This window comes from Lissotriton helveticus, chromosome 8, assembly GCF_964261635.1.
Source record: "Lissotriton helveticus chromosome 8, aLisHel1.1, whole genome shotgun sequence".
Classification (NCBI taxonomy): Eukaryota; Metazoa; Chordata; class Amphibia; order Caudata; family Salamandridae; genus Lissotriton; species Lissotriton helveticus.
In genome coordinates this window covers 1,559,705,463-1,559,849,641 of record NC_136069.1, presented here as the reverse complement: position 1 = coordinate 1,559,849,641, position 144,179 = coordinate 1,559,705,463, and the positions used below count along the sequence as shown (strand labels likewise).

Here is a 144,179-nt window from a genome sequence, read left to right as displayed (position 1 = left end):
CGCCTCCACGGGTCTCAGCTTTGTGGTGGCTGTGGATCGGGCTGTTGGATGTCTGGAAGTCTGGGTCTTGTCAGGCTCTGTGTTCAAGCTCCGGCGGGAGCAATGACAAAGCAAACCGTTGAGCGCTTGATGGTGCTTGCTTGCACAGGGTGGTCACTCCTTGACCACAAGGGAGATTCTTCAGTCTTCTACGTCGAGTAGAATGTCGAAGGGTCCAGAGTTTCATATCAGAGTTTCAGTCAGGATTATCTAAAGTCTTGGGACTCAGCTCCTACCTATATACCAAATCTAGGGGCTGTATTACCTGCTAGGTCCCTCCTATGGGTGGGACCCAGGAAGGGGGTGGTTACACCCCTTTCCCTTTGTCCAGTTTTGCGCCAGAGCTGGGGCTGGAGTGCCCCAGCACCGGTTTGAACTGGCCTATGCATGGGACACCTTGTGTGCCCCAGGCAGTGTCTCGTTTCATTCAGCCCTCCCTGCCCCAATCCACTATCTCCTGTCTGGGGTGGTGCTAGCACCTCCCTGTGACAGGAAACCTATTGTCCAAGCCTCCCTCGCTGGAAGGACTCCCAGCAGCAGGAGGTCAGACTGGTGTCTGTGGCAGCAGCGTCCATTTTGTGATGCTGAGGCTCTGGTTAACTTTAACCGGGATTAATGGAAGTAACATGTCTTCTCCCTCTAGAAGGGTGGAATGCTACCCCTGTTGACAGAATTGGCGAAGGGGTAGTATTCCAAAGCGTATGACACCTTACACGACATGTTTTGATAAAGCCAAACCAAAGATCGCATCTGACCACGAGGTACATAATGCACTTAAGAGTATATGGTATGGCAATATCCTAGAACAGCTATAAGGACATGGTTCGAAAGCTGCAGACAGGCTCAGCTAATGCTAGAGCACCATCTCACATAAAATCAAGCACTCTGACTTCAGGATTGTTAAGGCCTGCCATAGGAGTGACTTACAGGGGTATATGTGTCCAGATATAAGGTTAGACCTAGGTATACTGTGAGTGTGAAAAAGGCTTTATTTCGATACGTAAATATCTTAAAAGCAATACATTACAAAATGCAATTTCAAGAATTAAAAAAATGACATACAGTTATAATTTCATAAAACAGTAAGATAAAAATACAATAAATAATTAAAATAAGATTAAATTGAGATGGAAAGCCTTTTTGCTCGAATCATCCAAGCCCATTTTAGGAATTTGGAGACAGCGCAGACAATAAAAGGGGAAGTATCAGTTAATAAAATGCGGAGAGCCACCAAATGTTGTCTAGTGCCAAGGAGCCTGCATAGGGGTACCAGCCAGCGCTTCCTTGGGGCACGGTAGTCGGGACATTCAAAAAGGAAGTGTGCCACTGTCTCAACCCTTGTAAGACACACCGCACAGAAAACTGAGGGCTGAGCCGTTGGGGATCTCCACCTAGACACCAAGTCAGCCAGAGGTAAGGTGCCCACTCTGAGTTTAAAATAGAGGGCCCTATCCAGGGGAATGGAGATTAAGTCCAGGTAGGGCTCAAGTGCTACAACGTCTTTAATTCGTAGAAATGCAGCGGTTGAATTGCAATGGCGGGGATAGCAAATGAGTTTGTTGGTTACCCAGGCGCAATATATCTTTTTTAGGGTGGCTTTTGGAGGGGCAGAGCGGGTAACCCAGCAGTCTTCCAAGCCCAACTCCACCAGGAGGCTCTTGATGTCTCTTAACCATTTTATGCGATGCCATCCTTCCATTGCAATTACTTCAGACAGGCCAGCTGCGTAGGAGGCTAGCTCCGGTACCCTCCATAAACGGGCCCACAAGAGCAGAGGTCGCAATCGCGCCTGGTCCGTGATCGATTTGCAGCCCGTGTCGAGAAGCACTGGGACAGTAGGTGTGCTTGTTGGAAGTAGCAAAAGATCTTTCAAAAATTTGTTTTCTGCTTTACCCAGTGCCTCTAAGTTTGTGGAGCCCCACAACTCCGCCCCATACAAAGCCGCTGGAACCCCTCTGGCTTTGTAAATGTCTATTGCTGGGGAGATACAATGTTTAGAGGAAGAACGATGATCCCTGAGTATGGCACCCGCCACCCTTTTATGGTTAAGTAACATCTTATTAATGTGTGGGGTCCAACTCATAGAGTTACTAAGGCGAATCCCCAAGTAATCAAACTCGAGGACCCTTTCCAGTGCGACAGAATTTAGAAACGGGGGTGGCCCAGGGTTTTTTGGAGGGTTCATGGATAGAAATTTAGTCTTGTCCACATTAATTATGAGGCCCCTGAGGGACCAAAACTCCTGGAAACGAGTGAGGAGCTTTTGGAGACCCTGCGGTGTTTTGGCGATGAGCAAGGTGTCGTCGGCAAAGAGCAAGGTTGGTATCCGGGTGCCCGCCAGGGACGGGGCGTCTGCGGGTTCCTTGAGCAGATATTCAACCACACCATTCACATATAATGAGAATAGTGTGGGGGCCAGCACACAGCCCTGGCGGACACCCCTTTGCACTGGGATTCTGTTGGTTTTCTCCCCGTCCTTGCCCCACCGCACCTGTGCATAGTTATCTGAATGGAGTTTGACAAGAAGCGACAGGATGTAGGCGGGTAGTCCCAGCCCCTGCAGGACCCTCCAAAGCTCCTCCCTTGGTACCAGGTCAAAGGCAGTCTTCAGGTCAATAAAGGCCAAATAAAGACTGCCCTTGCCCAGCACCACCACCTTCCAGTACAGGAGGGTCAACCTAAAAGCTTGTTCTATCGTCTCCGTACCTGTACGAAAGCCCGCCTGGAAGTCTGACAATATCTTGTGTTCCTCAGCCCATTGGAGGATCCTCCCCAGAATTGCCTTCCCTGCCACCTTTTGAGAAGAGTCGATCAGACTGATTGGCCTGTAGTTGGCGGGGCTGTCCCGACATCCCTTTTTGTAAATCGGGACAACCTCCGCCCCCTTACAGGAATCAGGTACTGATGCACCCCTCATAATTGCGTTTAGTAAAGTGGCAACCAGTTTGCCCCATACCTTGGGATTGGCACGGAGCAAATCACCGGGTATCCCATCAGGCCCCGCAGCTTTTAGTGGGACCACGGACTTGATTACTGCTTCTACCTCCCTCTCGGTGAAGTCATCCGTATCACTGACCATTAGATCGTTCACCTGGGAAAAGGAATCGCTAAGAGCCCCTACAGGGTGGGAGTAAAGAGCCTCAAAATGAGTATACCAGAGGTGGGTGGGGATGTTGCAAGTAACAAGCGACCCATCTGGCCTATTCTTGTTCTTAATCAGACTCCAAAAGCTCCTTGCGTCCTTTCCCTTACTTGCGGTCAAAAGATCTTCCCAAAACTTTACCTCCCATTCGTTTTTAGCCGCCTTTATGGTCAGGGAATATTCTTTCCTGGCTGATCTAACAGCAATTGGGGACTTAGATTTAACTGCCTCTATCAGGGCCGTTTTCTTGTGCCTGCATTTAGTTGTATACCAGCCCTGTTTTGTCCAGGGGTCTTTCCTGTTGGACGTACTCCGGGCACCACTGGGTAAAACAAAGAGTTTGCCCAGTGCACCAATTAGGGCACAAAAGACCTGCGTGGCCTCCTTTGGTGCACTAGGCAATAGGCTCAGTTTGCTCTGAGCCTCGACCAGCAGGACCCCTATAGTAGAAAGTTTCTTGTTGGACAGGGCGATGGTTGGCCATTTTAGCCGTCTCTCACAGTTAGATACCGTAAATCTCGGGGTATTAGGTGCCAGCAATGATCGGTTGGACCTATCCATATCCCTAAGCCACCCTGGGGTCAGATCGAGAGACAGGAGATTATGGTCGCTATCAATACTCTCAATAATCCTCATGTCGCACAGGGTACTCCATAGACGTACATCGAGAAGAATATAATCTATTCTCGATGTATGATTGGGCCTATTGTATGTATGTGCGCCCTGCACATCCGATTTGGACCTCCCGTTTACCGCCCTTAGGTCAAATTCCAAATTTAGTGCGTTGATCTGTAAAGCCACTTGCGTCCATTTCTTAATGGGGGGCAGGGCCAAGGCCGGGATCCCCCTTTTCGCATCCTCCTCCTCCAAGCCCAACACATCGTCAAGACCAAGGGGCTCGAACGTGCAATTAAAGTCACCCGTCACCATAGTGCTCGAGTTCCTTGGCCGTTTTCTTAACAGGTCTTCCAGGAGTGCTATGGTGGCCGATTGCACTCCCCCCCTTGTGCCTCTGGCGTAGACGTTGTAAATGTCTAGCTGGATGCGACCCCGAGAATCCTTCAGCATGATGTTGAGTATGTCAGGGGAGTTTGTAAAATGCTCCTCCACCCTGCAGTCCAAAGAGACTGCAACCCATAGGAGTGACTTACAGGTGTATATGTGTCCAGATATAAGGTTAGACCTAGGTATACTATATCTAAACAAGGGGTGATTACACGACCTTGCCCCAGCTGAGTGATCAGCCAGTTGTTTGGATGGCCAGCCAGGGGTGGCAAAAGATATGCTGCCGCCCCTGGTAGGCCTTGGATGCACCTATGCCCTGGGTACCTATAGTACACTGTACAGGGGCTCATAAGGTGACCCAATCCCAATGGGTGATGTACCTAAAGTACATGGTCTGAATTTAGAGAGAGAACAGCGAGGCTGTGGGTCTGATTAGCAGGCCCACAGCCACATTTAGTCGAAAAAAGCAAAAAATGGGGTGACCATAGGATAGCAGACCCTACTCTCCTACATAATCCCCCCCCATCCCCCCCCCCAACGCAGGGACATTAGACTAACCTTGACCAGTTGTGTCTTCATGTTCAAAGTGGAAATACCTGGAGAGGCCATCTGCATTGCCATGGTCAGTCCCTGGTCTGTGCTCCACTGTAAAGTCCATCCCCTGTAGGGAAATGGACCACCTGAGCAGTTTGGGGTTTTCACCCTTCATCTGATTAAGCCATAAGAGGGGCTTATGGTCGGTCTGAATTTTGAAGTGAGTGCCAAACAAGTATGGTCTCAACTTCTTCAGGGCCTAAACCACAGCAAAGGCCTCCCTCTCAATAGCTGACCAACGTTTCTCTCTAGGGGTCAGCCTTCTGCTAATAAAAGCAATGGGCTGGTCTTGACCATCTACATTAAGTTGTGAAAGCACAGCTCCCACCCCCAACTCAGAAGCATCTGTTAGGACAATAAACTCTTTGGAGTAGTCAGGACTCTTTAAGATAGGTGCAGAGCACATGGCCTTCTTCAGGTCAACAAATGCCTTTTGACAGCTAACTGTCCAGTGAACCTTTTTTGGCCTCTTCTTAGAAGTCAAATCATTGAGTGGTGTCACAATGGACCCATAATTCTTGACAAATTTTCTGTAGTACCCAGACAGGCCCAAGAAAGCTCTGACCTGTGTCTGGGTGGTTGGAGGAGCCCAGTCCTGTATGGTCTAGATCTTACTCTCCAGTGGTTGAACCTGACTCCCACCTACAAGGTGGCCCAGGTACACAACCTTACTCTGCCCTATCTGGCACTTTGTGGCCTTGATAGTTAGGCCTGCCTTTTGAAGGGCCTCTAAAACCTTCTTCAGGTGGACCAGGTGATCCTCCCAGGCGGAGCTGAAGACAGCAATATCATCAAGATAAGCTGCACAAAAGTCATCCAACCCAGTAAGGACTTGGTTCACCAACCTTTGGAAAGTGGCAGGTGCATTCTTCAAGCCAAAGGGCATTACCACACATTGATAATGACCTCCTGGGGTTGAGAAAGCAGTTTAGGCCTTGGCATCCTCAGCTAACCTGATTTGCCAATAGCCAGCGGTCAAATCAAACGTGCTCAGAAACTTGTCAGAAGCCAATTCATCAATGAGCTCATCTGCTCTTGGAATTGGGTGAGCATCTGTCCTAGTGACAGCATTGAGACCTCTATAGTCCACACAGAACCTCATCTCTCTCTTACCATCTTGGGTGTGAGGTTTTGGTTCAAGGACTACTGGGCTGGCCTAGGGGCTCTCTGATGGCTCAATTACTTCCAAGTCAAGCATTTTCTGCACCGGAGTCTTTATACAATCCCTGACATGGTCAGGTTGCCTGTAGATCTTACTCTTCACAGGCAGACTGTCACCAGTGTCCACCTCATGGGTGCACCAGTTAGTCTGACTAGGTGTTAATGAAAACATATCTCTAAAGGCCTGCAGAACTTGTCTGCAGTCCTGTTGCTGCTGGTCAGTGAGGCTGCCAGCTAAGGCCACTGCATCAACTGAACCATCATCAGGGTTCTGAGTCAACAGGTCTGGGAGAGGGTCACTCTCTTCCTCCTGTCCCTCATCTGTAACCATGAGCAAGCCCATGTCTGCCCTGTCAACATATGCTTTGAGTCTGTTGACATGGAGTACCCTGTGGGGGATCCTAGGGGTGCCAAGGTCCACCAAGTAGGTGACCTCTCCCTTTTTCTCAACAATGGTGTGGGGTCCAGACCATTTGTCCTGGAGTGCTGCTGGGGCCACTGGCTCCAACACCCACACCTTCTGTCCTGGCTGGTACTCAGTCAGCACAGCCGTTTGGTCATGCCAAGCTTTTTGAAGTTCTTGGCTAGCCTCAAGGTATTTTTAGAAGCCTTCTCCATATATTCAGCCATCCTGGAGCGGAGACCAAGTACATTTATTTATTTATTTATTTATTGTAGAGTTTTATATAGCGCGAACAAGACCCGTGGGTATCAGAGCGCTTAACATCAAAATAGTTAACTCACACAAGTGTTGACATTACAAAGAACAAACAGATATGAGGTATATAATAGCATGAATGTGATTGTGTAAGCAATATAAATGCAAACAGAAGTACATGTGCAAACCGCCTTAGGAGGTGGGGTAAAGCTAAGATTAACTCATATGCCATCTGCATCGAAAAGTGAGGTAGGCGATGGTCAGGTTTTGGCTTAACAACAAGTTAATCTTTCCAAGAACAAAACCGTTATGAGATAGATAATAGTGTGGCTATGACTATGTGAGACAGTATATATATGAAAACACAGACATCATGCAATTCACATTAATAGGTGGGGTAGGGCTTATATCATATGTCATATACCCCGACAGGAGTGAGGTAGGAGAGGGTAAGGTTTAGACTGTGAGATATATGTATATTATCACATCGCCCCTCAGGGCATTAGGTAAGGGTACATCTGCGTCTTATATAAAGCGCCAGTCTTGAGCCAAACAATTAGCTTTCATATTATTCAGGTTGGAGCTTCTCCTTCTGAGAGCAGCCCTAGATCAGCGTCACTATGCAAGATATTTGCTCATCAAGAGGCTCTTCACTTCCCGTTTGAATGATGAAATATTGCAAATCTTCCTAATGCTTGGAGGAAGAGAATTCCAGATTCTAGGGGCAGTTCCAGAGAACGCTCTGTCGTAAGTCTTTTTCTTTCGGAATCTGGCTGGCCGCAATAGCAGTTCAACGGCACTCCGAGCTGGTCTGTCACCTCCAGATATCTTAATTTTCTTGGCTAGATATCTAGGAGTGCTGCAGTGAAGCGCTTTATGGGTGATACATGCTAACTTCATTTGTATTCTGGCTTCATAAGGAAGCCAGTTTAATGCTTTCAAGTGAGGGGATATATGATCAAATTTCCTTGATCCTGTGATCAGTCTTGCCGCTGCGTGGAGGCAGGCTTTTAGCGGAGCTGTTGACATTTTTGGTAAACCTGCTAAGGTGGAGCAGCCATATTCAATCCTAGAGATAACAAGAGATTGGATTGCTAATTTTAGATCAGTTTCCGAGATGTAAGGTTTCATTTTCCTTAAGTAGTTAAGGTGGAAGCGGGCACTTTTAGCCATTGCATTAATATGAGCTTTCATGTCGAGGTTCTCGTCTAGGGTGATTCCAAGTGATTTCGCTGATTCGACTAGTGTTGGGGTGCAGTTTAGTGCAGACACTAGTTTGGTCCATTCCCTTATTTCCGAATGGCACCTAGGTGGTGAAATTAGAAGGAACTCTGTTTTGTGAGCGTTTAGCTTCAAGTGATTGGTGGATAACCATTGCAGTGCCCTTCTCAAGGACTCGTTCATCCGATCAATGTCCTCAACAGAGGCGACCTTTATGTAAATTTGCGTATCATCCGCATACATGTGGTAGGATATCTGAGATTCTCCGAGAATTTCTGTGAGTGGTTCGACATACAAATTAAACAGGTCTGGGGAAAGTGTCGATCCTTGCGGGACTCCTATTGAGTTGGGACATGGAGTTGAGGTAGAATGATTGACCAGGAATCTTTGTGTTCTGTTCCGTAAGAAGGAGTCGAACCATTTCAGCACATTTCCAGTTAATCCCATCCTATCTCGAAGTCTAGCCAGTAAGGCTTCGTGATTTACCGTGTCAAATGCAGATGACAGGTCCAGGAGAATCAGCAGGCACGCTCGATTTTGGTCTAGGGCTTGTAGCGCGTCGTCCACAATATGTAGTATAGCCGTTTCCGTGCTATGTCCTGCTCTGAATCCTGATTGGCAGTCATCTAGTAGTGAGAACTTGGAGATGTGTTGGCTTAGCTGCCCCTGCACACATTTCTCGATTAGTTTGGCCAGTAGAGGGATGTTACTGTGAAATGAACAGGGGTTCTGCCCATATTACCCTCCCATACCTGGGCAAGGAACATCAATTAGATGAATAAGTAGAACAGAAAGGTATAAAGGGATAAATTAAACAACACTACTTTATAACAGGAAACACTTTATTAACCTGTTTTTTTAAATGCTCTTTTCTGCCAATAAATGATTATAATTTTAACATAGGACAAAATATTGGGTCAAAAAACCGGGGGGGAAAAAACCAGACTATATACAGTAATCAAAAGAGAAGTAATTACAATATATACAAATATACAATTCTGTACCCTAAACACAAAAAGTAGGAGAGGGTGAAACAAAACACTATTAATTGTCTGTCTGTTAATTATCTGTCGACGCAGTCGCGGTCGCGTTTCCGCCAGTTGTATCTTCTGGCTTCGTCAGGACAAGGGTACTGAAAAATATATACATAAGCAATAAAGTTCCTAAAAACACACTATGCCGCAAGGAAAAACTCACCCATATACACCGTAGCAATGACCAACCATAAATGAAAAAAGTGCAGAAAGGGGGTCAAAACCACATCTTATTTACAAGAAAAGGTTACCAAGCTCCAAATGTACCAAGTGCTAAAGAGTACACACGTTGTGAAGACCCAATCACCAAATCACAATCTTTTATACCACCCTGTGTCTACAAATAAGTAAAAGTCAACTGACATGCATTATCCAAATGAATAAAACTCCTAACAGTGACCAAACTAAAAATAATAATAAGCATAATAAGGAGAGGCACCGCTCAAACAGGACTATGGCAACTGCCACGGGGTTCCAAATACCTGTAAAGGAGTTGGTAACTGGGACCCCCCCAGTCAGGGAGTGCCAAGGCACCACCCTGAGGGATATACACAACTTCTTGCCTCACGGGGATGGACTCACGCTTTCCTACAGAGATATATGAAAGAACAAAAGGGGGGAACCAGGGAGCCGGTTCTATTATTCTATCGGTCACTCACAGACTCTCGTGGGAAATATTAAATCATATCTCGTAACATGCAGGTGGCCTACCTTCCAAAGTATACGATATAAGGAGAAGGAGTCCAGTATTACTTATATGTATCGATCACCACCTTTAGATACACGCTCTCACGAAGTCACCAGGGATGCCTATATTCAAATTAACAATAAACACAAAACACAGCACAATCACAGTTACTCCTGGCGTGTGCTCAAACAGAGCTCGAATCTCTGCAGCGTCACTTCATATGGGGAGACAATTATAAATGCCTACCTCTGGCGCTAAGATTCCCCCAAGTCACCCGCGGTCAAAGGAACCCTTCAGTGTGAATTGCTGAGGCTCCGCCGTCCGTTAGTTCAGAGACAAACTCACAGTCGGCAATGCGCGGCGTTATTTCAAAAGGGAGGCGCCTCAAGGGGCGTTCTAAACAGCGCGCTGACTTCATGGGCAAAGAAACAGGACAGGGAGTAGTGGACATACAGGAAGAGACAACAGACTGCGCGCAGAGCGTCATGTCTCTCCGGGAGTGTTTTCCTCTACCTTATGAATATCTACACATCCATTCCAAAAACACAATAGAGGAAAAGGAAAACCAGAATTACCATCAGTGAAATAAAGAAAAAAACATAACAATCGCATCACCACCTAAAATAGTGAGATATTTACAAAAAGGGTGAACATTGCAACGACGCACATGGGCTAACAATCTACTCACAATGTATCAAGCACAAAAATGAAATTTTACGAAAAACACCATAAATGAACAAACAACTTAAACACAAATGGAGATAACACACACAAACAATTATAAGTCTCAATTAGATATATAAAAAATTACTCATTGTTCATATGCTCTCATTCCTGTACTCCTCTAAACAAACTGGGTCCTGGGAGAGCTCCCCCGACAAGGTGTCATCAGGGGTACTCATCTTCGGATCCAGAGAGCAAACAAGGGGCATCATTAGATTAATGCCCACAGTTCGTCACGATCATTAAGCCCCCTGGTAGCAGTGTGGTATCTTTCAATAAGTCTAGCTTCTGTACAATTTAACTTACGTTCTAGTTCTGCTTTGTTTTTAGCTGTCACCACTACAAGTACTGCCCATGTTAAGTCCTCTTCGCTGTGTCCACAGTCTATGTAGTGTTGTACTAGTGGGGCCCCACTAGTTTTACATCTAATTCTTGATTTGTGTTGGCCTATTCGCATTTTGATTGCCTGCGTTGTTTGTCCTATATAGGCTAAATTACAAGGACAAAGAACCACATACACGACGTTCTTGGTGTTACAGTTGGAGAACGAACGCATGATGTGGTTCTGGCCATTCACATCGATATTTTTGAAGTCTTTAGAATTAGGGCACGCAGTACAGTTCATGCAACGAAAATGTCCTGTTACGGCAGGTAGACCTAACAGATTCCTTGTGTCTTTTTTAATCTTGGGCTCTCTACTGGCTCTAACAAGATGTTGTTTAATATTCTTACCTTTACGGAAAGAAAACAGTGGTGATGGGATGTCAAGATGGTCAATGATTCGCCAGTTTCTAGAGATGATTTGCTTGATTTTATTAGCTTTCACATTGAACGTTAAAACACAGGTCAAAGCAGTTTTCTCACTCTTACTTTCTTTGGGGGTTAATAAAGTTTCCCGAGGTGTGAACCAAGCCCTTTTGAGGGCGGCTTTCACTAATTTCCTTGGGTACCCTCTAGAACATAGTTTATTCAAAAGGATTTCTGCGTTGTCAAAATAATCCTTTTTGCTGGTGCAATTGCGCCTGATGCGCAAAAATTGAGGGATGTTAGTCACTGGGCGAAAGTTGTTCGGATCTGTTGCGTCCGCTGTAGGTTTTTTGATTATGGGAACCACTTGGCCTGTTTTCAGGCAATCAGGGAGGATCCCTTGTGATAGTGATGCATTTATTATTTTGGTCCATATTGGAACCAAGTTGTGGCTGATATCTCTTACACATTTTCCGGGTAGAGGGTCTTGGTAGTGGTTATTAGGTTTAATTTCCGACAGCGTTTTGGCGATCTTATACTGGTCGTATAGTTTGAATGTGTCCCAGTTCGCCTCGTTTTTTGTCTTGGTACATTCTAGTGACTGGATGTCATCGTTCGGGGGCAAAGAATGTATAGCGAGGTTGGTCGCCACCTTTGTGAGCTCTTCTTCCAGCGCTTTTGCCTTCTCTGTAAAAAATGTGGAGAATTCTTCACAGCCTAACGGAGTAATCGTGTTCTCTTGAGAGGATTTGGCTAGTTTGTTTGATTGTTGTTTAAGGATTTCAAAGAGTTTTCGTGGTCTGTTTTTGGCATTGTCCAGTTCTGATCGGATAAATTCCTTTTTGGAATTGATGATCTTTTTGTTATATTGGCTTCGGATTTTTCTGAGAGCTTTCAGCTCCGGGGATGAGGGGTGTTGTCTCCATTTCCTTTCGGCCATTCTCAGTTTCCTTCTGTCTTCATTCAGTGATCCACTAAACCAAGGATTTTTTGTCTTCTCTGTGACTCTTTTCAGTTTTAGTGGCATGGTGTTGTTGACGATGTTTTCAATTGATGTAAGGTAGTGACCAGTAAGCTCATTTACATTCTGTAGATGGTTAGGTGGCTTTAAGTCTTTCTCACATCTTTCAACCAGTAGCTCAGTATTAGCCTCTTTCGTGTCGCGAATCCATTTCTTGCACTTGAAGGGTTGCACAGTCGTGCCCTTTCTCACTGTGGGTATCGCAAATGATATTGCGTGATGATCAGACCAATCAGACCAATCACAAGGGTCTATTGAGAGGATCGATGCATTTTTGTCTCTTGCAATAATCCAGTCTAAGGTCGATCCTTTCAGGTGTGTAGGTAGCGCACATGCTTGAGTTAGGTTTAGCTCGACAAGGAAATCTTTAAGCTTATTAACCAGCTTGTCATTATGGTCGTCCCAGTGTAGGTTGAAATCGCCTAGGAATATGTTATTGACATCAGTGTTGGGGTAGGCAGTTATGATTTCCATTAACTGCTCTGTGAACTTTGCGTTGTCACCTGGTGGATGGTAAAACGCATGCAGGTTGCATGTTTGATTGCTAGCCGCTTTTATATTAAGCCCTAGGTATTCGCATGATTCTAAGGGGTCAGCTTGAATTTCTTTGACCTCAATCTCCGAGCGGTGGATGCAGGCTATACCTCCTCCTGTTTTTATTGGTCTGTCTCGTCTCACAATGTTATATTGTGGTGGTACTAACAGATCCATGGTTGGAGCAGATGATTCCGTTAACCAGGTTTCAGTCAAGATTGCCAGATCAATTTCCTTATTGATGATGAGATACATAGTCCACTATGTCAAGTTTAGGCTTATTGAGAGGTAACTCCCTTCCTTCCCTTACAAGACATAGGGGTCCTCTTACAGGATGCCCAAACAAAAGCTCAAAAGGGCTGTAGCCAACCCCCTTTTGTGGGACCTCTCTGTAAGCAAACAGAAGGCAGGGTAAAAGGATGTCCCATCTTCGCCTAAGCTTTTCAGGTAACCCTTTTATCATCCCTTTGAGGGTCTTGTTGAATCTTTCAACATGCCCATTGCACTGTGGATGGTAGGGTGTAGTGAATTTGTAATTCACACCACACTCCTTCCACATAACAGTCAAATATCTTGACATGAAGTTTGCACTTCTGTCAGAGACAACCTCCTTTGGAAAGCCCACTCTGGAGAAAACTCCAAGTAAGGCCCTTGCCACAACAGGAGCTGTTGTCATCCTCAGGGGAATAGCTTGTGGCATGATCCACTAACACCAGTATGCTGTTTGGGGGGCCATTGGTCCAACAATGTCTATCCCCACTCTCTCAAAGGGTACCCCCACCACAGGTAGTGGTATGAGGGGGGCCTTTGTTGTGCCACCTGATTCGCCACTGGCTTGGCAGGTAACACAGGAGCGACAAAACTCCTTGGTATCTTCTGACATATGTGGCCAGTGAAAGTGAGGGACAAGCCTGTCCCAAGTCTTGTTCTGGCCCAAGTGTCCTGCTAAGGGAATATCATGGGCCAAGGTGAGAAGGAAGCCCCTAAAGTGCAGAGGTATAACCAACCTCCTGAAAGCACCTGGCTTGGGGTCTCTAGCCTCTGAATAAAGGAGCCCATCATCCCAATACACTTTACGGGTACCTTGAGCATTCCCAGCAGCCTCAGCAGCAGCCTGCTGTCTGAGGGGTTCAAGGGATGAGCAAGCTAATTGAGCCTGCTGCAGATCTGCCCTGGAGGGCCCCCCTGTCCCAAGAAACTCAACCTGTTCAGGCTCAAGCTCTTCTGGGGCAGTTCCCTCTTGGATCACAGAATCATCCTCCTGGGAGGGCTGATCCTCAACCTGAGGCAGGGGGGAAGGCACTGCCTTAACCCTCTTGCTCTTTCTCTTGGGTTGTGTCTGGTCTATAGTTTCAAGATCCAGCACTGGTTCAGGTAAGCACTTTTTGGCCTGTGACCTGGTCACAGCAAGGACATGTGCTGAAATACCTAGCATCTCATTCTGACCATGCTGAGTTTTCTAGATCATTGCCCAAAAGACATTCAACTGGGAGGCCTGCACTTACCACAACTCTTTTGAGGCCAGTTACCCCTCCCCAGGAGAAATTAACAACTGCCACACTATGTGTAGTAGTGACACTGCTAGCATTGGTCACCAGGTAATTATCGCCCAGTACAATCTGTCCAGGGTCCACAAAGTTAGGTGTCACCATAGTGTCCCTGTAGGCCTGAGCCACTTTATCATTTATCAAAGGTGTCTGTCTGTACTTGCCCAAAGTATTGGGACTCACAGTAGTGGACATAGCCATGTCCACATCACAGATCAGGACAGCCTGAGTTGGTACCCTGACTAGGCCAGGATCCACCTCAGTACCCATGGTTAACCCCACTATAGCCTTGGGTTGGGAACTACCACTGCTGACTGTACTAGGGGGTGCAGTTGCCTTAGGGGCTGCAGTGGTATTTATTTATTTATTTATTTATTTATTTTGAAAGTTTTATATAGCGCGAACAAGATCTTTGCAGATATCAGAGCGCTTTACAAAGCAGGGAATACCAAACCAGAGAATTAATACGTGAGGGAGCATAATAGTACAGGTAAATCAATAATGCAAGTAAATAGTCAGGTAAGTGAAACAATAATACAGGTACAACACATATTCGTAGGGATCTAGCAGAATAATACAGGAAAAACACATAGTCGTCGGGATCGAGCTGGGTAATATAGATCGGTGCAGATACTTTACAGATCCAAGTTAAAAGCTCAAGTGTATTTGGCCATGAGAAGAGCTTTTACTTCTTTCTTAAAAAGTGTGATTGAGGAGATGAGCCTTGTTTCAGGAGGGAATGAGTTCCAGATCCTGGGTGCCATTCCTGAGAAAGAGCGCTTATACATTTTTTCCTTCCTGAATCTTCGAGGTTTTGGCAGCAGATTGTTTGTGCCTCTAGTGTATCTAGAGCCGCCAGAGATTGACAGCTTCTGAGTGAGGTATCCGGGAGAGCTCAGGTGTACAGCCTTGTGTGTCATGCAGGCGATTTTCAGATGTATTCTGGCTTCAAAAGGCAGCCAGTTCAGGGATTTCAAGTCAGGGGAGATATGCGAGTGTTTTTTTGACCCAGTGATGAGTCTCGCTGCAGCGTTTAGAGAGGCTCTTAGTGGTGCAGTAGTGGTTAACGGGAGACGGAAGAGGGCGATGCTACCGTATTCAATTCGCGGGATTACTAGTGCTTGTACTGCAGTTTGGGAGTCTTTGGCTGGTAGGAAGGGTTTAAGTTTCCTCAGGGTATTGATTTGGAAGTTCGCACCCTTAGTAGCCTTGCTGATATGATGCTGCATGTTGAGATTGGAGTCGAGAGTTATGCCTAGAGATTTTGCTAAGTCCACGATGGTGGGTAGGACATAGAGTGCAGTTAGCTGTTTAAGCCACGTTTGAGTGGTAGAGATCTTCGCGGGAGGTGAGATCAAAAGGAACTCTGTTTTCAGAGCATTGAGTTTGAGATGATTATTGGCAAGCCAGGCTTGGGTGCTTCTGATCGTTGAGTTCAGGAGTAAAATGTCATTGGGAGATTGTAGTTTGAGATATAATTGGGTGTCATCTGCGTACATGTGAAAAAGTACATTGGATGCTTGTAACAAGGTGGTGAGGGGTTCCATAACTAGGTTGAACAAAGTTGGTGATAGGGAGGATCCTTGGGGGACACCTAACGAAACAGGTATTGGCGAGGACATCAGGTTGTTACTCTTGAATTTCTGCGACCTGTTGTGTAATAAGAACGTGAACCACTTGAGAACAGTCCCAGATAGACCCATTCTTGTGTTCAAAAGTTCGAGTAAGTTCTCATGTTTAACAGTGTCGAATGCTGATGAGAGATCAAGAAGGATGAGGAGGCAGGTATCATTTTGATCTAGCATTTGTAGAGCGTCATCAATTATGTGGGTCATAGCAGTTTCAGTAAAGTGTCCTGCTCGGAAGCCTGATTGATGAGCGTTGAGGAGATCAAACTGATCAATGTGTTTAGTCAGCTGTAGTTGTGCGCATTTTTCCAATAGTTTGGCGAGAGTGGGAATATTGGTGATGGGACGGTAGTTGTTTAGGTCGGATGGGTCGGCAGTAGGTTTCTTTAGTAAAGGTGTGACTTGTCCAACTTTGAGGGAGTCAGGGATGAATCCTTGTTGGAGCGAGCTGTTGATTATTTTAGTCCACAGTGGAAGGAGCCATGGGGTGAAGTCTTTGACAGCATTGGCAGGGAGGGGATCCGTGAGCTGATTGGACGGTTTCAAGGTGCTGAGCAGTTTGCCTATTTCTTCTTCGGAGTAGGTGTCAAAGGATGACCACGTAGCATTGTTTTTTAGTTCGGTGGGTGTTATGCAGTTGGATGTGGTGTAGAGGCTTGCGTCAATGCTGAGATCACTCTTTATGTTGTCAGTTTTTTGGGTAAAGAAAGCGGCGAAGTCTTCACAGGAGGGTGCTTTGTCCAAAGAGCTGATAGGTTGGGGTTGTTCCTTGGCTTGTGTTCTGATTAGCTCAAACAGTTTTCTTGGTCGGTTTTTTGCTTGGTCGAGCTGGAGGCTGAAGAAGTTTGCTTTTGAGCGCTTTATTTTCCTAAAGTAGGGGTTTCTCTTTTTCTTCAGGGTTTTCAGGTGCAGTGCAGAGGGAGCTGTTCTCCAGGTGCGCTCTGCCATTCGCATGGCTCGTCTATCTTCATTGAGACTCCCGTCGTACCACGGATTGGATATTTTAGCGGAGACTCTTTTTAGCTGCATGGGAGCAGCCTCATTAATTATTGAGGTCATGGCATTGAGATAGTGGTCAGTCAAGGATTGGACATCTGTAGCGCCCGTAGGAGGGAGCAGTAGGTGGCGGCTGTTCGGGGGTAGGGAGTCTGGGTTGAGTTTTTTCAGGTCTCTTTTCCATATTTTAGGTCTGGAGGATTGAGTCGTGTTGAGTTTGATTTTTTCATTGATAAAGAATGTGACGATATGATGGTCTGACCAGTCACAGGGTTGGATAGATTCAAGTTGAATAGCGTCCTCTTTGGCGATGATGAGGTCGAGGATAGACCCTTTCTCATGGGTCGGGCTGTTGCATAATTGTGTGAGGTCCAGGGCTTTGAGGAAATTTTTGAGACTATTTACCACCGCATCATTGTGATCGTTCCAGTGGAGGTTGAAGTCACCAAGGTATATTTGGGTGAGCTGTCGTCCGGCGTTAGTTGAAATCATGTCCATGATTTGTTGGGCGAAGGTGAGGTTGTCTCTGGGTGAGTGGTAAATGCCGTGAAGAGAGCATATCGGTTTGCCTTCACTGCTAATATCTAGGCAAATGTATTCGCAGGAAGTTGAGGAGGGTAGGGAAGGTGCGGAGACTTTCAGAACAGAGAGGTTGTTCCTGTATATGCATGCAATTCCACCACCTATCTTGCCAGACCTGTCAAGCCTAATGATGTGGTAGTTGGGGGGAACCAGAATGTCCATTATAGGTGTAGAAGATTCAGTTAGCCAGGTTTCAGTCAAGATGATTAGGTCAAGGTCCAATGATAGGATGAGATCGGCGATGGCGGAGGAGTGTCTAGAAGCCGATCTACAGTTGAGGAGAGTGCATTTGAGACGGGGTGTGTCTAGGGGGTACTAGAGAGAGGGGGACTTTTCTAAGGTTATTCGGGGCGGAGATTCTGTTGTTTAGTGTGGGGGGTCTACGGGGTTTTGAGTGTATCGTGGGAATGGGGAGGAACGTGGCGGTTGTGTGGTTTAGGGGAGCTGGGCCGTAGGAGCGGAGGAGGGTGAGAATGTCGAGATCCGAAAGAGGGGTGCATGTGCGACGGGGGTGGTTGTTGCGATTGTGGGCAGGGATCGCCGTCCAATGTGGGCGGCGGGTGCGGTTGTTGCGATTGTGGGCATGGATCGCGGTTCTGTGTGAGGGGTGTAGCTTGGGAGCGTCATCGGGACGGGTGGGGAGCCAGTTGAGAGGGCGGGTGTTGGTGAGTGGGGTGTGTCTGGGGGGTGTGATGAGTAGCTCTTTGATGGTGTGAATGTCTTCTTTGATGGTGTGAAAGTCTTCTTTGAGCTGGAGGAGGGAGGACATAATCTTGTCCAGCGTGGGATAGGTGTTAGTGCTGGGGGAGAGAGTCATGGGTGAGTGGCTGACCTGTGCATTAGCATGTGGGTGGGGTGGGTTGGTGTTCATGCAGGGCTCCGTGGTGCCGGCGTACGAGTTGGTGTTAGGGAGGAGAGAGGGTATGGGGGCGATGGGAGTGGATGAAGTACGGGGGAGGTTGGTGGCGTAGAGGAGGGCTTTGATGGCAGGCGGGGAGAGCAGGGTGGAGGTGGAGTGTATGTTGGTGGTGATGGGGGAGCCTGAGGGGTAGTGAGGGCTGAGAGTGGGGGGAGGGGGGGGAAATGGTGTTGGAGATGGTCCTGTCGTGGGGAGGGGGAGTTATAATAATAGATGCGGCGTGCTCTGTATGGTTAATTAGCGGGTGGTAGTGGGGACTGAGAGTAGGGGGGGACAGAGGGTGGGAATTGTCATTATGCGTGTCGCTCTGGTGCTGATCTAGGTTAGCGGTATTGTGGGTGGGAGCTGTGGTGTCAGGGGAGAGAGTAGTGGGAGTGGCATGTGTGGGGGTCCAAGTGTTGAAATTAGGGGGACGATTAGTGTGTGAGGGGGAGAGATTTGTGACTGTGATTGAGGGATGTGTGGTGGTAGCAGCAGGTGGGTGATTGACTAGGGTGTTGGAGGTAGAGGTGAGGTGTGTGTCGTTCTGATGTTGAGCGAGGTTAGAGGGGTTGTGGGTGAGGGCTGAGATGTCAGGAGTGATAGTGCTGGAGGAGATATGGGTGGAGGTCCTGGGCTTGGAAAGGTGCTCTTTGAACTTGGGGAAAAGGTTGTCTAGTAGTTCCAGGTTCTTGTCTGTGGATTGAATTGGTACAATCCCATTATTGTAGATAGTAATGGTGGTTCTGCCAGGGAAGAGTTGGGATGGAGTGATGGAGAGAGTTAGGCCATGAGCCGTTTTCCTGGTGGTGGAGACGGTGAGTAGGGTTAGGAGCGCTTTTCTCCATTGAGCTCTACGTGAGGTGTGGAAGATGATATCGATGTTCAGGGATCCATTGACCGGTGAGAAGTATGTGTCGGCAAAGGGGGTTTCAGGGTGGGACCTCAGGAAGTTGTGTTTAAAGCGTTTAGCGGCTTTTTTGGTGAGTGTGGATGGGTAATTTATTCTATATGTGTGCTTGCCGATGAGATCCATGTTGGGATGGCTGTAGAGGTGTTTATGGGAGGGCGAACGATAATAATACAAATGTGCAAAAGATAACTGTCAACCGTAGGTTACTTAGCACAAAAGTGACACTAGTGAATGGCCAAAAATAACCAAAATATAAGAGGTAGCAATCGGTGCAGTCCAGAAGTAGCGGTGAGTGGATGCAGCTTACAATTTTTTTTTACAGGTATATGAAGTGGCAGCCACTTAAATGGAGGCCAAGTGACACTAGTGAATAACCAAAAATACCCAGATTGTAGGAGGTAGCATCGGTGTAATCCAGTAGTAAAAGTGGAAGTGTGCAGCTTACAAGAATGAGCAAAATATATGAGGTAGCGATCAGTGCATAATAGGGATAGCAGTGAGCTGGGTGATATATATGAGGTAGCGATCAGTGCACTACAGGTGAGGAAGGAGTGACATAGGTATAGGGTACAAAAACTGTACAAAATACAGGTAGGAGTACAATACTGCAATAAAAGGCAGACACTTAATCACACATATATGAGGTAGCGTCGGTGCATTACAGGTGAAGAAAAAGTGACATGTGTGCAGGGTACAAAAAATGCAAAGCTCATTTTACACAAAATGTATAAAACACCAGTAGAAATATAGTACTGCAATAAAAGGCAGACAATTAATCACACGAATATTTAGATACAGAGCTATGTAAAGTCTGTGGAAGGTGAGATTGGTCTAAAAAGGCCAGTTCTTAGGGTATGTTTAGATAGTGGGAATGACTAGTCCATGATGGCCGCCAAAGCGAGTGAGAGACTAGCCCAAGATGGCCACCAAATAGGGGAGATCGAGACGATAGTCCTCTTTTAGTTGTTGTTTCTTTTAGAGCAGGGGAGGGCAATTTCAGCTTCTATATGAGCAAGCCCAGTTCCAGCTTGCTGGGAGGGAGTCTTATCTCGGTTTCTGCTGATCCCTGACCGCGTTGGTATGAAGCCTCATGGTCATCTGTTGGAGGGCGATTTATGACTCCAGTTTATGGCCCCAGCCATATTGGCCAATGGTGAGTGAAGAGGCCGCAAAGCCCGCGAAAATGCAAAGCCTACAGTGCATTCAGGGCATAAAATGAAAGATAGTCACGAGTGTTTGAATTAGTAGCTTTGCGTGCAAAAATTCCGGGCAGAAAGTGAGAAACCGGTATGAGTATATATAGAAAAAACTTTTGAAATAGATTACCTTCTCGGTCGTCAGGCTGCACTAACGCTGCTTCGAGTCAGGCATCTCCAATGCAGAGCTGCTTAGTGGCCGCCCAGACATGCAAACAGGGCACACCGGAGATGCTCTAACATCCGATTGCTCCGTTTTTCGATGTTCAAACTGGGAGGGAGGAGGGAGGGGGGCCCTTTCCTGCAGATCCCCTGCCGTCTCAATTACCACGTCTCCTTTATTGGGGAATCCTCAGGCTTGGGGAGAGCTGGCAAGAACTGTTCTCCGCAAATGACCAGGCTTGCAAAAGAGGAAATGCAGGGTCGTCTCCGCCCGCCACCTACACAGCCCACCTCCTCCGGCGTCGCCGTGATGCGCGGGACTCAGCCCGCAGCGAACAGCCAGGCGCAGAGCCCAACGGGCGGGGAAGCCCTCGCTCGCCCGCGTTCGGCTAGTCCGCTATGTCTTTCACCTCTTCTGCCTCCACGACCGCTGGGCGCCTACTTCCTCTGATGTCGTCGTGAAGCGCAGGAATCAGTCCCAGAGCGAGCAGCCAGGCACAGAGCCCAGCGGACGGGACAGGGCGCACAGCTTCCAGCGCGAGCAGGACACCGGGGGTCCCGGCAGTAATCACAGGCGGGTAGGACCATTCCGCAATGAAGTGTCCGTCGTGCTTCAGGCGCCAGCAATGATCGAGGTCCAGGTCCACTTCAGCGACGTCCCGCAGGCAACCACCGACCTCGCTAGGCACACCAGTCGTCCACAGCTGGCTCTAGGCAGCAGGCATCCGTATCGAGTTCCGCAAATTGGTCAGCGGGGAGCCCAAGGTCGGAGGAAGAAGGCGGGAGTGGCTCGGTCTTCTCCTGCGGGTCTCAGTCTCCTGTCAGGTCGGGGATCCTCAGCAGGTTTCATCCAGGCAGGTAAGGAAATCCAGTTACTTGTATCAATCCTGTTACTTGTAGATCCAGTTACTTTTGTGTAGCGTTGCTCAAGACGGTGCAGCTCGGAGCTGACGGGGATAAAAACCAAAAAACTGGGGGGTATATTATCAAGGGGTTTATCTCCGCTTTTTTGGCTTTAAAAGCCAAGAAAGCGGAGATAAAATTATCTCCCTATTACCAAGCTGTCGCTAACACCAGTTAGTGACAGCTAATAGGAGATAGCGACCATCTTGGGCCCCGCTTTGCATGTCAGTGATATTTATCACTAATGACATGCAAAGTGGGCGTGCCAAGATGTTAGCGACTGGAAACAGTCGCTAACATCGCTATCTCCTATTACCAACTTTTGGAGATATTCGCGCTAAGCGCGAATATCTCCAAAAGCTAACACCTGCCCTGAGCAGTTCTTCACCATGTTATCCAATGGGAGGTGGATAACATGGCTAAGAGCATTTGCTCGATAATGCATGAATATCGCTGACTTTTCAGCGATATTCATGCATTGCGGCCGTTTTTTATCGCATTTGCGATAAACCTTGCTAATGGCAAGGTTTATCTGCGATAAAAATCGCCGATGTGCGGCGATAATTTTTGTCTCTAAACAAGTTAGAGACAAAAATTATCGCTAGTTGTTGGTAATATACCCCCTGGATCCCCAGCACAGGAGCTCTTACCGAGAGCTCCTACCCGGCGGCCATCTTGCTTACTTAACATTATAGCATATAACAATTAACATAATATAACATTAAAAATTTAAATGTAAGCACACTCAGCAGCTTTAGAGTGCCTGATTTGGTCCCAAATATTGTGAGGCGACCACAGCACGATGATGGCAAAGGTGAAGTAATTGTCATCGCATTAGCACTACTCCCCGTACCCACCCTTTCAGTTGTGCCGCCGCATCTTCCTCCAGCTGGATCCTCCGCATCATGCCGCAGTTTTCCAGGGACATCTTTTCGAGGAGCTTGTAGTCCACGTCGAAGCCAATGCCAATGCTGACCAGGCAGGAACTTGTTGTGGATCGCGTTCTTTGTACTGCCCAGGATGCTTGACGTCTGTGTGACGCCAACCGTGGGCCGCCTGTCCGTCAGAAAGATGATCAGTGACACACTGCGCTCGTGCTGGCCATGCTTTCTTGGTGCACTCACTAAACCAGTGAGAGGCAGTTTTACAGTAGTTACACCAAGGTTTCTTTGGACCTTCTTTCTTTTTCTTGGAATTTTGGGACTCCCCCTCCTTAGAAGTATTTTGGGGGCCTGAAGAAGACTTCTGTTCTTTTTGTTTCTGATCCCCACCCTTTTGGTCTGCCTTCTTCTGATCACCACCTTGGTTCTGGGGCTTCTGCTTAACCCTGTTTCTGACCCATTTGTCTGCCTTCTTTCCCAATTCTTGGGGAGAGGTCAGATCTGAGTCAATCAGGTGTTGGTGCATGGACCTGTCTTTATCCTTAGGGATATTGCTGCCACCAGTGGGTCTTGACCCACCCAACTTCTGCTCTCTAGCTAGGGCAAGCTTCTCTTGGGCAAGGGCAACTTCTAGCTCTTGCCCCTGAATCCTCAGATTAGCTTCCCTCATCCTAGCCTGATGCTCCCTCCTTTCAGGAGAGGTAATCCTTCTCTGAGCAAGGTTATTGGATCGCCTTGAGGCATTAGAGTGGTGGGAGTCACCTGAGTGAGACCTCCTCCACTCATACCCCATGTTAAGTCTACTGATGGGTCTGTATGGGTGTTCCCCATTGTCAGCCCCATGTAGGCTTAGGTTAGCCTGGCTAAGTCTACCTACTTGAACCTGGCTATCTTGGAAAATCTCTTCTTCAGAGCCTTCCTCGTTTTCATCTCCCTTCTCATTCATGATAATAGGATCAGATGCATCATCTGTAGAGGGTAAGACCTCCTCTGCCTGAACTGAGGGTCCCTGTCTAGAGGCCTTCTCAGCATCAGTCCTTTCTAGGACTTCTATCAAGTGGGAAATGGTAAGGTTAGAACCCTGTTTCAATCTCCTTGAGGTGCACAAGTGCCTCATCTCTTGGAAATTGAGCATTTCATATCTAGATGGTGCCCTGGGAGGGTCACCTGCCCCAGGAAGAGTCATACTTGGCTCCCCTGTGGTAGACATGATTCTAGTGAGGTGTGGTGTGAGCACCTACCTACACTATGTGTTTACCTACTAGAACCTCTCTAGGAGTTGTAGTCAGGGTGTGCTAGGCCCTTTCCTCTACAACAACTAAGTTCAGTAGAACTTATGTATTCTAAGTCTTGTTATATGTAGCGAGGGTACCTAATGTGATCTTTCAAATGATATCAAAGATTACAATTGGTAAAACAACAGCAAGCTCAAATCCCAACCGCTGCACACCAATGTGAGAAGTTGGCCTGGTATATGATGTTCACTATTCTAGAGAGCACCTTGCCCCAGTTCAAACAACCCTTATGGTGATGGTTGTAAAGTCAACCTTATAGACCAGCTATCCTAGTGGTAGCATGGACAAAGCAGTCTTAGGCTAAACTCAAGAGGGCATGTGAAGCCAGCTGTTTTACCATATGCAATCCTTTTAATACCAAATGAAAGGACACCACACAGGTTATATATTCAAAATATATATGTATTTATTTCTAAACAACCCCCTGAACTCTTTATGAGCACAGGAGCACAAGCGCATAACAAGTAACTTAATATAACATACAAAAGTTGCACAAATATGGATAGGCCCTGGTGGCCCGTAAAACCATATACTAAAATAGTGGTATAAGAACCACGTCACGAACAATGGTAAGGCCTAGGGCCTTGGGAATCGCTGGGGCTACACTGGACTCACAGTAGTTAGGGAGTAGGAGGCCCACGGGATGCGGGTGCAGTGTCTAAATGCACACGCGTGCACACATAGAAGTCAATGGTTGCGTAAAGTTAGAAAGTTAGAGTTTTAGGAGTCTTCCGACTGGACTAGGAACTAACCACTTAAAACTAGGACACTAGGGGTGTAAACCTCTACAGGAGCACCGAAGTACTCGCGTTACCTCACCCACAGGAAGCGGGTGCATAGGTGTCAAAGTGTGTCGGGTTTCGTCATGGAGTTCTATGGAGCCTTGGAGAAAAGATGCTGCAGGCGACCAGGAGAGAAGAGTCCGGTTGGATCCAAGGGCGGATCGAGGATGAAGAGTACCTGAAAGCAGAGGGGACAGAGTTTGGGTCACTAGCCAGTGACCAGGATGGAACCAGGAAGGAACCAGGCGATATCGGGATGCGATCAGGTGCTGTTGTGAAGTTTGTCCCCGCTGCCACGTGGACCAGGAGGTGTCGACGATGACCAGGAGCTGGGCATGGACTGTCCCACGAAGGTTCTCGCTGTCGGCGGTGTCGGTTCTCGATTCGGAGTCAAGAGGCCTTGGCAAATGCAACCCATGCAGGAATCGAAGATGGCTTCTGGATCAGACCAGCAAGGTCTGATGGGCTGCTCCTTTTCAGGGGAGCAAGGACCATTCTGGAGCAACCAGACCAGCATTGAAAATTCAAAGGTTCGTCGTCACAGAGGCCACTAGCCAACGGGCAAGTGACCGGACAGACGCGTTGAGCAGTAAAATGCAAAAGGGCCCTACTCAGCACTCGGTGAGTGTGGAGAGGTGATCTTCGGTGCAATGGATGCTCGGGGCTGGGGCTTCTCAATCCCAAATGCACAACTTTGAGGGTGCCTCAGAAGCTGCACAGAAAGCACTTCGCTGGCTTTCCAAGATGGCCGGTCCCACATCTCTCGTCGCCTCCACGGGTCTCAGCTTTGCTGTGGCTGTGGATCGGGCTGTTGTATGTCTGGAAGTCCGGGTCTTGTCAGGCTCTGTGTTCAAGCTCCGGCGGAAGCAACGACAAAGCAAACTGTTGAGTGCTTGATGGTGCCTGCTTGCACAGGGTGGTCACTCCTTGACCACAAGGGAGATTCTGCAGTCTTCTACGTCGAGTAGGATGTCGAAGGGTCCAGAGTTTCGTATCAGAGTTTCAGTCAGGATTATCTAAAGTCTTGGGACTCAGCTCCTACCTATATACCAAATCTATGGGCAGGATTACCTGCTAGGTCCCTCCTACTTTGAACTGGCCTATGCATGGGACACCTTGTGTGCCCCGGGCAGTGTCTCCTTTCATTCAGCCCTCCCTGCCCCAATCCACTATCTCCTGTCTGGGGTGGTGCTAGCACCTCCCTGTGACAGGAAACCTATTGTCCAAGCCTCCCTCGCTGGAAGGACTCCCAGCAGCAGGAGGTCAGACTGGTGTCTGTGGCAGCAGCGTCCATTTTGTGATGCTGAGGCACTGGTTAACTTTAACCGGGATTAATGGAAGTAACATGTCTTCTCCCTCTAGAAGTGTGGAATGCTACCCCCGTCGCCAGAATTGGCGAGGGGGTGGTATTCCAAAGCGTATGACACCTTACACGACATGTTTTGATAAAGCCAAACCAAAGATAGCATCTGACCGCGAGGTACATAATGCACTTAAGAGTATATGGTATGGCAATATCCTAGAAAAGCTATAAGGACATGGTTCCGAAAGCTGCAGACAGGCTCAGCTCATGCTAGAGCACCATCTCACATAAAACCAAGCACTCTGCCTTCAGGATTGTTAAGGCCTGCCATAGGAGTGACTTACAGGTGTATATGTGTCCAGATATAAGGTTAGACATAGGTATACTATAACTAAGCAAGGGGTGATTACACGACGTTGCCCCAGCTGAGTGATCAGCCAGTTGTGTCAGTTTGGATGGCCAGCCAGGGGTGGCAAAAGATATGCTGCAGCCCCTGTTAGGCCTTGGATGCACCTATGCCCTGGGTACCTATAGTACACTGTACAGGGGCTCATAAGGTGACCCAATCCCAATGGGTGATGTACCTAAAGTACATGGTGTTAATTTAGAGAGAGAACAGCAGGGCTGTGGGTCTGATTAGCAGGCCCACAGCCACATTAAGTTGAAAACCCGTGACGCAAAAAGCAAAAAATGGGGTGACCATAGGATAGCAGACCCTACTCTCCTACATAACCCCCCCCCCCAAACGCAGGGACATTAGACTAACCTTGACCAGTTGTGTCTTCATGTTCAAAGTGGAAATAGCTGGAGAGACCATCTGCATTGCCATGGTCAGTCCCTGGTCTGTGCTCCACTGTAAAGTCCATCCCCTCTAGGGAAATGGACCACCTGAGCAGTTTGGCATTCTCACCCTTCATCTGATTTAGCCACAAGAGGGGCTTATGGTCGGTCTGAATTTTGAAGTGAGTGCCAAACAAGTATGGTCTCAACTTCTCCAGGGCCCAAACCACAGCAAAGGCCTCCCTCTCAATAGCTGACCAACGTTTCTCTCTAGGGGTCAGCCTTCTGCTAATAAAAGCAATGGGCTGGTCTTGACCATCTACATTAAGTTGTGAAAGCACAGCTCCCACCCCCAACTCAGAAGCATCTGTTTGGACAATAAACTCTTTGGAGTAGTCAGGACTCTTTAAGATAGGTGCAGAGCACATGGCCTTCTTCAGGTCAACAAATGCCTTTTGACAGCTAACTGTCCAGTGAACCTTTTTTGGCATCTTCTTAGAAGTCAAATCATTGAGTGGTGTCACAATGGACCCATAATTCTTGACAAATTTTCTGTAGTACCCAGACAGGCCCAAGAAAGCTCTGACCTGTGTCTGGGTGGTTGGAGGAGCCCAGTCCTGTATGGTCTGGATCTTACTCTCCAGTGGTTGAACCTGACCCCCACCTACAAGGTGGCCCAGGTACACAACCTTACTCTGTCCTATCTGGCACTTTGTGGCCTTGATAGTTAGGCCTGCCTTTTGCAGGGCCTCTAAAACCTTCTTCAGGCGGATCAGGTGATCCTCCCAGGTGGAGGTGAAGACAGCAATATCATCAAGATAAGCTGCACAAAAGTCATCCAACCCAGTAAGGACTTAGTTCACCAACCTTTGGAAAGTGGCAGGGGCATTCTTCAAGCCAAAGGGCATTACCACAAATTGATAATGACCTCCTGGGGTTGAGAAAGCAGTTTTGGCCTTGGCATCCTCAGCTAACCTGATTTGCCAATAGCCAGCTGTCAAATCAAATGTGCTCAGCAACTTGGCAGAAGCCAATCTATCAATTAGCTCATCTGCTCTTGGAATTGGGTGAGCATCTGTCCTAGTGACAGCATTGAGAACTCTATAGTCCACACAGAACCTCACCTCTCTCTTACCGTCTTGGGTGTGAGGTTTTGGTACAAGGACTACTGGGCTGGCCCAGTGGCTCTCTGATGGCTCAATTACTTCCAATTCAAGCATTTTCTGCACCTCAGTCTTTATACAATCCCTGACATGGTCAGGTTGCCTGTAGATCTTAATCTTCACAGGCAGACTGTCACCAGTGTCCACCTCCTGGGTGCACCAGTTAGTCTGACTAGGTGTTAATGAAAACATATGTCTAAAGGCCTGCAGAACTTGTCTGCAGTCCTGTTGATGCTGGTCAGTGAGGCTGCCAGCTAAGGCCACTCCATCAACTGAACCATCATCAGGGTTCTGAGTCAACAGGTCTGGGAGAGGGTCACTCTCTTCCTCCTGTCCCTCATCTGTAGCCATGAGCAAGCCCATGTCTGCCCTGTCAACATATGCTTTGAGTCTGTTGACATGGAGCACCCTGTGGGGGCTCCTAGGGGTGCCAAGGTCCACTAAGTAGGTGACCTCTCCCCTTTTCTCAACAATGGTGTGGGGTCCAGACCATTTGTCCTGGAGTGCTGCTGGGGCCACTGGCTCCAACACCACACCTTCTGTCCTGGCTGGTACTCAGTTAGCACAGCCTTTTGGTCATGCCAAGATTTTTGAAGTTCTTGGCTAGCCTCAAGATATTTAGAAGCCTTCTCCATATATTCAGCCATCCTGGAGCGGAGACCAAGGACATTGTCCACTATGTCAAGTTTAGGCGTTTTGAGAGGTAACTCCCATCCTTCCCTTACAAGACATAGGGGTCCTCTTACAGGATGCCCAAACAAAAGCTCAAAAGGGCTGTAGCCAACCCCCTTTTGTGGGACCTCTCTGTAAGCAAACAGAAGGCAGGGTAAAAGGATGTCCCATCTTCGCCTAAGCTTTTCAGGTAACCCTTTTATCATCCCTTTGAGGGTCTTGTTGAATCTTTCAACAAGCCCATTGCACTGTGGATGGTAGGGTGTAGTGAATTTGTAATTAACACCACACTCCTTCCACATAGCAGTCAAATATCCTGACATGAATTTTGCACCTCTGTCAGAGACAACCTCATTTGGAAAGCGCACTCTGGAGAAAACTCCAAGTAGGGCCCTTGCCACAACAGGAGCTGTTGTGGTCCTCAGGGAAATAGCTTCTGGATACCTGGTGGCATGATCCACTACCACCAGTATAAATCTGTGCCAAGATGCTGTTTGGGGTTCCATTGGTCCAACAATGTCTATCCCCACTCTCTCAAAGGGTAACCCCACCACAGGTAGTGGTATGAGGGGGGCCTTTGTTGTGCTACCTGATTTGCCACTGGCTTGGAAGGTAACACAGGAGCTACAAAACTCCTTGGTATCTTCTGACATATGGTGCCAGTGAAAGTGAGGGACAATCCTGGCCCAAGTCTTGTTCTGGCCCAAGTGTCCTGCTAAGGGAATATCATGGGCCAAGGTGAGAAGGAAGCCCCTAAATTGCAGAGGTATAACCAACCTCCTGGAAGCACCAGGCTTGGGGTCTCTAGCCTCTGAATAAAGGAGCCCATCATCCCAATACACTTTATGGGTACCTTGAGCATTCCCAGCAGCCCCAGCAGCAGCCTGCTGTCTGAGGGGTTCAAGGGAAGAGCAATCTAATTGAGCCTGCCTCAGATCTGCCATGGAGGGTTCCCCTGTCCCAAGAAACTCAACCTGTTCAGGCTCAAGCTCTTCTGGGACAGTTCCCTCTTGGATCACAGAATCATCATCCTGGGAGGGCTGATCCTCAACCTGAGGTAGGGGGGAAGGCACTGCCTTAACCCTCTTGCTCTTTCTCTTGGGTTGTGTCTGGTCTATAGTTTCAAGATCCAGCACTGGTTCAGGTAAGCACTTTTTGGCCTGTGACCTGGTCATAGCAAGGACATGTGCTGAAATACCTAGCATCTCTGCATGAGTCCTATACTCTACTTCTGACCATACTGAATGTTCTAGATACTGAGTTTTCTAAATCATTGCCCAAAAGACATTCAACTGGGAGGTCTGCACTTACTACAACTCTTTTGAGACCAGTTACCCCTCCCCAGGAGAAATTAACAACTGCCACACTATGTGTAGTAGTGACATTGCTAGCATTGGTCACCAGGTAATTATCACCCAGTACAATCTGTCCAGGGTCCACAAAGTTAGGTGTCACCATAGTGACACTGGCACATGTGTACCTGTAGGCCTGAGCCACTTTATCATTTATCAAAGGTGTTTGTCTGTACTTGCCCAAAGTATTGGTACTCACAGTAGTGGACATAGCCATGTCCACATCACAGATCAGGACAGCCTGAGTTGGTACCCTGACTAGGCCAGGCTCCACCTCAGTACCCATGGTTAACCCCACTATAGCCTTGGGTTGGGAACTACCACTACCGACTGTACTAGGGGGTGCAGTTGCCTTAGGGGCTGCAGTGGTAGGGGCTGTACCTTTCTTGGTGCACTCACTAAACCAGTGAGAGGCAGTTTTACAGTAGTTACACCAAGGTTTCTTTGGACATTCTTTCTTTTTCTTGGAATTTTGGGACCCCCCCTCCTTAGAAGTATTTTGGGGGCCTGAAGAAGACTTCTGGTCTTTTTGTTTCTGATCCCCACCCTTTTGGTCTGCCTTCTTCTGATCACCACCTTGGTTCTGGGGCTTCTGCTTAACCCTGGTTCTGACCCATTTGCCTGCCTTCTTTCCCAATTCTTGGGGAGAGGTCAGATCTGAGTCAATCAGGTGTTGGTGCAACAACTGGTTCTGACAATTATTAAGGATTTGCTCTCTCATGATCAAATTATACAATCCTGTATAGTCCTTAACTTTACTTCCCAGCAACCAACCTTCCAGAGCCTTAGTGGCACAATCAACAAAATCAGTCCAGTCCTGAGTCTGTGTCTTCTGGGTGTCTCTGAACATCAACCTGTACTGTTCAGTGGTTAAGCCAACCCCATCAATTAGAGCACTCTTCAGGACAGGGTAGTTATTAGCATCTTCATCACTAACTGTGAGGAGCTTATCTCTGCCTTTCTCTTCAAAGGAGAGCCACAAGATAGCTGCCCACTGACTCTGGGGAACCTGCTGAACTTTGCAGGCCCTTTCCAAAGCAGTTATCCATTTATGGATGTCACCCCCAACTTTGTAGGGGGGCACTATCTTACTCTGGTGCCTAGAAATCTCATGGGACCTGTCTTTATCCTTAGTGATATTGCTGCCACCAGTGGGTCTTGACCCACCCAACTTCTGCTCTCTAGCTAGGGCAAGCTTCTCTTGGGCAAGGGCAACTTCTAGCTCTTGCCCCTGAATCCTCAGATTAGCTTCCCTCATCCTAGCCTGATGCTCCCTCCTTTCAGGAGAGGTCACCCTTCTCTGAGCAAGGTTATTGGATCCCCTTGAGGCATTAGAGTGGTGGGAGTCCCCTGAGTGAGACCTCCTCCACTCATACCCCATGTTAAGTCTACTGATGGGTCTGTATGGGTATTCCCCATTGTCAGCCCCATGTAGGCTTAGGTTAGCCTGGCTAAGTCTACCTACTTGAACCTGGCTATCTTGGAAAATCTCTTCTTCAGAGCCTTCCTCGCTTTCATCTCCCTCCTCATTCATGATAGTAGATCAGATGCATCATCTGTAGAGGGTAAGACCTCCTCTGCCTGAACTGAGGGTCCCTGTCTAAAGGCCTTCTCAGCATCAGCCTTTTCTAGGACTCTATCAAGTGGGAAATGGTAGGGTTAGAACCCTGTTTCAATCTCCTTGAGGTGCACAAGTGCCTCATCTCTTGGAAATTGAGCATTTCATATCTAGATGGTGCCCTGGGAGGGTCACCTGCCCCAGGAAGAGTCATACTTGGCTCCCCTGTGGTAGACATGATTCTAGTGAGGTGTGGTGTGTGCACCTACCTACACTATGTGTTTACCTACTAGAACCCCTCTAGAAGTTGTAGTCAGGGTGTGCTAGGGCCTTTCCTCTACAACAACTAAGTTCAGTAGAACTTATGTATTCTAAGTCTTGTTATATGTACCGAGGGTACCTAATGTGATCTTTCAAATGATATCAAAGATTACAATTGGTAAAACAACAGCAAGCTCAAATCCCAACCGCTGCACACCAATGTGAGAAGTTCGCCTGGTATATGATGTTCACTATTCTAGTGAGCAACTTGCACCAGTCCAAACAACCCTTATGGTGATGGTTGTAAAGTCAACCTTATAGACCAGCTATCCTAGTGGTAGCATGGACAAAGCAGTCTTAGGCTAAACTCAAGAGGGCATGTGAAGCCAGCTGTTTTACCATATGCAATCTTTTTAATACCAAATGAAAGGACACCACACAGGTTATATATTCAAAATATATATGTATTTATTTCTAAACAACCCCCTGAACTCTTTATGAGCACAGGAGCGCAAGCGCATAACAAGTAACTTAATATAACATACAAAAGTTGCACAAATATGGATAGGCCCTGGTGGCCCGTAAAACCATATACTAAAATAGTGGTATAAGAACCATGTCACGAACAATGGTAAGGCCTAGGGCCTTGGGAATCGCTGGGGCTACACTGGACTAACAGTAGTTAGGGATATGCATAAGGGTCCCAGACCGGACACAGAATTATTTACAGAATTTTTTCAATATTGGTAGAAATTTGATCCAAACAATGAACATGTACAGTGTTTTTATTTTTACTGCACACTTATTACCATTCAATGATCAGTAGATATGTATCAAAGCAATTGTATATACAAAATTCAATATGCCCACATAAGAAAGGGAAGGGGGTGCAGCGAAGAATTTAAGATAGTTGTACATCACTAGTCATAAATTATTCATATACATACAGATTCACGAATACAGTTGATAAATGCTGATTGGTCCCCACAAGAGAGGCCAAACAAAAGAATGAGCATAAATCAGAACAATTCCATAGCAAACAAGCTCCTAATCAGCTGTATAAATCATGCTATTGTTAGGAGTTGATGGTGTAGATAGCAGTCTACGTTTCGACCCAGAAGTTGTAGGATAGTAGATCCTTACTGCACGGGTCTTCGTCAGGACGTGAAGAGGGGGGGGTAGGGCATGGGCTGATTCCTAGATTGAATAAAACAGAGAACTAGTTACTCAAAACGGTCTCACTAGAGTCCCGAAAAACATAGCGGAAAAACGCCCGTTATATTAAATTGAATTTCACTAAAAAGATGGACTTGACTAAAAAGGACAAAGAGGATTATACTGGGGGTGAGCCGCATGGTGCTCGCAAAACATTACTAAGGTTACCTGTTGAAATGGCGGGGCGAGTGTTGTCAAATGTGGCCAGAAAGACGTGGTCCGTGGACAATCTATATAAGTAAGAGAGTCTGATGTAATTCATACACAAATATACGAAGGACCAGCCCAAAATGATGTTTAGTAAGTGACCGGTCACTTATATAGATTGTCCACGGACCACGTCTTTCTGGCCACAATTGACAACACTCGCCCCGCCATTTCAACAGGGAACACTGTCTGAGGACGTATCTGCGCCCCCGCCCCCATCCATCTTAATGTAAGTGAGAGAAAACGGGACTTCCGGGGTCACCTAGATCAATGTGCCTCTGGCTTATGAGGAAAAGGAAGCATGGTATATTTGACCTCTCCATTTCTTGGCTAGTGTAGCGCCAACTGCATCGTTCATGTGAGTTTCCAGCAGACACGCAATGTCAATTTTGTAGCACTTAGAAAGGAGAGTACCGATCTCTTTACATATGTGCCCAATCCCCGGACATTCCAGGTCAGGACTCTGTAAGTGCCCCCTCATTTCTAGTGCGAATGTGTACCATGCATCGTCAATCCACCCAACCCACCTCTCCGCTGCTGATTAACCACTGTAAAATTAAACAAACAATGTGAACAGAAGTCCCCACTCCATCCACAGACAAACATAGCACAACCATATGTCGATCTGTGTCCACCCATCGCATGTGCCAGGACTCGCACCGCATACCTGGCCAGTCCAACAGAGACTAGCAAACACCCTACTGTCAAAAAGCATCCTGGCCTGGCATTCATGGAATCATACTCCCCATCTTCACAATCAATATGTCCACAAGCACCAAGACGAGGCGTACCGTATAACAGAATTAATGTAAAATGGACACACTCTCGACCCAGATGATCTAGGCACACCCTACCCCCCCCCCCCCCGGCATGTGTACAGACACTTCAACATCATGCCTTGCACCTTGACAAATACATATGCTCACAACCGTCAGGCACACAACTCTCATTCCAGCACCATCTCCTCCTACAGTCCCAAACATGTTGCTCATACACCCTCAGTCTCGCCCATCATTTATTTATTTATTTATTTATTTTTTATTTTTAAAAGATTTTTTAACCCATTTTTACAATGTACACCAAAATAGCACATAAGACAATCAATATACGGAGAGAAAAGAAGAGTAATAAAAACCAAAAAGAGAAGAGCAAATCATACAGATCAATCTCATAAAATATTAAGCGAAAAAAAAGAACCCAAAGTAATACAAATACTCATATTCTTATGTGTTTTGATATTATCTGCATACCATAGTACAACCTGGTGCAAACCTATCCTAAGCGTTATTTTCTGACTTTTAATCCATTTCTACTCACTCCCGCCTTGAGCCTTACTCTGCTTCCAGCGAGTTAGTGGTTGCCAAATTCTTTCCCCCAACACTCTCGCCCTCCTACCCTTTCTTTCATAAATAGCTTTTTCCAGATTGTAAGTGGAAATCAACCTTGCTATCCAGAGTTCAAAAGTGGGGGGAACCTTGTCAAGCCATGCTCTCGCGATTCCAATTCGATACACCGCTGTTACCATAAACATAAATTCTATATGGTGCTCCTCTGTTTCGCCCGCGATTCCTAAGATTATAATATCATCTGTCAGCTTTCGTGTGATTCCCAACGAGTTTTCCAAGAAGTTCTCAATTGCCCCTTTTACTGTGTGAAGTTGTGGGCATTGAGCAAACATGTGGACAATATCCGCCTCTGATGAGTTGCAACGTGGGCATGTGATTCCATTGACCCCCCCCCATTGTGCAATTGTGCAATTCTTGCTGGCGTGTGGTATAAAGAGTATATAGTTTTATAATGCTGCGATTGTAATGTTGCAGAAGATAAAACTGTGTGGCCTAACTTCAAAGATGTCTGTAAGTCCTCCATGGAGGCACCCACCTTTTCCACCCATTTAGTGGCAAATTTATCTATATCGTCGGTTTTTAATGTATACAATTCTGCATAAAGCTGTCTGATTGTGCATCTATCCGCCTTCTCTAGTTGGCAGGGTATGCTCAGACGTGAGTCCCTTGCTCACTTTGCCACTGGAGTCAAGAAAGCCCGGCTGAAGACGGCTGTAATGCCAGAAACCGGTCCTGGGAAGCTTGAGTCCGGTCCAGGGAAGACATGGCTTGGCAGTTCGGGCTGGACTGTTCCCATGAGGCACAGGGTCAGACTGATTTGCATATGGCCATGTCTGAACTGGGGTGGCGGAGTGAGCTAAAGAACGGTGATGGATTAAACCCAGATCAGTTGACTGGGGGGGGAGTGTTTGTATTGTCAACGCTCCGTCCATCATCACCTTTGGTTTTTCTTTGTTCGCCCTAAGTTGGCAGGGTATGCTCAGACGTGAGTCCCTTGCTCACTTTGCCACTGGAGTCAAGCAAGCCCGGCTGAAGACGGCTGTAATGCCAGAAACCGGTCCTGGGAAGCTTGATTCCGGTCCAGGGAAGACATGGCTTGGCAGTTCGGGCTGGACTGTTCCCATGAGGCACAGGGTCAGACTGATTTGCATATGGCCATGTCTGAACTGGGGTGGCGGAGTGAGCTAAAGAACGGTGATGGATTAAACCCAGATCAGTTGACTGGGGGTGAGTGTTTGTATTGTCAACGCTCCGTCCATCATCACCTTTGGTTTTTCTTTGTTCGCCCTAAGTTGGCAGGGTATGCTCAGACGTGAGTCCCTTGCTCACTTTGCCACTGGAGTCAAGCAAGCCCGGCTGAAGACGGATGTAATGCCAGAAACCGGTCCTGGGAAGCTTGATTCCGGTCCAGAGAAGACATGGCTTGGCAGCTCGGGCTGGACTGTTCCCATGGGGCACAGGGTCAGACTGATTTGCATATGGCCATGTCTGAACTGGGGTGGCGGAGTGAGCTAAAGAACGGTGATGGATTAAACCCAGATCAGTTGACTGGGGGTGAGTGTTTTTATTGTCAACGCTCCGTCCATCATCACCTTTGGTTTTTCTTTGTTTGCCCTAAGCTGGCAGGGTATGCTCAGACGTGAGTCCCTTGCTCACTTTGCCACTGGAGTCAAGCAAGCCCGGCTGAAGACGGCTGTAATGCCAGAAACCGGTCCTGGGAAGCTTGATTCTGGTCCAGGGAAGACATGGCTTGGCAGTTCGGGCTGGACTGTTCCCATGAGGCACAGGGTCAGACTGATTTGCATATGGCCATGTCTGAACTGGGGTGGCGGAGTGAGCTAAAGAACGGTGATGGATTAAACCCAGATCAGTTGACTGGGGGTGAGTGTTTGTATTGTCAACGCTCCGTCCATCATCACCTTTGGTTTTTGTTTGTTCGCCCTAAGTTGGCAGGGTATGCTCAGACGTGAGTCCCTTGCTCACTTTGCCACTGGAGTCAAGCAAGCCCGGCTGAAGGCGGCTGTAATGCCAGAAACCGGTCCTGGGAAGCTTGATTCCGGTCCAGGGAAGACATGGCTTGGCAGTTCAGGCTGGACTGTTCCCATGAGGCACAGGGTCAAACTGATTTGCATATGGCCATGTCTGAACTGGGGTGGCAGAGAGAGCTAAAGAACGGTGATGGATTAAACCCAGATCAGTTGACTGGGGGTGAGTGTTTGTATTGTCAACGCTCCGTCCATCATCACCTTTGGTTTTTCTTTGTTCGCCCTAAGTTGGCAGGGTATGCTCAGACGTAAGTCCCTTGCTCACTTTGTCACTGGAGTCAAGGAAGCCCGGCTGAAGACGGCTGTAATGCCAGAAACTGGTCCTGGGAAGCTTGAGTCCGGTCCAGGGAAGACATGGCTTGGCAGTTCGGGCTGGACTGTTCCCATGAGGCACAGGGTCAGACTGATTTGCATATGGCCATGTCTGAACTGGGGTGGCGGAGTGAGCTAAAGAACGGTGATGGATTAAACCCAGATCAGTTGACTGCGGGTGAGTGTTTGTATTGTCAACGCTCCGTCCATCATCACCTTTGGTTTTTCTTTGTTCGCCCTAAGTTGGCAGGGTATGCTCAGACGTGAGTCCCTTGCTCACTTTGCCACTGGAGTCAAGCAAGCCCGGCTGAAGACGGCTGTAATGCCAGAAACCGGTCCTGGGAAGCTTGATTCCGGTCCAGGGAAGATATGGCTTGGCAGTTCGGGCTGGACTGTTCCCATGAGGCACAGGGTCAGACTGATTTGCATATGGCCATGTCTGAACTGAGGTGGTGGAGTGAGCTAAAGAACGGTGATGGATTAAACCCAGATCAGTTGACTGGGGGGGGAGTGTTTGTATTGTCAACGCTCCGTCCATCATCACCTTTGGTTTTTCTTTGTTCGCCCTAAGTTGGCAGGGTATGCTCAGACGTGAGTCCCTTGCTCACTTTGCCACTGGAGTCAAGCAAGCCCGGCTGTAATGCCAGAAACCGGTCCTGGGAAGCTTGAGTCCGGTCCAGGGAAGACATGGCTTGGCAGTTCGGGCTGGACTGTTCCCATGAGGCACAGGGTCAGACTGATTTGCATATGGCCATGTCTGAACTGGGGTGGCGGAGTGAGCTAAAGAACGGTGATGGATTAAACCCAGATCAGTTGACTGCGGGTGAGTGTTTGTATTGTCAACGCTCCGTCCATCATCACCTTTGGTTTTTCTTTGTTCGCCCTAAGTTGGCAGGGTATGCTCAGACGTGAGTCCCTTGCTCACTTTGCCACTGGAGTCAAGCAAGCCCGGCTGAAGACGGCTGTAATGCCAGAAACCGGTCCTGGGAAGCTTGATTCCGGTCCAGGGAAGATATGGCTTGGCAGTTCGGGCTGGACTGTTCCCATGAGGCACAGGGTCAGACTGATTTGCATATGGCCATGTCTGAACTGAGGTGGTGGAGTGAGCTAAAGAACGGTGATGGATTAAACCCAGATCAGTTGACTGGGGGGGGAGTGTTTGTATTGTCAACGCTCCGTCCATCATCACCTTTGGTTTTTCTTTGTTCGCCCTAAGTTGGCAGGGTATGCTCAGACGTGAGTCCCTTGCTCACTTTGCCACTGGAGTCAAGCAAGCCCGGCTGAAGACGGCTGTAATGCCAGAAACCGGTCCTGGGAAGCTTGATTCCGGTCCAGGGAAGACATGGCTTGGCAGTTCGGGCTGGACTGTTCCCATGAGGCACAGGGTCAGACTGATTTGCATATGGCCATGTCTGAACTGGGGTGGCGGAGTGAGCTAAAGAACGGTGATGGATTAAACCCAGATCAGTTGACTGGGGGTGAGTGTTTGTATTGTCAACGCTCCGTCCATCATCACCTTTGGTTTTTCTTTGTTCGCCCTAAGTTGGCAGGGTATGCTCAGACGTGAGTCCCTTGCTCACTTTGCCACTGGAGTCAAGCAAGCCCGGCTGAAGACGGCTGTAATGCCAGAAACCGGTCCTGGGAAGCTTGATTCCGGTCCAGAGAAGACATGGCTTGGCAGCTCGGGCTGGACTGTTCCCATGAGGCACAGGGTCAGACTGATTTGCATATGGCCATGTCTGAACTGGGGTGGCGGTGTGAGCTAAAGAACGGTGATGGATTAAACCCAGATCAGTTGACTGGGGGTGAGTGTTTGTATTGTCAACGCTCCGTCCATCATCACCTTTGGTTTTTCTTTGTTTGCCCTAAGCTGGCAGGGTATGCTCAGACGTGAGTCCCTTGCTCACTTTGCCACTGGAGTCAAGCAAGCCCGGCTGAAGACGGCTGTAATGCCAGAAACCGGTCCTGGGAAGCTTGATTCCGGTCCAGGGAAGACATGGCTTGGCAGTTCGGGCTGGACTGTTCCCATGAGGCACAGGGTCAGACTGATTTGCATATGGCCATGTCTGAACTGGGGTGGCGGAGTGAGCTAAAGAACGGTGATGGATTAAACCCAGATCAGTTGACTGGGGGTGAGTGTTTGTATTGTCAACGCTCCGTCCATCATCACCTTTGGTTTTTAAAAGTAAAGTGCGCCATACTGCGATTGCTACAATAGTTAATTGTGGATGCGTTAACAATTGATGTGTGCACTGATGGCTGGTGGTGTGTGTGCCTGTAGAAATTGTGCACTGATCGCTTGTGGTGTGTGTGCCTGGTGAAAGCGTGCAACGACGTCTGGTGGTGTGTGCCTGGTGGAAGCATGCACTAACGGCTGGTGGTGTTTGTGCCCGGTGAAAGCGTGCACTGATGCCTGGTGAAAGTGTGCACTGGTTGTGGGTGTGGTTGTGCGTGTGGTTGTGCGTGTGGTTGTGGTTGTGTGTGTGGTTGTGTGTGTGACAGTAATACTAAAAGCATCTCAAAATAAAGGAACACAAACATCGAGTTTGTGGAAAGAGACATGTTGTAAGTGAAACTGGCAGCAGCAAACACAACATGTTCCTTGATGTTTGATGTTCTTTGAACGAGAACATCAAAGGGGGCGCCGCGAAAGTGATCGCGGGCGAAAGTGAAAGTGATCACGGGTGCTTAATGAGCATGACGAGGTTTGCCATATAGCGCCTCTGCTCCTAAGCGCGCGCCACATGCACTGTAGCTCTAGGCCACATGCACTGTAGCTCTGGGATGGCCATGGTAGCATTTTTTGAGCCCTCACTAAAACTCTTGCCAGACCAGCGCATGCGCTGGGTCAGGTGAGACCTAAAAAGGGGTACACGTATTAGACCTACAATCCCAGAACTTTAGATTACTTCTGGAATCAAGAGGAACCTCTGCCAAGTAGAAGAGCTGTGAGGAGGAGACTGCCCCTTTGATGTGTGTTGCTTTCCTGGGTTGGCCTGCAGTTGCTGGTTCTGCCAAGGAGAAGACAAAGACTGGACTTTGCTGTGATACCTGCTTGAGAATAACCTCCAAGGGTTTGTGTGTGCTGGCTTCCTGTTCTGAAGTCTCAGGGCCCCAAAGACTTCATCTACAGACTTCTTGAACTCCACTGCTGGGAGTTCTGACCTGCCTCAGGGTGCCTATTCCAGTTTGGGCCTCTGGAGTTTGTTCCTGGTACAGACAGCAGTGAAGAACTGAAGAAATCTACAAAATTGACACTGCTTTTCTTGCAGCTGAATTTTCTGATGCAGCACCTCCATGCAGGAGAAATTCCCAATGCACAGCCCCGTGCAGCCAAAGAAACCAACACAGCGCCTGCCTGCAGTCTGAGCAATCGACACACACCACCTCCAACTCAGTCCCCACTGTGCAGATAAAAGAATAGACTTATCACTGGTCAATGGCTATGGAAATCCACACAGCGCCCGTAGCACCTGAATTTGCACCCGCATCGCACATGTGCTGTAAGTTTTTCTGACGCAACACCCGCAGACCAGAATCGCCTGGGAAATCGACACGTCGCTTCCCTCTACAGTCTGGATTTGATGCGCCGCTTCTCCTGCGTGCAGCAGTACTGTCGCATCACCTCCCCAAGGACTCAGGAACTGATGCATCACTGTGTTTTTCAATTCTTCCCTCCTCTGCAGCTGTTTTTTCCTTGTGTATTTTTATGCATTTGAGGTACTTTGTGTAAAAATCACATATCCATAGTTTTCTATGGACAAAATTGCTTGAAACATTTTAAACATCTTATTTGGAGTTGTGTTGGTTGGATGTTTGTCATTTTGGTCTTGTTTGGTTTAGATAAATATACTTTATTTTTCTAAACTGCTGTTGTGTCCATTTGTAGTGTTTTCACTGTTACTGTGTGTTTTGTGTGCAGATTCTTTATACATTGCATTTGAGATAAGCCTGTCAACTCATGCCAAGTTACCAAGGGGGTGAGCAGGGGTTATCTAGCTGTGTAAATCCCTTACCCTGACTAGAAGGAAGGGTCCCTACTTGGACAGGGTGCAAACTACTGCCAATTAGAGACCCCCATTTCTAACAATGACACCATCAGCCAGTAGGGCTATGTATTGACTCACTGTAATTTACTGTTTTGTAGAGATGTTCTGTTGCCACAATTTGCAAACTCTTCACCCTTTCCTGGGATAGGAAACCTTTTCCCAGTTGCATGTCGAGTAATACACCCAAAATCTGATCGAGGCTCCAATGAAGATTTCTTCCTGTTCAATGTGAGGTCTAGTTTCCTGAACAGGTTGATGCAGGCCGTCATAGACCTTCTTACCTCTTTCTTTGATGGAGTCTTGATGAGCCAGTCGTCAAGATATTGAGACAACTGATGACCTTCCCATCTGAGGAAGGCAGCTTCTGGAGCAAGGCATTCGGTAAAAATGTGAGGGACTGATTTGAGCCCAAAAGGAGGAGTCTTGAATTGATAATGGGGCCCTGCTACCAGGAATCGTAGACATTTTCTGTGTCTTTGATGAATGGGCATGTGGAAATACTCATCCCAAAGATCCAGGAAGGTCGTGAAATCCCCTACTTGCATCACCAGATTGATTTCTTGTAGGGTAACCATCCAGAAAGATTGCCTCTTCTGAAACTTGTTTAGCTGTCTGAGATCCAAGATTGGCCTCCACTGACGCATTGTCTTTTTGATCAGTAAAAACCTGGGGGCAGATTTACAAGCCCCTTGCGACTCTTTTACGCCGCCGTTGCGTCACTTTTGTGACGCAACGGCGGCACAAAAGATGCGCCATGGTGCAGGGTATTTACAACGTGATGGATCTGGGCGATGCGTCACGTTGTAAAGCCTTGCACCAGAAGGAGGCGTTGCTGCGCAGGGGGCGGCGTTCAGGCGCAGGAACGCCTCCTAAAAGTGGCTGAATGAAATCTACAAGATTTCACTCAGTCACTTTGGGGGCCATGCTGCATCAAAACCCTCCGCCTGCTTGAAGGAGTAGTTTCTGTCCTGTAACTCCAGTTCTGTAGTAGGGGTATCTCTGTGTATAGTCATAATCTAGTGAATAGTCCCGCCCATGTGCGTGGACCCCAGAGCAATCAAAAATAATCTCTTAGAGTGTCGAAAAATGCAGAAATGCACAGACACTTAAGAGAGAATTTAAAGACAGATAATGCAGCCTAAAAAAGGCTACACTGTCCAGTACTTCAACTAGAAATTCCACCAAAAAAAATCCACAAAAAAGGAAAGTCTGTACAGATTTCCCTTGCTTAACAGCAAAAACCCTCTGGAATGATAGAGAGGAGGACCTGGACAGACAAGCCCCATAGGCTGCCATTATGTGGCTCAGAACAGGATACTGTGCCTTTAAGAGAACTTTCCAGAACTTCACAGTATCCCAGAATGCACTGCAGGTCCCAGTTACTTTCAGTTCGGAAGGCGTAGCATTCCGTACATGAATATCTCTCTCCACCGGGGAGGAGGGCGGGCGCTTATGACTATAACAGAGATACCCCTACTACAGAACTGGAGTTACAGGACAGAAACTACTCCTTCTGTAGTAGGGGATCTCTGTGTATAGTCATAATCTAGTGAATAGAATGGCAAGCCCATCCCCACACCAAAGCGGCGGTGGAGAAACGAGAAATAACACCACTATTGTGCGAACAGATTTCGCAGCGAAGCCTGCCCAACCTGAGCGTCTGCCCTGGCATCAGAGTCCAGGCAGTAATGCTTAGCAAAGGTATGAACTGACTTCCAAGTGGCCGCCTTGCAGATTTCAGCAATAGGCACGTTATGAAGCAAAGCCGTCGTGGCAGCTTTGCCCCTGGTGGAATGAGCCTTAGGTTTGCCCCCTAAGGTCTTATTAGCTTTTTGGTAACACAATTGTATGCAGGACACAATCCACCTCGAGATGGACTGTTTTAGAGGTAGCAAGACCCGTCCTGACTGATCCATAATTGATGAACAATTGGTCCGACCTACGAATATCTTTGGTTTTATCCAGATAAAATTTCAGCACCCTCTTAACATCCAGGGAATGCAAAGACCTTTCCGCTGGAGATGAAGGATTCTGAAAGAACGTAGGTAAAGTTATAGTCTGGTTGATATGAAAATCAGAAATAACCTTGGGAAGAAACTTAGGGTGAGTACGCATAACAACCTTAGCAGCATGAAATACGGTATAAGGTTCTTGGCAACACAACGCCTGAATTTCACTCACCCTGCGGGCCGATGTAATGGCCACGAGGAACGCCGCCTTCCAGGAAAGGTGCTGCAACGAAGCCTTATGGATAGGTTCAAAAGGCTCCTTCATCAACCTGGACAGCACCACATTCAAGTCCCATGAAGGCGAAGGAAGCCTGACAGGAGGGAATACTTTCTTCAAGCCTTCCAGAAAATCTTTGATCACAGGGATCTGGAAGAAGGAAGTCTGTGAAGGGCATTTCCTGTAGGCAGTCAAAGCAGCCAGATGAACCTTAATGAAATGGACATTAAGGCCAGACTGCGCCAGATGTAGCAGATATGGAAGGATGACATCCTCCTTGCATGTCATAGGGTCATAGTTCTTAGATTTGCACCAGATGCAAAACCTCTTCCACTTGTAAGCATAAGAAGTCCTAGTGGAAGGTCGCTTAGCCTCCTTCAGTATGTCCATACAATCCTCTGGGAGATTCAGATGGCCATATTGCACTATTTCAGGAGCCATGCCGCCAAACTCAAAGACGAGAGATTGGGGTGCACCATTCGCCCCCCGAACTTCGTTAGAAGGTCCGGCTTGCACGGCAGCTTCATGTGAGGAAGGAGAGACCGGTGAAGCAGGTCCGTGAACCACCACTGTCTGGGCCATTCCGGGGCAATCAGAATCATCTTCGCCCTGGATTGGGACAGCTTGATGAGAACCGCCGGGATCAGGGGAATGGGTGGAAAAGCGTACAGAAAGCTGTTCGACCAGTTGATCCATAACGCGTTCCCCAGCGTCCCTGGCTGGTAGTACCTGGAGGTGAAATCTCGGCATTTGCTGTTTTCGGCGGTGGAGAACAGATCTACGTCTGGAGTTCCCCACCTTGCGAAGACTTCTCCTAGTACTTCGTCGTTTATGACCCATTCGTGGTTTTCCTGAATCAGTCTGCTCAGCTCGTCTGCCTGAACATTCTGCACACCTGGCAGATGAGTGGCCGTTATCGACAGTCCTCGGGCCAGAAGCCAGTGCCAGATCGCTTGCGCCTCCTGCGACAGAGTGCGCGATCTCGAGCCCCCCTGCTTGTTGAGGTAATACATCGTGGTCGTATTGTCCGTCTGTACAAGCAGAGAGGTGGTCTGGAAGGACGGGTGAAAAGCCTTCAGTGCCAAGTGAACAGCTCTGAGATAGTCTGTGTGGGAATGTCCTTGTGGAAGGGAACCCCTCTGAGGAGATTCTCCGCTGAACACCACCACTTCAGAGACTGAAGAGCATGTAGAGACAGTCGTATTTTGTCGTCCCAAGATCCTCTCCTCTGGTCCCACTGATCTTCCAAGCACTCCTGCAGCGGTCTCATGTGCAGCCGCGCATGTGGCGTCAGGAAGATACAAGAGGCCATCGATCCTAGTAGAGAAGACACCGTCCTCACAGTCGTAGATAGAGTGGACATGAGAGCCTGAGCCTTCCGAAGGAGTGATAATCGTCGTTCCTCCGAAGGAGACACGCTTGCTGACAGCGTATTGATGGAGGCTCCCAAGTACTGAATGCACTGGACCGGAGTCGGGACAGACTTGGACATGTTGATGTGCAACCCCAGCTTGTTCAAAAGAATGCCCGTCTTCTGGAAATGTGCTTGAGCTTCCGAGAAGGAGGAGGCCTTGATCAACCAATCGTCCAGGTACGGGTAGACAAACACCTTGTTCTTTCGTAGGTGTGCCGCTACCACTGCCATGCACTTCGAGAACGTCCTGGGCGCAGACTTCAGCCCGAACGGAAGTACTGTGTACTGATAGTGATTGGTGCCGACTTGAAATCGCAGGAACTTCCTGTGTTTGTGTGCAATGGGCACATGGAAGTATGCATCCTGTAGGTCTATGGCGCAAAGCCAGTCCCCCTGTTGCAGCTGAGGATAAATCTGATGCAACGACAGCATGCGAAACTTTTCTCTGCGAATCCACTTGTTTGCCTGTCGCAAGTCCATAACGGGCCTGAACTCGTTCTTGTCCTTCATGCGGACCAGAAAGAACCGGGAGTACAGACCTCTTCCCCTTTGAGACAGAGGTACATCTTCTATCGCCCTTTTCCTTATCAGGATATCGGCCTCCGCCTGGAGCTCGCGCAGCTGATACTGCGAGCTGACCGGAGGAATCGATGGTGGAGGGCTGATGAACCGAAGACTGTATCCATTGCAAACAATATTCAGCACCCACTTGTCCGGAGTAATTTTTCTCCACTCTGCCAGAAAAAATTGAACGCTTCCCCCCACCGGAGCGGGTAACGGATGAAGGGGAAGTAACCGCTCAGGGGCGAGACCCGGCCGGGCTTTTGGTCACGGCAGAGGACTGCTGTCCACCCCTACTCCTCTGACATTTTTGGAAGGGTCTTCAGAACTGCTGCTGTTGTTGCTGCTGCTGTTGTCCAGAAGACTGTCCTCTTCCTTTCCCCTGCGAGCCGAACGGCCGTTGGAACTGGCGGTAAGGCTTTTTGTCCTTGGGTTTCTCCAGACCCACAGCCGTCAGGGTTTCAGCCTCGGCCTTCATCCGGGCCATTTCGTCGTCGGCATGTTTCCCGAAGAGTGTTTCACCGGAAAACGGCAGATTGGCCACCCGCTGTTGCGCCTCAGGCTTGAGTGACGTAAGCCTGAGCCAAGCATGGCGGCGCTGGTTGACCCCATGACAGTAGCCATGTGCGGCCAACAGCGCTATGTCCGCAGCGGCACTGATGGCCTGGTTGGAAACCAGCATCCCTTCCGAGACAATTTCCAGGAAGTCCTCCCTCCTGTCGCGTGGTACAAGGTCCGCGAACTGTTCCAGGGAGTCCCATAGCGCACGGTTGTACCGCCCCAGCAAAGCCGAATCGCTGGAGGATTTCATAGTGGTGGAAGAAGTCCCACAGGCTTTCCTACCAGCCGAATCAATCCAGCGGCTCTCTTTATCCGGTGGCACTGTGGAGGACGGGTAGGTAGAATGCAACTTCCTGGCCGCCGTCACTATCACAGAGTCGGGCACCGGGTCCACACGTAGGAAGGCCGGGTCCGAGTCAGGAGCTCGGTACTTTTTCAGGAGTCTTGAGGGAGCAGCCTTTACCACCGCCGGTGTAAGGAACAGCACTTCCGCCGGTTCGACCAGTCCTGGGACCAACGGCAGAAGAGGGCGAGACAGGTGCTTCTTGTGAAGCGTCTCGAATATCACGGACGTCGTAGGTGTAGGAACCGTCACTGTGATACCCAACTTCGCAGCCCCCCTCAGGAGCACCTCCTGGAATGTGCCAATGTCGTCGACCAGGGACACCCTAGTCTCCGGAGAATCCGATAGAGTAGGCGAATAGGAACGGGTCCTAGATGATGCTGTACGGGACCTGGACCTACACCTCCTGTGGCGATGTCTAGATCTGGTGGAGGACCTGTGTCTGCTCCTCGATCTTTCTCTCCTTCTGGAGCGCGACCTTGACCTCCTAGGTCTGGGACGTTCTGCCGGTTTCCCCGGGGCGGACGTCTTGGGCTTGGGCGGTTCCTTAGACTTAGGAGTCTTCTTGGGAGGGGTCGGAAGCCTGGGCAACGAGACCGACCTCGGTGGAACCGGTGGCGGCTTGTCTGGCACAGGGGTCCTAGGTCCTGTTGGAAGTGGAGGCAGAGGAGGCAACGGAGGAGGGGTTGGAGCCCTCAGAGGTAGACCTCCTGGCAACGGAGGAGGAGGTGGAACAGCCTTCTTCGGGGTATACACCTCCGAGTACACCGATCCCGGTGACCCGCCATCCTTTCCGGACTGAGGGGAGCCCCCCACAGTCCTAGGCCTGTCAGCACGACCCCTCGATGCCGAAGAACGGTGACCAGGCGTCGAACATAGGTCCCTCGACGTCGAGCGCCCCTTCGGCGTTGACCATCTTCTATGCTTCGGCGTCGAACGGCTTCCATGCCTCGACGTCGAGCCCGACCATCTCGACGACGATCCTTTATGTCTCGACGGCGATCTCTTGTGCCTCGACGGCGACCTCGACCGCCTCGACGGCGACCTCTTCGACCGCCTCGACGGCGACCTTGTCTGCCTCGACGGGGACCTCGACCTCCTCGACGGCGACTTCTTCCTTGCCGGAGATCTCTTCTGCCTCGACGGCGACCTCTTCCGTTTCGACGGCGGCCTCGACGACGAGGATCCCCTCGACGACGACAATGTCCTGTTCGTCGACGGCGATCGGCGGTGTCGCCTCGAAGGCGAGCGCCGACGCCGGGCCCGCCGACGCCGATCACTCGACGTCGAAGACGACGACGATGAAATCGTCACTGGGTTCGACGGTGGCCTGTGTAAGTCCCTCGACGTCGACGGGCGACGTTTTCTCGACCCAGAGCCCTGGGGAGACTGGGAGCTGGCCGTGGACCTCCCTCTCGACGTCGTGGTCAGTGCTACCGACCCAGACGGAGAATGTGGACGTTTGCTGGACTTCCTGCCCCTGGGGAGCCCCCCAGAGGCCTCAGCATGGGCAGATGAAGCCCCTCCAGACCCACCTTGCGCCTTCAGCCTCCTTTCCTCGAGGCCCTGAAGTCTGATCTTCATTCTGTCCTTCAGGGTCCTGCCAGAGAAGCCTTGACAGATCTCACACTCCTCTGGAATATGGGAAGAGGGCAGGCAGAGGATACACACCTCATGAGGGTCTGACTTTGCCTTCTTCCTGGAGCACTCCGGGCATTTGTCAAATAATGCAGGCATATTTCACATCAAAAGAGTGCAAAAAACCAAGAAGAAAAGCCTAAAAGTACTTAGAAAGTACTCAAATCGAATTTACAGTGAAAAAACACCAATAAACCCTTGAAAAGGGAGAGCTCAATGCTCCAGGGTCCTGCTTGCAGGAGCCGGAAAAAAGAACTGAAAGTAACTGGGACCTGCAGTGCATTCTGGGATACTGTGAAGTTCTGGAAAGTTCTCTTAAAGGCACAGTATCCTGTTCTGAGCCACATAATGGCAGCCTATGGGGCTTGTCTGTCCAGGTCCTCCTCTCTATCATTCCAGAGGGTTTTTGCTGTTAAGCAAGGGAAATCTGTACAGACTTTCCTTTTTTGTGGATTTTTTTTGGTGGAATTTCTAGTTGAAGTACTGGACAGTGTAGCCTTTTTTAGGCTGCATTATCTGTCTTTAAATTCTCTCTTAAGTGTCTGTGCATTTCTGCATTTTTCGACACTCTAAGAGATTATTTTTGATTGCTCCGGGGTCCACGCACATGGGCGGGACTATTCACTAGATTATGACTATACACAGAGATCCCCTACTACAGAAGCAGGCGTAAGGATTGACACAGCATTAACAAGATAGGGCTCCCCCAGAGCATTGGTGGAGCTGCATCGCACTTGCGAGGCAACTCCAGCAATGTTCCACTTTTACGGCACAGATGCGCGACGCTTCTGTGCTATTTTTGCCCCATGGTGCTCCGCATTGTATATGCGGCGCATCCATGGTGGCGGAGGCATGACGCTCAATAAGTGGCGCATCCCTGCTGATATGCAGGGATACACCACTTATTGTAAATATGCCCCCTGGAGTAAAACTCCTGGTTTCTCTGTGATTTGGGCCTATCTCTATAGCTCCCCTAATCAGTAAAAGAATTTCGAGCTGAAGCCCCTTTAGATGTAGATGATGCTCTTTCCAGAGTGGGATCACAGAGTGTCTCTGGACGAATTCCAATGCATGCCCTCACACATTCGTCCGTTGTTATAGAATCCCAAGAGGGGGCAAACAGGGAAATTCTCGCCCCCCCCCCCACCAATTGCAGTGTAGGAGATGGAAAAGAGAGTCAATCTCTTTTCTGGTGATCATTGGTGCATGATTGGGGAGCACTACTCTTTCTTCCTGATGGTCTCCCTTAGGGCTGCTTTGGACTAAGCTTTTCTCAGCATCCTTGGTCATACCCACTTTGTCTTTGAGGATACTGCGATTGTTGACTTCCATATTGCTTGATTCCTCCCCTAAAACTTTGTGATCTTTAAGTGCCACAAGAATTAGAGGTTCTAAATCTGAGCTACTGTAGGACACCCACAACCATGGCAGTATCTGTGTCTGTTTTAATACCTGATAAAGCCTCATCCACATGTCTGCTGTAGAGAGTAAGACCATTATAAGGCATGTCAAAATCTTTGATTGCACCTCAGGTTGGAAGGCTGTAGACAGGTCAACCTTGCCTTCTTAACACCATTTCTCCTGCAAGCTGACAGAAACCTTGGAGACATCCATTGCTGAATCAGTAATGAAAGAAGAAGCGAGTTATTCCTTAAGGATAGCTCTCAATGTCTCCCTCTAATCCTCTGGGATGAGTTCAAGCAATGGTGCAATATCATGCCACATCTGGCAATCATAATGCCATAAGATTGCCAAAGTGTTGGCTGATTTGATGGAGGTTGCTGCAATAGATGAGATTATGTTGCCTTAATTATCTATATACCTGCTATCTCTATCCAGAGGACTGGAAGACGGTGCAAGTGGAGACTTAGCTCTTCTTTGAGATGCTAAGGAAATAACTGAATCCGCTTAGATGCCCCGTGAGGCAAGCTAAAGTGGCCTCCTGAGTTTTATATTTCTTCTCGTAACGAGGAATTGCTGTCGGAACTGTATCTGGAGTCTTCATTAACTTGAGACCTTCGGTCCAAATACAATCTAGAATTGGAATAGCTTTAACCGGCCTCCTTAGTGCTCATAAAGTAAACACTGATGGTCTATGGACATTATTGGAAGATTACCTTTCTTCGCAGCTCCTTCCATAAGAGAATGACATTTGGGACTATCAATCATCAGATATTGAGAAACAGGTGCACCATCTCCTTCCCTTGGGATCACTCTATCATCTGCTATATCATCTTGTCATCCATCATCCTGTGGCAGTTCAACTTCTTCCTCATCTATATCAGAACAGATAGAATGATTGGAGTCATTGTTGCCATGTCTTCAGGCATTGGTGCAACTACTCTGGGTGATTCTCTTGGAGGTGGTGGAGTAACTGCTGAGGAAGAGGACTAGCTGATAAAGGAAAAGGTTGTTGTGATGGTTTTTGTGGTACTAACTTTTGAAAAGTTTCCATCATTTGCTGTAATGTAGTTAAAAAAGCCACAAGCACCTGAACAACTTCAGGGTATCCGCGTCTTGGCAGGCAGAAGGCAAGACATTGAAGCATACTATCAAAATGGTAATCATAGTCTGAATAGAAGTTATTTTCCACTATTTCCTACCCAAACTCTGAGACATATTGCACATTCAACTGTGTTAGGCTATAAGCAGTTTGCAACATATTCACTTGCCTCTCATCTTCCATATCAGATTTCAAAATTTGACTTGGTGGTAATGCTGATACCTCTAATGGTGAAAGCAGAGGTGTGAAAATTGCATTTGGTGGTGGTGACATCAATGGAATAGTTGTAAACGGCATAGTTTCTACCATGGTCAATGGTGTTGTTGCCATCGACGCTGAAGGTCTTGTCATCGATGGCCTCATAGACAATGAGGTTGTTGACGGTAACATTGTAGACGAGACACATTTCTGCTTTTTTAGAGGTTGATCTTCAATGCAATCTGATGTACCCATAGAGGCATATTTTCCTTGTTTATAAACAGCTGGGGTAACGGCAAGCTCTGTTCCAGAGAAGTCCAACTCATGTAAACTGAATATGTCTCCTTTTTTGTGCTGGCTTCTTGCAAGTGGTTGGAGAAGCACTTTTCATGAAATCTTCACCTGAAGAGGGGTAACCAGTTTAGGAGAAGAAATATTATCTTTTTCCATCAGATACAAAGCCAACCTCCGTTCTCTGTCCTTAAGAGTTTTAGATGACAAACACCTACAAATGGCACATTTGGATGCCTTATGTTTTGGGTACAGCCAGTAAATACACTGTAAATGTTAATCTTTTTTAGACCACAGGATAAATAAGCCTTGAAAAGAGATTTCTTGTCTCTCTCAGCTATGGTGACAGTTAGCTGTCCAGCAAAAAGATTTCCCTGTTTCAGAATTCTTTTATAATTTTCCTAAAAACAACACACATTACTTCTGTGCTGAAGACAGGGATGGTTTAAATTATGGCTGATAAAGACAGTAACACATTTAAGGTTCACTGAAAGACCTGAACAGAGCTCTGTCTGGGACTCCCTCACACGAAGTGTGGGAAAGTCTGAGCTAAGGTGGCCTCTAGGGGAGTAGGAGAGCTTAAGCTTCCACCTCATTGGCTGACGTTTGAGTGCTTTCAAATGAGGTGGATGTTCTATGAAATGTACAATGTTGTTTCAGGCCTATGCCCATTTTACACTGGACTCTGTGTGCTTCGCACTGTATACTGCTATTTTAATGTACCGGTAATTCCCAGCCTGACGGCTGTGAATAATTAAAGCATGTGAATATATAAAAGATCCAGGGGCAGATTTACAAGCCCCTTAAGTCATTTTTGCGCCGCTGTTGCGTCACTTTTAGTGATGCAGCAGCATCGTAAAAATGCGGCCCATTTACAACGTGACGCATCTAGGGAGATGCGTCACGTTGTAATAAAGCGCTGCGTCACATTATACCTGCATCAGGTATAATGTATGCAGGGTCGGCGATCCAACGCAAGAAAGCCTCGTAGAAGTGACGCACTTCTAGGACGCCACTGCGTCACATTTTTAGGACTGCTTTAAGCAGGTGTATGGAGTGACGCAGGACAATGAGGATAGGCCTCCCACTGAGTTGCTGGAGTTGCGTCGTGCTTGCGACATGACTCCGGAAATGGGTAACTTTTGCGTCAACAGATGCGTCAGAATTTCTGACACATCTGTCAATCCTTGCGCCATGGTGCGTCGTATTGTAAATACGGCGCATCCATAGTGGCGCAAGGGTTTCTAATGGTGGCGCAGGGAAAGTGATGCATCTTTAAGAGGCGTCACTTTATTGTAAATATGCTCCCCAGTGTAGGAGAAACAGAATGTTCCTGGAGTAAGGAATATATTGAATCTTCTGCTATACCAGGATTGAAGGCACACCATGGCAAATATCTAAAGGCTTAAAGTTCTGCCACATTTTTGGCAGAATGGACACTTTATCTTAAGTGATCATTACTTCTTTACGGTTTTCTTTTAAGTTCTTTCTGCAAACTGCTCCCTGGGGTGCTAGAGAGAACGGTCAAACCAGCAAGTGATGCCTTAGGAACTTGCAGTCAGGCGTGATGTTGCTGTTTTTTCCCATTATGTCTCGCCTGGTGAACATTCTGTCAATCCCACAACTGCTGAGTACCACACACCAAAAGTACTCAGCATTCGAAGAGAAGTTCAAAACAGTCCCAGACTAAACATGCAGGTCACAACCAATGACCTGGAATACACATAGGTTGGCTGGACCAGCCTTTACAAGAAGAGCTCATTGGATGGGAGGTGTTTAGGAGTAGAGTGAGACCCTGCGGGATCCTCACAGGACAGGATCTAATGGGTAAAACATAAACACAGAGAAGGCGTAAAATGTCTCCACCCCATACCTTCCATGCTCAATATAGTCTGATCAAAATCACCAATGCACCATCTTGATGAGACCGCCACAGATCACCCAACATTTTACCAATGAATGTCAGGCCCACTACAGTAGAAATGAGCTCTCTATAGACCCCTGCAAGGGAATCAGAAGGATGCAATAAAACTCGAGAATTATTACTAAAGACATTCAAAGGTGCTCTAAGGACAAGTATGAACCTGGCCATCTCCAGGTGGAGATGTAATCCACAGCTGCCAGCAAGATGAAGCCAAAAGACCCTCTGCCCTGTCGGTTAACCATTAGTACAGAAGGTAGTAGGATACCCAGCCATCGAAATCTAGCGACAAACACCATCACTAGGGCTTACTAATTCAAAGAACATAAACTCTCTGTACAGAAGGAAGGCCATCAGGAGGCTGTGCCTAATGCTACCTCGAAGAAGAGGAAATACTCCAAAGACTGAAGTTACTACTGGATCTCTAGATTTAGAAGTAAAATAGAAATGTTAATGTTAATGATATTTGTAAATCGCGCTGTTACCCAAGGGTGTCCTGGTGCTTTGCAGCTGCAGTAACCAGTCTTAGTTGCCAAATCAAAAGGCCTGGAACACACATACCCGACAATGAAATTGTGTTGCAACCACCAACATGGCCATAGTGGAGACACAAGGGGGCAGATGCAGCAAGACAGCTTGCTTGTTGCGTTGCGTGACAGAGGGCAGGAATGCAGCATATCTACTAAGATATGGCACATTCCTGCTCTCTCCCTGTGCTGGCACACTGAGTGCAGCAGAGTACCAATGCAGGTACCTTTAAGCCATGGTACAAGGGTGCCTGAGTTATAGCAAGGATTGTTTTTGTGAAGGAAGGGATACCTTCCTTCACAAGACATATTCCTCCTCGTTAAGCCTCACCTGGGAAGGCGTGGCCTTTTGATGCATTCCCAAGTTTAGTAAATCCGGGAATACGCCAAAACCCATGGGTGGATGCATGGGAACACCCATGCTCCACCTTCCCAGGGCAGAGTACCACAAGGCAGCAACTTTCACTGTCTTGTGTTACTCCAGATTTGCCAAGCCACTCAGAGCCACGCAAGGTGGCTTTGCGTGGGTCAATGAATCTCACTGACACCCTTGCGTTGCCTTGCGCCGCCTTGCGTGACACAATGGCAGTGCAAGGGCTTCTTATATCTGGACCAAGGTATCAAAGATGGAGTGAAATGGACAATTGAAAACTAATAAGGAGTGAAATCCAGCTTGAAATGCAAAAATCCGCCTGGTGGAATAGAGTAACAGTATATTGCAACCATGGTGTGTGGGTCGATTGATACCATACAGTCTTCAAGCCCCAGAATAAGAGCCTACACAGAGGACCACATTGTAAACACAACTTGAGCAAGAACAGACTTCAGGTTGTGAAGACCCAGAAAGAAACACGAAACCCCATTCATATGAGGGAACAAAAAACTAGAATAATTGAGGAAATAACTGTTAGAACGGCAAAACAAAGTGCCATGAATCTTGAGGGGCCGGACCCCTGCATTCATGTAGCAAGCGGGCCAGCCCAGAAGGTACTGCCTCGTTACAGACTCAAGGATCTAAAAGCGTGGGCCCTGGGAATCCAAAATAGACTTCCGATTGAGCCATGGAGGGACTGTTGGGAACCTGATCTTATCATAGGTGCAGTAGCGGCTCCTCCGCCTTAGCGGAGGAGGAGTGTTGCCCCACTGCTGTTCAAGCAGTGCAAAAAATGAAGAAAAAATATGATCTCAAGACGTTATTATCATTTTATTTTCTGTACGGGACTCTGAGCCAGGTCATGCGGGGCGGGGCTGAGCTAGCCAGAGCAAAGTGAGTAGTGGTTTGCCCTCCTTGAGTGCGCATGACGGTTTGTAAATAAATAAATGTAAATGTAGTGCTTATATAGCGCACGTATCACCCCCGAAGGGGTCTCACGGCGCTGTACACATACCGCTGTGGAACCCTTCCTGGCCTTTCCCTGTGAAGTGCCCACTCCTGGGCACCCCCAAGGTGAAGCCAGGCATCCTAGCGCTGCTGGGCAGTTGTGGAGATTAAGCAAGCTATTGCCCAGAGTTGCAGAGTGGGACTCCATGATTGGAATAGGCACCGAGGCGAGAATTATCCGGTCCAGGGAAATTGAGCCCAAGACCCGCCGAGGCGGGAATTGAACCCTGGTCCGGGCCAGACCTCTGCATCAGGGTCTGCCGCTCTAACCATTGAGCCACACTTCCCCACGGTTTGGCCCACCCTCTTGGCCCGGCCAAACTGCCATGCGCATTTAGCATTTTCTCCACCTGTCTGTGTTGCACATCCCAGTGGAGAACATGCCCAGGCTCCCAGACAGTGCCTGAGCGGCCAAATAGGCCGCTCAGGCCAATCATGATGCTGCTGATGCAGTGTCATGATTGGCTGGGAGAAGCTGGGAGCCTGGGTGCTTCCGGTGCTACCAGTGCCGAGGAGAGGCGTGCGGCGGAGGTAAGTTTATTAAATTTATTTTTCACCCCCCTTCCGCCTACCCCTCCCGTTCTGAGGCAGCCGCCACTGCAGAAGTGGCATATTCCCTACAAGCAAAAAAAGTTTTGAATAAAACTCCAGTGAAACTCAGGATCAATGTCGATGGGCACAGGAAAGAAGCTACTGACGTCAGAGCCCTCAGTGGTGTCATTCATGGCTCTATTACGTCTTAGCTAGAGGAGGCAGCAGTCGAGTAGGAACCATGTGGCCACCTTCTGGCGCCGGAGAGCTAATTCAGCACTTATAGATCTAGTCTAGGTCTGGTGCGATTCAAGAGTTCAAGAATCTGAAGGTAGAACTATAAGTGAGGAATGGGTGACAGGGAGACCCAGGCAAAAAGTGCTAAGCAAAATATATTATACAGCAAAAATGTGATTGTATTTGACTTCAAAATATAGCCTCCTATAATCATGTTTTCTATACAAGATCATTTTCCAAAATGAAAATACTATCTTTGAAAATATGTTTTGACACCCCCCCCCATCCTGTGATGTAGGATCTATTTACCCTTTTCTAAAAGGCCATGTGAGGTGGCTGCTTATCAGTCTGCTAAGGGACCATGAGCCATGTTGCTCTTAAGTCTATTTCCCTACTCTTGCAGAAGAGAGCCACATTATCAAGCACTGCACTTTAAAAGGCTTCCGATAACCTGACACTGCAATTCTATTGATCATTCACTGGGCATAACGTCCCCCTTATTAGCAGTGAGGCAAGTGGTTTTATGTTTCCAGTGACAAGTACAGAGACAGTGCTTTGTTACAACCAGTTTTTAGAAGCTTTTGTGGAAGCTGAATGGGGCATTCCATCCACTCATGACTATCTATCCAATCCAATTCAAGCCAATCCCCAGCGCAGCCTTCAATTCAGTCCCGCGTTGCTTCTAAAGTGCTACATCTCCACCCAAGCTTGCACAAGAGTCTGGAAAAAATACTAGAGTCCTAAAAAAAGAACACATTCCAACTGGCCAAAGAAATCCCTCTAGTAGTGTTCCCAGTGGTAGCTTCCTCCCAAACCTACTACATTACCTGGAATAAGAGTGCAGGAATAACCATACAAAAAATAATCCCGTATGTTTCTTTGCGTACATGTCAGTTACTATATGAATGACAAGAATTCCTATTTCAACCTGATGCGAAATGCAAACAATGACTTGAGGAAGCGATAAGCCTTTTATTGTACGCGAACACCCCTAGTAGAATATGGCTTCTACTATTTACAATGTATAAATATAAAAATGGGAATATCAACAGTAGAAAGTCATGTGACATGACAGCTGCAATGATGTAGTCCAGAGGATGTTTGTATTTTAATGAGGGACCCCCATGTCCTGGGTACAGCTGCCCTCACATCGGGAGGGCGTGTTGTATCAGCTGCTTCTTCTCTGGGGTCAGCTTCTCAGGGAACTGAATGTCAAACTTGATGATGAGATCTCCCCTCTGGTTGGGGTCCTTGGAAAGAGGCATGCCTTCCCCTGGCACCACTTTGCTGTATGTGGGGCTGAAAGGAAAATAACATACATTACAATTCAAGGAAATGCTCCACTTCCCTGAAACAAATGGTGTTGAAGAGTATGGTGCTGGAGAGGATGGTGTTCTAGATGTTGGAGTGTCTGTTGTTATCGGTAACCGCATTATAGAGTGTGGTAATTCTGCCTTATGGTGTTGGAGAGTACGGTGTTTTAGGATGTGGTGTTGGGAATATATGTATGGTTGATAATGATGTTTTGGGAAGCTGCCATTGAAGAGAATGTTGTTGTTGTATATGATGTTGGACTGTATAGGGTTTACTGACATGGGGGATATGTACAAGAAAATTGTCGGAGCAAGGTGTAATGCCAAATTTGGTAACGCTGCGCTCAGACATTTTCAAAATGCAGGGATGCGCCGTATTTACAAAAAATTTGAGCACCCCTGCGTTTCCCCTAGCGCTGGCGCTAAAAAAACTGCCTACTAATGACGTGCCACAAATGCTACATACAGAACATACATAAATGATTAAACATTCCACTAGACAGTAAGGAAACAATGTAGTATATAAAAAATAGTAAAACGATTTAGTCCTGGCAGACCAACAGGGGAAAAGGCGGCAAGGCAGGAAAGCAAAGCAAGAAACAAGAAACCACACCTTACAAGATTTCCAGTCTGGCTAATGCTCCACCAAACCCAAATGCCAGCTCCTCTCTCCCAAGAGGACCTGCAGCTTGGCTCAGGAGCATAAAGACCATTTCCCCAAGTTGTACAAACCAATCAAAACCACTGCAATGGCAAGTAATAAGAACATGTTTTGAGCTTCATCCTGTTCAGACCCTCTCTGAAAGTCCAACCAGCCTCCTCTTAGAAACAAAATTCCTTCGAGGTGGACATAATTCAACTTAGTGGAAAAGCTGATCCCAGCCCTGAAGCTCTTCAGAACGAAGTCACTTTTGTAGGACAGAAAGTGCCTTTATTGAGCAGCATCACTGGACTCAAGTCCTGGAACTGCCAAACTCTCTGTTTCCCACTGAGGACTTCTTTTTGACAGATCGCCTCCTTTAGGATTTACTGCAGCCCTCCTGCTAACAATCACTATTACACCAGCTCCCATTCCATCTTTGGGTTTATTTCATGTCACCGTATGAAGATCAATTGCCTTCATCTGGGATACTTTTTGCGATTCAGAAATTGATTTTTCTCACCCTAAACAATATGTGGGAACACCCATAGATGTTATAGAAGTAGACAGTGGCCTGCAGCATTAATGTTGGAGTTGTTAATTGTACATGATTTCCTCTATAAAAATAAATGAAGGAAGTAATCAATGGATTTCAAAAAGCTTTGTTATGATTAAGGTCATTGTGTTGAAGAATTGAACAAATTATCTCAAGCTGAAAGCAGAAGACTTGTTAAACAACTTAACCCCACAGGCATCATTTAAAAGGGCAACATGTAGTTTGTCAAATGACATACCAGCTTTTATTAAAATATAGAATAAATACCTAGAGACTTATGTTTAAGACTTTCTGCACAACCAAACACCTCTTTCTTCTATTTTATTTGTTATGTACTTCTCAATTCTCTCGAATCCCATGTCCCTTTAAAATGTTTAGTTGAGATTTCTGTCTTGCCAATTTATATTGGTAAATAAAGTCTTATGTTTACTTCCATGATTTAGCTATGCTATGCAGCATTTGCAAAGTCACTTACACAATTAGAGAGAGATGTCTACTTCACCCACGCACATTGTCCCTATTATAATATATTTTCTATACCTTTTTCCTATTATAATATATTTTCTAAACCTTTTTAAATTAAAAAATAAATGTAACTTAATTTATTTCATAAATAAATTCATCTAAATTACTTCTATTTATAACTTTCCAGGATTATTAATATGAAATAAATAAATATTAATGAATAACCTCATATCTTTTTAATAACACCTATAAAAACGATTTAATGTAATATATGTAAAAGTAATTAAATATTTATAAAATATTAAGTTACTATTTCTTTATAATTTTTAGAGATTTTGCTATATGCTTACATTAAATATATGAAATGAATATATGAATGTATATAGGTATTCATTTGTAACAAATAAATATTTTACAAAGTTTTAATACACTTTATCAAATTTCCCTATACTTTACCATAGAGTGATTGTGATTGTCACACAGTGGTAAATTTGCACTTATAAAGTTACTACTAGAATATACGCCTTGTTTCACCCCTCTCCTTTTAGTGGTTAGAGACATAAGAGTCTTGAGTAACTTTACTCAAATGGTGAATAGCTACAAGCAGTAAAGTAACTTAAAAGTGTGAAAGTAAATGTAGTCATTGTAACTCAACATATGTAAAATTCCCTCTAGGAATAGAACCCTGAGCTTTTATTATATTATTATGTAAATAATACCTCTTTCTTATCTTTTATAGTAGTAATAAGATATAAGATGGACTGTATCTCTTTCAAATCTCAGACTACTTTGCATCCAAGACATATGGCTTGGATTTGTGTCGACAGGGAAGAGTTCACCTTTTTGAGTCCCCCGTGTGTTGAAGACACAATTTGTCATCTACTACGTCACATCCTATTTAGATGGACCAGAGTGCAACAACCTTTGCCAGAATACATCCATCTTCTTAACACACCTAGACGGATGCTGACAAAGGTTGAGTTCTAATCAATCAATCAATCAATCAAGGCATTTATATAGCGCACTACTCACCCAGAGGGTCTCAAGGCGCTTGGGGGGTGGGGGGGTCCGCTACTGTTCGAACAGCCAGGTCTTGAGCTGCTTCCTGAAGGAGAGGTGGTCCTGGGTGAGGCGAAGGTGGGTGGGGAGGGAGTTCCATGTCTTGGCTGCCAGGTAGGAGAAGGACCTTCCTCCTGTGGTGGCTCTTCGGATGCGGGGGACGGCGGCGAGGGCGTGGTTGGTCGATCGGAGCTGGCGAGTCGGAGTGTAGAAGTTGAGTCGATTGTTGAGGTATCCTGGGCCTTGGTTGTGCAGGGCTTTGTGTGCGTGGGTGAGGAGTCGGAACGTGATTCTCTTGTTGATCGGGAGCCAGTGCAGGTCTCTCAGGTGTCCGGAGATGTGGCTGTGTCGGGGGATGTCCAGGATGAGTCTTGCTGAGGCGTTCTGGATCCGCTGGAGTCTCTTCTGGAGTTTGGCAGTGGTTCCGGCGTATAGGGAGTTGCCGTAGTCCAGTCGGCTGGTGACGATGGCCTGGGTGACCGTCTTCCTAGTCTCGGTGGGGATCCACCGGTAGATCTTGCGTAGCATGCGCAGGGTGTTGAAGCATGACGAGGAGACGGCGTTGACTTGTCTGGTCATGGAGAGGGAGGAGTCCAGGATGAAGCCCAGGTTTCGTGCGTGGTCCGTTGGTTTGGGTGCGCTGCCCAGGGCGGGGGGCCACCAGGAGTCGTCCCAGGCGGAGGGCGAAGATCCCAGGATAAGGACTTCCTTTGGCTGAGCCCCTAGGTTTGTGAACATCAAGCATAGATGATCCGACAAGGGGGCGTATTTACAAGGGGATATCTTATCAACACCAGAACATCACTTTTAGCGATGTTCTGGTGGCAATATCCCCTTCTCCTTATTTACAAAGCCGCTTTAAGCCACTTAACATAGCTCATATTGTAAATAAGGCCCCTTTTCACGCTTCACTTAGCTTGAAAGGGGCATGGAATGGGTGTTGCAGTGGGCATTCCACTGCAGCACCCTTTGCTTTTGACGCTGCCCCATATTTACAAGGCTGGGGCAGTACCAAAAACTAAGACCATGGAATACCTGGTCTCGAACTGGCAATACGAGGATAAATTATTAATTTCTCCTCATTTTTTCCTCTTTCCATGTGTGCTGCAAGAGCAAACCGCCTTTCAAGATTGTTTATGTGCAGCAAGGTGTCCCTTCCACATAAATAATCGCCCCTACAGCACAAGCACCCTTGCAACATGGCGCAAGGGTGCCTACGGTGGCGCTAGACAGCTTTTTTAACGCCAGCGCTAGGGGAAACACAGAGGTGCACCGTATTTTTGCAAATAAGGTGCAGCCCTGCGTTTTAAATAATTTCGGAGCACAGCATACCCATTTTGGCGGAAGACTGGGCTCCAACCTTTTGTTGCAAATATCCCCCAAAGTGTCTTTTTACTTGGTTTAGTACAAAATACAGTGAGCACAACAACATCGGAGCTAAGAGATTATATTCATCTCTATGATGCTGAAATGAAACTGAATATCCTCCTTCGACCACACTGCATGTGTCCTTTAAAGGGAGTGAGCACCTCATACTTGAACTCAGCAGAGACCCTTGTGATTGAGCCTGTGCTTACAGGTATCTGATCCAGCCCTTCAGGTAAGTTTGCTTCAAGCTTTACCTGATCAAGACTGGCTTAATGGGTGGACGCACCGTTTTTGCGGTTCTGTCTACTGAACCAACGTGATTTACATTCTATGAGCCTTTCTAGTAAAACCTACACTACACTACACCGGGATTTATGCGGCCTCTGGAACCAAATAAGGGATACATAAGACAGCACTGGAAGTAGAGCGGAGTGCTCGACAGGGCCTACATCCACTGCTTGAGATGGCCACCATGACCATAGCCCTTTTCAAAGGCACAACTCTACCAACTTGGAGAGTACATTACAGGCTAGCGTCAATCTTCAGTACAGGCCACAGACCACCTCTCATGGACACATGCTCTATATCCAGAGGCCTTCTCACATCAGCGATACTACCCAATGAAATGATGGATGCGTTACACACTGTGAAATTGCTACGAATAACACCACAATGTAAATTTAGCATGATGTCTATTTCTGAAATAACTGATGCATATGTACTGTATTATATTATGAAACGCTAATAAAAACGCTTTTACAAAAAAAAACCTGGAGAGTACAAAAGAGGGACGACTTTGGCCATAATGAGAGACAAGCACAAAATTAGAACTGTACCTACAAACTGGCAACTTTTCCACGCTGCCTTCCCTACTACATACTGTCAGTGGGGTGGTAGTGGTCACACACCACCTAGACTGTCTGCGAGTCCTGACTTTTACAGTATGTTGGGCTCTGACACTGCATGCACTGAATTTATAAATGAATTGTTTGTTATCCTTGCATAGAACAGTTTATAGAGTGAACAATGTGTAGTTCACTTGTTTTTGTGAATTTTAATAATTACTACTTACTGAACAATGTCGTTGATGGGAATATTGAGTAGCCGTTCATCTAGAGTTTCAATATCCACAGTACAGCCTATTAAAGCCTGCAACCAAAAAATTATCAGATTGTTAAATACAAGTATGGGTTAAACACTCTTAAAATAGCAACACCATCAACATTGATCTATCCTAAATTGTTTTTGTGTACTGGATTGGCACATTTTTGGGTTGCCCCACACCATTCACAAATAATTTAAAGCATGAACAAATTGTTATGCTATTGTTATGCATGACTTCCATAGGAAGCCTCAAATGTTTATACCAGATTCTAAATCCGATAACGCAACAACAGTTGACAGCAAAACACATTACAGTTACTACGTCAAAAAAGCCTAGGCCATTGTGACAGGGCTCTCTGAGCCAATTATACAACAGATGTTCCAAAGCCAATTATTTTAGTAATACTTAATGAATAATGGGAACTAATTACAAAACCTCCTGCTGTCACAATAACAAATATGAAGAAATATTGAATTTTAATGATTGGATTACTCATATTCTTCAAATAACAATTCCAAACAATGATCAGGTGTTACATGTGATAGCGCACGCACAGTTGTCTCAACCCACGGGACAAAATTTATATATGGAGGAACAGCAAATTTCAGCAAATCAATGATTTTTCTCAAAAAGGTCTTTCATCAACAAATAAGTGGTTAAGACATATCAGGTGACGCTTTGACCCCAAAAAGAAAGATTTAACAGGGTCATCCTCAGGATAGATGTAGCAGCCTGTCCAACCATGAAATTATGTCTCACAAATGAGACCATCAAAGCGGAAATAAGGTTGCTGAAGGCATATAGAAAGAGGAACCTCCTCATAAATCAAGAGGATTCTGAGAAGCGTGTAAGTAATTGACTTTGCACTTTCTTATACTAAAAGGACGCAGCTCGCCAGCCTGTGTGCTAGGTGGTGGCGTTGAACACTTCCTACAGAGTCCTCCTGAATTATGAGGCAGATCCTTCCTATAAATGCCTTCGGAAACCTTATTTCCCCTTTGATGGTCTCATTTGTGAGACATAACTTCATGTTTGGCCAGCCTGCTACATCTGTCCTGAGGAAGTCCCCGTTAAATCATTCCTTTTGGGGTCGAAACATCGACTGATGTCTTAACCACTTATTGACCTTGGGACCTAGGATATTTTTAAGAAAATTATTGAATTGATGGAATTTGCTGTTCCTCCATATATAAATGTTGTCCTGTTGGTTGAGACAACTTTGTGTTATGCCCACTGTATAATATTATATATTCTTGCACAAATGTTTTTGTCACTTATTTTCGCTTGCACTGCACCGTTTACATGTGGCACCTCCCCATTGTTTGAAATTGTCATCTGATGAATATGAGTAATCCAATCATTAAAATGTAATAATTTTTCATAATTTTTACTGTGGCAGCAGGATCTTTTGTACTTGGCTCCCCTGCTTATTCGTTATTTCTTAAATTGCCTTTGGACCATCTGTTGTATTAATGGCTCATATACCCTAGTTCCATTGGAATACAGAATCTGTATCCCCTTTTCTTAGCAGGGCTCTCTGAGAGACTGTCAGTGCAGCACTGCTTGTCTGCTTTGACTGAAAGCAGAAATCATAGCTTCAGAGGAGGGAGGGAAAGCAAGCAAGGTGGCGGGGTCTAGTTAAGGACTGCAGTTAAGGTATTTTGTTTTCACATTTGGGTCAGGGATGAGAGGTCATGTTAAGTATGGCTCCCCCATTACCTTTTGCCCTGCATAGCAGTTGAAAGCAGGGGCAGATGATTTTGGGGGCCAAACTTCGGGGTTCTGAATGACATCATAGGCAAATCATGCTTCACTCTCGCTATCTATTTGATGTCAGTCAGAACCCCTCGGCGAAAAATATCCCCGTTATTCACTGTTACCCATCTACAATTTTATATGTATATGTAAAGTAATAAGTCATAATGGAGAAATGAGATTTGTACATTTCAAGTTTTTTTGTTTATTAAATCAGGCTACAAGAAAGTTCCCTTGCTGAAGGGAGAAAAATGCCCAAATGTAGGAGAAGTGTTGGATAATTATGAAAAGTAATGTTTCTAAAATATATGTGACACTAATGAGTTCTTACAATTTCATCAGTGTGTGCTTCGGACGTGGAGAAGCTAAGGATTTCCAGGCTCATTTTACCTTTCAGAAGTGCCTCGAAATCAGCCCACTTCCGCCCATACAGAGAAGATGAAGGCCCACGAGTAAGCTCGAACAAGCAAAGTATGGGCACAATTTACACAGCTCAACAAAACAAAGTGAAGGGGGGATTCCAATATAATGAGATGAGAAAAAAGAAGCTCCTCTTGAAAGCCAAGGGAATGAGCACAGTTAAGAAAGATAATGGGATCTTCCATATATGAAAGGGGATAAGATTTAAGAGCAGGCGATGACTTGGACCAGGAAACAGGATGCCTTCCTTGTTCAGTATTTCATGGAGAGTCACCGTGTTATCAAAAGCACCAGTCACTCTGTAGTGAAAGAAATGTAGGTTCCTACCTTTCCCAAGGGAATGCAGGTTGTGCACACCAGGTCGTTCCCTTGTCGTGTGAACCTTGGATGTGGCTTTTCTTTTACAATGAAGATGATGTCGGCTGGGATAATGTTTGGCCCCTGGAAATGATGACAATGAAAGTACTCTCTGAAGAAAGGTTCTACTCAAAGTTCTATTGCTAATACAACCATATCTATGTCTAACATTTTACCATAAAAACGTTCAGTGCTTGTTTAGATTTTGGCTAAACTGTAGCCAGATCCTGCCATTTCCAGCATGCTTTTCTAAAGAGGAAAGTGTGGACCTTGACACCTGGGCCAAAGTCCCACTATGTCCTCTTTCCAGGAAATTCTACGCAACTTTATTGCCAAGGACCTGATTCAGAGGCTGACAGTAATGTATAGGCGTTCTTATATAGCGCTATAGCTGTCACCCGACGGGCATCCTGGCGCTTAGACTGTAATGACACATACATGATGTTTCCAGCATCCGGTCCATTTACATTGTTCTGGGGAACAGATAGGTTTTTAAGGCTTTTTTAAAAGAGTGGAGAGTAATGAGTACTGAGTAAGAGTAATGGAACTTCTGACAAAAAAGGCAGGAATTTTTTCAGGTCATCTCTACCTGTGTCTTCTTATTTTGGGGATGACAACATTTCTGAAATCTGGCAGTCATGACTGCCACAAATGGTGCTGTAATGGTCACAAAATTGTAGACATGTCAGTCCTCAACATGCCATTGATGCCACCTCCATGCAAAACTGCAGTGACAATCAAAATGGTTATGTATGAAGACACACATGTTGTCCCTGCTGTGCTGTGGAAAAGGTACTAACAGATCAAGGTCACTGCAATTGGGGATTTTGGAAAACTACTCACACCTTGAGGGGTACTTTTCCAATAACCACATTGGTGGAGGACAATTCCACCATGCCACAAAGGCTTGATGGAATTGTGACAAAATAACTACACAGTATTGCAGGGCTAGAGGGACGTTTAAGAGACCAAGCCTAAGTAGTATCCCCCACAAGAACAAACTACTAAACAACAAACTTAGGGGTCTATTTAGAAATCCATAAGTGATTCTATGCTTTTGTAATCATGTCATCAGTACATGAGAAACAAACACAGCAAATCCAACAAACCATACCACCAAAAAGTGAAGCACCAGTAAACGTGAGTCACCCCTGGTTAAGGATTCCCATCAAAAGTCTTGTATGGATCAATATTCTCATTTGGTAGTCCTTAACGGGTATCGTGTCTCTTGATCATTGAGACCGGCATACCCCGACAGCCAGTTAGGGGTAGCGACCCACAATCACTCGGTACTACCACATGATGTTGATACAATGGGAAGTGCAGTGCAAAAGCAAAAAAGTGGTGAATTAAAACAGGATAGGGAACTTAACACAAACCAGTTTTAATAAACGTTAGCCCCTTCCCCTTTAAAAACAAGAACAGTATAATAGCATCAACGCAGTCAACACAAATAGCTGCGAGGAGACCAACATGTTTCAGCCCCAGTGGGAAAATTGCCCAGGCTTTCGTCAGGGTCTCTGTTCTAAATATATGCTACTGCATTATGAGTGATAAACGTGTGAAAAAACTAGACAAAAAAACACACAAGTGAAAACCAGAAAAGGATATAATTCTCCTTCAACTGTATCAACTCCTCTCTTCGGCACCTGGTCGATTTAGTACTGTATGTTGGGGACAAACATACCGGTAAATCACGATCAGTAATCATGGTCTGCTGAAGGAGGTTGCACTATACCTCAATAATTCTCAAATTCATTACTCACCCAGGATGTCCGGGGAGTGGACCTCACCTCTTCCTGGACCTGGCTCAGGATATATGAGACCCCGCTCTACAATAACAGAAACCAGCTCCGTCACTACACAGTGTAGAAGAATCAAGCATTACTCTAGTCTAACACTGTGAGCTTAACGAAGACAAAAGGTCTCCTGTACATAGAGTACATTAACAACTGTCAGAATACTATCAATACAAACTACTGTACACCCCCACCATTAACCACTGGCCGAGTAACCATGGGTGTCATATTCACTAAAGTACACAATCAAGTCAAGGCACACCTGTTGCACAAATAGTAGGGGAGATAGAGATGTGTGTCCTACCTGTCCGTCGTTGTCTCTGGATCTGAGACTGAGTCAGGGGGAGGCACTGAACATCCATCATTCTCCCTACTTGACTCGTTTGGTCCAACAGATTAGACCAATCGGTGCAGGTGTAAGAGGGGCACGGTGTGTTCGCCCTAATTACTCAGCGTCCGCTGAGATGCCAAATAAATTGAAAACCGGGGGGCCAGGTCCGTGTTACCGACTGCCCTCGGTGTTAGGAAGTCTCCTCGGTGTTTGGGAAACCCTCGCGCGTACTCTCGCGAGATTTCCACATCGAAACTACAAGATGACGTCACGCGTCTGGCTGTTGTAGTTCAATCATGCCGTTTCCGCCCAATATGCACTGTGGGCTGTGAAAGAACTACCAAATGACGTAATGGTCCATGGATCAGTAGTTCGAGGTGGCTGCTAGTCGCTATCAAGCCACGAACATGCAACCTCTCAGTGCCTGTTAATTTATGGAATATAGACAGACAATGAAACCCACTCTGTCCAGTGTAATGATGTACACAAGCAATTATGTAAGGGAAAGTAATCAATATAATTGTGAGTAGTTGATCACTTGTTCGTGAATGGAAAACGCAAGTGCGACAAGGCACACCCGCAAACAACTGTGCAGTAACAGAAAGAGTCCACACAGCAGAAAAATCTGGTGCAGATGTGGCGCTAAAGGAGTATTAATATAGCCCAGTTTTCAAATATACATAGGTATTAAAAGTCTGTTTGAGATATTGGACAACAGCGTTAGTCACACCAGCCCTATGCAGATCACACTAACATACCTATGTACCTCATATTACGATAGATTGACCCAGGGTATATCGTCGTTCAATCCTCGTCTGTCTGTGCCCAATTTAAAGACCCACTTTTGTTCACGTAAGAACAGAAATCTAGACACGTCACTCACATGTGGTGGGATGAATGTTTTTTCCAGGACATGCCACATGAAGTCTGTTTCAGCATGATTGTGTGTTATGAAATGCTTAGTGAGCTTTGAAATGTCCTTTTTGCACCGAAAGGTGCTCCTGTGCTCTTGCATCCTCACGCGCACCTTCCGCGTGGTCATTCCCACGTACCGTTCATTGCACGTGCAGGTAATGAGGTAAATTAGATTAGTACTGTTGCAGTTAGAAAACTGCCGCAGTTCCCAAGGCCGATCAGTCCCAATGTCCACGCTTGTGATTTTGGTAGTCAAAGGACAAACAGAACAGCCTCCGCACGGATGGTGGCCCACCACCGCAGGTAGGTCCCATAGAGTGCCTACCTCTCTCCTTGGTGTAGCTTTAGGGCGAGTGTGAACTAGCTGGTCCCTTAGGCTTCTGGAGCGTTTAAATGCAAAGAGTGGGAAATCGATTTTCTCTTTGCCGCTGTTTAGAATTCTCCAGTGTTTCTTAATCACTTTCTGAACATAGTTAGACTTAGAATTGAAAGTAGTCACTAGTGTCAGGCGATCCAGAGGTGGTTTCTCTGGGCGCGGTTCCAGTAATGCAGCCCGATGGTTGTTCGCTGCACGTTTGTATGAACGCTGGACTAGTTTCTTGGGGTAGTGTCTTGCAGTCAACTGCTTAGATAGATCACCTGCATGTCGTTTAAACGTCTCTGTTGTGGAACAGTTCCGACGAACTCGAAGAAACTGTCCAAATGGCAGATTCTCCCTCAGAGATTTCGGATGTTGGCTTTCGTACAACAGCAGAGAGTTCCTTGCCATAGGCTTACGGTATAGCTCGCTCTCTAGGCCACTCTCGGTACTGTAAATTGAGAGGTCCAGAAAAGGAAGCCTCTCTTTGCTCATTTCTATGGTGAAACGGAGATAGTTGTTCTGGCCGTTGAGCCATTGATGGAAGCTGAGGGCCGATTCTTTAGTACCCCTCCAAACCATGAGAATATCATCGATGTATCTTTTCCACCAAATTATAGATGAAAAAAACGGATTGGTGGGATGCAAAACTATGGTTTGTTCAAAATCATGAACATACAAATTCGCTAGGGACGGGGCAAAAATACTGCCCATGCTGGTCCCAGAGATTTGATGGTATATCTGGTCCTCGTACATGAAGAAGTTTTCTTTCATGGCTATGGTCGCCAGGGCCATGATGAAAGGTACCGGAGTAATGGAGTCCAAATCCGATGACCCCAGGATGGACCTGATGGTGTCCAGAGTCGCATCCTGGGGGATGGAGGTGTACAAGGACTCAACATCGAAGGAGACTAGATAGTCAGTCTCTTGATTGAAAGCAATGTCAGGAATTACTCTAAGGACATCGGCGGTGTCCTTGAGAAACGTGGGCATGGTTTGCACCAAGGGTTTGAGGAAATAATCCGCAAACGCTGAAAGAGGTTCCAGAAGTGAGCCCAGGCCAGATATTATGGGCCTGCCCGGTGGTGGTCTCTGGGGTTTATGCACCTTCGGAAGGGTATAAAAATACGGCATGGTGGGATGCTTAACCTGTAGGAATTGAGCCTCTGAGGGGGTAATCCAACCCTCTCCCAGGGCCTCTTCAACCAAGACTTTGATTTCACTCATCAATCTGGGAGTGGGATCTGTGGTCAGAGGTCGATATGCATTACCGTTGCTCAACTGACGGAGAACTCAGTCCTGTATGTCTCTACATCTTGCACAACAGTGGAGCCCCCTTTGTCCGCGGGCTTCACAATTATGGTCCTGTCCTGTGTCAGGGTTTTAAGAGCCAGTCTCTCCGCGGTGGTCAAGTTATTGTAGCGAGACGTGGGGCTATAGCGTATCTGATCTATATCATTTTTAACAGCTAGTTCAAACGTGAGTATGTGAGGTGGTATGGCATGTGTAGGAGGTGAGAAAGTGGATTTAGTTCTCAAGCCTGTGTTCCTATCTCTATCATGCTCCATTTCCTCAGTGTTCTTGTCCTTGAAAAAATAGTGGAGCCTCAGTTTACGGAAAAACTGTGCTAATTCAATTTGGAGGACAAATGGATCCCCCTCATCTGTTGTCACGAAACCTAGGCCCTTGTTGAGCACAACTTCTTCGAGGTCTGATAAAGGTCTTTGGCTCAGGTTCACTACCAAGCTCATTTCTGGTGTGTTTATTGTTCCTGGGCACTCCTTCTCGTGTGGCTCCGTGTACCTGCATGGGGACCTGTCGTGTCCTCCCATTGGACCTGAGGTTGTCCTTGTGTCGGTCTTCTTTTGCCCCGTGACCGTCTGGGGCCACGCGCCAAAAAAGGCTGACTATTAAAGTTTTGGAACCCGGGAAATGGAGCCATAGGTGGCGGGAAATTACCTGGATATCCCCACGGTCCCGGTGGCCACCACGATTGAGCTGGCATATTGTATTGACCCCTGTAATTCTGGTATCTACCTCCTCCACCTCGACTACCTCCGGCATTAGCTGATTGGTTATTAGTATCTGAGTCACTACCTGTATCGGAGCTGGATCCTGAATAGTTGGATCCATACCTTCTTCCTCGTTTATTAAAGTCTCAACAACCTCAGGTCCAATGGGAGGACACGACAGGTCCCCATGCAGGTACACGGAGCCACACGAGAAGGAGTGCCCAGGAACAATAAACACACCAGAAATGAGCTTGGTAGTGAACCTGAGCCAAAGACCTTTATCAGACCTCGAAGAAGTTGTGCTCAACAAGGGCCTAGGTTTCGTGACAACAGATGAGGGGGATCCATTTGTCCTCCAAATTGAATTAGCACAGTTTTTCCGTAAACTGAGGCTCCACTATTTTTTCAAGGACAAGAACACTGAGGAAATGGAGCATGATAGAGATAGGAACACAGGCTTGAGAACTAAATCCACTTTCTCACCTCCTACACATGCCATACCACCTCACATACTCACGTTTGAACTAGCTGTTAAAAATGATATAGATCAGATACGCTATAGCCCCAGGTCTCGCTACAATAACTTGACCACCACGGAGAGACTGGCTCTTAAAACCCTGACACAGGACAGGACCATAATTGTGAAGCCCGCGGACAAAGGGGGCTCCACTGTTGTGCAAGATGTAGAGACATACAGGACTGAGTGTCTCCGTCAGTTGAGCAACGGTAATGCATATCGACCTCTGACCACAGATCCCACTCCCAGATTGATGAGTGAAATCAAAGTCTTGGTTGAAGAGGCCCTGGGAGAGGGTTGGATTACCCCCTCAGAGGCTCAATTCCTACAGGTTAAGCATCCCACCATGCCGTATTTTTATACCCTTCCGAAGGTGCATAAACCCCAGAGACCACCACCGGGCAGGCCCATAATATCTGGCCTGGGCTCACTTCTGGAACCTCTCAGCGTTTGCGGATTATTTCCTCAAACCCTTGGTGCAAACCATGCCCACGTTTCTCAAGGACACCGCCGATGTCCTTAGAGTAATTCCTGACATTGCTTTCAATCAAGAGACTGACTATCTAGTCTCCTTGGATGTTGAGTCCTTGTACACCTCCATCCCCCAGGATGCGACTCTGGACACCATCAGGTCCATCCTGGGGTCATCGGATTTGGACTCCATTACTCCGGTACCTTTCATCATGGCCCTGGCGACCATAGCCATGAAAGAAAACTTCTTCATGTACGAGGACCAGATATACCATCAAATCTCTGGGACCAGCATGGGCAGTATTTTTGCCCCGTCCCTAGCGAATTTGTATGTTCATGATTTTGAACAGACCATAGTTTTACATCCCACCAATCCGTTTTTTTCATCTATAATTTGGTGGAAAAGATACATCGATGATATTCTCATGGTTTGGAGGGGTACTAAAGAATCGGCCCTCAGCTTCCATCAATGGCTCAACGGCCAGAACAACTATCTCCGTTTCACCATAGAAATGAGCAAAGAGAGGCTTCCTTTTCTGGACCTCTCGATTTACAGTACCGAGAGTGGCCTAGAGAGCGAGCTATACCGTAAGCCTATGGCAAGGAACTCTCTGCTGTTGTACGAAAGCCAACATCCGAAGTCTCTGAGGGAGAATCTGCCATTTGGACAGTTTCTTCGAGTTCGTCGGAACTGTTCCACGACAGAGACGTTTAAACGACATGCAGGTGATCTATCTAAGCAGTTGACTGCAAGACACTACCCCAAGAAACTAGTCCAGCGTTCATACAAACGTGCAGCGAACAACCATCGGGCTGCATTACTGGAACCGCGCCCAGAGAAACCACCTCTGGATCGCCTGACACTAATGACTACTTTCAATTCTAAGTCTAACTATGTTCAGAAAGTGATTAAGAAACACTGGAGAATTCTAAACAGCGGCAAAGAGAAAATCGATTTCCCACTCTTTGCATTTAAACGCTCCAGAAGCCTAAGGGACCAGCTAGTTCACACTCGCCCTAAAGCTACACCAAGGAGAGAGGTAGGCACTCTATGGGACCTACCTGCGGTGGTGGGCCACCATCCGTGCGGAGGCTGTTCTGTTTGTCCTTTGACTACCAAAATCACAAGCGTGGACATTGGGACTGATCGGCCTTGGGAACTGCGGCAGTTTTCTAACTGCAACAGTACTAATCTAATTTACCTCATTACCTGCACGTGCAATGAACGGTACGTGGGAATGACCACGCGGAAGGTGCGCGTGAGGATGCAAGAGCACAGGAGCACCTTTCGGTGCAAAAAGGACATTTCAAAGCTCACTAAGCATTTCATAACACACAATCATGCTGAAACAGACTTCATGTGGCATGTCCTGGAAAAACCATTCATCCCACCACATGTGAGTGACGTGTCTAGATTTCTGTTCTTACGTGAACAAAAGTGGGTCTTTAAATTGGGCACAGACAGACGAGGATTGAACGACGATATACCCTGGGTCAATCTATCGTAATATGAGGTACATAGGTATGTTAGTGTGATCTGCATAGGGCTGGTGTGACTAACACTGTTGTCCAATATCTCAAACAGACTTTTAATACCTGTGTATATTTGAAAACTGGGCTATATTAATACTCCTTTAGCGCCACATCTGCACCAGATTTTCCTGCTGTGTGGACTCTTTCTGTTACTGCACAGTTGTTTGCGGGTGTGCCTTGTCGCACTTGCGTTTTCCATTCACGAACAAGTGATCAACTACTCACAATTATATTGATTACTTTCCCTTACATAATTGCTTGTGTACATCATTACACTGTACAGAGTGGGTTTCATTGTCTGTCTATATTCCATAAATTAACAGGCACTGAGAGGTTGCATGTTCGTGGCTTGATAGCGACTAGCAGCCACCTCGAACTACTGATCCATGGACCATTACGTCATTTGGTAGTTCTTTCACAGCCCACAGTGCATATTGGGCGGAAACGGCATGATTGAACTACAACAGCCAGACGCGTGACGTCATCTTGTAGTTTCGATGTGGAAATCTCGCGAGAGTACGCGCGAGGGTTTCCCAAACACCGAGGAGACTTCCTAACACCGAGGGCAGTCGGTAACACGGACCTGGCCCCCCGGTTTTCAATTTATTTGGCATCTCAGCGGACGCTGAGTAATTAGGGCGAACACACCGTGCCCCTCTTACACCTGCACCGATTGGTCTAATCTGTTGGACCAAACGAGTCAAGTAGGGAGAATGATGGATGTTCAGTGCCTCCCCCTGACTCAGTCTCAGATCCAGAGACAACGACGGACAGGTAGGACACACATCTCTATCTCCCCTACTATTTGTGCAACAGGTGTGCCTTGACTTGATTGTGTACTTTAGTGAATATGACACCCATGGTTACTCGGCCAGTGGTTAATGGTGGGGGTGTACAGTAGTTTGTATTGATAGTATTCTGACAGTTGTTAATGTACTCTATGTACAGGAGACCTTTTGTCTTCGTTAAGCTCACAGTGTTAGACTAGAGTAATGCTTGATTCTTCTACACTGTGTAGTGACGGAGCTGGTTTCTGTTATTGTAGAGCGGGGTCTCATATATCCTGAGCCAGGTCCAGGAAGAGGTGAGGTCCACTCCCCGGACATCCTGGGTGAGTAATGAATTTGAGAATTATTGAGGTATAGTGCAACCTCCTTCAGCAGACCATGATTACTGATCGTGATTTACCGGTATGTTTGTCCCCAACATACAGTACTAAATCGACCAGGTGCCGAAGAGAGGAGTTGATACAGTTGAAGGAGAATTATATCCTTTTCTGGTTTTCACTTGTGTGTTTTTTTGTCTAGTTTTTTCACACGTTTATCACTCATAATGCAGTAGCATATATTTAGAACAGAGACCCTGACGAAAGCCTGGGCAATTTTCCCACTGGGGCTGAAACATGTTGGTCTCCTCGCAGCTATTTGTGTTGACTGCGTTGATGCTATTATACTGTTCTTGTTTTTAAAGGGGAAGGGGCTAACGTTTATTAAAACTGGTTTGTGTTAAGTTCCCTATCCTGTTTTAATTCACCACTTTTTTGCTTTTGCACTGCACTTCCCATTGTATCAACATCATGTGGTAGTACCGAGTGATTGTGGGTCGCTACCCCTAACTGGCTGTCGGGGTATGCCGGTCTCAATGATCAAGAGACACGATACCCGATAAGGACTACCAAATGAGAATATTGATCCATACAAGACTTTTGATGGGAATCCTTAACCAGGGGTGACTCACGTTTACTGGTGCTTCACTTTTTGGTGGTATGGTTTGTTGGATTTGCTGTGTTTGTTTCTCATGTACTGATGACATGATTACAAAAGCATAGAATCACTTATGGATTTCTAAATAGACCCCTAAGTTTGTTGTTTAGTAGGTTGATGGAATTGTGGCCTCAGTTTGCTTGCCCATTCCTCCAAGGAGCTTCCTGTAATGAAGCAGAAACATCAATGGGGGGAAGAAGCTGGTGTTGTGGTGGAAAAGTTTAAATTTGTTGGATGTTCCTCCTCTACACCACTGGCTGGACAGTCCAGTCTTGAATTTTTAAACTTTGCTCTGAGAGTCAAAAAGAGAATGCTCCAGATTCACCAACTCAATTAAAAACAGCACCTTACTACAATAATTACAGATGTATTGTGGAAAAGTAAATTTTGCCATGTTCTGTGTCCCTACGTGTCATCCATCATATGTTATGTGTGCATGATTAAATATGCATATGTATTCCCCATGTCCGATTAATGACGCAATTACAGTTGTGTCCACTTCTAGTATGCCAGTTTCCAGTCCTCGTGAATACTACGAATATCAGGCCTATGTAAAGCTACGTTGCCACGTTTCTCAGTGTGCACGTTATTCTATTATAAAGTCCCCGTTTCTAGGCCGCAAAAGGGCCCGGACACCAGATTCAGCTCCTGTCTCCTGAAACCTCGCTGAGGAGCGATACAGCCCCCACCTGTATCCTCGACCCTTCACTTACTTCCTGCCTCGCAGTGCCCGGCCCAGCCTGGCTCAGTCTCTGAGTCTGCCAAGAATATGTTATGATTCCAGTTATCAGTTCAGTCCTCCTTCTCTGCATTCCTAAGCTACTGAACTGCATCAATAGTTTCCGTCATTGTCTAGCCTTCACGTCTCCACGTTTGAGAAATACTGCATTTAATGGTCATTTAATATTCTTCATCACGCACTACATGTAGAATAATGCATGGTCCAGTCTTAGAATCAAGTCAGCCTTTCCTCTCCTGACTTCTAGTTTATATCAACATGTTCTCTAAACATCAGATACTAGATACTGTTTAGGTACATGTCGCCCTGACTCTCCAGACTTCAGTCTCTGCTCCTAGCACAGAGTTCATAGCCCCCAGCTTCTCCTAGTGATACGTCATTGCTAGTTTGCGCGCACCATCAGGTTAGAGGTCCCGGCTCCTTAGGTAGCCCCCTCCATGGTTTCCGCCCTATTCATGACATATTCTGTTACGTTTGCATCACATGTCTATGTATACGCCCTGTTACACCTCTTTTCGCCCTTATCTTTCGCGACTGCTACGCGTCACGCCTTCTGCTCCACCCACTGCTACGCCTACTGCAATGTAATGCTATGTGTTTGCGTTATGTATATATGCTCATGTATTGTTATTAAAAGTCAGCGCGCTCATCCCAGATCCAGCCCCAGCAGCTGCTGGGCCCTGTCATCCTATTCCTATGCAGGTTGTCCTGTTCCTGTCCTTATGCTGTATTAAACCTGCAAAACTCCTACTACCTCGAATCTTGACTCTTATTTATTGAGCTATCTGTTATGATATATGTCTAGTCAAAAAGAGAGGTATTATTTATTTATTTACCACATAATGGCGCCCGAACAGGGACCTGCCCTTTCCCCACGCGTCGGTGAAGCCACGCCGACCCCCTGACCCTCTGCAGTCGTGACGGAACTCTTCTGTGCACCGGCAGATATTTCTGCTTCAAGTATCCCTCAGGCCCACGGAGGAGACGGAGGAGGCGGTCCAGCATCCAAACGAGACGGTGGAGGAACGCGGCGAGTCCCGACCAGAGCCCAAGCCGAGAGTTCAAGGTCCGAGGTATCCGGAGGCCCACCCGTAACTGAAGTCCGAAGTTCGTCGTCCGTCGTCGTAGCAGTCCAGTCCAGTCCGAGGCCTTCCGTTCTTGCTGCCCGGTGAGTACCATTACTGGGGTAGTATCTAGACAGGGTCAATCTAAATTGACTCTGGTCCGTGGGTTGGTGGTACACAGACTCACAAACGAAGTGTTCACCTAGGTGGATACGGGTCTTGATGCGTCCCTTTATGGGACCGGTATGTTCCGTACTGTTTCAGCAGTGCATCCAGTAACTCTAGTCTGTTCCGTTCTCGAGAAATTCTTGTGTTTCTGTTCTCAGTATTCCAGGTAATATTCTGTCCGAACTGTTATGTTATGATGTTGTTCAATGTATTTCCAATGTCGTGGTATGCCTGAATTGTTTTCCCAGTTGTTATTGTTCCTCGTGTATTGTATTGTGTTCCGATTCAAGTTTACAATGTCTCTCTTTTCGGGATTACGTCAGCTAAGAACTAGAAAGGGTTTGTTAGAAGAAGCAGTTCCTGTTCCGCCGAGGGACAGTCCAGGTCATTTTATGTATCAGAAGCATGGCATAAGCGCCATATTGTATCTAGATTTATGGGTAGAGTATACCAAACAGTTAGAAGAAAAGTATAGATGGCCCGTATCGGGTACATGGGATGCCGAATGCATCATGCGAGTAGAAGAGGCATTATGGAAAAAGAAAGCCAGACAGTCACAGAAAGATGCCATCGAGTTATGGCGCAAAGAAGCTCATAAAAGAACTGAAAAGGAAATCAGAAAGTCAGAATTAAGTAGAGAATCCTTAGAACGAGCACAAGAAAAAGAACTAATCGAGATAGGTGAACAAGTCAAAGCCGAACAGTCAGACAGACAGAGGCATGCCCTTATTAGGGGTATGTATCCTCTCCTTGCCGAGGGCTTGCCAAAAGCGACCCCAGAGGCATCCAGTAATTTCCCGCCACCATTAGTTCCGACCAAGCTACGTCACAAACAGACCGCAGCTGATATTTTTATTTCGTCCTATTTGGACGACACAGTCCCAGAATATGCAAATCCTGTTCGTGCTCCGCCAGTCCCTGTAAATCAGGCACTTCCCGCTCCTCCAGACACCGGAGTACCTGTTACGGTACCCCCGGTCCAGCCCGCCATACAAGTCCAGCCTGCATTTCCATTCCCCACTCTGCCAGGACGAAGAGCCTCAGTAGACGACTCCAGTTTAGGGGCCGCAGGGGGAGGTACTCCTCAAACCCCGCCGCCACACAAGCGTTTAACGACAGCCGAATTACATGCACAAGCGTCACAGCGTACGCCTAGACATCAGACTGTAGCAGAAATAAGAAAATCCCTTGCCGAATGCGGTTATGATCCAGTCCCAGGCAAGGATAATATGGTTTTATATTCATTCCGCGTAAGAAAGGTGGCCGAGTATCTAGTCACCTTACCGAATATGAAAGAAGATCTAGACAGAATATATCGTTTCATCCGTACAGGGGATGATCCAGAAAGCATTAGCGAGGCCATGTCTCAACGGAAAGCCGAGATCCAGCTCATGATATTAAAGTTTCTGATCAATTGTCTAATAAGAGAACAAGATTACCCGTCTAAAGATCCGGCCGAAATGAAAATCCTGACAAGGTGGAGTGATAATATAGCCGAGGGTAAGCACAAGACCGTCGGTGCTGTGGAGAGTATGTACAAGAAAATCCGTAGAGAAATAATAAAGATACACGAACAACGTAAAGCAGCACAAGTAAGCGAGAAAGAAAGTAACTCTGATACTGAAGAGGTAGAGGACGAGAATCCCGCCAGAATAGCGTATGTAGGAAAATCTAGATTTCCAGATCGCCATTTACGCCTAGAACACAAGTCTACTTTTCATTCTCCAGCACCAGAACAAGGTTCACTAGAACAAGTGTTTCAAGCTACCGATCACATTCTGAAATCACGAATCGGTTACAGTGAGTTAAGTACTATGCATGAACAAAAACTAGCCCGATCAGCAGTCCGATGGATTACTGATTCTACCACTTTTCCAGACGAAATAGTGGCACAAATGTTTCTGAAAATGCCCCCAGCCGAGCAACGACTGGTGGGTATGTATATGATCCAGCACCTCATCACATTGTATGAGGGTCAGCACTCCGATCCAGGTCCGTTACATGATGTCCTGAACGAGTTACTCCAGTATAGATGGAAAGGTCTAGGTACCGACTTAATTAGTGTCATTCTAGAACAGCGTCACAAATATAGAACGTTTCTGAACCCGCATTTTGTTCATGTCTCACCCCCAGAAAGTAAACCATTTTACATGGAGAGACAGAATCCGTTACGAGAAGTCCACCCAGTCAGAGGAACGGGTGGCGAACTAGAACGAGTGTTTGTTTACACTCCGATTACAAAGATGGAACTCCTCGAGATGAAGAAATTAATTCCCTGTCATGACAAAGATCCAGCAGGGTTCCATAGAGAATTAAAAGACATGCTCCGTATGGGAGAATACACGTATCCAGATATAATTAAAATGTTAAAGGTTCTGCTGCCCGCAGGGGTGTATGAAAAGCTCAAGGAAAAAGAATGGGAGGTGGGAGAGAAAAAGATCGATTGGGCAGTTCTAGAAGCTGAAGATAAGGCACGAGTACCAGGTACCGGTCTTGGAGATAAATGTAAAGAATTACCAGAATTATTAATACAAGTTTTACCTAGATTATTGACAACGAGAAAAGAAGACTGGGATGCAATCTCAGCCTGTAAACAGAAGCAAGATGAGGATATTAGTGATTTTTATTCTAGATTTGAAAAATGTTTCAGCATCAACAGTGGCCTCAAGACAAGTAGTGAGTCATACCCTCACCTTTTTGTTACTAAATTAGTCGAGAATTCAAGCCCACAAATTAAGAATCGAGTTTTGAAAGTCGAAAGTACCTGGCAAGCTAATACCCCGTCCCAGATGTTGCAGATGCTTCAATACCACCAGAATAGAATCAGAGAAGAACAAGAACACGAGAGAAAACGTATGAAAGACACGAAAATGAAAGTACTAGTTGCACAATCTGTCCCTCAAGACAGTCAGAAGAGGGGTCCGAATCAAGCCAGTCATCCTGCAGCTCCCGTTAAAGGGAACTGCAATTATTGTAAACAGCCAGGTCATTTTATAAATGAGTGTGCAGTTCTGAAACACAACATAGCTACCGGTAAGACTAAAGAAAGACCACGTCCGCCTAGACAAGAACAAGTTTCACAGATTCCTCAGCCACAGAATGCACCACAGACAGTTACAGCACCGCAGCCTATCGCTGCAACACAGCACGTTACATCGCAGATGTACCAGTATGCACAGTCTGAGTATCCAGAGTACCAGCAGTATTCATGAAACAGCCTAGAGAGGGAGGTAGGCTTGCCTCTCATCGAGATACCTGTAGATCAAGAAGGTCCCTATGTTCACAGTCAAGTATTAGGGAAAGACAGAAAGTTTTTGATTGATACAGGGGCAAGTAGGACCACAATTAGTCACGCCGAAGTTCCAGGGGCTCCGCTCTCAGGCTCAAGAAATGTTTCCCTTGGATTTTCAGGAAAACCTATCGTAAATGAGATATCAAAGCCAGTTACTCTAGAAGTAGGTCCATTGTCCCGCACTACTGATCTGTTACTTACTAAGTCATGTCCAGAAAACCTATTCGGCATTAAGACACTGAAAGAGTTAGGTGCAGTCATATGCTGTTCCCCAGAGGGAATACGATTGTTCCTACGTGACTTCAAGGGTCACTATGTATTACGAGATTTTGATTCAAGACTGTCCAATGTTCCGCAGCATTTATGGGCGCAAGGTCCAACTGATGTAGGTTACATGCAAATCACACCCTATCGTGTGACTCTCAAGCCAGGCGTAGTGTTACCACGAATCAGACAGTACAGATTGCCACCAGGGGCTGTAGCAGCCTTATCCAAAATTATTGACGAGCTTATTGCTCAAGGAGTGGTTGTAGAAACTGACTCCAATGTATGTAATTCTCCGATCATTCCAGTCATGAAACGTACTGATCCAAATGCACCCCCAGTATATCGATTAGTGATTGACCTACGAGAGCTTAATAAATGTATTATTCCTCAGTACCCAGTTGTCCCAGACATCTCTTCCCTATTAACGGCCATTGATTCCGAAGCCACGTTCTTCACTGTCATAGACCTCAAGAACGCATTTTTCAGTGTTCCTATTCATCCAGACAGCCAGTTCCTTTTCGGATTTTGTTTAAATGGAAGGAGCTATATGTTTACACGAGCTCCTCAAGGTTTCACAGAAAGTCCTAGTATTTACAGTCAAGCACTCAAGAGACAACTAGACAACATTCACATGCCAACTGACACTGCCCTGCTCCAGTATGTCGATGATCTACTGATCACAGCCCGTTCTGAACGTGCTTGCGAGCAAGCATCCCTTACAGTCTTGTATTTCCTAGCCGAAATGGGGCACAAGGTGTCCCCTTCTAAGCTTCAATTCTGTGTCCAGCAAGTGGTATACTTAGGACACTTACTGTCCAAGAGGGGTAGGCAGTTGACACCAGACCGTATCCAGTTAATAGCGAGTCTTCCTCAGCCCAAGACCCAGAAGGAGGTACGTGCTTTTATCGGCCTTACTTCTTACTGCAGACAATGGATTCCCCAGTATGCATTTCTAGCCAAGCCACTGATACAGTTAACGACACAGGAGGCAGCCGTATCGACTGTCCTCCCTTGGACATCTGAACATACACTTAGTTTCAATGAGTTAAAGAAAGCCCTATGCCAAGCTCCAGTTCTAGCAACACCGAACTACAGTAAGCCTTTTACACTTTTCGTTACTGAACGCGAAGGTACAGCATTATCTGTTCTCACACAAGATCAGGCAGGACAATACAAGCCCTGTGCTTATTTTTCGAGCACATTAGATCCTGTAGCCCAGGCTCTGCCTGCGTGCCTCAAGTCAGTTGCAGCCACAGCACTAGCTATCAGACAAAGTGATTCCATAGTCTTAGGACACACCTTGACAGTACAAGTTCCACATTCTGTGGAAGTTCTTTTAAACCGAACACAAACCCAGCACTTGACAATTGCACGTTTAACAGGTTATGAATTGACACTGTTCCAGCCTCACATAGAAATCAGACGCTGCAACATCCTGAATCCTGCTACACTGTTACCATCAGTTACTTCAAATCCAGCCACACATGATTGCGTGGAAGTAGTTAACATTACGACAAAGCCAAGACAAGATCTGACAGATACTCCGTTACCAGACCCCGACCTGACACTTTATGTGGATGGTTCATGCCTAAGAACTAGTACAGGAGAACTAGTCGCCGCGTATGCAGTGACTACTGACACCGAAGTTATTGAAACACACCGTATTGACACCCTGTCCGCTCAAGCAGCAGAGCTAGTTGCTCTGACACAAGCCTGCATACACGCCAAGAACTTGAAAGTTAATGTTTACACAGATTCACGTTACGCATTTGGAGTTGTACACGACTTCGGAGTGCTCTGGCAGGAGAGAGGTTTCATGACTTCTCATGGAACCAAGATTCAGCATGGTCTCCTTATTCAAGCTCTGTTAGATGCCATACATTTACCGACATCTATCGCTATTATGAAGTGCAAAGCGCATACGAAAGTTACTGACATTATTTCTCAAGGTAACGATCTAGCAGATCGCACAGCCAAGCTTACAGCACAGACTCTAGACATTCCAGTTAACATGACACACACTCCAGATCCGACTACATGTATGACAGTTAAGGACCCTACACAAGATGTCATAGACATACAGTTACACGCTACTCCCGAAGAAATCAAGAAATGGTCCGAACAAGGAGGGGTCCAGACAGATCAAGGATGGTTAACGAAGGGTAGAGCCACATGGTTTCTCCCCGACTCTATGGTTCAAGTCATTATCAATACCGCACATAGTCCAGCACATTTAGGAGAAAAAGCTATGTTAGACAGTATCCAGAACATTTGGTTCAACAAGCATTTACGAGCTGCAGCCAAGCAGAAAGTCCGTACCTGTATGATATGTTGTCAGTTTAATCCAGGTAAAAGTGTCCCGGTGGAACAAGGTGGATTCCAGCTCCCTGACCACCCTTTTGAAGTCCTCCAGATGGATTATATTCAGATGGAGCGATGTCGAGGTTTCAAGTATGTCCTTGTAGTTGTATGCGCTTTGTCCAGGTGGACAGAAGCATATCCAGTTCCAGATTACACAGCCGCGACCACTGCCAAGCAGTTGGTTCGTGAGTTCTTCCCCCGTTATGGACTCCCTAGAGTCGTATATTCTGACAACGGCCAGCCATTCTCATCTGAACTCATGAAGCATGTTTCCCTTTTGCTAGGGTACCAGTGGAAGTTCCATTGTGTACGCCATCCTGAAGCAGCCGGTCTCGTAGAGAGACATAACCAGACCCTGAAAATCCGTATTGCAAAAGTGTGTAAAGAAAAAGGTGTGGACTGGCTAGTAGCTCTGCCAGTCGCTTTATTTTATATGCGCATGGTCGCACATTCCAGATCAGGTCTGTCCCCGTATGAGGTCGTTTTCGGCCGCCCCCCTAATATGTGGGGTACTCCTAGACCCCGAAGTATTACCGATGTTTCAAGTAATATGCTGACAGATTACCTAGCTTCCTTGATGTCTGCCCTCAAATCATGTCGTTCACAGGTTGCCGCCGCATTTCCAGACAATACCGAGGTGGCACCGCACGAAATCGTTCCAGGATCCATGGTGATGGTCCGCAACTTTGACAGATCAAGTCCGCTGGAGCCTCGTTGGAAAGAGCCCCGACAGGTCCTCCTCACCACCCGTACAGCCGTGAAGTTGGAAGGGCGCAAAGGCTGGGTGCACCTTTCTCATATTAAACTTTTTAATGGACTGAAACCCGTCTTAAAGAACATTTCCCAGGATTTGAAGGATTGCCAAAATATTGTTCTCAAGGACTGTCCCGCAAAAGACATTGCTACAACCCCTCCCCTGTTAGAGAAAACTCCGCAACAGGAGTACAAGCTAAAACTCCGGTCTAGTAAAATAAGTCAGTCAGTTTGATTGTCTAAGTCCTCCCCTAGGTGAAACGGTTAGACTGTTTCTGACATGTATAAAATAGACCCCCATAGTGAGAGAGTTAGTCAAAACTCAATCCGATGTATCGTTTTTCTATGTTTCATATTATTTCTCAGCATTATGATTTCCTGCACCAGTTATGCATTTTCCTTGTATTTCCCAGTTCTTCATGTAAATAAGTCTGCTAATGCTACAGTAGAGCACACGTTTAGTGATCTGCCTCCTCATGAACTCTCTTACCGCCTCGCTATGCGAAATAACTCATTCATCCGCATGTTACATTACTCACACCAGTCCAGCAATGCCACTAATTGTTGGGTGTGTGGTCGACTCCCCCCTTTCCAGACACCGAAGGGAGTTCTGCCACTTTTTCCTTATCCGTTTTCACATAATGGTTCGTGTGGAGCATGGTCCACGTTAACGTCATCCTCAACAGATATGTCTTTTCTTAACAGTACATGTTTTCCAGACAAGCAAGGTCTTCCCCACAGAACAGGTTTAGATCTAGAAAATGAAGTGTATAATTTAGGTAATTATTCGTCGAATTTTATGGTCCTGAATGTTCAGTCTGATACTACTCCAGACTTACCTGCTATTTCAGTACTACCAGTCAAAGGCGAATTATGTGTCCGAAATAAGGGTTCCATACACGTAGGACATAGTGATTGTACTACTATTGTCAAGTATAGTGACAGTGGGAAATCTATCTTTAAAGCTTCACGTCATTCTTATTTTATTTGTGGTCAAACCGCATATGTTCGTCTGCCCCTCGATTGGGAGGGAACCTGTTACATTGCCTTCCTACTGCCACCAGTTTTCCTAGCCCCACCTGATTATCATAGAAATACACATCTAGTACACATTAGACATAGAAGGGAGTCCCCAATTGTCGATTATACTGAAACTGCTCTAGAACAGTATACAGATTTCAACAGAGGTTTCTTTTTCTTTATAGGACCTATCCAGAATGGTAAGCTAATCCGTAGGTTAACCAGAACCCTTGAAGCTGTAGTGAATGAGACTGCCTCTGCTCTAGGTAATTTAACCGAAGAGCAATCTGCCATGAGATTTGTCGTTTTACAGAATCGTCTCGTCCTTGACGTCATACTGGCCGATAGGGGCGGGGCCTGTAGAGTCATCGGATCTAGTTGCTGCATTTTCATTCCAAATAACGCGCCATCTGTTTATTCAGCTATAACCAGACTCCATAAAATTGCCCATCTGATACACCAAGACCCAGGCACCTGGACATGGTCCGGTTGGTTTTGGAATATAATTTCCGCCTGGGGATGGAAAGTCTTGTCCTTTCTAGGTATTGCAGTAGCGATCATATTTAGCTGCTGCCTCTGTATACAATGTGGCCCTGCGATTTGCGGCATTTGTGCTACCTCTTGTATTCCTAGTCCCAAGCCCCGTTCTAAATCCCGTTCCAGGATAATTCGAGACGAGCAAATGATACTGTATGAAATGATAGATGGTATCATGAATATTGATGTTTCCTGATGGAAACGTAGTGACAAGGAGGGAATGTGGAAAAGTAAATTTTGCCATGTTCTGTGTCCCTACGTGTCATCCATCATATGTTATGTGTGCATGATTAAATATGCATATGTATTCCCCATGTCCGATTAATGACGCAATTACAGTTGTGTCCACTTCTAGTATGCCAGTTTCCAGTCCTCGTGAATACTACGAATATCAGGCCTATGTAAAGCTACGTTGCCACGTTTCTCAGTGTGCACGTTATTCTATTATAAAGTCCCCGTTTCTAGGCCGCAAAAGGGCCCGGACACCAGATTCAGCCCCTGTCTCCTGAAACCTCGCTGAGGAGCGATACAGCCCCCACCTGTATCCTCGACCCTTCACTTACTTCCTGCCTCGCAGTGCCCGGCCCAGCCTGGCTCAGTCTCTGAGTCTGCCAAGAATATGTTATGATTCCAGTTATCAGTTCAGTCCTCCTTCTCTGCATTCCTAAGCTACTGAACTGCATCAATAGTTTCCGTCATTGTCTAGCCTTCACGTCTCCACGTTAGAGAAATACTGCATTTAATGGTCATTTAATATTCTTCATCACGCACTACATGTAGAATAATGCATGGTCCAGTCTTAGAATCAAGTCAGCCTTTCCTCTCCTGACTTCTAGTTTATATCAACATGTTCTCTAAACATCAGATACTAGATACTGTTTAGGTACATGTCGCCCTGACTCTCCAGACTTCAGTCTCTGCTCCTAGCACAGAGTTCATAGCCCCCAGCTTCTCCTAGTGATACGTCATTGCTAGTTTGCGCGCACCATCAGGTTAGAGGTCCCGGCTCCTTAGGTAGCCCCCTCCATGGTTTCCGCCCTATTCATGACATATTCTGTTACGTTTGCATCACATGTCTATGTATACGCCCTGTTACACCTCTTTTCGCCCTTATCTTTCGCGACTGCTACGCGTCACGCCTTCTGCTCCACCCACTGCTACGCCTACTGCAATGTAATGCTATGTGTTTGCGTTATGTATATATGCTCATGTATTGTTATTAAAAGTCAGCGCGCTCATCCCAGATCCAGCCCCAGCAGCTGCTGGGCCCTGTCATCCTATTCCTATGCAGGTTGTCCTGTTCCTGTCCTTATGCTGTATTAAACCTGCAAAACTCCTACTACCTCGAATCTTGACTCTTATTTATTGAGCTATCTGTTATGATATATGTCTAGTCAAAAAGAGAGGTATTATTTATTTATTTACCACAGTATCCTGGAAATATTTTAGATGTTTTTACATTGTTTTGAATCCTTATCACAAAGCATACATTTTTTCAGATTTGTAGAAAAAAAATCATTGATGATCATTGCAATGGCTGGGTCACAAACTATATTGAATGCTGAGTTATAAAGCTTGATACTAATTCACAGTGGATCGACCACCTTCTTGAGCAATGTGAACAATGTAAAAACAAGTGTCCGGTGCATTTCCAAAAATAACTATCTTAAGGAGATCCCTGGGAAGAGGTAGAAGGGTATCAAGCATCTGCTACACACACTTCTCCCTCATTATTTATGGCCATAAGGACCCTCACCTACATTTGCAGTGACCTGGAGATGGCCTCAACATACTCCTCCTTACCATGTGCCTGTAACTGCTGCCTAATGGCTTCACCTTCCATCTTTCTTCCCATGGATTTTTGTCCCTATTCTTGTATCCCTTTTTGATGATCGCCCTCTGCCTTCTTTGGGCAATGCCTCTCCCCTGCATACCTTATCTTCTACCCTGCTTCTTTGCCTTATCCCATCTCCTCGCTTCCAGTTCATTTCACTAAGCAGCTATTCCTAACCTTGGGCCCGATTCACAGAACTAACTTAAGACAAAATCCTAAACTTACTACTTTTGGTATTCACAGAAGTTAGAATTTTGTCTTTATTTTGTCTTAAGTTAGTTCTGTGAATCTGGCCCCTTCTCCTTATCTCTCTTCTGGTGCCACCTTTTTCCCCATCTGACTTTCTCTAACTCTCCCTTTTTGTTAGGGTTTACATTGCACTGATTTTTCATCCCTTGCCCCATCTCCTCTGCCTCCTTGTCATTGGTTCGTTTCTGCCTTTAAATGTTTACCACATTTTCATGTAATTCTTAATTACTATCTGTAGTGACTCAGGCCTGCAAAAAAGAATCAAGTAGGTAGGCCATCAGGCGGCCTGTTGACCCTTGTGTCAACAAGGATAGCGAAAGATATACAATCGCTTCAACTTAAATGTAATTGGGCATTAGGCAGTAGAGTATTAATATCAAATAAGAATCCAGGTGGCGGAGGGCTATGCATCATAAATGTGTATATACAGAAAGGGAAAATAAAGGACTATAATGTGGAGTTGGTCTGCTTAAGGAAGGATTTGGAAGGATTATAGGACATATATCCTAAAGACGTGCTTGTAATTTTGGGCGACTACAACCACAGATTAAATCCCCAAAAATTGATTCATGGCAGAGTGATGTGCTAAGAGCCTATAATATAGAACTTGCGAATTTCCCCTATAGCGATAGCTCCACCCAAGATGTAAAGCTCGGGCAGCTGCTAGGAGCCATGGGCTTGATCTGTGTTAACGGTAGGAAAGAATTGGATTGGCCCGCCAAACGTACCTTTAAGATAGGGCAGCAATTGTGCCCCATAGATTATGTATTTATTCAGGCCTGGTGCTTCTATTTAACTGCATGCGCGCTAGCGGGTTTTCCCGCTGCGCGCTCGATTTTCAAAAAACCCGCGTTACGTGACAAAGCCAGCTCGTCATGCGCATAGCGCAGGTAACGCCCATGACGAGCTGGCTTTGTCATCAGCGCTGAAGGGGTTAATAAAACATTTTGAAGTACTTGGGGTAGAGGGGAGTGATCATTCCCCACTGCTGATGGAACTACAGGTAAACAGGGACCCGCAGAGACAGAGAGTGTTGCAAACTGATGTTGAATACCCAAAGCGGCTTACAACCCGGATAAGCGAGGAATATTTAAAGAAACTGAGAGCTCTCCAATTATTAGTTGGGCTTGAAAACACCCTACCAGGGGAGGCTTTACCCTGGTATGAGGATACAATAAGACAACTGGTGGAATGCCTCAGGATAAAAATCAAACGGGGAATTTTTGAACAAAAAAGTAAAGCTAGGGCATCCTCAATCAATAAAACTTGGTTTGATGATGAATGTCGGTATTTAAAGTCCGCCATTAGGAAACACGAGAGAGGCCTCAGGTGTAATTATAATGATATATCATCATTAGAACTAAAGAAACTAAGGATAAAATACAAGGCGACCATTAGAGATAAAAAAAGGTCCTTTAAGGAAAAACGCTGGGTGATCCTACTCGAGACTATTGAAGAAAAAAATGTTAAAGGATTCTGGAAATTGATTAAGGAATGCACGGGAAATGTTGTGGGATCCATGCAGTGCTCCGTTCCAGAGGCTAAGTGGGAAGCCTACCTTGAAGAATTATATGGTAAATGGCCGAGCGAAGGGGAAATAATTCCAACAAGCTGGCCAGGAGTCAGGGAAGATATACTAGTGCATTTCACCTCAGGATATATTAGGAAGGTAATAGCTGGCTTAAACTTAACACGAGCCGCTGGCCCTGACAACCTACCAGCAATTATCATAAAAACTAACCCAGACTGGTGGGCTGAGTTTTTTTCAATTATGTTCCATGGGATATTAAAGACAGGTATTATGCCAGTAAGTTGGAAAGGGGCTATTGTTAGACCGGTATACAAAAAAGGTGATGTAAATTCCCCAAAAAACCACCGGCTAATAAATCTCCTTGATATTGGGGAAAAATTATTCTCCAAAGTAATCCTAGGCCTGCTAAAGGAATGGGCAGAGGATAACCAGATAGTACCCCCAGAACAGGGTGGGTTCAAAGAAGGGCATTCGACGGTGGACCACTGCTTTGCCCTCTGGGCCATCGCGCGGAAGTCGGTAGAACAGAGGGGTAATTTATTCTGCTGTTTCGTGGACTTCCGCGCGGCTTTCGATCTAGTGGGCAGGGAGCAGTTATGGTCAACCATGGAAGGATACAATCTACACGGAGACCTTTTGGCCATTATAAAAGCCTTACACACTGAAAACTGGGCCCAGATAATCTTGGATGACGTGGGTGGTTTGTCTGGGAGGATCCAGATCGGAAATGGCTTAAGGCAGGGGTGCGTACTTGCCCCACTGCTTTTTTCTCTGTTTGTGGCCGACCTACCAGCAAAACTAAGAGAGGTTAAAGGGGCTAGTCCAAAATTGGGAGGTAATTATGTCTCCTGCCTATTATACGCAGATGACTTAGTGATTATGGATCTGACGCAGATAGGCCTCCAGAGGAAATTAAACATGTTCAACGAATATTGTCGGAATAAAAAGTTAACCGTGAACATGGATAAGACCAACATTTTATGCTTCGGTAGGAGTAAAACTAGATTCCCTTGGTGTCTGGGTACAAATCTACTCGAGAGGGTGAATGAATACAGATACCTAGGAATCTGGTTTATGAGTAATCTTAAATGGGATACCCATCTGGAGGCTCTTAAAATGAGGGCATCTGCCTCTGTGAAGGGGCTAAAAAGATTCAATAGCGTCTATGGAGAAAACTCAGATAGGCCGGTTATAAAAGCCTACTTAGCAATGGTCCCCCCCCCAATTCCTCTATGGGGCAGAAGTGCTTTACTTAAGTGGGAAAAAAGGGTGGGATAAAGAGGAGGGAAATATCCTAAAAAACTTGTTCTCATTGCCGAAATCCTCTATGGTACAGGCTGCAAGGCTTGAGATGGGAACTACTTCCTGGGCAGTAACTGCCTGTATGGCACTAATTCGCTTTTGGCAGCGCCTAGGATCTGGAGAGCACCTAAAAATTTCCCAGTGGTGCAAAAGCGAAATCGTTGATAGTGAACTGTCCTGGGCGAAAGAAACAAGAACCGCACTAAGTGAAGCTTATGGACTGTTGGGTTTAAAAATATCCCCGCAACTGGGTCATCCAGGTATAGCTAAGAATGAACTGAGGTCACTGGGTGCTGTGATGTCCCACACATATGACAGAGAGTATCTCTCGCGGAAAGTTTCGGTATCGCATATGACCCTGGCTTGGGAACTTAACCAAAAGTAACCCTATTTAGACAGATTGCCAAGCTTCCATTTAAGACGTGAGGTACTAAAAGTGCGAATGGGGATAAACCCCTGTTATGGGAATAATGGAGTTAAAATTTTTATGTTGAATAATAATGAGACCTGTACTTGTGCGTTAGGTACCCATTGTGATATTGTACATATTGTTTTAGATTGTATGTTGTTTTTAGATCTACGGAAAGAGATTTTATGCCCGATATTTAAAAAATACAGGATCAGAAATAGGATGCAAGCTGCTAGTCTTATAGTTGAAATGACGAATTTAGATATTGCTTGTGCAGTGGGAAAATTTATGAGCAAAGTCAAGGCGTTCCTTAAGTGTACAGAGTAAATATCGTATCCTGCATATTTGGGGCAGGATGAGGCTGTGCATGTAAAGGTTAACGATATGGCATGGAACCTCTTGGAAAGGATTTGATGCTGATGGAAAATTACTTGACTTAATTACCCAAAGGGGAACATTTGTATATAGTATGAAGGAAAGTGCTATTCAATGTGATGTACATATGCCACATTTTTAATATGATCCTGCTTATGTTTTTATAGAATTTTATGTATAGGGTATACTTTTAAGGTTGTAACTAACCAAATAAAGTTTTCTTACTGACTGACTGACTGACTGAGCTCAACCCTTAGTTTTCAAACCCTCTTGTAAAACCCCTCATCCTTGGTACACTCCTGGCCCCCCTCAATCTCACCCAGAGCTAATTAGGGTCTAAACCCCTCATATAATGATCATTCTCCCCTGATGACTTGGTGTAAGATGGCCACCCTAGACTCTTGCCTTTCCACTTAGTTAGGCATGGTTTACTCTTTCTGTTTTCTTTTACTCAGTCAGCTTCCTGTTTCTTGGAATCCAGTCCTGAAAATACCCCGTTGTGTATTTTTACTCTTGTTTGGTCCCTTTTTTGTTTCTTACATCCTTTTCCCACTATCCCTGTTTGTGTAGTTTCTGAGGATCACACACACTATCAGCGAGATAGTTAGTCTATGTCTATCAATGGTCTGTTTTGTTCCTGCATGCTGTTTATGCAGTTCACTTTTTTATTGGTTCCTATAGTGGGTATTTTTCTTCTCTCTGGGTTTGCCACTGCATACATTACCCAATTCTTGTCCAGTCTTCAGATCCCAGTCAAATCCAGCCCTCAGAACTAACCAATTCCTCTTCAGTCTACTCTAGTCTTCAGTCCTTACTCTTTCAGGCTATATGCTACAATCCCTCCTCCAAAATTACCTTGTCCCTAACAACCTCTCCAATATTAGCTGACCTTAGAATGGCCTGGAACTTGTCATACCAGCCTGGCTATCTCCCACCAAGATGCATCTGTGTGACAAGATTGGTTAGTAATAATTACTGCTCTTAAGTCCTCAACAAGAATGAACCTCACTTGCCAATCTTTTTCTACCAACTTTTACATTTGTTTTTATTTACCACTTACCGATCTAAACTCTTGCAGTTGTAATGTAACATTTGTACCGATGATATGACAACCACGTAGAGTAATGTGTTGTAAGAACCAGCTTCATGGTATTATGTCACTACATGCAGCTACGTCAAGTTACCATTACTTCAAAAGTACCTCTACTGAGAATAACGCTACTGAGTATAAGTTAAGTACTAACCTACATCTAACCCTAAAACCTAACCTTAGCACATACCTAATGCAAACTCTAAACCTAAACCCTACCCTACCCTACCGAAAGCCCTAACAGCTAGATCTAAGGTCTTCAAACTGGGGGGGGAGGGGCAGGCCCCCCTTGGGAGCCTTAAATGATCCATGGGGAGGTGCCAGGCTGTAGCAAAGACAAGCATCATGCTGATAACAGTGCTTTGCTTTCATGAAAACAAACGTGCAACAGTAAGCTGCTCTGTAATGGGCATTCACTAACATTCATATCCAGGCTTGGAGTAGGTGTCAAAGGGTATGAGAGGGTATGAGACTCCAAATATACCTCAAACCTCCCCCCCATATTTCTGATAATCGCACTGTGGATAGGTTTACCCTTTAGGAAGACCTGGCTGACCAGAATAGGATGTTTGGCAATCATGTATTTGATTACATTTATAAAACGGATAACAGAACTTAACTGCAATAATTAAATATGTTTAGACATTTAAATATTGGCAATTTTATAGAATAATTGTGAAAAACATTTACATTATAGAAGGCTCTGGTTATTAGTGGCACTGAAAGGCAACAAATAGGACCTGTGATGTGTGTTGTTGATTGCACTGCCCATCATTTCTCAATATTACTTTAAACGCAATAATTAAAAAAAACAATTCTGGAGTTTTATATAGCACAAACTTGACCAGAGGTATCAGAGCGCTTTACATAGCACCAGTAGCATTACATGAGGACACATTCATTTTGTTAGGCACAGGGAGATTAAGTGATTTTCCCAGAATCACAGGATGTTGTGTGTCCCTGCCCAGACTCAAACCCGGTTCCCCAGCGTCGAGGACGACCACTCTAGCCGTAAGGCCACATCCTCTCCTCAATATGATGGCTCTGTGCTAGCGGCAATACCTTTGCTGGCCTCATAAGACTTTACCTGGTCCCCTTCTTCTGGGAAAGTAATTCTGGTTCCTTGCTTCCAACCAGGGTGAACATCGATGGATAAGATTTTGTCTCGGATGCCAGATGTGTGTCTGTCCTCGTTCATCACCTGAAATTTTAGCACATCTGTTACACTTTGCTCACAGTGCTTTACAGATTCTCAATATACATCTTTTGGTTTACAGAAGATAACACTTCTGATGAGTCAGTCCCAATCTGCTGCCTTTATTACAAGGACAGACAGTGTTTTTATTAATGGTTAGACATTTCCTTGACACTTGAGCTATGCACATCTCACATCATGTACACCCAAAACATACCTGTTTTGTGGTCACAGTTCCATTGTGACTCTGGGAATCAAGTAGCTGGATTACTAAAGCCCACAGCATGTTTTATATCAATGAGGCCCATCTTAACCCTCCATTACCTTATTATTAAATTCATTTAGAACATTTAATAAATGATCATAATAATAATAATAATAATACTGAAGCTTATAGAGCGGGACAGCTACCCCAAACAGGAGTGTCCCGGCGCTGAGACATCCAGTGAAATTGCGTTAGAGAGGGTAGCAGACTTAACAGCCCAATATTAATCTGCCCTAAAGAGCCAAGCCTTCAAGGCATTTCTGAAACATGTTTCTGAAACTGCCTGCCGGAGGGAACCTGGTAGAGCGTTCCACAGTGAAGCAGTTCTGACCGTGAACACTCTACCGCCCACGTGTGATTTCGCAAAGCGTGGGGTGCGCAGCAATTTATGAGAATTATATCGCAGCGCACGATTTTGCTTATAGAGACACAGTCTAAATGGCACTTTATACAGTGTAGTGTTAAAGTTTCACAGGGTTGCGTATAAATGGCATCCTTATCTTTCACCTCCCTGGTACTCAAGGTGTGCCTTTCCTCTAATTCAGAAGGATGGTTCACAGGTGTCTGGATGTGAATCAGTGTCCTGTGTCCCATTGTGCATTGGCATGCACAGGTGTTGTGCTGTCTCACCAACCATATATGCTTACCCTGCGAGAGATTTTGATCTTTTTCGTGCAACCGTAAAACAAGTCTTCCAAGGATAGATAGAGGTCTCGCTCAATGGGTGGGTCTTGCTTCTTCACTCCTCTGCCTCGGAGTCCGCCAAATCCCTTGTTGACTTCAGAGCCATCTTGATTGTAAAACTCTGAAGAATTAAAAGTTTAAATAATTGTAACACTTTAACACCTTCATTGAAAGTATAAGCAGAATTCAAATACTATTCTCTACGTGTTATGATCACATCCTTCTGATAGATATAACAGCCTATGCCGCCAAGAACACCGTCTTGAACTAAAATAGCTATTTGTTCATCTGTCTCTCAAATTAAAATATAACCCCAGTGTAAATAATTCAGTGCTCTGTTGTTACTCACTCACTAGTTCCACAACACCACTTACCTTGCCTTCTACATCTCTCAGTGTCCTCCATAAATACTTCTGTCATCTGGGAGGACTTCACAACCGTATATGGGTGATCTGAACCCCAACATCTATGGAGCCAACGGATGAGCTAAATACGACAGAATTCTTGAACTACAGGCAAAGCTTCAAGAGCACTGTAACGAAATATAATGGCCCTCTTTCCAATTATTCCCATTCCGGGCGCACACTGGAGTTTGCCCACAAACAGGAACTCCAAGTTGGGCGCAGGTAAAACCTAGCAGAAAAGATTTGCCAGAGAACACTGTGAAATTCCAGCGTGAGCACCTTTGAACAGGGGAAAATCTGGAAGTTATTCCAAATTCCAAGGTCATTAATTATTTCTTATTTTCCTCCGATAGGGAGTTGTAACATAAGAGGTTGATTAATGACCATTATGCACACACAGTGAACACTGAACCAGATCACGCACATAAATATGGACAGAGAGAACATGTACAGTTAAGAGCCCTGAAGAAGTTCTGATCAAACGAAACACGTTGGATATAGTACGTGATAATTGTACAGGCTACACACTAGCTTTATTACAAATTAACTATAAATAAAGGAACTGTCTCATAACAACATCGAATCATCATGTATTCTGTTTTGTCTCCAATTAGAAGGACTTGATTATTACACAAATAACTTGGATTCTTCCTGTTGGATTTAGCTACTTTTCAATTTAAGTGACCAACAAGAGTGCAGAGTCTTATTGTACAATTTGTAGGTGGAAGTCAACCTTTGGTTGTCTCCGAATAGGGGATTGGGGTGGTTGATCCCTTTTTAAACTTGGGACCTGTAATGAAATGTTGGGAGGTTTGCATTTTTATTGGCAACAGTGATCTGTGCGGCCATTTGTAAGTGTCTCAGCTGCTATATGTATGTTTTTAATTTCATTATGTGTTTGTTTCTGCTTTCCGTTGACATTGTTCCTATGTGTAAGTATCACATTAACAAAATAGTTTGTCCTTACGTGGCCCACATCAACAAAACTTGTAAGTTGCATTAAGCATGCCAAAAACAACACAGCACAACTTAGCATATACTGGCATTTTACTTCTTTTTATGTTTGTGTGACTACAATAGTAGATATAAATATGTGGCACACCCTTCATTTTCCATTGGTAGGTATACAAAGTGAACCATCTTCTTAAAAATGCACAGCAAATGACTTTAGCATTTTTTCCACAAAGCACAGATGTGAAAGAGGGAAAAGGTTGGGATTAAGCAGACAACAGTGTAAAAGTGATGAAGGCTGACATATAAACATGGTGTGCAATACAGCCCTCTTCCTTTGTGCGATAATAATTCTACCTTTTGGCATAAAATGTGAGTGATGGCAGTAGAGGGTAACCTGTGTGGCAGCCGATGAGGTGACACGAGTAGACATGGCCGCTTAGGAGATCAAGCACTGTCCTTCTGTCTGACTATCTGCGGACATGCTTCTCAGCAGGGAGTATTAGAAGTGTCAGTGACACCAAAGTCCTCCCGCATCCGGTATACAGACATCACTTCCTTAGCATTGTCACTTCAGATTAACATGTTATGTTATGTGTATTTGTAAAGCGCGGGGGCGTGGTTTAGGCGCCGACCGGGATGGCTGCGTGAGCGAGTTGCTCCGCGCCGAGTCCCGTCTTTCTCCTGGAATAGCTGGCCCCGCGCTACCTGGCAGCTGGAACTGTGCTTCGGCGGGGTCCCTGAACTAACGGGGAGCGTCTGACCCCCGTCGGCACCCTGGGCGCGGCAGGTGGACGGACCTGGCATCCTGATCGGTGCGGCCGGAGGACAAAGCCAAGATGGCGGCGCCAAGTGAGCGAGCGCTCGGAGAGCGGCGCGCTGTGGGGTGCTGAGCGATCTGAGGCGCCTGGGGGCATTTGAGTAGCGGTGCGCTGGTGGGGGATCCCAGGAAGCGGGACCGGAGCACCGGAGAAGGACGGCGGCGCTGCCTTGGCGCGAGCGGCGCCCCTCCCCCACCTGCTCGCCCGGACGGCAGGAGAGTGAAGCCCTCACTCGCGCTGCCCCGGTGGCGGCGCTGCTGACGACTGTGGCCGACCCATCCCTGGGGATATTGACGCAGAGGCCGCCGGGACACGGAGGAGGACGGCGAGTTGGCTGTGTGCTGAGGGGGCAGCTGCCCAGAGCGAGTGGACGCCCGGTTGGCCGCAGGAGGGGGTGAGGCAGTGTGTGGACCCCGCAGTGCGCTGACGCAGCGCGGATTGGTGCCGCCGGGGGCGGGGGGCTCAAATTGCCCGGTGGGGCGACCCCTGACTATCGGTCTTCCGTGGAGGCTCACACCCCTGGCCCCTGCCCTTTGGTGACGCACTGAGGATATCGGTGGGGCTGCGTGGAGTCCGTTCTTGAGCTGGTGGTTGGCGACGGAGCGCAGGGGATGGACCATTGGCGCCGTCTGGAGACCGGGGAGCTGCGCACCTTGTGATCTGCCATTGGACTGTGCCAGGTGGCCCTGGGAGCGGGAAGCACGGAAGGACGGCAGCAGCCGACCGTCATTAAAAGAGGCTTGGGTGGCACGTTTCCCGTCGTCAAGATGGCCGCGCAGGGGGCTGGCCTCGCTGCGCCTCATGAGCGAGGTGACAGGACGACCGGGGCCGCGGATGGCGATGTCCCAACGGAACCCTCGCCGCAGGAGATGCGGCTGAACCTCCGTCTTGATGCCATTCTGGCCGCGATCACTACCACCAAGGATGAGCTGCACCAGGATATTGCGCAGGTGGCGTCCGGGCTTGGCTTGCTGAGAGCGGACCACGCCAAGCTATCTGACCGTGTGAAATCCAATGAACAACTGCTCCAGGAGCTGAAACCGGCGGTGGTCACGGCGGAGCACAAACTTGATGATGTTATCCACCGACTGGCGATTCTGGAGCGTCGAGCAGAGGACGCGGAAGGACGCAACCGCCGGAACAACGTGAGGGTGGTGGGGCTTCCAGAGAAAATTGAGAAGGATGATGCGGTGGCCTACTTGGAGGACTGGTTCCGCACGGTGGTGGCGCCGGAGGGCCTCTCCCCCTTCTTCTCCCTGGAGAGAGCGCACAGGGTGCCCGCGAGGCCTCCCCTGAAGGGCCGACCGCCTCGACCGATGGTGGCCAGACTGCTGCACTACAAGGATCGGGATCTGCTGATCCAAAGGGCGAGAGATCATGGGCCCTTCCGAGTGGACAACAGCAAGGTGACAATATTTCCGGGCTATACGCAGGAGGTGCAGCGGAGCAGGGCGTCTTTTCTGTCGGTAAAGAAAGAGCTGAGAGAGGAAGGGATTCCATACTCCTTGCTTTTTCCAGCCAAGCTGCGGATCATTGTTGATGACAGAGCTCACTTTTTCCAAACACCCGATGAAGCATGGTCCTGGCTGGAACTGTATCGTGCAGGGACGGATCGAGCACACAGGCCCGCCAGGGATCGCGAGCAGCCGGTCAGGGTCAGGAAGTCGCAGCGCATCCGCTCCCGGAATAGGCGCCAACGGGCCGAGCGAGAGGCGCAAATACTGGCCGATAGACAGAGTGCGCTGGAGGCCACGGCGTCCATCACGGGCTCGCAGCGGGATGACGCCTCCAGAGGTTCGGCTTCAGAGGGTGAAGGTGTGAAGTCCGGTGATGAAGGCTCGGAGGTGGGGGGAGCTCAGGGGCCGGAGGTTACCCCACAAACATCAGATGGTATCTTTAATGGCTGAAGCTCGTGGCCGCTGAACTTCTGTCAGGTCTGGACGCTCCTGACTTCTATTGGACTGCCAGGTATGGGGCTGCACTAGCAGTATGGGGCTGTGGGCGCGGGGTGGCTGCTCTGTCGTCCTGGTTCGGGGCTCCATTGTCCTCATTAGACCCTTAAGGTCTTCTGTGGTGTCGACCACAGATTAGTGTGATGTGTTGGGTGTTTGAGGTTTGGAACGGGGCTGAAGCTGGGTTATTAGGCCCTGTCCTGGGGAGGGGGGGGATGGGAGTTACGGGGTTTGTGTTGGAGGGATTGTACAATTGCTGCGATGCGGGTCACATTTATTGGCGTGCGCCACTGTTGGGATTGATGCTCTATGGGGACGTTACCTAATTTGAAATGTGTCACATGGAATGTCCGGGGTATTCGAACTATGGTTAAGCGCCACAAGGTACATGCATACTTGGTGAGGCGGGGCGTTCAGATAGCGATGCTTCAGGAGACTCACTTGACACAGCAGGAATGTGGGGCTTTACAGAGGAGGTGGCGGGGTCAGGTGTTTGGCACGACTTACTCAGCGTTTGCCAGAGGGGTATTAATATGGATCAGAGCGGGCACGCCATTCCAAGTCACGAGTCAGAGGATAGATCCGGAGGGTCGCTATGTGGTGGTGGAAGGACGGCTGTGTGGTAGGGAAGTGGTGCTGTGTAACATCTATGCCCCCAACGCTGATCAAGCACATTTCTTTGAGGGTTTGTCGCGCTCACTAGCGTATTATTTGGCGGGCCCTGTATTGCTGGCGGGGGATTTTAACTCCATTTCAGATGTGCTGCTGGACAGGTCACACCCGCCTTTGGTAGACTCCCCAGTGCGCAGACTTGCGACCCACAGGCGGGACTGGCAGGAGAGGTGGGGCTTGGTGGATGTATGGAGGGCGCAGCACCCCGAAACTCGAGATTATTCCTACTTCTCAGCATTGCATGATCTGCATGTTAGACTGGATTCGGTGCTGTGTTGCGAATCTCTAGCGCAGGTGGTGGTTCACTCTGAATATTTGTCTAGAACCATTTCGGACCATAACCCACTGCTGATTTCTGTGCAATGGCAGCTGGCGAGATCGGCGGTCCCCACGTGGAGACTTCGTCCGGAGACGCTGGAGGATCCGGCGTTCTGTGACACGGTCCGACAGGGTATAGACGAATACTTCACGGTCAATGCTGGGTCGACAGCGACTAGAGCGAATGAATGGGATGCGATGAAAGTGGTGGTGAGGGGGGTGTGTATGGGGCGGTTTCTGACTGTGAGAGGAACAGTGCTGAATGACCTCGCGAAGGCGGAGGAAGTGCTGAGAGGGGTGGAACGGCTGCGACCCGAGCAATCGGAGCTGCAAGACAGCTTGTTGCGTGCTAAAGAGGCGGTGGCAACTGAAACGGAGAGACTGCGGTGCTATGATTATAAGTTGTATGCGGTGAAAGTGCATGAGGAGCGAGATAAAGTGGGCACGCTCCTTGCAAAGTTGGCTGATCCGAACCCTAGAGGTTGTCCGGTTATGAGTGTGCGACAGGAGGATGGGGAAGTGGTTTATTCGCAGTCAGCGGTCCTGGGGCGCTTTCAGTCCTACTACGCGGGTCTGTACACCAGCCACCTCGAAGTGGACGCCGCGGACATTGGCGATTATTTAGATCAGATCCCTTTGCCGGTACTGGATGAGGAGGATGCCCGGGATCTGGGGGGCCCTGTCACCCTAGCGGAAATCAGAGGGGCGATTTGTCATATGGCGCGGAACAAAACCCCTGGGGTGGATGGGTTGCCGATCGAGTTCTACGTCAAATTTATGGAAGTGCTGGCACCCAGACTGCAGGTTGTATATGCGGAGGCGAAACAATTGGGGCGGTTGCCTGACTCTATGACGGAGGCGCTGGTTGTGCCCCTGCTGAAGCCGGGCAGGGATGCTTTAGATGTTTCTTCTTTTCGTCCGTTGTCTATGCTGACTGTAGATTATAAGATTTTGAGCCGAATCCTAGCTACCCGGCTCCTACCACTGATGACCTCTTTGGTGCATAGGGATCAAGCGGGATTCATCCCCTCTAGGAGCACTTCGATGAATATCCGTCGGCTGATTGGGGTCATTGATAGTGCTGCCATGGCGGATCCAGGCCCGGTAGTGTTGACGGTTGATATTGAAAAGGCGTTTGATAGCTTGGAATGGGATTTTTTAGATGGCGTGCTGTTGAAGTTCGGGGTTGGGGAGGGGTTCCGGGGCTGGACAAAAGTGCTCTATTCCTCGGCTAAGGCGCGGGTGCGACTGGGGACCTTGGTCTCCTCGGTTTATCCGGTCTGCAGGGGCACGAGGCAAGGCTGCTCGCTATCTCCTCTGCTCTTTGCTCTAGCGGTGGAACCACTGGCGGCGCAGGCGAGAACGGGAGTGGTTTTCGACGGGATAGCGCAGGGACTTGACTCGCATTATATTTCGTTGTATGCCGACGACTTGTTACTGTACCTGGCGGACTCTGGAAGGGCTCTTGAAGGCGCGGTGGACATGTTGGGCAGGTTCGGGAGGCTCTCAGGCCTCAGGGTGAACTGGACTAAGACATGTGTGTTTCCGCTGCGGAAGACCACGCTCTGCCCGCAGCTCACGAGGCCGGTAGTGTGGGAACCCTCTTGTTTTGTTTACTTAGGAGTGCGCATCTACCATGACGCGGCGGACCTCCTTGAGGGGAATGTGGGGCGCTGTATTAGGGCGCTGAGAGGCAGTATGGACTTCTGGGCCTCTCTCCCGCTGTCTGTACTGGGCCGTGTGGCGCTGTTGAAAATGGTGGCACTCCCGAGGCTCCTCTACTATTTTAGAACGCTGCCGGTGTGGATCCCGCAGGGTATCTTTCGGGAGCTGAAGATGTTGGTGACTGGCTTTCTCTGGGGCCACGGTCGCAGGCGGGTGGCATTGACCACCCTGATGAGACCCAAGTGTGAGGGAGGGATGGCCGTCCCCGACTATGAGTTATACTATCTGGCAGCGCAGCTCCAGGTCCTGACGCAGAACGTGGCCAGAGAGTTCAGGGGGCCTGAAGATGGCCGGGGGGTCGGCATTCAGAGGCATGTCTTGTCGTCTATCGTGATGCAACAGAGACTGGCCAGTAGGGACCTCACGATGGAGGAATGGACGCTCAGATTGTGTTGGAACAGGCACCTGAAGAGGGCTGGGAAGCGCCGGCCATACGCACCGGAGATTCCGCTGGGAATGCTCACTGCCTTACCGCATGGAGGTGATTGGTCCCAATTGTTAGAATGGGAGGACCTGGGTTTGCAGATGGTAGGAGACCTTTATGTGGACGGGACGCTGGCCCCGTTCCAAACCTTACAAGAGCAATTCGGCCTACCGAGTGGTACCTTCCTGTTGCATGCGGCGGTTGTCGCGGCCCTGCAGAGGCATTGGGGGGGTGGATTGGCTGAGCCGGAGGTGACGACGGTGTGCCAATATGTAGTGATGGCAGCGGGCACCGTGAAGGCGGTGACCTGCCTCCACAATAGGATGTTAAATGATGGTCTGGCCCCGTTGGTTGAGCTGAAGTCGCGTTGGGAGACCAGCGTCGGTAGACAGATCCCGGACTCTGTATGGGGTCAGGTCCTACACAGGACCTGGAAAGGGACGAGGAATGCGAGATTCCAACAGGTGCATTATTTTGTGCTCCATAGGGCATATTTGACCCCGGAGAGGTTACGGCGACACTTCCAGGTGCTTGATGCCATGTGCCCGCGATGTCTAGAACCTGAGGTGGATCTTGACCACATGCTGTGGGGTTGCCCGTCATTGGGGGACTACTGGTCTGAGGTGGGGGACCTCTTGCATGCTGTTACGGATCGGGAGGTAGACTTTGACATGGCCGCATGCCTGCTTCTTTGGTTCCCGCATACCAAAAAGACCAAGGTTACGAGCAAATTCATTGGGTTGGGACTGATACTGGCACAGCGTGAAATCACTTGGCACTGGAAGTCTAAAGAGGGGCCGTCTGTACAGAGGTGGAGGAATGAATTGGTGAAGGGTCGAGCTGTGAGAGTGTGTTACGAATGCGCCAGGCGACTAGAACTGGCAACGAGAAGAGCTTGGAACTGGCACGGTCCTGGGAGCTGGTGGTGCAGGCATTAAGGGACTACATAACCGAAGGCGAGGACACTGATCAGTAATGTCCAGGGATTCCGTGTGGCTACTTGCTTGTCAAGGCTTCCTGATATTTGTCACCCGAGAGCAGGAGGGGGATGGTGGAACCCGCATTAGCAGCAGTTGAGGGGGGGGCACTGGAGAGGAGTCGTTGGAGGGGGTGGTTTGCCGGCTAGCGGCAGCCTCCCGGAACCGGGTGGCCCGGGATGGTACTCGTGATGCTTTAGTGACATGACATTGGAGTGGCCTAGGATCAGATGGAGAGAGTGGGTTGGTTGTTCTGGGATAAAAGCAGAAACGAAGTGTTACACTTGCCCTGTGTCCCGAATAGGGCGTGCACCGAGGTACCTCCAGTGAACTGACTCGTTGAAGCGCCGCCCAGCCTCCGGGATGTGGGCCAATCGGCTGTGTATTGTATTATTATTGCACTGTATGATGGGTGCCGTTGGTGTATGGGTTGGTTTGTTGGATGTTTTTATTCCTGATTCTGCAATAAAAATATATTTCCAAAAGAAATGTGTATTTGTAAAGCGCACTATCGCCCGCGAGGGTATACTGGTATGAAGCAGGTGTCTGTGGGCGCCTAGCACTGCCTATGGTGGGTGGGTTAATTGAAAAGCCAGGTCTTTAACTTCTTGCAGAATTCAAGAAGAGAGGAGGAGGCTCTGATGTGAAGTGGGAGGCCGTTCCATGCTTTAGGAGCGAAGTAAGAGAACACCTCTCCTCTTATCTGGTTCTGTGTATGCCTGGGATGTGTGCAAGTGCTGAGTCTTGCGGAACATGGGGCTCAGTAGCCACCTTTTCTGTCCCATTGTACAGATCACAAGATATGGGTATATGGATAGTGGTATTCTTCCAAGGAGCCACCCCGCTCCACTTCAGCTTTGCACCTACGATACCTATGATAAGGAAAATCTATCATGGAGGTAGATCATTTGCCTTCCAGGTAGCGAAGGCCAGGGTCAGTCTCCTCGTGCAAATGAGACGCCTTTCTAATTTTCTGGTGTTAGGGGAATAGTTAGAGACCTGGCTCTTCAAGCAGTAAGGGAGTATTCACCCTAAGGGATATATGTCAATCAGTAGCACTAGAATAGCTTCAGGTAACCGTACTCTTGATAAATCCCTCAAATAAATAAATAAACAAATGGGCACAAAGGTGAGGGGTATGCGTGATGTTCAGCATTATATTGCAGGAGCTGTGGCACCTTGGTGGTAATCTCCTGTTACGCCTCAGTTCATGAACGGATATGTTCTTCCCTCAGAAATATTTAGGTAACTTGAATGACCCTCGGAGTGGAGGTGAATGTTAGTATATTTAGGTATTGAGGAGGTCCACAGGTACTATCCTATACTAAGGCTTAAGTCTTTCTTTCTACAGAGTCTGATGTATGCCAAGTGTGTGAATGTTGGGTGTATGTTGATGCATGAATGCCCTCTGCATATTGTGTTAGGACCTAGGCTGTACGGTATAAATGGTTATATTACTCTGGGGTCTCGCCATAGGCAAACTTCATAGGTGGTCCATGAGATTTACAGGCCTACACTAGGTATTTCATGAGCCTCTGAAATCACTCATACTAGGTCATGAAGCCCGGACACCCACTTCTCAGAATAGGAGACTGAGTTGAGGTGAAAACCCTCAGGTGGCATGGACATTGTGAAGCATGAAACCCAGTTTGGAGGAGCTGGAAGCCTCTATTTTGAGAAGTTGAGTGGGTACTCTGTTTGGACCACCACAGTCCTTTGATAACTCACAGGTTTGAAGGACAAAAGGATTCCCCCATAGTTAGGTTTACCAAGGGATGAACCAGGCACTGAGGTCCATCACCATCCAGGATACAAACCTCACTTCCTTGGCACTTCTGCTTCAGGTGACCATGAGGCACAGTAAGCACTTTTTCTGCACCAGCATAAGTGTGTATAGTGGCTAGCCCTCTTCACCTGTTTTCTCGAGAACTGGGGATCATAGTTCTCAATGAAACCCCTTAAAAGGAAGGGAGTGGGGGTAGATGAAGCTGGCAGAGTATGGATCTCCATGGCTTCTTGGCTGTCTGGTAATATTTAAGACACGCCATGTAGGGTAGCTGTGACATCTTAGATGTCATGTTAGCAGATTCTTTGTTTTGCTGCATGATCCCCCAGAAAGGTGGTGTGAAGGAGATCCAAGGTGGCTTTGTGTGGGTTTCAGACGCCCTGGACCCCACCGGGCCACCTGGGCAGTGCTGATCCCATATGTTGTGGATTGGAGAGGGTCCTTCATGTGTAAATGCACTGACTTCTTCCAGGCCTTAAGGTAGCATTGGTGCAGGGAAGAAAAGAACATGGGGCCTACTCATGGTGAGGCTTTTAACCATGCTTTGTTCCATCCACTTTCCATTCCTTGCCTGGGAGTTCCTTCTGTACATTATGCAGCACACATTAGTACACCCATTCATGCCTCGCCCAAAAATAATTTTGTGAACTCCTGCACTGGCACAAATGAACTGTTTATGGTTGGACATGGCTTTGTGAACCAGGCCTCATAATGTTACACATGCTGGCCAGATGTTTGTGGCAGAGATGAGGAAGGTCCTGGGCAGGCAGATGATGCTTGTGTCTTAAAGTTGAGCCTCATATGACTAAACCTTTCATTTGGGTGACTAAGCAAAAGTTGGGCCTAATGTATGGTGCTTTGTTAATATATATGACTCGAAGGTGAGCTACAGAGCTTATGGCTTAGATCTGAAACCCCTTTGAGCTCCACGTCCCCTTTTGTCATGGGGCCTGATGCGAGAGGAGCACTAGGAGCACTGACAAGGCGGACAGTCACTTTGCCCATATTTATTATACCCGCTACTGTCATTTTTTCCAGAGATTTATAGGTTTTTGCTTGGTACTGGTGGTACAGTTATGTGACCTTTTTGTGTTGGGTCATACTTTCTGTGTGGTGCTGTTCCTTTGTAAGGGATCCGTGAAAAAAAGAAAAGGTGGGGGTGTGCTGATTGTGAAGGTAGTGGTAAGTTGGACTCAGTACTATTGTGGTAGAGCAGATGTACTGATGTGCAGGTAGGGGAGTTGAGTGTAAGCCACTAGTGCTATGAGTGGATGAAGTGCGCGCGAGGGCCCAGTGTGTCTAACTACCCCCTGTGTGCATGTGGAGCTGCAGAGGACGGCATTGACTTGCTCATTATGTCTCTCAGGGTCATTCTTTAATGTCAGCCTGGGAGTAACTCACATATTGGCAATTATGATACTCTAACATTTTGTTGCGCAGTTATGTTACCTTAGAAAATACGCATAATCAACAAGGACATGTTTGCCCCGGGTAAACTATAGAATCAGACATGAACTCAATTCTGTTTGGGAGTAGGAACAGCTCAAAACACCAGACTACAGGCTCACCATCATCCCATTAGGTCAGTCACAATTGGGGACACATACCCTCCACAGATACCATTGTAAGTTTTACTCTCTATGGTTCCTATGGGTGGAAAGGAACAACGTCAGCACCTCATATTAAGGACAGGCAGGAACATGGGGAGTGACAAATAGGCATGGGGGTCAATGCTTTATCAGAGTAGGTAAGTATTTATATTACATGGAAATTGCATAATGTACAGTAATGAGTGCTGATGTGAAACATTGTGTGTGTTTGCGCGTACATGTGCGTATGCCTGTGTTCATACATGGGTACGTGTGATGCATATCCTTGGGTCGAGATTACTTCGCCAAGGCTCATTTCCCCGCACTCAACAGCGCCGCCGTTACTAGGCGCTGGGAAGCCCTTAGCAACTTGACGCCATCTTGGGCAGGGAAGGTTGGCGGTAGAGATCTTCGCCCCTCCCACCCTCCTCCCACTCCCTTCCAAACATGGATATCAACAACAGACCCTCCCGGCCGCGCGCCAAAGGCGAGCCCGTCTGCGCCCGTCCGCGCCTGGCCCGGGCCGAGGGCCACCCCCCCTGGTCTTGTCCCCCTACCCCCTCGAGGTCTCTACACGGCATCCAAGCTCTTACAATTGCGTCCCCCTGTTCTCAAATCCTGCTGCATATTCGATCCAGGTCTTCTTGCTGGAAACCACGCCTTATCATGTTCAGGCTGCAAAGCCTCCATATCCAGCATTTTGAAAGCCCCTTCGTCTAATAACTCCAACTCCCTTAAATCCTATTCTCTTGCCCTCACAAATGTCCGCTCGCTCGGAAAACACCGACAGGACATTTTTGATCTCATTGAGGACAAAAAATTGGACCTGCTTTTCATGACTGAAAACTGGATGGACAGCTCTTCCGAACCAGATTTAGCCATTGGTGTTCCTAAAGGCTTTTCCACTTATAGATTAGATAGACAGAGGAAAAAGGGGGGTGGAATTGCCATTATTGCTCGGGACGCCTATTTGGTGAGAACTACTATGATCACGCTCCCCTCCTGCGAAGCCCTCCAATTTTCAATAAAGCTCACCCCCTCCTATACGTTCAAGGGTTTGCTCATTTATCGTCCACCGGGGCCCAGGTCTGAATTTATCTCTGACTCCAGGTCCACCTTGGAAGTGTTCGCCCTTGATAATTCCCTCACCATCCTGGGTGATTTTAATTTTCACTTCGACAAACCAGAGGATCCAGACACAGCTGCTCGCTCAGCTGATATGTCTAATTTTGGTCTACGTAGTCTGGTGAACTCACCCACCCACCAAGGGGGCCATACACTGGATAACATCTTCACTAACTTAGAAGGCCTACAAGTGACCCAAACTCTTCCTCTAACCTGGACAGACCACCATGCCATTCTGGCATCTCTTGCTATTTATGATCCTGTTGCCACTGGTTCCCGCCCCAAGTCCCGCCAGTCTTATCTCGCGTGGGGTGACATAGATAATGCTAGGTTGGAATCACGCCTCACAAACTCAATGCCTCCTCTCTCATCTGACCCCAATATCGCGACCACACAATTCAATAAGTGGGTAGATTCTGCGACTACGGATTTGGTACAAGTTAAACAACTTTCCGGCAAAAGATCCGTTCCATCGGCCCCGTGGTACTCGGAGGCATTACGTAGCCAGAAACAACTGTGCAGGAATAAAGAAAGGCACTGGCGCAAGGACTATTCAGAATTAGCCAAAACCAAGTACAAAGAAACGGTGGCTAAATACAAAACTCTTATCAGCGAGGCTAAGAAAATATATTATTGCAAGAGAATTGAAAAAGCTAAAAATTCTAACAAAACTTTGTATGCTACCACCAAGCAGTTGGCAGGATACTCCCCCAATTTAACTCCTTCTCCCTCTCAAATGCTCTGTGACGCCCTAGCCAACTTCTTCTTTAGCAAGGTAGACGACATCTATCGGGCCTTTGCCAACATTCCTCACACACCCACTAATTCATTCGTCTCTTTCTCTGGCCCCGTCCTCCCGCAGTTTGTAGATATCTCTTGCTCTCAGGTGCGGAACATCATCTCCCTCATCAAGTCAGGCTCTGCCTTGGATCCCTGCCCCTTAAAAGTCTTGCTTCCCGTTATTGAAGTAGTTCTGCCATCCATCACGGCAATCTGTAACTCTATGTTCAGCACAGGCATATACCCGGATGTTTTAAAAAAAACCCTTATCAAACCACTCCTCAAGAAACCTAATCTTAACAAAGAAGATTTAAAAAGCTATCGCCCTATTGCCTGTCTCCCTGCCCTGGCAAAAATTGTCGAAAAAGCTTTGTATCTTCAATTATCAGCTTTCATCGAGGAACACAAACTACTCGATGAATCCCAGTTCGGCTTCCGGCAATACCGCGGAACAGAGACGGCCCTGGTTAAAGCGGCGGATGATATAAGATCCATTCGCGAGGCAGGGGGCACAGCAGTTCTAATACTGCTCGATCTGTCGGCAGCTTTCGACACGGTCGATCATACCATCTTGATCGACCGTGTCGAGGCCATAGGAATCCAACACAATGCAAAGAAACTCTTGGCTTCTTTTCTGTCGGACAGAACTCAGGTGGTTACCATCGGACCGTTCCAATCATCTTCTATGTCTCTGCCATGCGGAGTCCCTCAAGGCTGATCCCTTAGTCCGACTTTTTTTAACATTTATGTGTCGGACCTTGCCAACGTTATTCGTGCACATGGGATGAGCCTGACCTCCTACGCAGACGACACCCAGCTGGTCCTTGCCGTAGGAAGGGATGACTACAAAACAGCCAATGCTTTTAATCTGGGTATGCAGGCTATAGGGAACTGGATGGCGGCCAATTGTCTGAAATTAAATTCAAACAAATCTGAAGTAGTCATTTTTGGTCATCTGACCCCAGAATGGTCGTCCCTCTGGTGGCCCCTATCACTGGGCACCCCGCCGAACCCAGTCAGCAAGGTGAGGAACCTGGGAGTTATGTTCGACAATCATCTTACCTTTCTCCCCCATGCCAATCAGATCACCTCCTCTGCCTTTCACAAACTACGTTTGATAAAAAAAATTCTCCCATTCCTTCCAGACTCAGCCGCCAAAACCCTGGTTAGTGACTTGGTACTGTCCACATTAGACTATTGCAATGCCCTCTTTCTAAATGCTCAAGAAAGAGTTCTAAATAAAATGCAGTCTATTCAAAATGCCGCTGCTAGGTTACTAGGAAAAATTCCCAAACATCACTCTGTGTCAGAAACCATCAGGAATCTTCACTGGCTCCCGATTAGAAATACAGTCAAATTCAAAACGCTTTGCATCGTGTACAAGGCTCTGCGAAACATAGGTCCAGCTTTTTTCACCAGAAATCTTATTCCCTACTGTCCCCTCAGAACCCTACGCTCCTCCAGCCTACAAGAACTTGTTGTACCTCGTACGAAAACTGTCTCATGGGGTGATAGAAGATTTCTAGTCTCCGCACCTAAGCTCTGGAACACTCTGCCGCTATCGATTAGAACAAGCGATACCCTGTGGTCCTTTCGAAAGCATCTTAAGACCTGGCTTTTTAATCTTTGATCTTGAAATACCCTCTCGGGTTGAAACTCTGCAGATACTTAGCGCCGAGATGCCTTCGGGCCTTTGCATGCGCTTTACAAAAGTTTAAAATAAATAAATAAATGCACTTCAAGTTTCTTCTCAAACATTTAGCAGCCAGAATAAAGAAAGGTAGATTAGCTATCAAACATTGCCAAGGGAGGGATTAATTACTGGAACCAAGGTAGGTGGTTTTATAAGACCTCTTGGTACCTCAAATAATGCTGAGTGGTCAGAAGCCCAATATTTTCTCTATAGTACGGTACCCTGATGCCCCCTTAAACTGACTTCTCACAATCCTGTATATTCACCGGAGCGTATAGAATGATATCGTATTGATTTGACCAATAAATGTTACTGATTGATTTTACCTCTTGGTTGCTCGGTAAATCCGGTTGAAAGGTTTCATTTTTCCAAACACAAAAGAAAAGTAGAAGATAATATACAACTTACCAGCAAATGGATTATCTCCTCCAAAGAACTCTTGGAAGACTTTGTCTGCATTTCCATGAAACACGTATCCAGAAACCCAGGCACCTTCTCCACCAAATTCAGGGGGTATTCCTCCCTTCAGCCCTTCCTCTGCAAATTTATCGTAAGTTGCCTTTTTTCTGGCTGCGGAAAAAGAATCTGGGATGAAACCATTTCTCTTCATTTAGATTGGTAGCAAGAACACAGATTATACATGTGCATGGTGGTCACACTGTGCCTACATGATGAGTGGTAAAAAGCCTATATCAAAATACTGAAGCTACATTTTATGATCTAGGAAGTGGCAGCAGATACCCGTTCTAAAGCCAGGAAGCCTTGTAACCTGCACACCCGATGTGAATCTAAAGTACACGTTCTTCTTGGTTCAATCTTATATTCAGGGTGAATCGTGCTTCAGGGATAAACCCACTAGTTATGACCGATGGATGCAATCGATGAGAAATACTTTTCGCCAAATTGGTGTGTTGTATGCTTCATGGAAATGACTGGGGGACTCCTATCTAGGATACAACTGAGCACTCGTCTATGATACCCACTGTCCCCTCTGCTATTTCTTCTGGCTCTTTCTTCCGCTGTTGGCGTTGATCCATCAGCCTGTATCTATCCATGGGATAGACAAGCAGTCGGGTCACATTAAAGCGTTTTTATATGCTGATGATATAAATATTGTCCAACTCTGGCTTTTCCATACCTGAGGTGATATTGCTAATCTATGCTTTCTTCAGGGTTCTGGATATAGAATCAACTGGGGTAAGTGGGAGGCCTTGTCTATGACACAATCTAACACCAAGGCTTACATTTATGTTTTCAACATGTAATGAATGCCAATGTGGCTCAAACACTTGGAGAAAAAAGTGAAAGATAATCTGCTCCCGTTGATGGTCACATCTTGATTTCTCCCATTGTTGGAGGGTATGAATGAGCTTTTACCGCCCCCAAGTTAAGGTATATTTCTGCAATGTTACAAGTCTCACTCCCTAAAAAATCATTGGCCCAAGTCAACTCTGACATTAGGTCCAATGTGTAGAGTGGGAAGAAACCAAGATTGATATCAGCAAAGCTGTAAGCCGCATACTGCGTCTAGTGGGCTTAGACTACCTCACATGGCATCATATTTTGTGGCTTTTCATTTCTCACAACGCTTGAACATAAACTACTCATATGCCCTCACTGTGTATCCCCGGTATATGTTCATGATAAAGTGCCACCCTCCACACACACCTGATTATGCAATCCATGTTTCTTGATTGGAACAGCATAGGGTGCACCACTTTCTGAATAGTAAAGCGCCCATATGGCTGATGCCTAGAAAACCGCAGAGAACCCGGTTTGGGTGGAACACCAGCTAGCGAAGCAAGAATTCAGGTTTTCCACAGAAGGCCTAACTTGGAGTACGCCGGCACCAGGACACTGCTGGTAACACTGTCATCCCCAGAAATGGGCAATGAAATTATCCAGGGTTGAAGCCGGCAAACTAGTTAAACAGTATGATAGAGTAAGTATTCCCGCAATCTAGTAATATTTAGAGTAGTCTCCTTATGACCAGGTCTCCATGCAATACTCTTGCCAGGAACCAGCCAATGTTGGCCTAGGTCCATTACTCCTCACATACCAAGATAGTAAAAGAACGTGAGCATGAACGCCGTGAGCATCGAACAGCTACACCTGGTATCCTGCTGGCTCCTTTTTATTGACTCCCTAAATTATAAGCACTGCTGACTCCAAACAGAGAGACACAAAAGAAAAGCAGAGGCTGGTACAGCCAGATGAATATCCTCCAGCAGAAAGGACCCACAGTGCAAGTGATAGCACCTCTAATGCTTTCTGTCCCAGGGAGTCCGCAAATGCTGTTCTTCAGAATCTTCTGTGACAGTTTGTATGCGCAGCCTGCCATTTGTATGGGGAGGATGACCCCATGGCTGCTTCATTAAAGCCCTAAGGACCCATTATAGGCTTTCCCACTCTTGCCTCCATGTCCCTTTTAAAAAATGTGGCTTCCAATCCATATCCAAAGGTTACTGCAAGGTTCCTGGCTTTTAGTTATATTTAACTTAGAGAATGACTCTCTTTTTTGTCAACAGCTGCAGACTTTGGTCCAGACACAATAGGACTAAGAGGTCTGTCTCCTCAATAAATGTTTTTTGTACTACTGCCATGGCACTGAGTGGGACAGAATCAACACAATTTCACAAATTTCCACAGTTCTGCTTGTATTCATATGAACACAGCCATATTCTGTTAATATGCATATGTTAAATATTGTGTGGAAGGTGCAGAAGTGTAAGGAATATTCCATAGGATACTTTTTGTTAATCTCATCCAGTCAAATACTAGGCTTCTGGGTGGGTTTTCTGAACCCACCGTCAGATGTACCACTAGCAACAGGTCCACCATCTTTGACCAACAGACGCATTTCGGAAGCTACCGTACTGGTATTACTAGAGTACACAATTTGCCGCTGGTACAGCTTTTCAGCATTATATTTGTAGTCTATAGGTAACTTTCTAAATGGTTCTGAGGTTCTGATCACAGATGGTGGTTTAAGTGGTAAGAGAACATATGATATTTGTCGTGTAAATGGACATGTTCCAATCTCTGGTGAATGAGTTGCTTTCAATGAGTTGTGGGTGAATGTTCTTGGTGTTTGATGTGTGAGACCGGAGGGGTGTACCAGTCGCATACATATATTTTAGGAGAGTGTGCATGCCCCTAGCAGAAATATGTGTGCTTAAGACAGCTGGTGACAGCAGTTCTGTTATGTTGTTTGATAGTCAGTGATGTGTTAAGGTGGAGAATGATGTTGTGAGCAGTGACACCAGACTGTAGGTCCTTCAGTGCGGTGCTGGACTGGACGTGTGCGCAGTGCTCTGTTAGCCTGTCCTGTTGAGAGCCTTTGCCCGTACCAGAGAGCATCTTGGGAAGCGGATGTAAAGCTGGAGGTCAGTCAAGCAAAGTCATGCAGCACACAGGGATAACTGCACTGATTATTCAGATAAACTCTTTGTGTAGCAGGGAACTGTACTTTTGGTGGGGGCTACAACTAAACAGTAATTGGCCGTGTAGCAGCCCAGTAGGTGCTATATGTCTTTGGCTAAGTAAATAAGTGGTGTAACGGAAGTTGGAACCAGTGGTGGGATTATAACCCAATTCGCGTAACCTTTTCTATGAGTAAAATGTACTCCTGACGTAAGTGTTGCCTACAGGAAACATCCTTTACCGCGCAGTCACAGCAACAACTTGCCTTTACAACACAGTCACTACCCCAACTGCGACATTACCACACGTTACTTTAGCACGCAAGTAATTACAACAACTTGCTGTAGGGGGTGCGTTGTTGGACTGGTGTTGGATTTTTAAATCCAACACCTCTCTACTGTTTTTTTAACTCTTTTTATTGTTACAATTTGCACACACTTGATTATTACAGCAATCGACATCATTACATCACATCACATCCAGTGCACCGATATCCTCTACCGACACAGTTTATGCATTTGGCTTATTACAATGTGTTATTCCCTCCTACTTGTTTCTCTGCCTAGGGGTCTTATAATTCTCAGGTGCAATTGAGGCACATATCTGTCCCCTGTGTATATTCCACTTGCTCCAGCTTTGTTCCCACTTCTTGGGCACCTTCTCTACTTTGGCATAGACTGGATTTGGAATAGTAATTTATACTATTCCAAAGTCCAGCGCGCCCTAAAGTAAGTCGTTGTAACGACTTGCGTGGTTAAGTAACTCATGGTAACGTCTCAGTCGGGGTACTGGCTGCGTTGTAAAGGCATGCAGGATAAATACATGCGGGTTCCATCATAGAACCATTACTTCCTCCTAAATATGACCCTGATACTCTAACACACCTCCAGCATTTGTGTGAACAAACTACCAAAAGTCTAAACAAGAAGGCGGTCCGACTTACGATCGCTGAGTACGTCGTAGGCTTCCGCAATGTGCTTAAATTTCTGCGGTGCTCCCGGCTCTTTATTTTTGAATGGATGGTACTTCAGGGCAAGCTTACGATACCTGCAAGGTGGAAATGTTGTTAAATACATGTTCATACGTTTTTATATGTACGTACATTATGCATTGTTAACACAAGGTCACCAATTCCACCTTTACAACTGGGTGTAAAAAAGATATACTTTAGCGTGACTAGCTAAGGCGGTGAGAAGTGTTTGAGGGTACCAAGGTGTTAATCCCCTCCCCCCCAATCAGCAGGAAACAAAGTAAAAAGTTGTCTGATGTCACGTGGAGGATACACGGGCAGTAGGAGTTATCTTTAAAAGGAGGACCACCACTTCTCTGTATTCTAACAGAGACATTTCAAAGAGATTTGGTACTGTGCTCAAAAGGCGGAAAATGTTCCACTGGTAAAAGTTACTACCCCTTAAATTTCGTTTTTTTAAAAATGTGTACACATAAAAAGTAAACATAATTTACTAAGTTTAATTTCAAGCTTCAGGCATTTGTAATTCCTGGTACAAAACATGCATTTTCAAATGAAATTAATTTTAATGAATGTATTCGAACTCAACCTTTTTTGTATCACTTTTGCATTTCTGTTGTTATCAACATTCATTTCAGGCAGAGGTCCACATTTTAATGGTGCATTCCTTCTTCTTTGAAAGAAGAAGGCATTTTTAACCCCTAAGTCAATGGTAGTTTCTGGTGATGTCGTGAACCATATCTCTACATTCTGCTTTTATCAGGTGGCAGTTGTCACCAACCCAGACCAGGTGGGGTTGTCAGTTTCATGGGATTATTCTTTGATTTGAAGAAGGGCTGCTTCTGTGAAAGAATGAATGGATAGCAGGATCCGCTAAAGAACTCATTATCTGAATAGGATCAGAAAGCCAGACATAATGTTCTCCGCTAGACTTTAAGACGTTTAGAGGGAAGAAAGGAATCCATGTTATTTTATAGTATCACATTTGGTATTTCTGAGCCGCGTACTACGCTTACCTGGTGAGGCAGCAAAGCACTTTATGGGGAGTAGCACACTACTTAAGAACCGAAAGTTAGTGGTTAATTTTGTGGGTTTTGGTTAGTCGATTTATTCTAGTCTTCCTAGTAGAAACACTTCCATGCTTTACCCCAGTTTGTGGTGAGTCAGAGGCAATTAGATGTGATTATTGGAGGGTGGTTGGGACAGGGGTATGTTAGTTCATTTGCACATGGTCTTGTTTTTCAGTAGGGACTAAGTGGTTACTATGAACCACCTGGTCAGCAACTTCTGATTGCACTTTTGTAGTCACTGAAGGAAATAGAACAGGTGTGTTGTAGTTGTTCTCTGACTGTAATACCACAGCATAAATATATACGCAGACAAAACAGTGAATATGTAATATGAAGGGTAAGCTGATTCTTCCTGGCGTAATATCCACCTACCCGATGCAGCTTATGTTTCGACAGACACCTGAAAAATTTATTTAAAGGGTCAATTTCAGGGGCTTGTAGACTGGGCCCACCTCATCACTACTTCCTCTGCATAGACACGCCTGGTATCATTAGTTTTTGTAATCGATGTACAGAATCAGAGGAACTTTGTAAGGATACTCTAATGTTCGCTGAAAGGGCCTTGATCTGCTCTGCCAAGACCTTGTCAGCCGGCACTTTAGGAAATGTTCGAGTTTATTACATGAATCCCTCAAAATCATTTTGGAAAAAAGTGAAGTCTTGAATGAACATTATCTCTCGCTGAGCCCTCTCTTTGCCTCATCGCATTTTTCTCTCTTGCTCACATTTTTGTTCCCCACCTACTCTCTCTCACTACCTAATAACTCCATTTACCTCACCAAGAGTTTACTATCTCACCTCCCCTTTCTCTCATTCTACCTTTGTTCTCTTTCCTGCACCTTTAGAAACATCTTACTCCTTTCCCTTTAAACACACACATACACACACACTTACTCTCTCTGTCTCTCCCTTCTCCATTTCAACTCACCTCTCAACCTCAGCAATCTCTCTCAGCCTCATTCTTTTTAGATCTCTACCTCAACATATCTTACTTTCACGAATCTCTCCCTCTAAACATTCCGTCTCTTCTCTATCTCTCAACTTCCTCTTTTCACTCCACACTACATTCCTCTTTCTAACCTTCACGCTTCTTCCAACCTTTCTTCTCCACCTACACTCTTTATCCGACCCATTTTCTATACCTCTTCTAACTTACATCTCTTTGTTCTCCCTCAAGTCTTACTGTCTACCTCTACCTCTCACTGCCTTCACCTCTGTAGGAAACATGCCTTTTTTGCATGGTTACCCTAGATTACTCACCTTTTTCTGCACCCTATTTATGCTGACCTTATAACTGTGCACGCGTTACCCCTGCTAAACAGGAGTAAAGTGCTTGTGTACCCCCTTTAAACAAGGTTAAACTAACTTATTCATGATAGGCACATTTAAATTGCCTGTAAGTCTCTAGTACAGTGATACTCAAAGTAAGGCCCGGGGGCAGCATGCGACCCTCCTGACCTATAGATGTGACTCCCTGGTCAACAGCAGTTCTGGGCTGCTGTTTACTCAAATCATCAGCCCTAACATTAAACAAATGTTAAATAAAGGGGCAAGCAGTTGTTTTCAGGTTAGTTGCAGGTATAGGAAGAAAGTAACTAAGGTTTCATGCATCAATTAACTTTAGGAACACTTTAATTGTTATAGACAAGCTGTCCAACCTATGAAAATATGATAAAGCTCTTTCAAAATTCCAAAAGTGTATTTCATGAACATGCAGCTCACCTTAGTACACCAGATTATGTCAGTGCATTGAGAAGTGTTTTTTTAAGAAATGGTTTTCAAACATGAAATTAAGAAACATTCATGCTTCCTTACACCCAAAGTGACAAAATCGCATTGGTGAACTACGAGGCTAGTTACTTCTTATGTGCACTCTTTGGGTGGCCTTGGTTGTTATTATTCATGGACAACATTATAGTTTATTAAATCAAACACAGGAGAAGGTTTCATACAGCGCACATCCTAAAGTCACGCAGTCCTGGAATTTCAAGGTCCTCTTATATGTGATGATGAAGAAAAAGGAGGAAAGTGAAATAAAACAATTACCTAGAACCGCACAAAGTGAGGAAGCTGGGATTGATCCCATGTTTTTTGGTTTCACATTATGCAATTCAGCCACTAGATGTGCATGTTTTACTTCTCCAACACCCACCTTACAGTGCCCAACACCATCACCGCCTCCCTATACACCTGCCGCCACCCTGCTGGTATCAGATTGACTCTCAGTCACACTACAAACCAAGCTTTTTGGCACTTGAGAATATTTTTGTGAGTACCCATGCTCTAGTATATGGTCTATAAAATGTACCCAGGGCCTGGAAGTTAAATGCCACATGTGGACTGCAGCACCTATTGTGCCATTTACACTACAGTGGCACTACAAAAGTGTCTGCAGGTCTGCAGTGTCTGTCCTGTGGTCAACCTCTTTGGCTAAATTACCGCTTTTCCTACCTTATTCCTTGGATCAAGGCACTCCTCTGTTTCTCTTCATTCACTTCTCCCCATCTATCTTTAACTCACTCTCTACTGCACACTAAAACCATCCTCTGTCTCTCTCTCTTCGTCTTTCCTTCTGGCTATCTCACATTTCTCTCTTTACTTTACTTCTCTCACTACACAAATCTTTCTCTGTCATCTTTGTCTCTACCCTCTTCTTCTACAACGTTACGTGTCTCACTATACTGCTCTCTTCATGTCTATGTCCATTAGCTATATCTGCTCTACTTCATTTCTCTTGCTTAACTGGGCTACAGGCAATAATCTAGACAGAGACGTGTACACATATAAAGAGGAGAAGAGGAAAAAGAATTGGAAGAGAAATTAGAAAAAAAGTGTTAGATTTAGACCAACTGAACGGTGCAAATCCCGAGAGCAGTACTTTGAGTTTCACTGCTGCAGCAAAAACAGCAGGAATGCAGGGGGGTACCTTTGTGATTACAAATATTTGGCAATTAAATCTACAATGCAAGTGGTACGTGCATATGTCTTTTTGTGATATTATGTAGTAGTCTACTAAACATCTAACAAGTCACCCTTTACATATTTTTCCTACAATGGATGTAACAAGCTGGTTAGACACAAAATTCCACATAAAATGTTATTGTTGTAAGTAAAAATAAATCTACATCCAAACACAATAAACATTGACGTCGATTCACCAAAATGTCTGGGGTGGCGGAAGTGACAACACACACCCTTGGACCTTAATAACATCACAGGAAGTGGCATCATATGACCTTTGACCCTAAATGTCCCTTGGAAGTGGTGTCTCGGGACCTTAACCCTTTAGACATCACCTTGACATTGCTGACATTCTGTAATAACTGCATTATTACTATAACACAACACAGGTAAATAGCTATTTTAGAAAGCACCTATATTAGGGCGCTGACATGCTCTTTGAAGAAGTGGTGGAATTTAATACTTACCCTGAATTGTAGTGAGCCAGACCTCTTCTCGGTGGGTTCGGGGGGAGACTGAGATTTTTTTTTCAAGATGGGAGGCAAATAGTGTATTAAAAAGCATGATGTTCACATACATTTGCTAAAAGGTCATAGACTGAAAGGGCACTCATTTATATTCCAGTCCTTTCAAGGTGTGCCTAACCTATGAAACCTAACCCACTTGAGTACACCTCATTCTTTTCAGAATGTGCTATGGAAGCCCCATTATGTCAAAAATCCCCTTCATTGTGTCAGGCCAAGCGCTTCGTCAGGGGTGCCCCTCATATGCCAAAAATTACCTGCATTATCTCAGTGTCCGTATTTCGTCACAGGTGCCTGTCAAGCAAACAGCTGCCTCCAGTATGCCTGCAAAAGTATTTTTCCATGGGTGCCTCTATAAGCCAAGAATGACCTTCAGTATGCCAGGGCCAATAGCAGACTTGCAAGCATAATACCACATCGCCACTCGAGCTCACTTACAGACAATCACTCACACTCACTCTCACTCCATCGTTCATTCTCACTAGCACTCCTTTATTCTCACTCACTATATTGCACTCATTCATTCCAACTCAGATCAATCATACTTACTCATACTCACTTGCACTAACAGCATCATTTTCACACACGCTCACTCAGCCTCTCTCCTTCATTCGCAGTCACTCACTCAAACTTTTTCATTCACATGCACTCACTCTAATTGATACTCATTCTAACTCACTCATACTCACTGACACTTAAGCTCACTTATTCTCACTCCCTACATGTCACTGGCTCTCACTTACACACACACACAAAAAGACACACGCTTACAAACACACGCTCTCTGGCACCAAAACGCACTCTCACCTACAAGCTGGCTCACTACCTACATTCATAAACATTTTTTTTTACTTACAACATCTGCCACTGAAGGTCTTGTTCTAGCGCCCGGTGCTCTATTTTTATTACACTAATAGTTAATAATTAATGGTTATTCACTATTTGTGCAATAAAAATGGGCAAAAAACAAAGGGCGAGCTGCCTGTCTTCTTGGCACTGATTTTGCTCCCTCTGAGGCGATAGGTAGCAGGAGCAGTGCCAGGGGTCGCAAAGAGCAAGCTAAGGGGGGATCAAAGTTGCAACGTCCATGGTAAAAAGAAATGGCTTTATCAATGACTGCCCCAAGCTTCTGCTTGTCTGGCGGCATGTAGCTTGAGTTTTCAGTTGTTTTTGCATGTCTCTGCTAACGTTCAATATTGTTTGGTATCATGAGGGCTTGAGTGAGTCGAAAAAGGATTTCAAAAAAAGTTGTTTCAAACCGGAGCCCCCAAAATATATATTGCTCTGGCCCCGCCCCATTAATTATTAAGATGTCGCTGCACCGCTCCCCTAATGTGTCATCCTGAGGCCCCCACCAGACAACCACTCCCCTGTACAGCACTTGTTACTTTCTAGCTAGGTCTCAGATATTTGTGTACAAACTATCAGTCAAACAATACACAATGACCTTAATACATAGTACATGAAACTGTTTCCTTGTCCACACTCTTATTATTAACCCTATCTATATTCCAACTAATACAATTCAAATAGGCTTAAAAGCACATCGGTCGGCTTAAGGCGGGCTGAGGGTCAGTATAGGATAGGATGCCCACATTAAGGGTAGTCTCCAGTACTGAACTTTTTACCTACTAATCACTCATTTCGGATGTGTTAGTATAAGAGGACGACAACACCCAGAATGCATTAGATTATCACACAGGACTGGAACCAGTGTCTGTAATGACCCAGAGAAAGGTGGTCACCCTTGTATGGGATAGCTGAGCCCTAGATGGGTCAAAGACTCGTCACTGAAGTGTCTGTCACTTTGTTGCATGTACAGCTGTTAGCTCAACCAGTGATCCGCATTGGGAGGTCTCGGCTAGCAGGTTTCTCTAGCTCTGGGCAGTCAGCCCCATGAGTACATGCGGTACTGTAGGAAAGCGCCTCTTTTGACATGGTTAGCCCCCACTTTTTGCCTGGTGCATGATGTGAATTCAAATTGAAAGTGCACTGGGTCCCAGCTAACCAGGTTCCCAGCGCCAGATCTCTTTCCTAAAACAGTACCACCATTGGCACAACTTCTGTCACCCCTTTAAGTCCTTAGCAAATGGTACTCCTGGCACCTAGGGCATTGGGACTGAAGAGGGTCCACTAGGGCTGCAGCACAAAGTGTTACACCTATGGCCCCTTCACCAAGACCATACAAACTGCCATTGCAGGCAGCTTGTCTTGGTGCAGAGAAAACTGTGAGTTGTGCAAGGCCCAGAGGCACTGCATGAGATATAGGTATGTCACCCTTACTGCCGGTCTTACAGCCCTAAAGCAGGTTGCACTATATCCCATGTGTGGACATATCCCACATGTGGACATATCTGCATGAGCAGATATGACTCTATAATATCTAAGTCCATTCTTGTATATTTGAAGTGCACAGGGAAGCCATAGATAGTGCGTGGGCAGGATACTTGTCATTACGAGTTTTCTAACTCCATGATGGCTTCACTGTACCCTAAGAAGTTTGATACCAAACATTTGGCTGAATAAATCCTCACTGATGCCAGTGTTGGGTTTATTTATAAAAGCACACAGGGGAGACCTTGAAGGGTCCCCTGAAAACCTACCAAGCACTGTGGTAGTCTCTGTCTAGTCTTAGCCAGCCTGCCACCACCGAACATGTTTCTGACCTCATGAGGTGAGACCTGGTGCTCTCAGAGGCCAGGAATAAAGCCTGCTATGGGCGGAGGTGCTTCACAACTCCCTCAGGCCACGATGGCTTACCAGAGTGGGAAGCTTCAAAAGCGATGCCGCCTTTGAAATGCAACCCAGGCATCTTCAGATAGTGGATGATGCCAACCCTCTTTCGTGCTCCACATTTGGTGGGACATGCGGGAAAATTAGGTGGTGGATGCCCATTCTGCCAGCAACACCCCTATGATGGGGCAGGCGATGTGGAGTCCACTTTTAATTTCCCTCCATCTTGGTTTGAGAGGGAATCAGCCAATTAGGGTCAGAGTAGTGCCCCTTCCCACAGGAAGTGGTCACTTAGATGGTGTAGACACCCTAAAGGTAGGTAGCCGATTGGCTACTTTCTGTCACCCCCTTGAATGCCCCTACATTTAGTATTTACGTGGCATCCCTGGGCCTTGCAACTTAGATTAGATGGAAACAAAGAAGATAAGGACAAAAAAGAGCTGCTGATCCGTAGACTGAAGCCCTGCTGCAGAAAATTGGCACCAAACCCTGCCTGCTGCCTTAAGGACTCGATAATCGTGGCGTGCTGTTTTGTCCTGCAACTGTGAGGCCTCTAAGAACCCCTGAGCACCTCTAGCCTTCGACAAATCACCAAGAAACTCCCTTGGAGTAGGGGTAATTTTCCCCTGCAGTCCTCCGGCACCAAACCCATAGAATTTGGTTTCCCGTCTTGCTGCTCCCCAGCGATTCAGATGCAGCACTCAAACCAAAAGTGGCACACCAGCTCCAGAGGGTCAGATCATTCTCCCCACCACGTTTGGAGACACCAGGACCTACTGGAGCCGTGTCGCACTAACACCTGGAATACGAGACCCTCTGCAGAATTCACCGAGATAAAGAGTCGAATCCGGACTCCAATTGCCTAGGAATCAAGCACCGAGTTAAGGGAGATTGAGACCCCCTGAGACCCACTTCATGAGTGACCCAGCTGTCTCGGAATCGCCTCTCCAAACTGCCTGTTCCTGACTGCGGGGACATCTTGACATGTGCTGCCCAGCTGAACTATCGGCTCCGCACTCAACCCGCCCGGAATGAGTACCGACGATCCAGCTGAGGGCTTGTGATCCTGGGGCACTTGCGACCTGCTCCCATGAGTGGGACCCCACGGGCTTACCTTTAAGATCCCTTGGATAGTGTGTTTTCAGGTCGCCCCCGTCTTCGCAGCGCACCAGCTGCCAATGACCTCAGCACCCTGCTCCCAGCCGTATCCAGGATGCTCCAGAGAATCCACTGGTGGAACATTGGACCTGGCCTGGCGACTTATCTAAATCCTGAAGGTGAACCTCGAAATCCAACTGTACGATAGTATATGCATTTTTCTACTTCTCCCATTGACTTCAATAGTGCATGATGTATTTTTTTTGTTTGTTTTATACAGCGCGAAGTCGACCTGAAGGTATCAGAGTGCTTCACATGAGCACCAGTTGCGTTACAGAAAAACACGTTCATTTTGTTAGGCACGGGGAAATTTAGGGCCAGATGTACGACCCTTTTTTTGCACTCCTGTTTGCGACCGCCAAAAAGGGTGTTTGCATGTACAAACGCTATTTTACGAGTCACTGACTCGCAAAATAGCATTTGCGACTCTCACTATTTGGAATGGACCTCCCTTCCTGATAACGAGACTCACTGCCATGTACAATTGTTTTGCGACCACATTTGCAGTTGCAAAACACTCACAATTTACCACCTACTTCAATTAGGTGGTAAACCACTCGCAAACGGGAAGGGGTCCCCAGGGGACCTCTTTCCTTTTGTGAGTGTGTGAGAAAATATTTTTTAAGAGCAGGCAGTGGTCTCAGGGACTGAAAAGTTTAATTTTGCTTTTTCAAATGCATCCCGCTTTGCTTTGAGGAAAACTGGCAGCTTTTTAAAAAAATCTGCTTTATTTAAAAAGCAATCCCAAGCATGGTGGTCTGCTGACCCCAGCAGGCCACCATCCCAGGGAGTGCTAGCCATTCCCAATGAGGTCGAAAATTGCGCTTGCCTCATGAATATTGAAGAGGCATGCACTTTGCAACCCTATTGGAAATCGGTAACAGTGTCTGTGACGCTGTTGTACATTGCATTTTGCGAGTCGCAAATTGTAAGTCGCAAAGCATTGCAATTTGCGAGTCGCAAAAAGTACGGGTCGTACATCTGGCCCTAAGTGATTTGCCCAGAATCACAGGATGTTGAGCATCCCTGACAAGACTCGAACCCCGTTCCTCAGCTTGGAGGTTGACCGCTCTAGCCGTCAGACCACATCCTCTCCCCTACGTAATTGCGCACAAAAGTGATTTATTTTGCAAACATGAAAAATTCATATCTTGAAAAGTACTCCCTGTAGAATTAAGTCCTTGGTCTGAAAAATTATATGAAAATCAGTGTTTTTTGTTATAAATTGATCTCTGATTTATTCTTGAGCGTGTGCATCATTTATTGCCTCTGTGAGTACAACAAATGTTTAGCACTACCCTCTGATAAGCCTAACCCCTTGCCCACACTACCACAAAAACAGTGTTATTATTATCTACTTTTGCATCTGAATACCAATCTGGGTCTCAGTGGACTTCATTTTAGTGCACTATTTAAAGACCAGCTTCCTACAGGTACACATTTCTTTTTAACCTGTTTCTAAGCGCCATTCTATTTAGTAATAATAATATTTGTAATTTAAAGAATTAATATACAGGAAAACTGTGATAGCAAGAACTATATGAAAAATAAACTATTGTTACTACTTTTATTATAAATTTGTATTATTTTTATAAAGAGTACAATCACAACCATTGTTACAGGGTAAGCCTAGATGAGTAGTAGTCGTTTATACATTGGTGTTTACATAGCTAGCGCCTACTTTTGTATTTTGAGAGTGAAAGAAAAGTAAGTAGGAGAGGACAGAAAAATTAGTGGTGAAACAAAAGATAAATAGGACAGGCACGGAGAGAGGAACATTCGCTGGAGATTACATTTGGCATCAGCTATACACTGTACATTACATCTGGCACACTGTCAGAATGCTTGAGTCCGCATGCAGGCCCATCCGAGCTATGTTAGGGAACAACTCTATCAGTTTGGGATTAATAAATCAAGACTGTCTATTACATGCTTTTAAAAGGCTGAACTAATCACCCATCACCAATAGGTGTCAGTCTTGCTTAATTTTTTTATCTTTCGCAAAACAATCGTGAACATTTTCACAGTCCATCTAAAACACTGCATTATGCTGCCAGTTCTGGAAGAGTAGCATAAAATGCTCCTTTTTGTTGCCTTAAAATAATTAATTAGGCCTACCCAGAAATAACTGATGTGACATTTATAAATGAAAAATAAAAAACATACTGGCGATGCAGTAAATGTAAATGTAGTGCTTATATAGCGCACGTATCACCCCCGAAGGGGTCTCAAGGCGCTGTACACATACCACTGTGGAACCCTTCCTGGCCTTTCCCTGTGAAGTGCCCACTCCTGGGCACCCACAAGATGAAGCCAGGCATCCCAGCGTTGTGGGGGCCGTTGTGGAGATTAAGCAAGCTATTGCCCAGAGGTGCAGAGTGGGACCCATGCTTAGAATAGGCACCGAGGCGAGAATTATCAGGTCCGAGGAAATTGAGCCCAAGACCCACCGAGGCGGGAATTGAACCCTGGTCCGGGCCAGACCTCTGCATCAGGGTTTGCCGCTCTAACCATTGAGCCACACTTCTCGGTAGATGAGGGCCCTTGCATGTCCCAAGGGATGAGTGCATTACATGAACATTACTAATAGGTAGATGAAGGAGAGAGACTGTTTTGGTTATGTTATATATGGCTCTCATAGAGAGCCTCTATTGTTTATTTCAGGTTCCGAATCTCATAACCCACTGCTGTGACACAGTAATAGTCGATAACTAAACTAGTCAACCACTGTTGTGATATCATAAAGACCTTCACGTTAGGCTGACAGGGTTCCCTGGGAGCCTGTCAGTGCAGTGTGGCTGGTCTGCTTTGACTGAAAGGGCATCTGCAGGAGTGGGGAGGGTAGGCAAAGAAGGTGGTGGGGTCAAGCATGGCAGAGAGGTCTTTTTTAACCTTTGGTGCAGGGATACATAACAGAGGCTATGTTATACATGGCTCCCCATTACTCTTCTGCCACTGCATAGCGGGACAGATGATTTTGGGAGCCATACATAGCATAAACTTATAAATGAGTAAAAAATGAATCACGGGACTGCTTTTCACCTCAGGTTCAGAGTGATATCATAGGCAACTCAAGCTTCTTTATTGTTGTGTATTTGATTTCTGGAAGAAATTAGGTATCTAGTTGGCAGAGGTATGCACCCTGTCCAAGTAAGGACCAGCACAAAAATCAGGTTAAGTCAGATACACACCCTAAATTAACCTGTGCTCACCCTCTGGTAGCTTGGCACAGAGCAGTCAGGCTTAACTTAAGAGGCAATGTGTGAAGAATATATGCAACACTTATTACAGTACAACTGTGAAAACCTCCCACAAAAATAATCCACACCAGGTTATAACAATAGAGCTTAATTTAATGAACATAACAAGACCAAAATGACAAAACTCCAATTAGTAGGACCAGAGTTATACATGTTTTAAAGAATATCATGAATTAGAGCCATAAAGTGCCAACCGTGGCTATCTGGTTGTGCTGGATCAACTCAAATCTGAAAAGACAAGCCGACCACAGTGCAGTGTGAGTTGGATACAGAAGCCACGCAGGCCCTGCGGATAACAGTACCTTTCTGGAGGATGTGTCGACAGAGCGAGCAAGTCGCATTAATTCCAAGTCCCGAAGTCAGTTAGATGCGTTGTTGTCGGGCCTCGCAGATGGGCCCCATGTCATTGTCAAACCCCTTTGTGTTGAGAGTGATGTGTCATCGTCGAGCCTTGCAATCGGGTTTCACATCGTTGTCAAACCTCTTACACTGCAGTTAATGCGTCTGCAGCAGCCTCGCAGCCAGGTCCCATGTCGTCAACAAGCTGCGCAGGGATGTCCTTGAAGTGGCGTTGCCTCAACGTCGAAGAAGAATGCGTCAGTTCTGAGCAAGGGAAAGCAGGCCAGATCTCCCTCCCATCTAGCTCAGGAAGGCCCATCGGCCTGGTGATAGGCCATCAGGATGTGAATGTCACACATCAGCTCTCTTTGAGCATTCTTTCTAGACAGTCACACACAAAGTCCAGCTGTCACCCCTCTACCAGACTTGTATTCAGAGACAGACAGAGGCTCAGAATGGTTTAAGTACGAAAATGTAAACTTACTAAAAGTAGCATTTTCAGACTTACAATTTAAAATCCAACTTCACCATAAGTTGTGCTTTCATATTGTGAGTCCAGAGACACCAAACTCGAAATTACTACCTTGTCCCAATTGAGAATGACACTTATAAGGAGTAATAAAGCAATACCGATGTTAACCTTTGGGCAAGATAGGCCATGCAATAGTGAAAAGCGAATTTAAGAGTTCTTCACTACCTGGACATGTAAAACATTAAAAAGTATATGCCCAACTTCATAAATACACTGCACACTACCCTTGGGCGGTCTAGGGCCTACCGTAGGGCACAGGCTTTGCAATGAGCAGCCTGAGACATGCTTTAAATGGCTACTGCATTGGGTGGCACATTCAGTGCTGAATGTCCACTAGTAGCATTTAATTTACAGGCCCTTGGCACATGTAGTGCACTTTACTAGGGACTTATAAGCAATCTTACCTTGTATTAGGGAAAGCATCCGCACTTTAGCTCTGGTCAGCTGTGGGAAAGTGCCTAAAATCCTAAAGCCAAAAAAATGAAGTCAGTAAAACAGGAGATCAGAGAGCAAAAAATGTCAGGGGAAACCACGCCACGGAAAGCCACGCCACGGATGCCAGGTCTAACAATGTCACTCAGAACCCCTCATTGAAAAATAACCCTGTAATTCACAGTTACCCATCTATAATTCTATGAATTATGTTGGAAGTGTTTGAGTGTACACACACAGTGGAAAGACATGAGGGTACACATGATGTTGGAAATGTTTGCCCTATGACTTACACCTTCATACCTGTACTGAGGAGTTGTTTGTGGTCCACAGAACACGTAGCTGAGAACCACACGCCTAGGCTCATGGTTTCCAATTTCCAATGCACCAGATTTTTGCTGTAAACCCTGTACTTATCAATGCCAGATCACAAATCTGGACTCTTGGCCTCAGTCACGATGCACTTCAAAGGCACTTCCAACTGTCCAGAATTCTGAGATTAACATTCCTACACAAAATTTTAAATTTCAGCTGAGTCAAAAAGCATGTCGCCCCAAAATCAGATCACATCTTAATTGTGGGAATTTACTGTAAGACTTCTTCAGATGCTGAAGTTGTGGAGTTTCAGCTGTCAGGAAAACTGTTTTCCTGACATCTAAATGAAACAGAGGGACCAAGAGAAGGGTGAAAACAACATCCACCAATCTTCGGAAAATGGCTAGTTTCTTATCTTCCCTAAACGACAATCTCAGTATCCAACCAAACAAGTCTAAAAAGTCTGGATGCAGATCTCTTCATGCTCTGAACTCCCTACCCAAACACAGCGACTAAAAGATTACCTCAAACTTTATAAGTCTGAAGACCCACCTCAGACTTTCTTATGACAAAACAACAACCTCGCCTTTGCCAGCCACTGTTTACATTCTCGAGTCACTGGAACCTCTAACCGTAGTTCTGATTGGTCAGATGTTCTAATGATGTCAGTGTCCTCCAGCAATACGTGAGTCTGCTCATTAATGTTCCATGTGTTCTCCACTAAGGGTTTACCATCTTGCTTTCATCTGTCTTGTGACCTCCTGGGTGATTCAGCAAGATGCCATCTAATTCTACCTGATCCTTTCAGACCTCTGAATTATCCTGAGGTTTGAGGCTTCTATGAACCCTTACAGATTTATGGGGACCATGTCACAAAGTCCTGTAATGGCTGACTCAATATATTTTTCATGCTGTAGCCAGCCAATCAGGATTGTCTAGCCCCCATTATATTGGCTAATCAGAGCCACTTCATGCCTAACCCAAGCCCCTCTTTAAACACAAATTTCTCAAAAATAGCCAAACTGATTTACAATAAATCACAAAATGCATGCTGAGTGAAGTTCTAACTTTTCGCAAAATTTGGTGCAATTCTTTTCAAACAACACAAAAGAGGCCCTAGGGTATTTAGAGTATGGAATAGTGCTATGGGATGCCCCTTGTAAAGGACAGGTTCTCTAACCCATCCAGTTGCAGAACTGCTGTTGTGGCCAGCAGCGGACAACTTAAAAAAAATCTGTTGTGGCAAATATCTCCTGCATGAACAGCGAAAGTTTCAAGGTGTAAAAAAAATGTTGCAGCAAGTCCGCCATGTATTGTGGCACAGTAGAGCAGTTGTCACTTGTGCAATTCCTGGAGATAGATTTACAAAGTTGAGGTCCAGTTACAGGAAGAATATAACTATTACTTACCCCTCTCATGCCCTGGGACCTTTGTCTGCCATGAACCATTGTAGAAAAGGTATGCTGATGGAAATGACGTCAGATAGGCTACCTCTAATCAGACGGACCCCAATACCAGCAGGGCCTGCAACGTGAAAGGGGTGTTTCTGGAGGTAGTTCTGGTGCTCGCTTTGCCTTCGGGAACCTAATAAACAAATGCACTCCAAATAGGTTGGCAGCTCAGAGAGGTGGGCAGATGAGACAGCTGTAATCTTTGGCATAAGTCCCTCTACTGCAATGCTCCACCTGACATCTTAAATCTTATTTGCCGGTTTGAGCCTCAAAAACAGTCAAATGACCAGCAGGAGAAAACATATGTTGACTGTCATATCACAAAAAGAATGCAGCAAGGTGACCTTTCATGTAAGCTTCCATTAAAAAGAGTACCTCGCTAAGGAACATCTCGCAAAAGCCATTGTGAACCAAACCCACTGTATAAGGTTCTGATTTACAGTAGCAATATTATTCAAGGAGGTTGGCCACTACTCTGAGCAAAAGCCCGAGCACCTACAAGCATTTAAGACTTTATAGGGCATGTAATAAAAGCCTTCACACACAGTCACCGGAAATGGTGGGTTAGGAGCTACAGTTTCACTTCAGCCATCTACCTCCCTTTCCCCAGACAGAAACTATGTATAAGTGCTTTTCTCCTCGAGTAATATTTTCCCCTCTCCATAGTAGTAGGTGCCAAAGAAAATAACGTGCTGTTCATAACCAAAGTAAATAACATGCTGTTCATATCCACCCCCTCCACAAAGTTAGTGCCATTCTCATTCCACATAAACCTGGGCAGGTCTTTCTGAATATTAAAATCTTACAAGTAGTGTGGTTGCGTTCAATAGATTTGTCCCAGCAGCTGTCTACAGCGCAAAGGCGGTATTTTGGGGTTGTAAGCGATGCAAACAGCAAAGCATAGGGTATGCAAACACAAAATACCCTTTTTGAAATTTACAAAACTCATTTTTTGTCAAAATAGTAATTATGGCTCACAATAAGGGTTTTACGACTCTTCAGAATCGCAAAGAGCAGGGGTGTACAGGGCCATTCCCCAACTATTGGCAATCAATGGTGTGTAACCGCAAATGCAGTTGTAAACCATTGATCAGTTACCCTCGAGTAGCGGTGGTAACTGATTCACTAAGTGGAAGCTGTCCCCTTGGAACAGCTGCCCCCTTTAGGAATCATGCCTGGCAATCAGAGGGGATCGAATTGTGGTCCAGGATCCACTGCATGGGCTTGCGGAAGTCTTCTCAGCATGCCAAAAACTTTTTAACAAAGTATCACCAATCTCTTTAAAGGACACAGACAAATATATAAAAGAAAAATGCTGTTAAGGAGGGAAAATGGACGCAGCTCCTCACAATTGTCCATCCCCGTAGCCAGACTCATGAATATTCACGAGGCAGGAGGTTTGCGAGGCTCTATGAATATATTCAATTTACAATGCAAATGATTAGTACATTGTACACATTGCAATATAAAGGGTAATTTGCAAACGAGTTGGTGTGTAATTTGCATATCCTGGTTTGTGAACTGCCCCTAATACATTGTTCCCCTAGTCTGAAAGCTTCACATTCCTGTGGGCTAGCACCCTGTCACAAGAAGATCTCAAAATAACCAAATAACAGAAAATGGGGTTCTGGATAGCAAGAAAAATAAAACAACGTAACTCTGCATTTCTAGAGTAAGTCTCTATCCTTCCTCACTTCAGTATCTAGACTACGGCTACTCTCTTGTTCTTTAGAGCGCAAACAGTACAAAATCAACATCTATGGGGAGGGGAGGGAGGTACCACAACCCCCATCTAATGCTGTGTCTTACTAGCGGCATCCAAAAAGGATCCCACTGACCTCTGCAACCACACGCTCATAATAACTGTGGGGTCCTATTACCAGTCACCATACACACAGCACAAATGATAAACACATGGGGCATACCCGCAGAAGGTCTGGGCATTACATTCAAGCAGAACTATATCCAAACTGGGCCTGTAGGCACCACATCAATATCTGAACTGGAAAAAAAAATTGTATTATGTAGCAGAAAAATGGTACAATGCCACCACTACTTAATGTATATGTCCCATTAACTAAACTTCATTAGATGCCTCCATACTTTTTACTGTGGCTATTTTTTTTTATCCGTTCGCTTTTATGTTTTTTATTGTAATGATTTTAATTAATTGCACAGTTAATAAATATGTCCCAGTACGTGGATGATAGTCCCATGGTGACCAGAGGGTGCACTTGGGGCACCCCTTCAGACCTCCAAGCCAGGCCATGAATCTCATTGCTGGCTACAAGGCTTAGCCTATATTACCATGTGTGATGCGGCAAAAATGTCTGGATACCTAACGATCTACAGCTGGAATCACTCAAAGAAGGGGTGCACATCTGTACTACCATGCAGGGGACATGTTGGGCGCAACTAAGCTCAGCTCCAGTAGTACTTTGGAACCTTTGCATCATTTTTGTAGTTTGGGATCATAATGCGTGAAGGTCACGCAAAAAATATTATAACTTCTTACACCCCCAGTAAGTACCATGGAAAGCAGAAATGAAGGATATCAGAGTTGTGACACTTAGGGCTGTATTATCCACAGGGCTCGAGTCGGGGTATCACGCGGGTGGACGGCGTCCCCCCACTTATTTTACCGGGAGCTCGATAACTGAAGTAAATGGAGCCACACATTCACTCTTTGGCCTCTCTGGGGCGAGATTGGAGCTCATTCAGCACGCTGCTCACGAACTGGCTTCTATGATGAAATCGCATCTAAGGGGTGAGCGAGAGGAGGCAATGAGTCTGATGGTGCAAGCCACCTTTCGTGACGTCACTTCCTGTCGTGACGTCAGCATCCCCCCACTGTTTTTTTTTTAGGACTTGTGCCCTGATTATCCAACTACCATGAAAACTAAACCTGGCATATTTACATAGTTTTAATGCGTACAAGTCTTATGCTGTAATTGAATTCCCAGGATAGTCGACTCAGTTCATATTTCACCCCAATTTACATGAGTTTAAACCGACACACCTAGGCCTTGGTTACACATTTAGAAACAGACTTCCCTTCAAATCACTCCTCAAGCAACACTTGGAAACAACAAGGTGGTGTCTGTTCTTCTAAAGAAATCATTTTAGTGCTGTGGTCTTTGTCCTTAACATCCTATAAGACTGCAAAAAGCCCCATGGAAATATTTTATGAGTACCAAATTACGACAATGCAAAATAGTTTTTGCATGAGTTATTATTGCGTTTAGAGTACAGCTACACATGGGGGAAAGCCTTCCCAAAGGTGCAATTGCACTTTTCTTCCTCCATTTTCCCTATGGAGAAACCTCCTACCCCAAGAACCACATCATATTTTAGACTGCTGACTTCCCATTACCATGCTGGGAAAGGATTTACACCTGGCCTTCACAGGAGAAACTCTCTGGCAATGTGTGGGGTGAGAAAGGGTCAAACAAAATATTTGGGAACACCCTCAAACTCTTGGGTTTTGGGTGTTCTAAAATGTTCCAGACATCTTCACCATGGAATGATCAACTTCCTATCCCTGTAGTGAGACATGCGCAATTGTATTCTATTGTGGGGTAAAATTGAGTAATACAGTGTATAATCCTACGGATTTACGAGTGCAAAATCACAGTTTGAAAGCACTTTGCATTAGTAAATCAAGACAGTTACTGGTAAAAATGTAATTTACGCGAGAAAGTACCTTTGGGAATCAGACCCCTGTTGCTAGTTCGGAGCTTTATGTTCCAAATCAATTCTATTTTTAGATCCGTGAGTCCAATTAGTGCAATAGAACCAAACCAAGACTAACAACCCCAGACACATCTGTATTACATTTATCATTTACTTAGTCTGTAATGTGTTGTCAAATAACAGCTCACGCCTGGAGACATGGGTGAAGGTGGAGACTTGTAGTATGTTAGTCCATACATACATGTAATGATGTAGCCGAGGCAGATGTTATAGAGTAAAGTTGTAGGTTTATTCAGCCATAGGTATGATAACAGGAAGTATAACTCTGGAACAAGCAGCCCCACCAGAAGCAGCCTCCTAGCTGCTCAGCCCATCTTTAACTGCCAACTCTCATACCAAAGACTCTAAAGTGGAGACCGAGCACTGCACTGTTCTTTTGAGGCACGACCCCCTTGAAATATTTTTTTAACAACGCCTCTCACATCACACATGTATTGTATCGTATTGCAAACATTTATGTAGCGCTTTCTGTCCCTGTGTGAGGCATTGCAGCGTTTGCCTACAGTAATCTGACAGCTTTGAGCAGCTCTTTTTGTCATCTCTTGTGCTCCTAGCCTATTTAGCTGTATCTGAAGTTTACTTATTTTTTTAGTACCTGTTCGTGTTGCACCGTTTCTAGAAATAAATGTCATATTTGTATATTTCTTTTCAATTGAGATCAGCCCTCTCACGCCATTTCCAGTCCAGAGCATTATATATTTGCTATATATTTAAAATATAGAATTTAACTCGTTCGTGATGGGGTGCCACAGACTCTGAATTTGGGCTAGTTTCTTGAGTGTGATCTTTTCTACCAATCATAGATTGCCCACAGCACCTTTAGTCACCTGTTAAAAATGACTTAAAATAATAAGACAGGAGGTGCAGGGGTACTCACGCCTTCTTTATCGCGCAGTCGGTGGCACTTCTTGTGATTTCCAGGACGGCATAGTAGTCCTGGCCCATGGCGGCTGGGGCTGATTGATCCTGGCGAGGGGCCCCGAGCCAAAAGATGCTCGTGGGGGAGGCGGTGGAAATTGACTCCGGTGATAGACTCAAATATGTGGGGACTAAATTGCTAGAGGGCGATTGGTGAGTAGGACAGAGGGTGAACCGTGCGAGGTGCGCAGCTCACGGCTCAGCCTTCGGTGCAGCCCCGGTGGCCCAGCTCCCAGTACACTTCCCGTTGCTAGGGACGCAGATCTCCCTCTTCTGGGGGTTGTAGTTCACGATCGGATGGGCAGAGGCGCCATTTTCAAGCGGCTCGCTGGGAGATGTAGTTCGCGTCACCGCGACCCTGAGACGCCCTCATCCCTCTGCCAGGCGGGATTTGTAGTTCATTCATACCTGAGTGAGTCAGAGGCACCGTCATCGTCTGCACGCTCGGAGTTTGTGGTCGAGGCGTGAATTCAAGGCTGCTAAGTCCCGAAAACCCCAAATAAACCTTTCTACATGACATGAAATAATTCTGGTACAAAAATAATCAAATTGTTGTTACTGTCCGGGTCGCCATCTGGCCGGTTTTCCACCGGAACCACCAACATTTCAATGTCTCGACCGGTACAAAAATAGGCAAATTCACCTGAAGCTGGTATTTTTAGCCTTACCTTCATGTACTTCAAACAGCAAAAAAAAAGTAATTGAAAGCACTTTAAAATGTGTTCTGAAGCTGCGTTAATGATCCATGATTAATATTGAATGTAAGCAAAGACAGAAAAGTAATGTTACAAATTAATACATACGATTTTATTTACAGTACTAATGTAGTTTCACGTCAAGTACTTTGCAGATTCTTGCAGCAACAACACATGGCCAGCATAGCTGGCAAGTTTTAAGATTACTTATGTGTGACATTTTCATAATTTAAGTGAAATTATGAGTGACATGCAACGAATATGACTGACACTTTCTCGCTAACAGTATAATGTTAATACACTTAGTAGTAGCATGGCACAGCCCACAGCATAGGTTGAACACCTGTTAGCGGGCTGTGGAGCAGTGCTTTAAATGGAAAAAAATAAGTGCAGGTACTCACCAAAAGGCGCAGTGGGCGGAGTTCTGGGAGGGGCCAAGGTGGATCAAGGGGCGGGGTTAGCTTTTTGACTTTGCCATGATTGTATGCAAAAAATCTGAATGCATTGTTAGAATATCGGATATATCTGTCCATTAGTTATCTCGCTAATAACTATATATATATATATGGCACTTACTAATAAGTGTTTATTACTACCCATAGTTGCCTTTTTTAGCATTCTTAAAATAAGAAAAGATTGAGGAAAAACAGCAAGGTTTTAAATATATGCCTTCTTGTTTGCAGGCAGGGCCTTGCTGCAGGGTCATAACTCACTGAGCTACATTACAAGGATGTTAACTTTTGACCTGCAGGTAACACAAGGCTCTATGGAACAAAAACAGTAATCAACTAAGCTGTCTACATAAAAAAAACGAATCTGTGACTTACATGTTGCATGCTGTGCTTTCCAGCAGACACATTGATCCTCCATGCACTTTTATGGTAAGTTAAACCCTTGGTTAGAATGTACACAGATCTTTCTAGCAAGTGCATTAACCTCCAGAGTTATCCACTATATTGTTACTTATGATGCCTTAGCTTTCTGGTTCTCATGAATGGTGAATAAGCACCTGCAAAAAGCTTGGAATTAACCTGGAACTATTTTCATTCTCGCTACTAGTGGGTGTTTCTTTCAAACCTGGAAACCAGAGTTGCTTTCGAAAAGACATACTGTGTATAACTTTAGTGAGCAGCATATTCTCTCTCTCTCCCCCCTTGCTACTGGATGAGAAATGCTGACACGCAGACAGACACTAGCTTTATTGCGGCTGGTGGCTCACCCTTTCAACATTCCATTTTATGTGATTGAAAAGGAGTGGTGGAAGGAGTAAACATGCTACAGACAGGATATCAGAAAGAATGAAGTATCTACTGGACTGATCTGGCTGCACTGTTTGTAATAAAAATACACACCATGATCCCAGGTGTGTTAATTCAGCTAATAATTGATATTATATGCCTCATATACTTACTATACTAAATGCCAAATGCATTCGTGGATGAAATGCATATTAAAAAGAAAAGAACAGGCTTTCAAATCACATTATAAATGGCAAGATGGTCTTTCTGAATCAAAACATGGCCAATGACGTGAAGTCCTGGTTAGGAGATGGGGCGTATTACAAATTAAATATGTTTTCTGTGCTTGTACCACGTAACTTGTACAAAAATGTATGTTTTCCTGCTTTTGACATTTGATTACAGTGTGCAATAAATTGCAACCAATGAGTGTGCAGAACACGCACATACCTGGCCATGCAACACATTTACCGGCTTCTGATAAAAATGCAGCCATGTACATCCATGTGGCATGTAGGTACAGGTAGTTTAACACTGGCTGCAAACATCCCTGTTTAAAGAGCATTTCACATTTTTCACCGGACTGACATGGTCGATAAAATAAGGATCAGCGAGTTTGGTAACAAGATCCTTTTTATTTACACATGCAAGTATTGTATTGTAGTGTAATTGCATTTATGTAGCGCATACTACCCCGGATGAGGCGTCAAATCACTTTTTCAGTGAGTAGCACCCTATTTCGTAAACCATAAAGGATTAATGTTACATTAGTATATTGAAATATGAAAATAATTTGAGTGGTAGATATATGTTAGTCAGTTATTTGGATTGAGAAGGATAGCGGAGGGATATACTAGGGAAAAAGGTTTGTATTTATATCGTGCTTGTTACCCCTAATGGGGTATTGAAGCACTTTCTTGGCGAGTAGCACGCTACTCTGGAACCTAGAATAGATTTGTTTAGTGAAATATGACTGGACATGTTAGTCTATTACTTTGATCGAAAAGAATAGTGGAGGGATAGAAGAGGGAAGGATGTAGACTTTTTTTTTTGGAGGTCATAGCAGTAGGAGGAGGCTTGGGATGAGCAAAAGGGATGTGGAGGGGACGAGTCAGAGGGAAGGGTTTATAAAGGCTTGTGAACCACAACGTCCTTAAAAGTGAGGCTCGGGCACCGCATTATTTTCACACTGTGCTTGTGATGAGAGGGGAGAAGCAGCAGCTGTGCCATCAGAAATTGCTGATCAAGGGCCACTGGTCAAATGAAGCCAACAGACTTTCTGCACTGCGACGTGACTCTGGACTTTTAAAAAGTCCTAGACATTGCCGTAGGGGCCAAGCTGCAATTGAGGACCAAATTACAAAACCACGGGGCAACTAAAACAAGTTCTTTTTGATGATACGATTAAAGTGAATATTGGGTCTGTCTGTGGCATCGTCTTTCACATTTTACCTTCAAAAAGGAAATACACACTTTTTGGGGGGGAATGTCACTGTACGCAGGACAGGACCTTTGTGAGGGACAGATAAAAGAGGGAAAACTGTTGAAGCATTTAAGGGTTTGGCTTTATATTGACGCGCAGAAGAGGCATGTATGTACCCTTCCTAAGCTATCTCCTCTAGTCAAATAGTTTGTTGAAAGGACGCACTCTGCAGAAAACATGCCCACGTGAACATAGTGCTCCAATAGCATTCATTCTGCACCCCTCAAATATGCTTTAAACCCACACTATATCGACTATGAGTTCAACTGTCTCCATTTAGTAACCACCCCTCAGGACAACAGAATGAATTTCATTTTTTTACTTTATCACTGCAAGGACAACACGGGAAAAATTATGCAACATGTTCGGGAATCTTTAAAATCTGCCTGCTTCTTGAAATGGCTGCTGTGGAAAAAAAACTCGAGATGAATGCCTATTTAAGACTCTTCTATGCTGCTCTTCCATCAGTGCTCTCACCCCACCCACTCCATTCATGGGGTTGTGAAGAGCGTCACTTTGTTTGTCCACATAGAAAGCGACAGTTACCTCTTTTAACGTGAGCACCAGGTAGTGAACTCAGTGTGCGGTGCTTTAACATTTGGGTCCGTTGGAGCATAAACCCACTTTTAAATGAGGCACTGCTGGTCAGCGATAACTAATATTTTCAACAACAGAAAAACAAAGAAAGTAGCAGCAGGCAATTCACATGCGTGGTAGGCAATTCAGATGTGTGGCAATAGTCAAAGCATTAGCAAACGCTCTTTTGTTCTGTCCACGATTCTATCCAGAACAGTGAGGCCCACCGCCACCCGTTTGATTGTACCCCCCTCTCAGCTCCGTGAAAGATCAATGGAAAAGATAACCACTTTGCAGACACACCCGCCCTGATGAATTCCAAAGCAGCTCACGCTGGGTGACAAGTGCTCCCCTGATTAATTCCCTGCAGTGCTCTTTAAAGGTTGAGGGATGAAATGAGCGCTGCCTATGTAGAAATCAGGTTCCATGAGTACCGGTACTCTCTTCCCTTTTAGGAAAAGTGCCGGTACTCAAGGGGTGAAAAGGAAAAAGTGCCGGTACTCAGTACCGGTGAGTGCCGGCCCATTTAAAGCACTGCTGTAGAGAAAAAAATTAAATAGAGATTCCCTGCCTTAGCCAGCCTGCGCCTCCCTGGCTGGCAACCAATCAAATTAATGGCATGATTATGATCAGATCATGATCAATTGACAGAGTCTGTCCAGACACTCTGCCACGTGGGACCCGAGGCCGACTAAAGGATGTGAGAGGGGCCCCAGCAGGGATCTCCTCCCTGTACAGTTCTCCAATTAGGCCCCTCTTTTACTGTTGTATAGACGGACCCAGTTTTTGACACATACATAAATATTCGTTTTGTGGCTGGGCATCCACATCTGTTTGATACTATGGTTCGAGCAGGGGGAGCTTTTTTACATTAATTAGGGGTGGGGGGAGTTTATGTTTCGGTCTTTGTATCTCTGAAGTTCATTTTGCTTGCATATGTAGTAGTAGTACAAAGCTTTATTTCGATATAAAATATCTTAAAAAGCACATTGGCAGTTAAAAATACAATTCATTTTTAAAAGACATTAAATAACACTTTAACAAAAGTACAACAGTAAAAAATTATTAAACCAATTACAGCTTTGGACACAATTAATAAGTAGACACCTTGTGAAATTATCCTAGGTTTTTCAGTCTGATCACCCACGCCCAACTAAGAAATGTAGCCACCCCACAAGCTAGGGTGGTGTTGGGATCTGTCTGCAAAATTCTGAGGGCAAAAGAATGATTCTTGGTCTCAAGCTGGCGGCAAACAGGTTTTAACCATTTCGGCCTAGGTTTATTATAAGCGCTACATACAAAAAAGAAATGTGGGATAGTTTCAGGTGCATCTGGAAAAAACGGGCAATCAACAGGTGTTTGGTTGGGTGGTTTCCACTTGCAGGTGTGTTCACGAACCGGAAGAGTTCCCAGTCTGAACTAAATGTAGAGTGCCCTATCTCTGGGTTTCCTAATGAAATCCAGGTAGGGTTCAAGACGATGTACTGTCTTGTGTAGACGGAACTCATCTGTCAACCTGCCCAGGTTGGTATCTCTAGAATCTTGGGCATCAACCTATAACCAATAGGCTCTCTTAATTTTCAGTTTTGTCACCGATACACCTGACTCCCATGCAATATTAAAACCAATAGCCAATAAAAGCTTCTTTACCCTAGTAAGCCAAACAATTTTATGGGACCCCTGCATATTCATGACTTCTCTAAGGCCATCTGCATAGCTAGATAGCTCAGGTGTACGCCACAAATGGGCCCAATAGAGAAGCGGGCGCAAGATAATAAGATCTTTAATTGATCGGCGACCCATATCGCACTGAAGTGGTTTGCTTGGAGTACCCCTAGGTAATGAGACGAGCTCTCTAAAAAACTTGTTTTCAGCCGTAACAATGGGATCAACGTTGTTGAAACCCCAGAGCTCAGCTCCGTACAATGCACTACCTACTGCTTTTGCAGCATAGATCTCCAGTGCAGGTGCTATGGGTCTGGATGTTGAGGCTCTATGTTCTCTCCCGATGCCTCCCAGAACACGCTTATGGTTCAAGGCCATTTTCTCAATGTGTGGGTGCCATTTCAATTGATCTAATATCCTTATCCCTAGATAGTCAAATGTTTTAACACGCTCTAGGGGCACCTCGTCAAGTGTAAGCGTACAGTTGGCTTTCCTGCTAGGGTTAAAATAAAGGAGCTTGGTTTTGGTTGTATTAATTACCAAGCCCCTTAAGTTACAAAATATACAAAAGCGATCTAAAAGCTTCTGGAGCCCCATTGGTGTTTTAGATACCAATAGCGTATCATCCGCAAAGAGCATGGCAGGGACTTTGACACCAGCCAGGGTAGGGGCATCAGCATCAATGTCAGACAAAAAAGAAACAGCCCCATTGATCAACAGCGAAAAGAAGGTCGGCGCCAGGACGCATCCCTGGCGGACACCTCTATTTACCGGGATTTTGTCAGTTTTCTGCTCCTGTGTACTCCACCGGATGCGTGCATAATTTCCATCATGCATACGGGCCAATAAATTCAGAATGGGCAAGGGAAACCCCATCTCCCGCAAAACCGTCCACAGGAGCTCTCTGGGAACCAGGTCAAACGTGGTCTTTAAGTCAATAAAGGCCAAATACAGACCGCCCTTGCCAATGGTTACTATCTTCCAGTGCAACAAGACCAGCCTAAATGCCTGGTCTACAGTGCTTGTGCACGCCCTGAAGCCTGCCTGGAATTGGGAGATGATGTTGTTCTCCTCTGCCCATGAAAGGATCCTCTCCAGAAGGACCCTGCCAACCACCTTCTGGCCAGCATCAATGAGGCTGATTGGACGATAGTTGGCAGGGTCTCCCCTTGGTCCCTTCTTGTAAATCGGGATCACCTCGGCCCCTTTCCAGGAACTCGGAAAAGGAGACCCCTGAAGGAGGGCATTAACCAAAAGGGAGAAGAACTTAGCCCATTGCTCGATATTGGCACGAAATAGATCGCCTGGTATGCCATCCTGGCCCGGTGCCTTCCTAGATACAATTTTATTAATAGCTGCCTTGACCTCTTTTTGCCCTACAGGATCAATGAAGGACAAAGTGCTTATCATGGGTGATGTATCGTGTCCAAGGGGCCCACTATTATCTATTACCCCTACTCCTTCATACAGCCTCCTAAAGTGGTCAAACCATTCCCCATCAGTAATATGATTGGGTATTGGTTCAGTGTCGCTACCATTAGAGCTTCTGACCAAAGCCCAAAACCGCTCACCGTTTTTGGACTGACTAGCCAACTTCAGCTCCTCCCAATGGGAATCATCCCAGGCCCTCCTTGCCACCAATAGAGCTCGCCTATACTGGGATCGGGCTACGCGAACCTCAACAGCATCACGAGTTTTAATGGCAGATATCAATTTAGATTTTGCCCCCCTACAGTCCTGATTATACCACTTGTCTGCAGGTTTCCTGCTCCTGGATTGGCTTGTTGCCCGAGTATCAAGGAGAAGAGCACCCATCATGTCAATTGTTTCAGCATAGATCTCATCAACCTGACAGGGTCCCAATTCGTTGATGCAACTTAAGGAGAGCTTCTCAGTCTGCTCTCTTACAATCTCCCCTAGGGCACTGTTTTTTTGTTCATCTAAGAAGAATTTTTGCCATTTAATGAATTTTCTACAATTGGAAGGTATTATTTCCCTGGTCAGCATCCTCTGTCTACTATTAGACTGAGGCTTCCCATTAAACAACTGATTCCGCATACAAAGGGACAAGGGATATGGTCGCTATGGATAGATGGGATGACCGTCATGTCACTCACATATTTCCATAGCCTCTTGTCAACCAAGATGTAATCTATTCTGCTCGGTCAGGAGACCCTATTGTAAGTGTGGGCTCCCGCAAAATCAGATGGCGTGCGCCCGTTAGCGGCTACCAGGGCATGCTCCATTATTAGGGCATGTATAGGATGAACAGGAGGGAACCCATAGACCAAGTTGGGATGGGTGTAGACTGTAAGCATAGACAATTCCCAACAGGTATCAATAGGAAGACAATTCAATGGGTGTATGCAATATGCATTACAAAAGAAAGAAAAAAGGAGTCACTGTAAATTTGAGAACAGACGGGTATTATTCACCATTTAGAAAGCAAGGCAGGTCTTATGCAAAATCATACAGTTAAACAGCACTGTATACAGTAAATGGGGTCACAACCCGGTGGCACTTGGTGCAAGTGATATATACATGAATATATACAGTGAATAGTGATGGTGGTGCAAGTGCAGGGGTGAAAACAGCGTGGTCGGCGCGAAGTGACAATGGAAATAACAGAGTAATGGCTCCAGAGATTTAAGTAATAATCACTTAAAACAAGATTCAATTTCAGGAGTACAAAACACGTAGGGCGCCATGAAATTAGGCTGTGTGGTCGACGGCGTTTCGATCCTCATCAAATCGGGATCATCATCAGGACGGGGTTGTCGGGGAAAACAGTGCTGTGGGGTAAGGAAAGGACGAATCAAGGAAGGACCTTAAACCTGACGGACGCGCGACTAGCTAGCAGTGGGTAAGCTGCTGATTGAGAGAGGGACCGGCTGGGTTTACAGGTAGTTAATTAGACCCATTGTGGGAGATGCTGGGGTTCTAAGTAGGCCCATGCAGAGTGGCAAGCGGCTGGGGTAAAGGCTCAGTGTTGGCGCTGCAGGGAGCGCTGCAGGTAAAGGTTTCAGAGCAAGCTGGCTGGGGTCTCTGATGGGCGGCAGAGGGCTAGCGTTAACGCCCAGGGCTGGCGCTGCGGAGAGAGACTGAATGAAAAGCGCGGGAGCTGGGCGAAGGCAGTCGCCTGGTGCATCGCTCTGAGGTGGATGGAAAATAAACTTACATGTCCGCAACTGTCAAAGTCGTGCGGTCGGAAGGGCTGGATACGTGGGTCCAGAGCTGCACAAAAGGGGGCTTTGTATTAGAGCAGGTGGTACAACAAAGAAAAAGTTGAGTTGTGTCCAGTATGCTTTGAAATTACCTGAATCTTGTGGACGGGATGTTTTAGTCTGCGGGGGTGATCTACGTCTGTGAAAAGGAAAACGGGTCATTAACCTCCAAAAGACTCGGGGAGTGGAGTAACGAACGATGTAAATGGGCGGGTGCTCAGAGCGGCTTACCTGAATAAATCAGAGGTATTTGTCGTGGGTTAGTCCGTGGTGTAGCTTCAAGCAGTGAATGCGGGAGCTGAGCGCGGTAGGACAACAGCGCTGTTCAAAGTAGCCGTGGAAGGGGGGCGGGGCAGGAGGCGAGACACTGCGCGCGCCCTGTAGGGGGGCGGGGTAATGGGAGTGGCTGTAGGTTACCGCGGCAACTCTAGTAACCAGGAAGAGAAAGGGAAAAACACGCACTCTCGAAGCAGAGGCGTGTCGGTTGATGTGACAACCAAGGGAAGCCGTGTAAGGGCGAGTTGCCAGGATGGAAGATGGAGCGGGGCAGAGGTTAATTGGATGCCGTGAGATGCAGCCAGGTTACTTGGTCATAGTGAGCACATGATCCAACATCAGCGAAACATAATTACTGGGAGGCATTTACAATTACATTTATGGACAGCCGGAGAAAAGCATTAATTATAAGCAATGAACCATAATTGGTAGGCATTTACAATTACATATAAAGACAGCCGGAGAAAAGCATTAGTTATAAGCAATGTAAGGTACAGTGGTTACATGCAATGAATCTCCTAGAGTATGGTATTTCTACATGTTAACCTCAATCAAACTACTTAAATTCAATGCGTAGAGCAAATATATAAATTCAACCTTGTGTAAGCGATGGGCGGCTATTTACTAGAAGGGCCATATATTCCACATCGGGTCTTGAACAAGAGGGCAGAGTCAGCAGACATGTTAGGTTCAGACATACAACAATGTCATATGTAAAATTCAGAATACATGCCAGATTTGGTTATTTGAACATATGAACGTTTGAGACAAGAGAACAGGAGACATTTAAGGGTGCCAAGGAACCCTGTTACATTTCAGATGAGAATAGTATTGTTCCACTCATCAAAGGTGTTAAGCCCATGGTTCACCGAGTCCACTCTTGAGATCCATTTACATTCTGCTCTGTTGAGGAGGGCGGTCATGTTGCCACCTCTAACAGGTAATGTAGGTTTCTCGATGACAGTCCATCTGAGATCTGTATCTGCATGTGATTTCTCCAAGAAATGTGCAACTAGTGGAGCAGTTAGTACCTTGCAATTTATCCGACTTTTGTGTTGGATTATGCGTTGTTTCACCATTTGAGTTGTTTGGCCGATATAGAGTAGGTCACATGGACAACGGATGGCATAAATGACATTCGGGGTTTTGCAGTTAGAGTGGTGCGTCAGTTGATGGCTTTGGCCGTTAAACAGGAATTCTTTTGTGTTTGCAGTCAAGTCACATACACTGCAAGATTGGCATTTGAAATGTCCAATAACTGGCTCCAATCCCCACGCAGCGGTGATGGTGTGTTTTTCGGTTGAGGTGGTAGCCCATGTGATTGCGCGTACCAGGTGGTTGGCGATATTGTTGCCCCTCTGGTAGGAGAAGAGGGGGGGCTCACGGAATTGTTCCTCACAGCGTAAAATCGGCCAGTTCTTCTTAATTATTTTGGACACTTTGTTGCTGTCTGGGCTGTATACAGACACGAATGGAATCCGGGTCATGGTCTTCTTATTGCTGTTGGGAACTAGTAGATCCTCGCGATGATTATACCAGGCTCGCTTTTTGGGGGGTTATCAAAAGCAAATCAGAGACCGTGGTTTGGTTCCCTTCAGAAAGATTGTCAGGGGTTAGAAGGACTGTAATGATTGGCCGGAGTCCTGGCACTGGCTATTGGACCCATTGAAGATTTTCTGGCAAGTGCAAGATCCTGAGAGACCCGCCTCTCCATAATTGTAATACTCTGGTCAATGGCAGTATTCATCCTAGTGATGAATTTGTCCATGGAACCTATCAGGTTTACACTAGCCGTCTTAGTACTAGCTTCCTTAGCTGCCATTTGCAATTATATCACAACAATAATACAATTACGAGAGTACACTGTGCAAACAATAAGAGTCACCCAATGCTGAGATGTAAAGGGGGTGGCCCGCCTCGCCCTTGTACGAGCTTGAACGGGCTTGAACGGGCCCGCCCTTGGCCCGGGCTTCGCCCGCGTCCCGCGGAGTTAGGGGGTAATAAATAGGAAGACCAATTGGGTGTGAGCGGGAAGAGGACCAGCTGTGGCTGATTGCACGCCGCAAGGCAGGCTGGTCCTCGCAGTCCCGTGAGTCAATGAGCCGAGAGTTCGCCCCAGATTAGCGTCAGCCTCACCCGGCGTTCCAACAAACAGGGTCCTGGTGGGTCCTCCAATATCACAAAATCCAAATTCCCAGCAGCAGGCACAAACTACGGCTGCGAGCGGCTCCCACGAAGTGGGGGCCGCGAGCCGTTAAGAACTGCAGGGGGGTGTGGCGGGAAGAGGACCAGCTACGGCTGATTGCACGCCGCAAGACAGGCTGGTCCTCGCAGTCCCGTGAGTCAATGAGCCGAGAGTTCTCCCCCGATTAGCGTCAGCCTCACCCGACGTTCCAACAAACAGGGTCCTGGTGGGTCCTCCAATATCACAAAATCCAAATTCCCAGCAGCAGGCACAAACTACGGCTGCGAGCGGCTCCCGCGAAGCGGGGGCCACGAGCCGTTAAGAACTGCAGGGGGGGGGGGGCGGGAAGAGGACCAGCTGCGGCTGATTGCACGCCGCAAGGCAGGCTGGTCCTCGCAGTCCCGTGAGTCAATGAGCCGAGAGTTCGCCCCCGATTAGCATCAGCCTCACCCGGCGTTCCAACAAACAGGGTCCTGGTGGGTCCTCCAATATCACAAAATCCAAATTCCCAGCAGCAGGCACAAACTACGGCTGCGAGCGGCACCGCATTGGAGTTTCTATGATATCAGGATATTTCCACGTCTTGATATATTGAGATTCCTATTCCTCCCATTGTACACTATCACCATCTTGTGGCCTTTGAAAAACGAGCATAGCTTTTATGCATCCGTCCCGGCAAAGGGAGAAACTGGAACTACACGGTTTTATCACATTTTTTTTGTGGGGTAGTTTATATAGCGCAAACTCAACCTGAAGGTACTGGAGTGCTTTACACGAGCACCAGTTACATTACACAAGGACACAATCATTTTTTGGTAGGCACCGGGAGATTAAGTGATTTGCCCACAATCACAGGATGTTGAGCCAACGCTGAGATTCAAAACTAGTTCCCCAGCTCTAAAGCAGGCAGCTCTGGCCATGAGTCCACATCCTCTTCTGAATGACAATCTCAAGCATTGCGGTA

At 46.3% G+C, this 144,179-nt stretch overlaps 1 protein-coding gene across 1 annotated transcript; it reads right to left on the bottom strand.

Annotated features, from left to right (window-relative positions):
• Positions 1-55,897: 55,897 nt before the first annotated feature.
• Positions 55,898-132,114, bottom strand: DNAJB13 (DnaJ heat shock protein family (Hsp40) member B13). Its single transcript, XM_078656248.1, has 8 exons — positions 131,833-132,114; positions 112,401-112,504; positions 108,443-108,604; positions 92,781-92,938; positions 91,761-91,874; positions 63,954-64,067; positions 61,419-61,495; positions 55,898-56,244 (listed from the first exon to the last, which is right to left on the bottom strand). Exons 1-8 carry the CDS (start codon positions 131,898-131,900, stop codon positions 56,091-56,093), a joined length of 951 nt encoding a protein of 316 aa, XP_078512374.1. The 5' UTR covers positions 131,901-132,114; the 3' UTR covers positions 55,898-56,090.
• Between the last annotated feature and the right edge of the window lie 12,065 nt (positions 132,115-144,179).

Coding starts and splice junctions, on each gene's coding strand:
- DNAJB13 (XM_078656248.1), bottom strand. CDS start 131,900: ATGGGCCAGGACTACTATGCCGTCCTGGAAATCACAAGAAGTGCCACC. Junction 61,496..63,953: donor CCTGCATTCCCTTGGGAAAG/GTAGGAACCTAC, acceptor TTTTGGTTGCAG/GCTTTAATAGGCTGTACTGT. Junction 56,245..61,418: donor CCCATCAACGACATTGTTCA/GTAAGTAGTAAT, acceptor TTTTCCTTTCAG/CCCCACATACAGCAAAGTGG.